We start from the raw sequence: 116808 nt of genomic DNA on the forward strand, positions 1-116808 counted from the left end.
GAGAAACACTCCCAATCACTTATTTGATTAAATCTTACTTGTGGGGTTTTTGGACAAAAGCTGAGATGAAAGCCAATATATATGCTGAGACACATAAGCTTTAATAAAGAAATCCAGTTGTATCCACAAACTACAAACGTATGTGCAAAGAAGAATGCTATGGAAATATAATGAAAGGAATGTGTAATGTATATAATGGGGGAAAAAACCTATTAGTAGAAACATTGAAAAAATATTTATAAAACAAATTACATAACTTAAAAATATGGTATTTGTTTTAAAAAAAGGTCTTCATTTCCAGATATCTGCTGCCATTTCATTTAGTTTCCTTGAGCAGCACGTTTAAAACAAAATGTGTAAAACATCCCCCTGTATTATGATCTTCATTTATATGGACAATAATTTAAGTATCCTATATATTTCTACTATTTCCCTGCAGGAGAATTAAACTGCATTACATTATTAAAAGTGCCCGTTTTGTGTTGCTTAAATCTGTCCTGTGTAGCCATGTGTGTGTTAGCATGTCGGTATGAAATACACAGTCGCAGCCTAATGGATTGTAACTAACTTGGCAGAAGGGATTCTTTAGAACAACTAACACATGTATATAGTACTGTATTCGAATACGGCTACAACACTCTGGGATTCATAGCTTACTCAATCTGATTCTTGTGTGGGATTATTTACCTGTGGGCGCACGTGTCTAGCCTTTTGTTTATGGCCTCCAGAAAACCGTCTATATACTGTGTTGCAATATCATTAAAACGTTCGCCTCTTCATACCATCGATCACATAAAAACATACCTTGTCTATTTAAAAAGGTTTAAAGAGGTTTAAGTGAGTCTAAACCAGGGAAAAGTAAAAACCAAGACATGTAAACGACTTTGAGAGAATTCGACTTTGATTTGAGACTATTACTGTATAGTCATAAATGACTTTTATTACCTGCTTGCAGTCATAAAACTCAACATCTCATTTCAGACTCAGGCAATTATTTCCTTTGGCAAAATGTCTTCGAAATAATTCACAGTAAGCACTCAAATCCAGCTTTAACTGGACCCTAATTATAAACAACTTAAATGGTATTACTCAGTCTTGTATGATGGAAAGATGCATTTGCTCTCCGCAGGTGACTCAGTGCAGCTGTACAGATCTACAGACAGACTCCCACAGCTTTCCACCAATGCCAAACTTCAATTTTAGAATTAGGTTTAAGTTTTAAAGGATTTGAATGTCTTTCTTTCTTCCCCCTGAGTCAACAACATTGTACGTTGCCTAGGTTATGGCCTTTGAAAAACACTTAAGAGTTACTGGAAGAAAAAGCAAAGAGCGCAATTTGTGTTCAATAGTACATAAAATAATAAAGGTTTGAAAATCTGCAGTTTGGGGATTTTTTTGGGGAGTGTAGCACAAGATATTGATGTCTTTATCGAGGGGACCTCCGACTGCGCACAGCCTAGCCTCCTTTGTCGTACTTTTTCTTTCTTTAAATGTTCTACGTTCCACTCAAAGCCTAGCCTCTTCTTTGACCCCACTTACTGCATCTTTATGTCCTGTCCTGTTCTTGTAATAGGTTGAGCATGGATGGTTAAGATGTTATTTGTTGCTTTCTTTCCAAAAGAGAGCACTTGTTTCTCATTTAGTACATCTCTCAGAAGAAAATGGCACAAGCAAGGAAACTGACAACAGAGTGGGAGAGGAGGAGAGCTGGGGCAGGAGGGGGTCATTCATTGTTCTTCTTAAAAAAGGAATATATAAAGTCTTTGTTAGGAAGCATGTTCAGAGCACTGACTTACACCCATCTATCTATTAACTGAGAGACAAAAGCACAGCGATCGCACAGCTGGGAAAATCGAACGACAAAAAGAAGGACAAAACCTAAAGACCTCTAAATCTCTGTCACAAAACACTCTGAATTAGTTTGCATACAGGTTTTTTCCCAATTGGCCCTTAATCCGTTTGCTTATTGACCGACATATTGATTACTGTGAGACAATATTGTACCTTTCATGTGGTGTTTTGGGGATATTGAATATTGAGTGTAACGATACTGTGTCCTGGAATACATGGAAGCCTATTGCAGTTTACAAACTCATTACTTCACATGTTTTTGTTTTAGGTTGTTATTTGTTTGCCAGAGACATCTACCTAAACTAGCGAAGAAATAACCTCCCGATCAAATCAGTAGCCTCCATAAGCTGTTCGCTCAGTCTGACTGGTGGCGGGAATAGTGAACAGCTGACCAGGGATACCTGTTTGTGGCTCACAGTGATTAAACTCCCATATTCACCACAGCCAAGGTTGTTATTTTTACAATATGGAATATAATTAATTAGACATTAATGAAAGCTATGGCTCCACATTATAAAATATGGATAGACCGGCCCAGCTGACCAGCAGAAAAGGAGCAGGTTAATGCCATACTTATTAAAAACCTTGTTTGTCTGCAGGAAGGGTGTCGCTCAACTGCGGCAAGGCCTTTAAATGACCCGACTCTGAAAGAGAAACCAGAAATGTGTCAAGAATGAGCATTTCGTTCGTTTTTGCACCTTTCCATTCAAAACCATAAGATTCTGATCAGGCGCACTCTTGATTGGTCCGCAGTCTGTGGCTTTTCCCCAGGTCTGCTCGTTATCTCAGTTCTGGGTAATGCATGTCCGCTGCTCATTTTTAGCACTCGCAGGCACACAATCACAAAAGTGAATACGATTCTATTTTCTATATTCTATTTGTGGAAAAAATAGCTAACTTATTTAAGCAGGGAAACTTGTGATTATAAATATAGATGCCACAGTAATAAATTGCCTGGAGAACTGGAGGAAAAATAAAGTAGGCAACGTCTGAAATGATCATGGCTGATTCTGTATTAGTTCTGTTATAAAAGGCAAAAACCAATATTCCCCACAAGCATCAATAATGGTGGCAATAAGGAATGAGTCCCATATGCAAATATACAAATTCACAAATCATATCATGTCAAAACGTTTGTTACGGCGACGTCATCGCAGTGTCAGAAGACCGGCCTGCTTGTGATGCAGGTTTGTGGCTGCACTGTTGGGTCTGTGGAGATGAGGTGCTTGGGGGTCTTCACACACTGTGAGTCCCATTACAGCGAGGTCATTTTAAGTCAGGTGGCCCGAATACATCCAATATGGGTTGAACTATGTGGATGAACCCAGGCCTTGCACAGACAAATACATATTTTGAAGGGAAAGGGAGTAAGTGTTGTTTTAAACTCTCTTTAAAACACACACTTCCCTGTAGGGCAGTAACTGATAGACTTTCTGTCTACTGTTTGATACTGTGCATCTCTTTGCAAGGTAAGAGGTTGTTATTCTGACACACATCACAGACACACAGGAGCTACAATGTGTGAATGGAGACTTGCAGTATTCTGCACATGGTGCCTCCAGAGCATTGTCGGTTGTTTTCCCGTCTAATAAAACAAAACCGAGAAAACAGTGGTGCTTAAATCTTTTAGGAGGCTTATTTAAGTGTGACTGCAGAAATGTCCTTTTCTAAGGTACCGTGAAAGGCTTTGTTGTGTTGGAATGGTTTTATGAATTATAGCCCATTGTACTGTGGTATTGTCTTAATATCCCCAATAAGACTTCTTAAATGCATTTCTGGCGTGAGTAATGTTGATCCGAATGGTTAACCTTAACTTAATAATATAAACAGAACCTGCCAGCATGTCATCTAAACAGTCATGAAAATGCAAAGTGCTTATTTCTGAATGGTCTTTGACCGTTTACATTGATCAGAGCCCATACGTGAGTTATTTAGTGCCCACACTAGACTCTTCAGCTTAATACCTTGTGTCAAGGGAAAGAAAGTCAGCTGCTCTGACCCATTTCTGCATTGCAATTATTCTAAGTGGGAGGTACAATGAGATCGGGAAAAGCCGGTCCATTGCCATTGGAAAGTGGGTTAATACCTATTGTGCATGAAAACACATATTAAAAAGCTTCTGGACGGAGGGCTAGAATCGGGGGTCTGCTTGTGGAAGATAAAAACTGTATGCAATAATGAAGATAATAATGATGAATCAGTTCCAAATCAAAACTCAGTACAGCAAGGAAAAACAATTTTAGCATGGCAGCGAACCTCAAGGTAGTTCTGCAGCCGCAACTGTCTAAAGCCAGCAGGAAGAGCTCGGTGCTTCTCTGGCGGTCACTGTTGATGAGTATGATCTACCTCATAGATCTGGAGCATCATGTGTTGTGTTTCTTGTTTTCTGAGAGGAATTAGATGTTAGAAGCATGCCGTTTCACTGTCGAACCAAACTGTTATTATCAAGGACACTTCAACTCGCAAACTCAAGCTAGTTTTATTAATCCTTTCTATGGCTTTGTCCAAATCAACCATTTTACTATCAATTTGCATAGTGCACCAAGAAGGAAGGGGGAGTAGAAGAACAAAATATAATGTGTTTGAAGTGGGGGAGAGAGGAGATACTGGAACTATAGTGGTTTGTGTTTGTGAGTGTATCAATGTGAGACAAGATTTTTAAGTCTCTTTTTGACTCACAGATGTTAGTGCTTTTCCAGTTGGTGTGCAGATCAAAGCTCCTTTGTTTTCCGTAGTTCTGCAGCACAGACCCGATTATGAAGACGGTACAGGAATCTGTTTTCCTTTGGAGATTTCCTTAGCTTTCATTGATGCGACAAAATCTTTACTCAGTGTGATTCTTTTGATACACCAACTATTTTGCAGAGACAAACTATGCACATTCAATCATTTGGAGCCTTATTACTTTATAGATGACAGCAGACAAACGTGTACAAGCATTTTGTCTGAGTTCCTGTGCTCTGTGTGTGCTCTCAAGGTGCTGTCATTATCTGGTTTTATTTAATAAATGAGATAGTGGATAACATATGTATGGTTTCTATTGATCTGTGGCACTTTGAAACTACAAAGCAAATGTGTGATATTTAAACAATATGCCACATAGTTTGCAGATATAGTGGGAAAAAGCTGAATGGCTTTGCAGTGTTTGTGTGTTGTAGCAAAATGTTGTGTTAGAGGGAGATAAAAATCTATTTGTACGTATTTGTTATTTTTGGTTGGTAAGATCAAAAAGTGAATCCAGTGTTTCTCTGCAACAAGCACCATCTCGGGTAAAAAGGAATAAAGTAGTAGTCAATGTTGAACTGAACAGGTATGCAATGTACATCCCGACCTAATGACACACACAGCCACAAGGAAGAGTCTGTAGCAGGGTCTCTCCTGTGGCTCTGTGTGGATACAGTGAGGGAAAAAAGTATTTGATCCCCTGCTGATTTTGTACGTTTGCCCACTGACAAAGAAATGATCAGTCTATAATTTTAATGGTAGGTGTATTTTAACAGTGAGAGACAGAATAACAACAAAAAAATCCAGAAAAACGCATTTCAAAAAAGTTATAAATTGATTTGCATGTTAATGAGGGAAATAAGTATTTGACCCCTTCGACTTAGTACTTGGTGGCAAAACCCTTGTTGGCAATCGCAGAGGTCAGACGTTTCTTGTAGTTGGCCACCAGGTTTGCACACATCTCAGGAGGGATTTTGTCCCACTCCTCTTTGCAGATCCTCTCCAAGTCATTAAGGTTTCGAGGCTGACGTTTGGCAACTCGAACCTTCAGCTCCCTCCACAGATGTTCTATGGGACTAAGGTCTGGAGACTGGCTAGGCCACTCCAGGACCTTAATGTGCTTCTTCTTGAGCCACTCCTTTGTTGCCTTGGCTGTGTGTTTTGGGTCATTGTCATGCTGGAATACCCATCCACGACCCATTTTCAATGCCCTGGCTGAGGGAAGGAGGTTCTCACCCAAGATTTGACGGTACATGGCCCCGTCCATCATCCCTTTGATGTGGTGCAGTTGTCCTGTCCCCTTAGCAGGAAAACACCCCCAAAGCATAATGTTTCCACCTCCATGTTTGACGGTGGGGATGGTGTTCTTGGGGTCATTCCTCCTCCTCCAAACATGGCGAGTTGAGTTGATGCCAAAGAGCTCGATTTTGGTCTCATCTGACCACAACACTTTCACCCAGTTCTCCTCTGAATCATTCACATGTTCATTGGCAAACTTCAGACGGGCCTGTACATGTGCTTTCTTGAACAGGGGGGCCTTGCGGGTGCTGCAGGATTTCAGTCCGTCACGGCGTAGTGTGTTACCAATTGCTTTCTTGGTGACTATGGTCCCAGCTGCCTTGAAATCATTAACAAGATCCTCCCGTGTAGTTCTGGGCTGATTCCTCACCTTTCTCATGATCATTGAAACTCCACGAGGTGAGATCTTGCATGGAGCCCCAGACCGAGGGAGACTGACAGTTATTTTGTGTTTCTTCCATTTGCGAATAATCGCACCAACTGTTGTCACCTTCTCACCAAGCTGCTTGGCGATGGTCTTGTAGCCCATTCCAGCCTTGTGTAGGTCTACAATCTTGTCCCTGACATCCTTGGACAGCTCTTTGGTCTTGGCCATGTTGGAGAGTTTGGAATCTGATTGATTGATTGCTTCTGTGGACAGGTGTCTTTTATACAGGTAACGAGCTGAGATTAGGAGCAGTCCCTTTAAGAGTGTGCTCCTAATCTCAGCTCGTTACCTGTATAAAAGGCACCTGGGAGCCAGAAATCTTGCTGATTGATAGGGGATCAAATACTTATTTCCCTCATTAACATGCAAATCAATTTATAACTTTTTTGAAATGTGTTTTTCTGGATTTTTTTGTTGTTATTCTGTCTCTCCCTGTTGAAATACAACTAGCATTAAAATTATAGACTGATCATTTCTTTGTCAGTGGGCAAACGTACAAAATCAGCAGGGGATCAAATACTTTTTTCCCCCACTGTAGTTTAGAGTATTAGTGATCCTCTAACTACACAAGTGAAGGACCAAGTCAAAACTGTTATAAACTTAATTATAAACTTGTTCCAGTGTCAACTTTATTGATTGTAAGAAGTAATATAAGTACAAGTTTTTTATTTATTTGTGATTCATGGGTAGGTCATGGTTTTAATTTGATTTAGGCTGAAATCAAATGAACACTTTCAAATATTTTCTTTATCTACTAGTGAGATAGTGAGAGGGTTGTTTATGTCCTTTATTTAAACTGAAATGTGAAAGTCCCCTTTTCTCTGTTCATTTCTGGTTTCTATTGACATGCACAGAATAATCCAGAAGGCAAAACACCACAGATCTTTGTTATTTTTTTACAAATCAGCATGATTAGTGTTGTTTTGCACACCTCAGACATCAAAAAGCTTTGTTATGAAGATACGCAGATACATTTCACCTATTTTAGCCGTTTGGTGTTTTTCCAGTTCAGTCACACTCACAGCCTCCTATACAATTCCTTCAATGAAGCTTTGGGCCTGTCATTTTGTGTCCGAGATGAGTTAACACACACAATATACTAATTTTCCTATAAATTAGGTTGGCAGGACACAATTAAATAATGGAATCTAAATGTTTTATGATAGGAAATAACTTTCTGCCATGTCCTTTTGTGGTGGGGGTTAAATTCTGTCTTTTGTATTCATGTTATTATTCTTATTGTATTATCTCAGAAGCCCATACAAAACGATACTTTGAGGTTGATGGGTTGCTTACTTCAGATTCTTCTCTTTCTGGGACGAATGTAGATAACTGAAGGACACAGAAGAAAGCCTTGACTGTGTAGGTGTGATTATGATGCAAACAACAGGCCTTTAAGTTCATTTAAATCTTTTCAACGTGCGTCTTTTAGAAAGAAGAAGAAAAGCCTTTTCAGTGTGGCACTTTCACACTGCCTTTACAAGGTCAGAATGCAATCCAACAGGCCTACACAAGGACTGCTCTACTCATCTCTAGTGTATAAAGCACCCTTACTCAAGGACGTATTTTTTGGTGTACTGCTGGGTTTGGTAATTCCAGTCCTCAAGGACCAAATGGGTTTCTAGTTTTCTATAAGTAAGAAAAATAAGTCAATTGGCCTGTGTTTTCCAGGCCTTAATCAGTTGTTGATTAAAAGGTATCTAAAAAGGTATCTAGGACTTGAAAGGCCTAACATGTCAGACACCTACAGTAGAAAGTTTCATATTGCCATCGTTCATTTCAAAAGCAGCTTGAAGAGGCTGTGGCCCCAGTCGGATTTCTGTTTTGCAGCTCAGCTTGGTTCATGCTGACCGATGTAAATGACCTAAATAGAAAAGAAAGCCGGTCGTCCCACATTACCCATGGTCCCAAATGGAGGGAGCTTGGCAGGACTGCGAATCGACTCTTTCACAGGCTGCTTTAGCAGATCGATACTTTCTATGCCTCTAGCGGGCATCCAAACGCCCTCACCCTCCCACCCCACACACACAAACCAGGGCCTGCTAAGTGAGTCAATTAATCAAAGCTAGCGGTCGGCGGTTAGAGAAGCAGGCACGCAACTTGAGGTCCATGAAAGGTTAGAAAGCTGTTTATTTGGTCCGGTGGCCAGGTCAACATTAGGATGACACCTTTTGATTATTGGAAACCTACTCAATGAGCTGAACAGAAAATGAACATCTTTCTAGCAATAAGTCACCTTTCTTGGCCATCAAGTGAAAAGATTAAAAAACCTTCAGGGTGCATTTTCCTTCACTGTGGCATGCTGAATTATAACATTGCATTTGGTCACAGCTGTCCTTTCCTCTAGCTCGTTAGCCCATTAAGACACAGTCAGTAACAAGAGTTGACAGCACAAGGAGACTGGGGAGCTCCCCATCCCATTATTTATCATCGTTAAAGCCAACATGAGGTTACAGACGCAGAGTCTTCTATGGCTCTTAATTCAATCACTCTTGGGCTGTTGGAAAGTGGAAATGTGCAATAGGGCAGTGTAGTTCTGATTTTAGACATGTAACTACAATTGTTAGGTTTCCCTGGATTGTGTATCCAATTAGATAATAAACAGACAAGCCATGCTAAAGGGAGGATGTGGTCGGCCATGAGAACAGGTGTAGGTCATGTAAACAGCGATTCGGGCCTGTGTTCAGTAATTATTTGCTGACCTACCTATCTCGAATGCTCCTTAGCTTGAGCCTGTCATTGCTTATGATGTACAGGAAAAAAAGGAACCAACACAGGCATTAAGAAACTGGTAACACTTTACATTAAGCGTCCCTAATTACTGTGTATTTAGAATGTAATTACTTGTTACAGTGTAAATAGGCACAATTACACTGGTAGTTACCAAGTTAATACACAGTAATTAGGGACACTAAATGTAAAGTGTTACCCTAGCACAGTAAAAACATTGTAACCATGCACAATTACAGTGTAAAAACAATGCAATCGTTTTACTGAACAGGTAACAGGCATTTGAACTTATTTAAGCTATACAGCAAAGAATAAATACAAAAATAACTTTCCCTATACATATGGTAAACAAGCAATTTAGATGGCTTAATACAGTTGGATCAGCTTTTAAAAGCAGGCGGCATCAAAAGGCCTTGGCATGATCGAAGGGCACTGGCATTGCCGTAGTTTATCACTTTCCGCTCTGATTATTTAATACAAATTCAACAAGACTTACTTAAACGCATTTACCCCGTTGATTTTTACAGAAACCAGATCAGCCTAAATAACTTTCACTCTGATATTGATTTAGCGAGATGTAAAATGAAAAGCAAAAGGCACCTCCAAATAGTCGTCTCTTTCTCTTATTCTACAACTGCTGCCATTTCAGTTTGTTACTTCTTTAAAACTATTTTTCAACAATTGATAAAAAAAACAAAAAATCCAGCAACCGTTCTCTCTCTAAAAACGTGATGTTGAGCTTCAAAGGGCATCCTCTTCACATCGCCTTACTTTGGCTTCACTCCAAAAAGCGTTCAGCGCCCAGTGGTGTATCCGAAATAACTATAGATGATGTACCAGCCAGCAGAGCTTGCAATCCCGCTACAGGCGATTGATAAAAATACATATTCTTGTTCTATTTATTGCCGCTGTCTCTTCCTCTGAATGTATTTTTAGCTTCTGACTGACTCAGACACACGTGCAGCCGAAAGCACATGAATCTCACATCTCCCTGCCTGGTAGTCTTGACTACAGAAGCGACCGAGGTGGGAGACTAATTAAACTGAGCAATGCGGCAGTTATAGCGTCAGACAGCGCTAAAGTCACAGCAAAAGCTGAGCAATGCTTCTCTGGAGGCCTGTGTGTACATCCATAGCCCCTGGACACTTTTAACCATTGAATACATTAAAGATCCAACCCCAAATAAACCACTGAGTTCGCATTCTTGCGCTGAGCTATTTAAGAGCATTTGAACTTGGCTGTCCCAGGCACTCACGGCACAACGTACGTAAATAACCAATTTTCACAGTCTGGCTTTAAAGTCTGGGCAGAGGCACAGATAAAGGTAACAGAGGTAGGAGTGTTATAACAAGGTTACTATGCAAACCTTACACTTGAGGGTTAATTATAGGACATTTTAGATCAATATTCATAATTTTGTCTTGAAGAACTAGTAGCAAAGCTTACATTGCATTAAAACGAATTATCGTCAATGGTGACCTATGTTTATGACAAAATAAAGTCATACAGGGCTGTTGAAGTATTTTCCAAGCAGGTTAATATAACACAATCAGAGAGCATAATTAGGATTTGATATGAAAAACATATGTAATAAGGTATAATAAGACAGGTGTAATATCTGATAAAAAGATGTTTAGTATGTGTAGTAACTGTGCAGTACACTTGTAATATGATATCTGTAATCATTAGTGAATTTGAATGTATCACATCATTTGTATGAATTACAGCTGCATTACTCATATTCAGAGCAGCTAAACGTAACATTTACCAATATTTTTAGATAATTTCAAGCTATCTTTATATTACTTATCCTCATTTGTTTTTTTAGGTCTCCAAATTAGATTAGGCCTTATTATTGAAAGATATCTGCCATTCATTTAATGTTATCTGCTGATGATTCAGGTAGATCTTGAAATCATCTTATCAGATAGGTAAGGTGTGAGATCCCATTGACCAGGGGCAAATCCAGTCCTCGAGGGCCAGAGGGCTTTCTGGTTTTCCTTCCCCTGCTGGTCTTCGAGTAGTCAAATCACGTGTTTATTCCAGCTCTTTATCAGTTGCTGTTTGAAAAGTTCCTACAAACCCTGCAGAAATATGGCCCCTCAAGGACTGCTTAGCCCTGACACAGAGCAACATATTGATTTAGTGTTAGCTCTCAATTGTATGCACAAGGCTGCACATAGGTAGATAGCAGTGGGAAACCGCAGGGCCTCCAAGGTCTTCAGTGAAAGCCTAGGATGTTGTATAATGAATTAATGTAAATGTATAGCATTTTGTCTTTATCATTAGCAAAGCTGAATTGAATGAATCCTCTCATTGTCCACTGTTTTGAATGGGAACAATAATACGATTTAAAAAATGCTCAAATGAAGTACTAGATAAAAAAATATAGTGTGGTCTCCACCCACAAGGACCTTCATTTAAAAGCTGCTATATAGCACTGTAACCTTGGAGTGATTGTATGAGTCACCAATCATATTTTGACATGTTGTGGGATGTTAATTCAATAACTGAGAGAAACAAAAACCAGTAGAGCCAGGACTGGAAGAATACCAGTATGGAATAACATAATGGATGAATACCACAGAGGTGTGCACTTAATTCCAGTTAATCACATGTTAATCACATGTATAACAGTGTTAGGGAATAGGGTTATAGACTAGGGCTGGAGTTAGTTCAGATATTCCTGTGTGTCATGGAGTATGTGTTATCTTCAGTCATCTGCAATCTCTAGGATCTTGAGGGAACCAGTGGCAACATCCATTTGTCCCAACCAATACAAAGCAAGTGTGACTCATTAGCCAGGGGGTTGGATATATGAATGGTCTCCACAAAGAAACAAATGAGCTCTGTCTGGTGGAAGATGAAAATAAGTTTACATACAGAAATGTCATGTTTATGTGTGGTGTTTAGATGGTTTGTTTGAAACCTTTACCTGGGGTGAAGAAAGCTGTAAAGTCACTTGTTTTCTTCAAGTATTTTATTTGTTTTGACAAACCCCATTGGAAGAAATAATAAGGAATTCCGAGCTCAGTGAAGAGCCAGTCTTCAGTCTGTTTTGAGTGACCTTGTTGGTCTATTTCAGGAACACTTGAGAGTGAATACAGGACTTCAGCCTCAGGAGCCACTACTTCACAATGTGTTTATCAAATCTAAATTAAATTGTGCCCTGTTTTGTAAACTGTTACCACCCCAAAAGAAAAACACAGTGACAACAACAAACAAGCAAATCAATAGGAAATGGGATCATTGTGGTGTCCATGTTTACTCCATGTTTTGCTTTTTGTCATAGCTTCATTCCTATTTCATGGTAGCTGTTTTGTGTGTATTAATAAGGGTTATGAAAGTAGCTTGACCAGTGAGCAAAAATACTTACAGTATCTGTGTTTTGTGGCGACAATGCCGCGCAGTCTGCAGGGGCAGAGAGTCTTTCTTCCAGAATCACCTGGAGACCATTATAATTTCCTGTGAAAGTGAATAAAACCCATGAAATAGAGTCGTTTTCCAACTCTTCTTGGTTTAGATTTAGGGTCCCAGAGGGATGCTATTTGTGGTTTCAATTTCCTGCATAGCAGTAGCAAAATAAATTGACAAATCCAATCCGGATTTGAGGTTTCACAACAGGGACCTCATTGAAACATAAGCAGCAATGCAGGAGAGATGGGTAAAATGAAGGTCCCCTCAGAGGCCTTCCAGACTATTGTAGAGCAGCTACCCCCCAGCGGCGCACACACTATAGAGCAGCCCAGGGGTGTGTGACCGTGGTCGTGAAGAGCCTGAGCAGCCTGTACAAGTCATCCATTCATCACTCATTTCTCATGACTTAAGAAATATTTATAAGTGAAGCAAGGTTGTATTGGTTTAGAAATCATTGGGATCATACACTTGCCTACCTTTCAGAGGACCAGACTTCAGTTTAATGAACATGGGACTCAATTAATTGCTCAATCCCCAACATATTTCTCGGTCGGTAGAAATGTTGGATTTAGGATTGACCCAAAAGTAGGGAATCTGAGTTTTCTGTTTTTTATTCAAAATGCAGGTTAATTATTCTTTTTTAAATCTGATTAAATCTAATTTGATAAAATAAATAAATACTCAGATAGATTATTCGTAGTATAGGAGTACAACACAGTCTGGATTGTGTTCGTGTTAAGACAGAGACAGAGACAGGACTTGTGTGCGTTTTATAGGATTGTGAACAGCGAATAAATACACGTTTCTGTTAGAGATGTTAGGAAGAGATGAACGTGTACACAACATTATATTCACACAAGCGTGTTCCCATAAGAATACGTTTCCATGCGCAACAATACAATAAATAGCGAGTATGTATTGATATTATTATCGTCATCATTTGTGCTGCTATATATGTATTTTAAACGGCACAGCGTGACTGCCTTCATTTATTCCTTACTACAGATTTGTAACTGCAAACCATACTCTTTGCCGTATTATTAATAATGTACTTATCAGACGTCCTCAACCCGGGCAAGTTACAGTTGAGACAAAATCCACACGTTTCACATGAATCATCCGGATACAATATAGCAGCTTTAATTGAACTAAAGTGCGCGTCTCAGTCAGGGCGTTTTTGGGCGCATTTATTAATCCAGTCCTTATGTTTTACAGGGAAACCCAGATCTGCTGTATTAATGTATTCATTAATGAATCTTGTAAATGGACACGTTAATGAATCGTGTCTGGATTGTCCTGCACACATTCACACACACAGCTGGCATACAATATTAATACATTATTATCCTTCACTTTATTGTCACTAGTCTGTGAATCACGGGGTTTAATGCACGGATATGAACCGTATCAGTCATTGTCTCTGTACTGGATTTCACTCCATGCTGCTAATAAAACTCATTTCTTGGTGATCGCTCGGCTCTTGAGGTGAGATGTTCACCATGTGTCTGCTGTCCTCCTGTGTCTCCGTCAAACTCACTCCTGCCGGCGCGTCCGGAGATCAGCCACTGGAAACGGCGCTATATCTGCACTATATAGCGCATCACACAGGCACAGACCGGCTGATTCGGTGGTAGGGCAGTCTTGGCAAGCAAGCAGCAGATGGAGCAGTTGTACCAGAAAATATCTCCCATCTATTGCCTGTCCCGACTTCTTTACAGTTTATATGTAGGGATGTAAATCGGACTATGTTTGGCACATGTGTAGAGCACCCTTCAGCATTAAAGGGAACTACGACGACAAAACGCTCATGCCATTCTTGCCAATGGTAGCAGTGACATGCATCATGTGCTGCACACAATATTTCTCCAAATTTCTAACTTTCAGGTGGGCTATGGGGACCAAATTGAATGTATTAGTGGACCCGGAGACTGTAAATCACATGAGAAATGGCAAGCATAAACTCTGCTGATCATATTATGATTAGAAATAATAACATTAAGAATTGAGTGAAGCATATGATATGATGCTATTTTAAAAGTAATGTAAAGTAGCCCCCTACATGCTATACAGCTCTGGCACAAATTAAGACAGCACTCCAAGTTCAGAAATCAACGTTAAGTGGTCTACATTTTTTCCCAGAGCTGTATATTAAAATCAGGAAAAGTCAGTACAAAGTAGATATTAAAAACACTAATTACATGTTATTAAGTTACAAAATAGTTTCTTACACAATAAAAATGTGTGGCACTGAATGTAGCACTGATTTTTCCAATCAATCTATCACCTCCTAGTCTCTTTCCAGGGGCGCTTGTGATTGGACTCTCTGAACAATGGAGGCAAAGGGCTCATTGTTGGGAGCCAGTGACTGCCAGCGCCTGTCTCACCTGCAGCAAGTCAAATGAGTTTGTGTCCCCTGGTCCCCTCCAGTCCTATGTGGTGAGAGCTGCACTGTGGGCAACAACAGCTGGCATAATGTTCGACGACACCACCCATCCACAACCTAAATGGGCTGTTTTGTGGTTTGTTTTTATTTTGCCAAGGCCAGAGTGCTTGCTTTATGTGTGCAAACCTGGTGGCCAACTACAAGAAACGTCTGACCTCTGTGATTGCCAACAAGGGTTTTGCCACCAAGTACTAAGTCGAAGGGGTCAAATACTTATTTCCCTCATTAACATGCAAATCAATTGATAACTTTTTTGCAGTGTGTTTTTCTGGATTTTTTTGTTGTTATTCTGTCTCTCACTGTTAAAATACACCTACCATTAAAATTATAGACTGATCATTTCTTTGTCAGTGGGCAAACGTACAAAATCAGCAGGGGATCAAATACTTTTTTCCCCCACTGTATCCACACACACACACACACATAAAATAAAACCTAAACATAGTATTTTGCACACACAGCTGACTTTCCTTGAGAGATACTGGAACAAAACAGCAGTCACTCATATTGCCCACTAGATGTCAGTATGAAAACACATTTTAACACTTAGATGAAGATGGGGAAAGCATAACCATAATTACTGCCATTACAGACGAGGGCAATGACAGTTTTTACCTGTAGATTCATGATGTTGCAGATATGACTCCATGGAAAGGTGGCAAACATACAGCAATAAAGCAAGGGGAAATATTGGGGGAAATGGGCAACCTGAGGAAGAGAGAGGGCAGGCCTTGTACATTGAAGTTGTAAAGCAGTTTAGCATTGAAGGCCTGGAAAGATTAAATGTAATTTATTGGCAAATACTAATACTTGTATTGTATAATTACAGCAGTCTTTCACTGGAGACAAGGAAACCTGTAGACTACAGAGTGTTTGTGTGACGAATGTAGCTGGACAAATAGCTTTACAGGCCGATGATTTTATGTAATGCAAATCATTTGTAAGTAACCTTCAGCACATGCTCAAATGTTAATAGGATACCTACCTTTGCAGTGGCATAGCACTAAGCAGATATAAAAACAGAGCCTACTCATTTAAATTCTGTCCCCTCCGCTGCTTTGATGTACGGCCATGATTTTGTACATTGGTTTTTAAAAGTGCATGCAGTAAAATGTATTTAATGTATACAGGAATGCAATCTAATTTAGTCATTTGTGACTCAACTCAGCTCAGTATGTGGATCTTGATCACTGTTCTACCCAGGGCAGTGGAGTTTGGAGTTGGTTGAGCCCATTGAGTTGCCACTGCATACTTTATACCTGCAACTCAGTGCCACCATCTTCCATCTGCTTAAATACTGATTTCAGAGGATCAGTCGTGCTCCCGGAAAGCCGACCACAAAACAGCCAGGCAGGGGAATGGTTTTAAAAACATAAGTCACCCTTCTCTGTCCCGATGGCAGGACGCCCGATTAATGCTAATATCATCAAAACCCTTCAAAGGAGCCCCGGACTGGAATCTTTTTGAACATCTGTGGATTGAGGCTGGGTGTTGGAGAGCCTAGGTAATCCCTCGCCTGCCTGCCTGCCAGCGCCACCGGAAACCCATCGTGTACAATGGAAGCTCTAATGCCCGACACTGCAGCCGCCGACAGTGCCACCCAGGCAGACTGGCATCACCTTAGGCTTGCAAAGGGTAGGGCAGGAAAAATACACAAAATCATTTGGTAGGCGTCAGATATCACAAGGTTATCAGCATCACATCTGAATCCATCAAATGCCTTTTGTTGAACTCCAAGATGCTAAGGAGACCCATTTCATTCCTTAGCTGCATCCTGAACTATATATTGGCTTCACTGTCATATTATTCTGTACACCAAGTGACGATGGGGCTTTTTACACGCAAATGCACCGTTGAGTGAGAGCCATCTAGAACACAGGCATCAGCCCAAAAACTAATTGCATAAGTATAGATAAACTCCACAGGGATTTCTATCCAGAGGATTGTCATTTTAAAAGCTAGAGGAGAGGATCTGTAAGAGATGGCACCAGGCACAAAATGGAGCACACTCAAACCAGCAGTCACTGATGTAGGCTGGTTCAGCAGGGACAAATCAAGGCCAGAGAAACAGATTGTTGTGCTGTGCTTCTCTAGGAGCACATTATAATAACTTTATTGCAAAAATACAAGTTCCATTTTCCAGCACATCATTTACAAACAAAATCTTGTAAATCCTTCGGAATACCTTTACATTGTCAGGAAACTTCTCTGTTCTCTCGTTCTCAAGGCTAGGTCATCTCTGTACACACATGTATATACATAACTTGATAGTTTGCAATAAACTTTTTAGTTGGTTGGTTGGTTTTTCCTTTTTTGGTTTACAAAAAAAAGAAAAAGTTAAAAGAAGTCAAAACAGACCGATTTATAACCTGCATTGCTGCCAACCATCCAGAACGGAGCAGTGTTGCACATTCATTCAATCAAATGAACGGGTTTATGTCAGTGAAAATACACCTAATAATAATAATAATAATAATAATAATCATAATAAATAAAAATTACTCTCTTCACTACAGTGGCAATCTTTGGTTAATTCATGAATATTGAACACGATCCATTTCCACATCCCCCAGGAAAAGAAATGTGCATCGCAGACACCGCCGGTCCATTGTGAACTCAAAAGCAGCAATGCAGGTTACACAATCCGTCTACGCCGAAAACATTTCAAAAGGGTTTCCATTCATTCCTTGACCTCAAGAGAAACAAACTCTTTTTCCTTCTCTTGGACACAGCTTTTCGAAAACCGGTTAACATTTTCAATTTCTTTAGAAACTCGGAATAATGTGTGCACAAGGAAAAAAGTACAACGACGTATGAATCTGAAATAAAAGGATGAGTCGGAGATTTGTTACTTTTCTCATTACAGAGTTGTTTCCACAGCATGCGTCGGAAATCGCTGCGGTTCTGAGCTGCTGTTATAGAAGTCAATTTAAAAATAGGAAATGGAAACAAAAAAAACGAAAGAAGCACTGGCCTTCTCTAAGCATTGAACATCAGAAAGCATATTATAAGGCCACCAAAACATGAGGTTCTAAATTTCCCAGGTCTCTACCATTGCTGTGCACTTTTATTGTCTGTTAATACCTGCCTTCCAAAACAAGGCAACGTCTTAAATATTGACAAGTGAAATCTGTCTGATCTAGAGTTAAAGGTCCATTATAACAGATATACAGAAGCCTCACTTCTAAAAGCGCATCTGTCACAGTACAGAAGTGCTAGTTGGTCGGTAAAGTATTACAAAAGTGCCCCCGTGCCTAAATGACACATTCTATGGGCCTAAGATTATTTTCATCTAGCTAAACATCTTGAAAACACCTAAAATGTGCTCCCTCCCCCGGCACAAGTTTGACTGTTTAGAAACTCCAGAGTTGGTCAGCGAGGCATTCAGAAGAATTCGCCCATTTCAGAATACAGCTCTACTCTACTGGTCTACTGTAAAGTTATGTACAATGGCATTAAAACAACCGGTTTAGATACGCTTTCAAATGGCACACTGACTAAATCAAAACCAGCTACTATGTTTTCAGTCCACAGAATGGACCTTTTGGGCCTCTGTAGTCAAGGTGGTGGATTTACAGGAATGAGGGGCCCGATGCGTTGCAGGGCCCGGCCCGGTCGGTTTGTGAAATCATCAGTGTGTGTGTTTGTGTGTGTGTTCCTCTGACAAAGCGGATGTACAGCTGCCAGTCTGTTCTTAGCACGGCCGCAACCGAAAGGTGCCATTTTAATTACTGTGGTACCAAAAATGCCCGTCATGAAATACAGACATGTGACCGAGAGTGGGTGGGGAGGTTAGAAAAAGGAAAGGGAGGAAAAAATTAAATGCTAGATAAAAGAATCCTGAAACTGTACAGGGGCCCAAAGAATTCCTATATGAAGCAGTCTTTTTTTTTTTGGCATAGTCCCCTCAGGAAAGCGTCCCCAGACTCACACTTCAGACCGTTAACCGTTAGAAAAGTCGAATTTGTGGTTGTAGAAGTGGAGTTATGAAAGGGAACACTAAAAAAGGGCCTTCTACCCAACTGCTGCCTCAACCACCATCACTCCAGTGCCACGATATCATTCACTATCGCTACCACCACAAGTATTAAAACCTCGTTATATCTCAATACCCTGGATTATCCCCCTGAAGGACAGAAGATGGTTGTTGTGTGGAAAAACATTATTTCCCCTGGTGTTACAGGCATTGTAGTGTTCTGCACTGAGATTATTTTGACATTAGATATATCAGTATGCAGTATTCCCATTCTTATATGAAGTTATTTCAATAGTGATTTAGTTTAATTAATGTTGCTTTCATCGTTTATAAACCTCTGCTTGACTGAATGGAAAATCTGCTATAGGAAAAACCCTACCATCGCAATATTAGTACAAAAAAAAAAAAAAAGTCTTTTAGTTTCTTTGCATGTGATGGGTTGAAATGTCCAAACCCACCCTGTACTCGTGTTAACAGTGTCAAAGAAATCTAAAAGTAACAGTCAACTCCAATTGATAGGAACTCTCTTACAACTGGTTCACAACTTACCTTTTTAAAAAAACACAGGAATATAGAATGGCTTAAAAGGACAATAAAACTGTAAAAGTAACAAATTAATTGATAGAAAACTAGGAGGCAACATCAGTCAAGACAGCAACACAGCTGCTACAGGAAGCTACAGGTCTGTGGGTTTAATGCAACTCATTTGAAAGCAAGTAAAGCAGCTACAAAACCTTTTATTTTTTAAAGTGCTGGAGTCTTTGCCCCTAACCCCACCTGTGTTTGAAAACCCTTTCTTCCGATTGGTTTCCACAACACCCCATTTATGATTGCCACAGTCTGCCCCTGCACGATCTTGATTACAGCACCCCCTGCAGGGCGGCAAACCAGGCCCCCATTTAGAAGCTGGGCCTGGATGCTAAATTCAGTTACTAACCTTGGGGAAAAAGAAAAAGTTGACCCAATACAATGGGATGTATTCCACAGCTTTGTTGCTTCCAATCAAGGAAATAAAATCAAAATACATCAGATGACTAAGCTCTCAAATTTCCTTGTTTGCATGTGCTCCGTTTTCCAAAAAAAAAAAAAAGGAGACCTCGGGAAACATCCCACTGACTCAGGGTCTCTTGAGAAAAGTAATTTATAGTGATAATTGGGTACTATAAGACCTGTAACACTGCTGCCACGACATCTGATCTCAAAGGTAGGCTCTTGTAATAAACGATGGAAAACCGAAACATCATACAGCCTTTAGAAGGACCGTGCCCCCGATTCACCTGTGAAGTTAGGAAAGGAGAGCGACTCAAACTTTGGAAGCTTGTCACCCCCTCAAACAGGCCACCCCAAAACCACCCATCCGTCATCCCAGGCTTTATAACCGCTAAATAAAGTCAGAAGACTGGAGATCGTGTCCCGGACAGCAGTGAAGTCCACAGTAATAACTGATGCATAATCTACTTGACCCATCGAGTGGGCATGTTTAAAAAAAAAAAAAAAAAAAAAAAAAAAAACGACACTACATATGTATGTGTGTGTAGCATCATATCCAAATTCCAATAAGTACTTAATGAACATTCCTTGCATTTTACATCACTTAATGAACATGGAAAAGGAAAAAGTCTGACATGTCATGAATGTATTCAAACAACACAAATAAAATAAATAAAACCTTCAATGTAACACTGACAGTGTGAAGCCGGGTGCTCAGCAGGTCCGCAGAAAGTGACGCTCAGAGCAGCCCAGCTGGAGAGGGAACCATCTTGACTTTGGTGCTGTGCGGACCTTCTCCCCTTTGAGCCGCAGCCTGTGGGATCACACCCCTCACACAGCACCACAGCAGGCTGACCGTGCCTCCCCACCGACTGGGGCATCTCCAATGACACACTAAGGTCAGAGACTCAGCTGGCGGGGCGGAAGCGGGCCATGTACACAGCGCAGACTTGGCAGTAGTTTTGGTGGGGCTCGGTGGGCATCTGCTGGCAAAGAGCACAGGGCTGGACAGGGCCGGGGAAGGTGCGGCCGTGGGAAGTGGGCCGAGACGGGGGCTGCCGGTGTGTGGGGGACGCGCTGGGTTTGTGCGCAGGGGGGGCCTGTCTGACGTCGGACCTCCTCCAGTCACCCTCGGGTGGCATGTCCAGGCGCAGAGGCTGGCTGGGGAGGGTCTGGTAGCGGGCGGCAGGCTGGGTGCTGTAACGCCTGGATGCCTCTGTCCTGCTGGGCGGCGGCGGGGGTCTGGTGTTGGCTCCGCTGTGATACCCGTCAGAGCCGCTCCTCCCCGTGGCTGCAAGGCGAGGGTGGGCGAGGGTGGCGTAGCCGGGTTGAGGGGCAGCCCGGTGATTGGTCGAGTGGGCCCAGTGCCCGTTGCTGGCCGGGGGGTCCCAGGAGCCGTGAGCCGAGGGCTGGGGAGACGCAGGATCCCGCGCTGGGGCGGCCCGGCGAGGAGCCCGGGGGAGCGTGCCGTACCTCAGTGCAGCACTGTGGTGGTTTTCACTGGCGAGAGCTTCACTCCGGTCAAGCACAGCCAAAAACTTCTGGACCTGCGGGTGATCTCCTGAAAGAACAGGAATGGGGGAGATGCAACAGGCTGATAACCATAAACTGAGCGAAAAAATTAACTTTATAAGACATTTTAAAAAAGGGGTCAATCCCCATTCAGTTGATTACATCCATAATGAAATCATATAATACTGATTAATGGTAATTTGCTGCAAGTCTAAAACTAGCCGTTGAACAGACCTGTGGTGTAGAGCCTTGCCACATTCAAATGAGCCACCGTCCACATCTGGACTTGTGTGGGGTTGCTCATTTTGAAATGGCAGGGCTTTGAACGTGTTCTAAAGTCACTAAATCATGTCATGGCCTTCATCTGGGATCTGCGGCTTTTCCCGGCCAGCGGCGCTGCGAATGTGGAGCAATGATTACCTGGCAGTCTCCGAGTGTGCCCCGCCACACTGGGCCGCAGTGGCTGCTGGGAAAGGTGCGGTGGTGCAACAGGGTGGCGGTGGTGGGGACGATGGTGATGGTTGAGGTGGTGTTGTTGGGGGTCAGAGGGAAACACGGGAGGGTTGTGGGAGGAAGTGAAGTGGGGGGAGGTGTTAGCGTGACGCGGGACTCTGGCGTCCGCATGCTTGGTCCGGCTGACCACCGGAGGCTCCTTTTGAACAAAAACAGACACGAGAAACAAAACAAAAAAAATCAAAAAAAAAAAAAAAATGATGAAAACATGCAGCACGGGGCGAACCACACACAGGACAAGGATGGGCGAGGAGAGAGGGAGAGAGAGATGGGGTTAAAACCAGCTCCCTGGGACAGGCGTCGCGTTCCCACCGGCAAAAACGTTTGTTTTCAGCATCTCACAGACAGATTATGGGATGGTGTAATGGATGATTGGGTAGGCAAATGGCATTTCACATTAGCTCAGTGTGTGAATCCCAAAATCCCCATCCATGGCAGTTACTTTCCTACACTGGGGTCAGAGACATTGGGACCAACATTGCAGCACAACTAAGACAGAAGCATCAATTATGGAGTCAGATGATAAAGAATTACCTTTCCTCTTACCATCCCAATGCGACTAATGCCAGGGAGATCATGAAGACCTATATTTATAGTACAGTATAATACAGTATATATAGTATATTTGTAGCGAGTAAATGACATGCAGCAGTGTAAAATGCATCGTGGGTGCAGAGCATGACAGTTGCATCATGTGGACACCAGGTGGAGCTATGGACCACAAACAATATGGATAGCAGCGAGCTGAGCATGCCAACGACATGAGTGGCAACAGGATTTCCACACATATTCCAGTGACTGGTGTTAATAAGCCACCTGATTCTGTAGTGCTCCATGTCCTGAAAACTTTTTGAGATCTTACTCAACTGTGGGAGTGTGTAGCCTTGCCCCATCTACACCACACTGCAGTTCTCAGGGTTCCCAGTCTCTCCAGAACAACCGTGCCGGTTACCTAACCTCACCATACACTGATCCACCTTCCTCCACAGTGAACACATGCTTAACTTTTCAAATCACACGGACACCTTTGAGCAGCTGTGTCAGTACTTTATCACTGTTCAACATCACTAATTCTTTTAAATCTTTTCTAGCACTTGGGACGACTTCCTTTCTTTGTTCCAAAAGAAACGTCAAATGTCAATATAATTACTTCTATTGATCTCCATCTCTCTTACTACTCTCTGACACTTCAACTTGCTAGAAAGAGTTCCTGAGAACAAGTGGTTCTGCTTCTCTTTGCTTTGGAAGGGAACCACTGTAAAACAAATGTAAAACACAAACACAAACAAAAACAAAAGCGAGAGGGGGATGCGGGCAGCACTCACAAAGCTGCGGGAGGTGGCGATGGGCTCGGGCCGCCCTCCGATGACCGTGCCGCTGAGGCTGCGGGCGATGCGGCGCAGGTTCTCGGCGCTGTAGTTCTCATCATCCCCCGGTGGCAGCTCACGGGCCTGACGGGACGCCGGCTGGGGCGGGAAGTGCCATTAACGTTTAGACAACCGTGTCTAAGTAGCTCTCAAACTCAAAGGTTTCCATAACAATTCGGGCTTTAAAATTAACTTTGCAAGCGATATTCACCTTGCTGACTGTATACGTGACAATGCCAATCACAAAATGGAGCAGAATCCAACCAGCCAGCATGTGGCAGAACTGGCTTGCATTTCATGCAGGCGGCCAGCTGTGGATGCTGAGGTTTAGCAGAAGGGCATTGGGAGAGTTGCTTTTCAGCCTAATTGGGGGGTGTTGGCTCAGTACCTCTCAGGCGTTATTGCAGTGACTCTACACAGTGCTATTGATTTCTGATAGCAATCTGCGCTGGTATTTAAAGGCTGCTCATGATGGGAAAACATGGGGCAAAAGTCACAAACCCCTGACAACCAGCTCTGTTCCCACATCCCTAGTAACACTCCTCTCATTATTGTCACCTTCAGACTCCCAATCCATCCTCCGCTGTCAGCCCCTTACGAGCGGTGTCGTTTGATCTCCATCTCTCGCTCTAATATGCGACCCCCTTCATCTATCACTTCCTGTCCACTCATGATTTATTCCTGATCCCCGGCTGTGCGCTTTCCGGGTAGATTGATTCCCGGCTCGGTGGAGTGTGATCGAGCGGAAAAGACGGGGGCAGAACAACTCCTTCACATCAGCCCCCGGAAACACCTGTGGCTATTATTTCTGCACGCGTGTCCTTTAGAGAGCCTGAGAACGGGGCTGTAATCCTTCTGTTCAGTGTCAGCTCACGAGGAGCCGTTCCCCAGTTGTGCAGCCTGTTTTGCTTTGCCACACCAGTTTGGAAAACATTGCAGTTATTAGACTCGCTGCCGAATTATGAATTTGACACGTCTTCCAGAATCTCGTCTACTAAATTTGCACAAGTGATAAATGGCATCTAATTGGAGCTTGTTAATGATGTCATTAGCGCTTACATATCTCAGTGTGACAAAGTGCAAGGACTCGGAATCAGAGAGTAGAGCTGCCAGTGTATGAACACGTGTTGGGATGGATGTGCAGGTGATGGGGGGAGGGGATATGCTCACCATTTGGTTATGGGTGGGGGAGCTGGTGAAGCCAGGCGCTCTGTACGCGTTCCTCTCAATCTCGGCCGTGGGGGTTTTGGATCGGCCCGGCTGCATCTCCCCAGAGAGCGTCTTCCTGGCGGCGGCAGGCACTACAGAAACAAGAGGGACATGGCATTCAGGGGACAACTGCAACAGTCTCGCTCTCCTATGACAGCAATGCACATAAGGAGCCTCACTGTTTAAGCAGGCTGCAGATTTGTGTGGCGGCTGTATGGATGAAGCAGGCGTTAAGATTTTGATTCCAAGTCTGTCTGTGTAAAGTGATTCAGAATAAACCGTCTGCACCGAAATGCAGACACTGGTGCAGCTTAATATTAATCCTGAGATGGCTAAACTCACATTGGATTCTCCTATAATTTATACACCAATCAGCCATAACATTATGACCACTGACAGGTGAAGTGAACAACACTGATAATCTTGTTATCATGGCACCTGTCAGTGCAGCTCTTGTGGGCTGTTCCCGGTCTGCAGTGGTCAGTACCTATCAAAAGCGGTCCAAGGAAGGAAAAGCAGTGAACCGGCGACAGGGTCATGGGCGGCCAAGGCTCACTGATGCACGTGGGGAGCGAAGGCTGGCCTGTGTGGTCCGATTCAACAGACGAGCTACTGAAGCTCAAATTGCTGAAAAAGTTCATGCTGGTTCTGATAGAAAGGTGTCAGAACACACAGTGCATCGCAGTTTGTTGCGTATGGGGCTGCGTAGCCGCAGACCAGTCAGGGTGCCCATGCTGACCCCCGTCCACTGCCGAAAGCGCCTACAATGGGCACGTGAACATCAGAACTGGACCACGGAGCAATGGAAGAAGGTGGCCTGGTCTGATGAATCACGAGTTCAAGGTGTTGACTTGGCCTCCAAATTCCCCAGATCTCAATCCAATCGAGCATCTGTGAGATGTGCTGGACGGGTCAGGGCTGTTTTGGTGGCAAAAGGGGGACCTACACAATATTAGGCAGGTGGACATAATGATATGGCTGATCGGTGTATGTTGTGTAAATGTTGAAGGTAAGGTGTAATGCATTTTAGATTTCCTTGCAACATCAGTTTTAACACATTAAAGGATTGTTTTTACCGAATACAATCTGCCCAAATTGAAAATCACCAGAATAAAAGATCGTAACCAGTTCCTACAGTGAGGATCGGGGGTGTACCTGGTTTGCCACAGGCCTGCTGGCCTCCCAGGGGCCTGGGGGTGCTGGGAGCCTGCAGACTCGCCTGGTAAAGGGACTCCAGCTCAGAGAGTTCCTGGCTGGGTGAGTCGGGGCACTCCCTGGGGGTGAGGTCTGGATGCTGGGGCGTCTGGGAGCTGTAGTAGCGCGTGACGTTCTCAGCCCAGCGCTCGACTGGCATGGGGGGGCCCGAGGCTGCCAGCTCTCGAGGAGAAGTGGGGTGGCGTGGCTTGCTGTGGGCGGGAGGGTGGTGGTGGGAGCAGGATTCGGGGGCCGTATAGAAAGGCGTCTCGATGACGTCCGGTCTGTCCAGGCTCCAGGAAGACCAGTGCCGGGGAGCTGGGGGGGGCGCCAGCCTGGGATTGGAGTGAGGGAGTGTTGGTGAGGGGTCCTGAGTGGGCTGCTGTCGGGAAGGTGACCTGGGGGACTTGGGATAGGCCTGGAAGTGATCCACCTTGCCCAGTCCCCTGTCCTCAGGGCTGAACTCCAAAGATAGAGGAGGCCGTGGGTCTGCAGGAGGCCAGACGGGGGGCCCTGGGGACAGCACGTAAGGGGTTGGGCTGCTGCTGTGCAGGGAAGTCCAGTCGCGAGGACCAGCGGAGGAGCCGTGGTGCGGAGGCGGCAGCGGGGAGCAGCTCTCCCCCTCACTGTCGTGACGCTCCCTGCTCTCCAGGGGCAGCATGGGTAAGGAGATGGCGTTGTGTTTGTGGATGGGCCGGACTTCGCCGTGGGAGTTCTGAACGACGTTGGAAAGCTCAGCACTGTCCCAGCGGTTCAGGGGGTCAGTTGTTGCACCGCTCCCCCACTCCCCTTCAGCCCTGACCCCCCGCCCCCCTGGGCTGGAGGGAGGGGGGAGCCGCTCCCAGGACTGGCCTGGGGAGCCCTGATTCCGGGACAGCGCCCCGGGGTGAGGAGGGCAGGGAGACGGGTACTTGGCGGGGTCGGCGTGCAGGTTTCTATAGTGGGAGAGGGGCTTAATGTGGAGAGGAGAGGGCGGGCCGAGGGCTGTGTCCTGGGCTGCTTCCTGGTCCTCTTCATGAGTGGACGTCAGCAGTATTTGGACCGGGACAGGCTGTTCACTGGTGGGGAGAGAGAAGGGGCAAAAAGTCAAGGACAGGTCTACAAGCAAGGCTACTCTTTAGCAACTGCGTTTCAGTCCTCGATTGGTCAGTTCATTCTAGTATCAACAATGGTTTCTTTTATGGGGGGAAAGGAAGATCTTACAAGGGTAGTATTCGTTTGGCATAAACAACATCAGGTTTATTGGTTACCCATCATGGTTACCCTCTTCCCACCATTGTTAATATCATGCCAAAAAATCACACCCAGTAGACCCACCCCTATATTCGTCTGCCATGTCATATACTTTTGTAGCACAAGTAGTTGAACACCACAATCCATCTGTGAGCAGAGGACTGAGAGATATTGGTCTGTTCATATTGATGGCACCCGGGGGACACAATGTACACTTGAGAACCAATTTATGAATTTAACTGAAATACATCATATCTACACTGAAGTAATGAGGTTCCTCCTTAAAAAGACACAGAGTGGCCCTGATTGAGCGATCACAGTCTGAAAGACCACGCTCTGGGAGAACTGGTGATGATGTTCATGGTGATGTGATTATAGCTTATGGCGTATTCCAGGCAGGGCAGAAGGGAAGTCCTGTGAAGATCTAAGCTCAAGGAGATGAAGCCTCCTGCATTGGAAGCTATAGTGAGCATTTCAGGACTGTGGGCTTCTCAGAGGGGCACCTTGATGCTTACACTGATGGGCCTCCTACATGGTCAAGCAGACCGAGAAATTTGTTTGGTTCTTGCATTCTTAAGACACCACAGTGGGTAGAAATGACACCACAGTGTTACCTTTCTTGGGGGATTCTGCTGACAAGTTTTAGAAAAAAGTAAGTTAAATTCCATAACAAAAGGCCCCAATACTTCTCACAGGGGCTTGGGTTCTTACACACACGATACAATTACTGGTACCTTTGCGACTGGGGCAGAGCACCCCCTTGTGGATGCGTCTGTTCTTGCGGCTGCATGCGCTGCTGTAGACTTCGAGCTCTCCTCATGCACTTTTGCAGCTTCTTATCAGCCATTGTTCTGCTATGAGTGTTAGCACTGCCCTCATGCATGGTAAGTCTTAGTTTAGCTAAAATGCAAAGGAAACAAAAGCAGAAAAATAGAAAACCAAAACGCAGGAAAAATAAAAAATAAAAATAAAAATTAAGGAAATAAAAGAGCTGGATTATGGGAGCATGCCAAACAACTGTCGTTACCAACAGAACAAATTAAACACGTTTGTGGAACATGAAGGGAAGGAGTCTTTAGTCTGACGGGCCTGTGAAAGGCATCTCCAAAGGACATGTTAAAGGGAGAGGAGGGTCACACAGGCTATGAATTTGGCATGGTGGGGGGGAAATCACAGTGTTTTTGCTTTGAAGGCTTCTTTTATAATTCCGGTTTTCTTTTACTGGGATTGACTTAAATAGAGCAAGATGGTAAAATGATACACAAAACAAATGTTAAATAAAATAAGCTGCAAAGCCAGTAAGGATAATAATGGTTTTAAGCTGCTTTGGAGGACATTTTTCAGAGGGACAGGGCAAGCACTTTGCTTGACTGTTTTTGGACTCCTTTAGCATGAGGTATTATTGTGCCTTTAATTTTTGTTTTTTTCGGGTGATCTTTTGACATTATTTGAAGAAACAGTGATGGTGATGAACTCTACACAAGACTGTCACAAATGTCATACTGGGTCAATAAGCTGGCCATTCCCTCAATCAATAGTCTTAGTTGTACTTCACGGATTCTCCTGCCAGTTAGGAGCTGGTTAAGTTACTCTGGACTACACAGGGAGCTCCAAGTAAAGGGGTTGGGAATGTGCGAATGCCTCAAGAAAATAGGCAGTCCATTTTAATTAGGATGAGTCAGTCACCCTTAGACACGGAGAGCACGGACTATAAAGTCTGGCTCTGATCTCCCTCCTATTTAAACATCATATGAAATCATTCATATTCTAATTTAAGATCTAGGCATAATGTGTGTGTGTTCATTATATACATGTATATATGGAAAGATTTCAGAAAAATGTGACCAGATCTTTTCCTATTATTGTGTCAAAGTAATGAACCCCTTGTAACTACATGCAAGAAAAAAATTGAAATACAGATTTCCAAAACAGATGTCCAGCATGCACACATTTTATTTAATAGGGGGACGCAGACGATGCAACAGAGGGGAAACTAAACAAACACCAAGAGGACTTATTTTTAGACAAAGATAAATCAATAATGGATTATGAGGTCAGATGAAAGAAAAGAAGCATTCTTCCTCATGTGTTAATCTGTGGGAGTGACGTGGAGGGACCTGCCATTTTCCATCTGCAGTCTCTGCCTGAGGAGCTTTCACACCGAGCCACCCTACCATCACCCTGTCGGTGCCACACACTGCAGATCACCTCAAAGATTTCAACATGAGAGGGGCTGACGGATCCCTGGCTCGTGTGTGCCCAGAGCAGATCTGACTCTGACGCTGTGGTCAGTTCCCGTGATGCTGGCTGCGCTGGCCTCGGCTAGTTACCACAGCAACTTGTAAATGGCTCTGAGTTGTTTCCATTGAAATTAGTTCGCCACTGCTGTTGTTTTATCATTCTTATTCCTGGAAGGCAACTGTGCAACAGGTTAGGGCACGGTCTTGGGTATAGAATTAATCTCCAATCATTGTTTGGGATTAATCGGTTAAACAGATCTGCACCCTCTTGTATTTTTCAAAGGAAAAAACACCCTCTTTCAATTTTAACTCTCAACTTTCATTCCTACATATATTTTAAAGGGCTAGACCATCAAATTAGTTGTGTGTGTTTTGTTTTTGGAGGGGAGGCCCATTATAGATTTCAGTAGGACAACACAACGACAACACAACAACCACAACAAGGACAACTGTTCATTAATTCACACCCTGGTTGGGCTGACATTAGACAGGACATACACAACACCCAAATGGGACAGATGCTCACGAACACATCATTAGGGACGTGGTGGTGGTGGTAGAAGTAGTAGTAGTAGTAGTAGTAGTAGCAGTAGCATCAGGCAAAGGCGGGTTAGGGTTACTTACACACAGCTTCGTTACAGACAGCGAGCGCTGCAGCCATGTCCTCGCCCTGCTCTAGCCGCAGTGACTGCTCTAAAAGTGAGTCTGCCTCCTGCAGAGACCTCTCAAAGTTGTCAACCTTCCCTGCAGACAACACACCAAGGCAGGGGGGAGGGGGGGCTTTAAATTGGAGCCAGGCACTCAATCGCAACAGCTCACAATTTCGCGAGGTGCTTCAGGACAATGGGGTTATAGAACACTTGATTCAGCATAGCATTAAAACATGTGTGTGTATGTATGTTGGAAGCCCAACCCTCAACTTAAACAGCTTGGGGAGAAAAATCCTGGTCTCCCAAGATGGAACCCAAGCTTTCATATGGTCTACAGAGCCCTGCCATACTGAAATGAGTCAAACACGGTACAAAACCATGCAAAAACAAAGCAAAACTAAAATAATAAGACTCTCCAAGCAGTGTGTGATTGGTTGATCTTCTACATGACCTGAATGCTACTCCTACACCTGTGCTCTTACAGTCTAGTTCCTGGGGGCCACAGACCAGCTGGGTTTCCTGGTCTCTTTAAATCATCACCTTCATTTTATTTGGGAAAGGGAGTCAAATCAGTTGAGTAAACAGAACAATGAGATCTATTTAAAATCAGAGCTCAGATGGGATAAAAACCAGAAACACCCTGGCCCTGGGAGACCACAGTGGAAGACCACACTCCATTGTAGTTCTGTTGCTGTGATTTGAATATGGCAGAGCTCTATAGAAGAGGTTAGTGTGAACACCCAAGGAATGGCCTTGTGGACTGCAATGTTTTCCTCACCAGCCATTCAGCTAAAAGGGCATGGGTCCACCTCAAACTCCTGCACACCCAAAACCACAGATCCATTTCTTCCACGAAACCCTCCCACTACAGCTATATCCAGATGGCCTCAATTCCTCCCTCCTAGACTTCACCCTGAGATAGAACTCAAACTTCTGTTCACCTTTTCCCACACCCTATTAGTCTGCTCCCCACACTCTCTGACTAGCATCTTCGCTCCCTTTAGAGAGCCAGACAATCTACACAATACATCCCTCTCTCTGCCAAGAAACCTCGTTATTCCTCCCACTTCCTCAGCACTTATGAACAGGCCACCTGCTCTCCATTTCCTGCTCTCTAAAAACCTGGCAGTCCATCAGAGTTGTGCATGACCGCACTACACTGACCCCCCCACCCAGGTTCCCCTCTCCTCTCTGGCCATTTACCCTGGCTCTGCAGCTCGTCCAGGTCCATGAACTTGCTGGGTCTTGGGTTGAAGCCCATGGCCGCCTCTCTCTCCTTCTCCTTCTTCCTCTGCAGCTCCTGTTCCCTGGCCCTCTGAGCAACCTCCTCCTGCAGCTCGTCCAGCTCGCTGCGCCCTTCCCCTACTGGACCACACACACACACACACACACACACACACACACACACAGGCGGGAGAGCACACACTGAGTCACTAACATTCGCACAAACTCACACCCCTCAAACCCAACTGTGGCCACTTCAGCAAACACCTGCTTCAGGCCAAACAAGGGCCAGACTGTGGAGGACCACACAGTACATCTTCCTAAGCCTTAAACTTAAGAGCACTTTATTTGGTATCTCAAAGGAGCCACCCTAAATGTCAACTATGGGCAGTGCTGGACAACCCTGGTGCTGAAGGGATGGTGGGATGTTCTGGTTTCTGTGCCACCGGAGCTCTCAGTTGCTACATGGAAACCCTTGATTTGGTAAATCGAAAGAAGTCAGCATTGTCTCCAGGTTGTAAGCAGGTGGGGATTGCAAGAGCAATATAAAACCTGTAGTACTGTGGCCCTCCAGGGACCAGGTTTGCACACCACTGGCTAACAGAATGAATAAATCAATCATTTCCACCCAAAAGTATTTAAATAACCAAGCCGTTTATCTGTGGTCTGAGTGTGTGTGGTTTCTTTATTTTGAACCACTGCCAAGAACAAATCACATAGGTCTTAGCAGGGATTTACTTTTGATAAAGCGACAGACTGCCTCCATGTGGTCAATCCTAAATAAGTCTGTGAGGTAGTTTAACCTGGGAGAGCAATACAGTTGTTTGGAAACTGTGATCTTATTGCCTGTATTGTCATCAAGAGGTGAAACTGTACACTCCCACCTTCCTGAAGGCGTGTCACCAATCTGCTCTTTGGACAGAACAAAACAGGAAGAGTGCGTGCATACCGAGGGACACGTGCACCGACAGAAGTGAGTCATGCATTGCCAGCACGCCCCGATTTCATGGCCGAAACCCACACGGTTTACACAGACCCAGATACCTCTCATCTACCCACACGCTGACACCACCCATTCCCCGAGCAGACTAGACTGAGCATGACTAACATGGTGTCTTACCCAGGCTCATGTGGCTGCTGCCCCAGGTGGACGTCTTCAGCTCCTGCAGGAGGGCGCTGCTGCTCTTGGACTTGGGTACACTGCGCCAGGACGGCCCCGAGCTCAGGGGCTTTTTTGCCGCCGCCTCCCTGATCTCGCAAAGGAGAAGGGTTAATGAGGAAGAGATTAAGGAAGGCACACGCAAGCAATTTAACCAACCTGCATTTCAGCTTAAGCAAGATAATCCGGTTAGAGCGCTCTGCAGTGCAATTACCCAAATGAAAACCTGACTGGTGACACCGACACACGATTATGGCCATTTTACAGGTGACAAGATACACAGCTATGCTACTGTAGACCTGGCCGTCGCTCAGTGCTGCGGTGTTTAAAGGCACGGCTACACCAACAGAGGTCTAGGACCGAGATGGAGGCGCGGGAAGACTTTACCTGTGTGAGCTGGCAGTGGACCCTTCGCTCAGGGGCAGGTCCAGGCTGACCGGGCTGTTGCTGTTCCTCTCGCTGCTCTCGTAGCCACTCTCCATCCTCTGGATGAGCCGGGGCTGGCTGTCCAGGCTCCTCAGGGGAGGGGGAGGAGGCAGCCGGGCTCCACTGGCCGGGGTTACCCCTGGTCCCACTCCGCCGGTGGCCAGGGCCGCTTCGCCGGGCGACCCTCCATCCTCGGGGAGGGGCTGGGCTCCCAGAGGGCTGTACCCGGCCTGCCGTCGCCGCTCCCTGCTGAAGATGCTGTCGATGTTCAGCGTCTCCCGCCTGGGCCGCCATGCCGGTCGGTAGCGCCCCCCAGAGGAGCTGGATTTGGATTCGCTGCTGGTGCTCTCGGCCTCCCAGTCTCGGGCCCTGGCACCCAGCTCCGGGCCCCCCCCCAGCCCTGAGCTTGAGGAGGAAGACAGGGGCCGGCTGTGAATGATGTTGCTCATGGTCTCCTTGAACTCCTTCAGCCGGCTGGACGCAGGTTTGGGGGCCGTGCGAGGGGCCTGCTGCTCCTTCAGGGTTTCACCTGGAGAGAAGGGCAAGAGACGGGAGGACTTCAGGCACACAGTCATGAGCTACGGTCACGTCCTCTTCTCTGCAGGGAGTTCTTCGAACTCAAACCCTTTGAAGGAACAGAACCACTTACGGATGTAATTTCAACCAAGATACGAATATTCTGAATTGAACTACATTATTCCTAGGTCTTAGGGAGGGTGTTGACTTAGACATAGGAAACCTTTTGGATTGTGGACATCAAGGATTGAAATCTGAAGAACACCAAATACTTTGCTTCATCCGAGTAATTTTCCCATTTCAAATGAACATATAATAGTGGATGCTGGTACTTCAGCGACTCCCACAAAACTACGATCCCTGGTAGGATTGTATTTTACCTTGCTTGGCACCGTGATCATTCTCCATACAACCAATGCCAGTAAAACACACCCACTATAATATATCCCATAGTAATTAAAAGACTTCTGCGTGCAACAGTGGTTTTATGTAGAGTTCATTTTAATTTGGCAGGTCAACTGGTTTCAGATGAGCTTATTGTTTTGACTATCACTGTGTTTTCACGCAGCACTCAGGTTAATAAACAATACAAAACAAAAACTCAGATAACATGAGTGTGTTTAATAGGAGCTGTAATCATTAAGAATAACCAATAAAACTGTACAGATTGTTTCAGATATTACACTACAGGTTTACCATTAGAATGGCATAGCCAGCAAAGCAAACTATAGTTATGTTCAATCTTCACTGCTGCGGTTCCATCAAACAATTAAGTTAGAAAAGCAGGCTATTGTATAAGAATGGGTGTTGTGGTGCCTGTGAAAGGACATTTCTAACAGCTGTGGAAGTCCAGGACAAAAATGGAAATGTAAAGCGAATGGATGCACAATGAAACACTAATTCCTATGTAAAAAGTCACACTTTCTTCTTGTTAGTTAACAAAATCACACGTACATCTTATGAGCAGAGGAAGATTTTTTTTTTTTTTAATCTTATCTTTATTCTTAAGTTTAAAAATTTAATGTCTGAAAATGCAAGAAAAGTTTCCCCCCCTTTCTTTCTATACACAAAGAAATCAGAAGTCACCCGATTGGTGCCTTTGGCCATCTGTGCAATTTTATAAATAGAACGACAAGCTGAGAGCCTGGAGATATTAATTAATTAGTCATTCCGTCTCGGTACTGTAACTCCTCCAGACAGAGAGCTCGTCTAAGATCTGATCGGGGGTGAGGGGGGGGGTGATATGCATACCCTCGCTGTGGTACCCAGCGGACGACACCTCGTCTCCCTTAGCTGCCCGGCTTCGCTCCTCAAACCAGCGCGGACGACTAGAGCTTCTCTTCCTGTCCCCGGCCCCGCCCTTCCTGTCCACAGTCCCGCTTTTCCTCAGTGCGTATCGCTGCACTGGCTCACTGTCCATCATTTGGCCTTAACAACAAGAAACAACAGTTTTTTGTTTTGTTTTCGTACAGTGTTCAAAAGCCGCAGCCTGGTCTGTGACGGCACTGTTGTCTAGCTAGCGTCTTCAGAGACAGCTCAAGATCAGCTGAGGAAGCAAAGGGGAAGGAGGGAGGGAGGGTGAGAGTGGTCTGTGTCCTATTTCTGTCCCCTCTTGCTCTGAATGTACACGGATGTGGTTGAGTAGAGATGGAGAATGGCGGAGATGAATGGCAAACTTAATGGAAGCAAGGCTGGATTTTTTGTTGTTGAAGAAACATTACAGCAAAACAGCATGATGTTAGTAGCTTAATTACCTGGACTTCCTTCTACCCACAATCCTTTACATAAAGACCTGCCTCCTACTCTCTTCTAAACATCTCAGTCCAACACTTTTTGTGATTCTTTAAACCAGTGTGAGGGCCATGCCTCTAAGTGGACTCAGGACAGTGTGTGTGTGTGTCTGTGTGTTATGTTAAAGGGCTTTAGACTAGTTGTGCGGTTACCAGTTTCCATGCTGCTCTGGGAGGCGGTGTCGTTCTCGGGATTGCAGATGACTGTGCCCTGCGAGTCCGATGAGAAGTGGCTGGCCATGGACTCGTGGTGCGAGTGCTTGTAGGTGTAGCTGTCTGTGGACGAGTCTGTGCGCGTGTCACTCGAGATGGAGGGCTCCCGGCCTGAGGAGGAAACGCAACGTCAACCCACTGGACTTTAATGAAGAACTTGATGGCAGGCCGATGGAATTGATGATATTAAAAGTGCTCTGATGTAGTTATTCCTGCACTTATAATTGCCTTCATTGTAACTGCCAGCCTACATGTGGTGATACTGCCTGCTTGCACCCACTGCATGTAGCACTAATGCAACCATCAGCACATTTCTGCCAAGACTTGAATTAGCCAAGTATAAGAATCTAGCTCTGTATTTTGTTCCATTCTAAATATTAAATTACTTCAATTAGGACTATAATCTGTAATGTAATTGCCACTTTTTTTGTGTAAAATATGCATGTTTTCTTTTAGTGACTGTAGAGTTGTAGTTCAAATTATTCACATTCGTCAACTGAAATAAAGATTATTCTGCGCTTCATTTGTTGCTGAACACCGAATGGGTCTGGAGAAAAAGGCAAAGAAGCTGGTTGACTGTACCGAGTTAAGATTAGACTGTGAATCCATAGAAACAAACTGACCGTACAAAGTTTACTGGCTTTAACTCAGTTCAGCAGACTGGAATGTTAACGGCTCACAAGAAAAGGTAATTTCAATATTGGGATCTTTGTTATCAGCAGGCAGGTGTGAAAAACAGGCTGGCGATTGGAATTGAACGATGGATCCAGTGAAAGTTAAAAGCGTGATACCGATTAACCTCTTACAGTACTGACAATAAGGGTAGAACAAGACGGCCAATTGTGAGGATTAGTACACATTATACAAGCCCAACAGGAAAACGAAAGTAAAGGCAACATAATAAAACGCATATAAATACAATAATTGCCTGGGAACGACAGGTTAGTTTAAGGGCTGTAGCTCGAGTGTCTTGGCTCATACCCGAGTCCTCGCTGTCGTAGTAAGCTTTGCTGTAATGGTGCAGGTCCAGGTGAGCCGGGAGGTCCTGGGCGGACACGGGGGTCCCTCGTGGGTCGGCGTAGAGCAGCAGCAGGGGCTGGTAGTGACCTTTAATACACCTGGACACCACATCCTTCCACTTCGGCCCAATCTGCATGGACAAGCAGGCAAACCGCATCAGAAGCTAGGTGACTTCTCTCCTCTCTACAGCCTTAACAACATGGTCCATGGTTAACAACACTAGTCAACGGTTTCTACTATGAAATTCAAGTCGCTTTTATTATTTTCATTGGATGTGTATTACCTTCCTAATAGTTCTGTAGCGTGTTCCTAAAACATGACGTTCCTCACAGCACCACAGAGATCTTCACAAAGAAACATCTGCCGACCTCTCAGACTCTAAACTGTCCTCTCTTTAATCCACCAGACCTTCAGAAAAATTAGTCAGGGACTTGGGAATGTGAACGTGTTGCAGCTCCACCATCGCCCTCCTCTGCAGAGAATCCGGGGCAGTTTTCCCATCAGGGCTGCTCAATGTAAACAGCCTTGTAATTGTTCATGAACGCCTCCCACAAATAGAACAGGTCAGTGAGAAAGGAAGTACTAACACAAACAGTGTAGAATTGAGGCTGCTGTCCCATAGAGCATCCAACCCCTGTTGTCTATGTCTCTGTCTCTCTCTCTCTGTCTCAGCCCCCCCCGAACCATTCCAGCTGGGCTCACAGAGGCAGACAATGGGGGGATTTCCTTATTTTCTATCCCTTTTGTAAACCTCTATAGCTCACGTGGCAGATTAGTCGGGGGAGGGGGGGGGAGCTGCTTTGTGTGCATCAAACTGGACTCGGTGCGATGCAGCCATGATCACAATAAGCCCTATTGCAATGGCTCTCGCCAGAGGGAGGAGAGGTGAGCATCTCGCCATTGCGCTCGGATCCCTGCTGGCTCATAGCAGGGGGTTGGGGGAGTGAAGAGGGTCACGCAGCCTCAGTTACAGACAACACTGTTTTGTTTTTTTCCTTCCGTCCTTCCATAGACTTCAGTTAGCCATGGCCCCTGCACTGCTCTCAACCCCCCCACCCCTCTCTCTATGGCTGGTTTAATTGGCTTGAGCATGTTTAGGGCGCTAGCTGATCAAACACAGATGCCGCGTAATTAAGACGCCTGACCAAAGGCATCATACTGGAGAACTGAGGGCGCAACAAGGGGCGATTACGCCACACACCGTTGGCTCGACTTCTGGAATCAAAAGGCCATGTTTCCTCAGAGGAGAATTCCTACGAGGGAGACCGTACTGGAATGAAGACATGCAGACTTGATAGGGAGATCATACGTATGCAACGCCGAGCACAAAACAGAGCAGACGCAACCTGTAGCGGAATGGAGTGGCTTGGATTGGGAGAATCAGGCGAAAGGATGATATTTATGCGGCAGGCGTGGAAGAGAAGGGGACGATCGGTTTCTCGTAGGCGCTGAACCTCCCCCACCCATACACGTACCTCTTTGACGTGCGCATCGTCGAAATACATCCACTTGCGGATCTTGGTCTGGAAGAAGAAGGTGGAGTAGTGCTTGCCGTAATAGCACACCATGCCCACAAGGTACAGCTCCGACTGCTTGGCTTTGTCATCGGTCACGCGGTAGAAGAGCTGTAAGAGAGACACGTACATGCTTTCAAAGGGATCCACCTGTTCTGCCTCCGGTACCCTAACAGTAGTAGGTGCATAAGGATATCGCCTATCCTGGGACATGGAAACCAGTTTGTCTCGGCTGGAGTCAAAGTGCTGTGCAACTAGCAACGGTCATTTGCAGAGTATTTCTTACCTTCAAAATGTTTTTACATCAAGTCTGTGTAAACAGCTCTCAGTTTATGTCGCCGTATGTTCCTTTAAGCTCAACCGCATGTGTGCAAGAAAGCGTGTGTGCAAACAGTAGCTTATTGTCTTAGTTATTCAACCAGAAAACAGATGACACCCCCACCCCACCAGCACCAGAGCAAACACTGAGTCAGAGTGTCAACATCTACATTTCAGGAAGTGAAAATGTAAATCATGGGAAGCAGGTGGGCAGGTATGGAAGTACATCATTCCAGTTTCAAGAAATCTCTGGAAGAAGGATCTCAAGCTCCTTTAACATCAGCTCTAGACCTCTGATGCAGTGTATATTTCTTGAAATCATCTGACGCAAAATATCTTGGAAAAACATCTGTAACCCAGTAACCTAATGGCAGATTTACAGTGTGCGTGCGACAAATTCCTCGAGTAAACCATGAGACACCAGGTTTTGTGATATGATCAGTCACCTTTTTTTAAACGAATCAACAAACTAAAAGAGTAGGTGTTGAATAAGGACACAGTGAGTCACACAACACCAGGGTATTCCCTTGCAGTCAGGGAAGTACTGAAATTTGCATAACAGGAGAAATTGAAAGCAGTTTGTGGAACCAGATCCACACTGGCTCCGGCTACTTAACTACCTCACTTATTCCTTATTACTATCTGAGCTTATTTTCCACTACTGTGATCAATACCTCATCAGGGGTCAGGGGTCTTAATCTCATTTCCTCGAGGGCCACAAAGGGGCTAGACTGAATGAATGACCTACCCATGAATCTATGGTCAGAAGGTCCTTTCTGCAATTTGTCATTCAAAATGCGATGGCATAGGAGTTTGTAATTTGAGACTCATGGGTCGGTCACAGTTGATTAAGTTCATGCCCTAGTTATTTTAGCAGTTAGACAAATACAATTTTTTGAAGTCTTTAATAGTTGATGGCTGTGCCTAAAGCAGTTATTCTCAATCCTGGTCCCAGGGGCCCCACTGTGCTGCTCTCCATTGCTTATTTGAACCCTTAACTGTAATATGTTAGCCAATCAAAGCTTTAAAACAAAAAAGTAACCATTGGGGAAATATAAAATGGTATGAGACTTGAATTCTCAAATGGTTTGAAAGTTAAACCATTTATAAGAAAAAAAAAAAAAAGCAGATTATGAGGCCAGTTAAGGTTTCAATTGCAGTAACAGAGCTCAGTTGAAGTGGACCAGGACCAGGGTGGAAAACTGTAATAAAGACCTGTGGATGAAATGAAAGGCAGAAGTCCCTGCTGCACTCAGGAGGTGGAATTTCCCATTCCCAGTGTGGGGTGACTGTGTTAGAGCAACTGCCCGAGTGGGAAGCCTCGGTGTGCATGTCTTACATCTCCCAGGCGCAGACAGGTGCCCAGGCTGTGGATGACATCCTCCGCCAGGTCCGAGTGGTCCGAATCCCACACCAGGCCGATGGTGATGATCTCGGGGGAGTTCATCAGCACACGCCGGATCCGCAGCTTCTCCCCGCAGTTACTCTAGAGGAGAGGAGGGGAAACCAGGCGTCAGAAACAGAATCTAACATTACCAGGATCCATTCATCTTGACGATACCCTTCACCCCAACTTGAATTATTCGCCTTCAGTCGACGGAACCCACAAACCTCCTCGCAATTGGGGTGTGCGTTTCCAATGTTTTGTAGGTTTAGAACATCGACAACCTGAGCATTGAGGGGGTGGGGCTTGTGTGGGAGTGAACAGTGAACACCCCACAGGACAGTGATGAGCCCGGTTTCTTAAAAAATCACCTGGGTTACGCATTGGATCAGCAACAGCAACCACCTGGCGAGGGCAGTACAAGGGTTACAGTCTTATAATTACTCTAATACAAGGTGAGAATTTGTAGAAGTACAACAAAAACAATAGGATCTCCTCCCTAGTGTGGAAGAACATGCAAGACGCGTTTTACTTCATTGACAACCTACGCAGGCTGTACGTTATTTCAGTCATGCCTCACGGCCTAGAAACCCCCCCCATTTTCTGGCAACAGGTATCATTTACACTGATGAGCTCCTCACAATATGTTCCAGCCCTGAGTGACGGGTACAGGGCGCACCGATCCGGCACCGGGAACATGCCAGTCAGGCTCTCAGAGTGGAGTGGTGCCAACTTTCAATGTGAATAGCTGGAACTGGCACTGAGCAATTAATCCCCAGCAGTGACAAACTGCAAGGGAAATCTGCAGAGCGCTGCACCTTTTTTCATGCTTACATAACGTCGGGCTCAAATGGGCTCATTTTTTTTTTTTTTTTTTCCAAACCTATGCTGCCAGGAACTAGGTCACGAAAAAACACATTCTGGAGCTTTCTTCCCATTCAGCCGCACTTCATGGAGCCACTTGGCACAGAGACGGGGAAACTGAAAGGGAGAGGGCCCAGCGACACTGCCATCAGGAGCTCTTTCATTATGGGAAAACATTCGCTTTTGTCTCATCCGAGAGATGAATAGGGCTGTGCTGGCACAGAGCGAGGACTTATAACAAACCATGACGCTGAGCGATCATGAGCGGACCAAGTTCTCCCCGAGTTCTGTAAACAGAGTCGGGTGAAGATGGGAAGACTCATGCGTCACATATTAAGAGGGGGATTTGGCCGCTTTTGGAGACTCTGGAGTCATCCGTATACACAGGTAAAACAGAAGGAAATGTGTCTCGGGTTAAACGACAGAATACATCTTAATAATATTTAAACAAGCTTTCTGTAGGGAAGTTAAGGAAGTCTTACCAGTCAGTTTGAAAAAATATAAATATAGTAACACTGTCCTGGACTATGAACCCAGGGATTAAAAGTTGCAGACAAATCCGGCTATTTCCGCAGCAGGCTGAGAACTGGATGCAGGTGCAGAGTCTATTGGAGAAGATCACACCTAGCCCAAGGGGGGCACTAGCGGTGACTTGGCAACTCCCTCTCTAGCCTTGGGCCGCTCATCAGCTTGCCAAGCAAACCCACACAGGCAGACCGGTCCGGCAGGCGGTCTACAGTCCGGTTGAAGCGCTGGTCAACAGAGGGTGAGTTGTCGGGGTCCAGTCCAGGGTCTATATTCCCAGGTACACTGCTGGCATTGCCCTTTCATGGGGGTTTCTCATTAGCGCCGTCAGGTGTGCGATTCCGGTTGGGCTGTCAGATGGCTGCGGATTTCATATACGGGCCCGTGGCTGCGGCATTCACCACTAGGGGGAATCCATTCCCCGCATATGGAGACTGTATTACACCCCGCAATGTGTCAGAGATGCCCCGCACAGTGTCACTGTATACATATAAATAAACCCACAAATCTAAGGGATAAAGTGGCTGTGTTTATATAAGGGTTGGCAGAAATACACCATTTACAGTAAAACATAAAAAAAGTAATTGTCAAGTTTTAATCTATTTCTGAGCCCAGTTCCTCCCCCTCCCCCGCAGGCTGACTGGCTGATATTAGGCGTAGTTTTGATAGGAGTCTCGTCTGTGGCTACCCGAGGGGGTTGTCCTTGGTATCTCGGCCCTGGTGCCGGGAACGCAGACCCTCACCCGGTTCCCAGGCTGCTGCCCCCGTTTCTCACAGCCCACGTCACAGACAAAGGCTCGCTTCTTCAGAGCCGGTGAAGCAATTAACATTCCTCCAGCGCTCGAGGCCCTGCGTCTCCTCACCACTCAACTCCCATCACACAAACACACCGCTGTCGATGCACAAAGACGGGCCCGGACCGACACAGACAAAGCCAGCATGCACTCTTGGGAAACATATGCGTACACTCACACATTAGTGGAGCAACTGAAGGAATGTGCGTTGGGTCCCCTCTCTCCCATGTTTAGCATCGGGTATGTTAATAAGGCATGGGTACCACTCTGGGGCAGCAACAGGGCATCGCATGGAACAAGCTGTTCCATCTCACTGGGCAGAGCCATGGGAATATTGCCCGCATACAGAGACGAGTCAGAAAAAGTAAAAGTATCTTTTGGGATTTATCATCACAATCATTGCTACTGTAGTTAGACAGTTACATTTTAAAAGTGACTAAAATGAAAGGAAGGAACAGGAAAGAAAAAATAAATAAATACAGATACTTATAAACTCCTACCAATGCTACCTACTACATATAAAACAACCATTTTAGCGAGAGGCCTGGTTCTGCTTTTATGCACACCTACTAACGGAAAAATAAAATAAACCCACGCTCCAACTGTATCTCTTTTCAATTATTAGAAATAAAGTAAGGTGTAAGAATTGTTTCTCTTTTAACCTGTTCCCCATCATCTCTCTACCTAGGTTTTTTAACTGCTTTAGCACGGCTACACTTTTCGGGACACCGGTCACCCACTGCTACGGTCGCCTCACTGATGGAGTCACTTCCGAGGGCAGGAATCCCACGCCCCAAACAACAGGAGCTCGCGGCTCTTTGCTCACCGGGCAGTTGCGCAGGTCTCCCATGGTGCTGGCGTTCCGGAGCAGCTCTCCGAACATGTCCGGGGTGGGCTTCTCTCGGCACTCCAGCATGCGGATGGCCTGGTTGCTGCGGCACACAGAGGAGAGGGTTGGACCGGCAGCAGGCACAGATTTACAGTTACAGCCCTGTGCTCCAGGATGAAACGTTCCTTCGAAGACCGTCCTCAAGAGCCCGAGCGTTACTGGTTTGCATACTACCTGAGCTGTGAAGGAGTTCAACTGAGCCAATTAATCACTGTTCTGATCCACCTGAACCCCCTTGCCCAGGTCTAAGGTTTGAAGAGACCTATGGAAACCTTCTAGCTTTTGAAACTTGAGGACTGGTCTAAGAACAACACAGATGTACAGATCACAAAAAGCCACAAAAATGCAGTCTGGGGCAACCTTCTTCACACAGAAGAATTGTCATTCATATACAGCTGCAAATGACCTTGTCCAGCCTGCCTTTTCATTTGCGTAGTCATCCAAACCCAATCCCTGCTTAGAACCATAATATTAACTGCATTCAGATCTCCACAAGGCACATATATTGTGCTGCCATATAATAAGTGTGCTTACTCTAAGACATGAAAGCTAATCCAGGATGAAAGCCATTGTCTTGCCACACAGAAACTGTGTCACTGTGTCTAGCTATAAAGCTATTGTATTTAGCAGCACTTTGCCGCAGTTACAGGAGCGATGCATTCCCGCTGGGCCCGAGAGACGCGGTGTTCCCGCTGTTTACACAGCGATAATAACGCAGGCCGTGCTGAAAACGTCTCCCACTCCAGCCCCAGTCTCCCTCCATCTCACTGCGCTACCCCACCCCCCACTTCAATACATCCGCATCCTCCCCAACCCTGGTGGTGACCTGCTAGTTTCCTCACGTTTTATTGATGTTTTTTTTTTTTTTTTTTTTTTTTTAAGTCCTTGTTCATGTTGACATCAAAGTAGTTTTTTTGTTTTTTTAACCAAAGCATTTTCCTACTTGAGTGATACCTAGAACGAAAGGATGGATTTGGCAATTTCTTAATAGCTGTTAAGACAGACGTGTTTAATAGATTTCTGAAAAGCGTTTAGTTGTCTCGCATGACTATTTTCCACGGACAAATCGCTGGGAGACGCGCTGGGCTCCCAAGGGTTCTTCCTGATCTTCTGTGACGGGTTGCGGAGCCCATCGTTTTTGCCCCAAAAAACCAAATGATCAATTACAGACGCAGAAGGAATGGTCTCATAAAAGAGTAGAAATGGGCAATGATTGCATAATTAAACTATGATGGATAGTCCCATTACTGCTGTATTATTACCCAATATTGCTAGATATCCAAGGTCAGTCATTTAACCGGATGGAAAAAACGTCCCATATCTGTGTGTAATTTGCTGCCCATAATATAATTGAGTGAGTTAATACATGATACCAATTAGCCAATATACTTTAGTATTACTGGAGGTTTAGCTGAATTATGGCACACTAATTATGATTCAAATGTTTCTTGTCTGGTAAAAGTGTGCTTTGTGTGCACAAGAGTCTACAGTAGCCTGATTTCTGAATGTGAACACGGCAATGCTGTGGATTAGATAAGTGATTTGCACTGGAGATGAGGCAATGCTGCAATAGCGAAGCCTCCTCCGAGACTGGCCTCAATAGGGCCTTTGACACGAACATCAAATTAAGCAAATATCTTTTATAAGTAGTCAAGTATGGGAGTTTGCATAGTCGAGTGTCATAGCAGTTTAAAATGACGGCGACTAAATTTATCAATGCTGCAACTCCACACACAGTCAACAGGGTCACGGGAACTAAAGCAACGGTCTCTTGGACGTCACAGAGGTTATGCACGTGTCACCGCCAACTGGCGTGCTTTGATTTCTGCTCTGAACTTTACTAATTGTAATGCAGTGGAACTTGTGGATTTGTTACATAAGCAGTTGTGTAATATAGTAGAGAGTTGTAAATATCATAGTGTACCAAGAATATTGTACACACAAACTTTGAATGTGGACTTGGATAAATCTGTCAGATGAATAATATTAAAAGTTGACAATAACAAATCAATTGATTTTGACAAGGGAGTACAAACTGCTCTTCAGTCAGAATATAACTGCCGTGTTTGAGAGTGCTCCATTATACGCTAGGTGTTCTATCACAGCAGTACGGTCTGCGTGTGAAGACTGCTCCCTTTAACACAGCAAGGCTCTGTACTCAAACTCAGGCGGCCTAATGAAAGAATTGAGCTGACATTGATCCTGTAATTTAGACAGCTTTTCCGGGCCCGTGAAAAGACAAATGACTGTGCTAGCATTGTGACCTGCTGTCACTGCTGGCCACAGTCTCCCCTGGCACTGCCAGCTCGCTCTCCCACTCACCACAGGGACGTCGTAGAGATATAATGGACCATCTGAATGAAAGGCAGGGGGTCTGACGTAGCGCCGCAGCTGTTGCAAACGCACTGCAAATACAAAATTACAAATACAGCATTGTCAGAAACAGAAGGAAGTGGGCGGTCTATGAATCTGGCCAAGGTGTCCTCGGAGCCTCACAAGGGCCTGTCCTTTATTTCAGATTCACTTGGTTTGTTTGAGGTGAAAGACGTTAAGCTTTGACATGCATTTTAAAAGAAAGGCCCACATGAATGAAAAGATAAATACAATGACATGAAAAGGCTTGTTTTCATATTTTAATAGTTCTACTTCACAATACAGATTAATACCAACTGTAGTTTTCAAGGATTCCTCTTAAATATAGCCAGATAATAATAATGAATTAAACCAAGCAGAAAGAAACCAGTCCAAAATAAGCTTGTGTATATTATGCAGAGAGCCTGGTCATATTTAAACAAGCACTCCAAAAGTCATAAGGCACAAACCCAAGCTGCTTACTGCAGACGGATTGGTCTGGGTTCCTTTTTGTGCTTGGGTTTGTGCCACACATAGGATTTCTATGGCCTGATCCGAATCAAGACTTTGCCCTGCCTGCAAAAAGTTGCCTTATTATTTTCTTACACCTATGTCATCTAAATACCAAGATCATATAAATCCAAATGGCATTAGAGAGAAAACTAACATAGCAGTGTCGGCCTACACACTGGATGGCTTTATCATCACAACCCTCACCTGCTCAAAGAGAGTCATTGCGAACTTCTGGTGAGGGATGCAGTGCTTGGCTGTGCAGATGTCCTCCTTGGTCTCGTCTGCGATGTGGAAGTGGATCCTCATCAGGATATTCTCCTGCAGGAAACAGCTCTGGTTATTTATTGAGGAGGTCTGCGGGGACTATTGTACCAAGAGGGGAGGAGCCCTACACTGTTGTGTAGCCTACTGTTCACACTTCAGTTCGCTATATACTTCAGAATAGTCTTTCATTCCTTTAGATTACAAATTTAGGAAGATGTTACTGGAGTCCTGGTGTGGCTTTCCTTTCCTCTCAGAATGGGAAATTATTCTGACCCTATAATACTAGATTTAAATGTAAATAGCACAGTACTATAAATCTCTGGAGGATGAGACCACACTTACTTAATGGACTTCGTAATTACAGTAATAAAGGTGCTTAGCCACACCTTTAAATTGCCTCTAACTGAACAATAATTAGGGGGGGGGAAATGTCTGGCCCAGCAAATTATGGTGTCTAATAAGCATCTGAGAGATCAGTTGGGACACGAAACAGAAGCAACAGTAATACCGGCATGAAAACATGAAACCAGGGAACGAGCTGCGTTGCCTCAGACTGGCAGGCGAGACGAACCTGTCCCCAAACTCCTAGCTCACATCCTGCTCACAATAATAGAAAATAAATTAGGAGCTTACGAAGCACTCAGCCGCATCGTCCATGATGCCCAGTTGGAAACGCTGCTCGTCCTGAAACGTCTTGGCCAGGGCGCTGCGCAGGGCGTCAGAGGGCAGCACCTTCTCGCTGCTGAACTGGAACTGGGCGAAGATACTCTGCAACCACAGAACACAAGCAACACTCATGACAAGTATCGGGGAGGGAGGAGGTTGAAACAGTTTGTTGGAGGCAAAGGTGAGGAGGAAAACGAAAGGCAAGCACCAGACTGATGACGACTCGTTTTACGTAGCGAAATCACAGGGTTCAGGAGATGGACGTGCTCTTCATTAATGCAAGCCTGCTTTAGGTAGTTAGACTAGCCTTGTCACCGTAGCCACAGAATCGGCCCTCCTGGCAGCTCTACTACCTATCGAACCTGGAGAGTGTCAGAGAGAGGGACCCTTCAAACTCTGCAGAGAAGCAGATAGGCGCAACAAAAGCCAGGCTGCTGTCTGCACACACTGAACCAGACAGCGGAGCTAAACTTCAAACCAAGATTATAAACACCTTCCCCCACACTCACACAGACTGTGACAAACAAGCACCCTCAAAGACTCCGCTGAACAAATTCACCCCCCCCCCCCCCCCACCCAACAAACATCTCCATCTACATATTACACTGTTTATAAACACTGTTCGAGTTTACGAACCAACATTAGTGGCTAATGAGGCCCAGGGGAAAAGATGCTGTGCACTTCCAGGGTAAATATTAGTTTAATCATAAAGTGCGGAATATAACACCTCATAAATCTTTAAGATGGTCTGTGCAAAAATCAGTTTTGAATATTTGGCGTTTCAGATTTTAAAATGCCCATGAACTTAAATGATTCACAAAGGCCCAAAAAGAAGGACTCCTCCATTAAAATGGGAGAGAAACCTGTAAATAACAGAACTAGATATCATAGGGGTACAAGTGCGCTTCTTATCCTGGAGGGAGTGCAGTTTGGGGTGAGGAAGAGTGCGGTGCAACAGGTCTCCGTGCGAGGCTGTGGGGTGGGCAGGGTGATGGCACACTGTGATTTGTTTCTCCCTCCCTCCCTCCCTCTCTCTGGCAGGGGATGCTCTTCTGGGAGGACAGGGAACCTCTGAGAGATGCCTGGCTCCCAGCGACAGGCACACAGAGAAGGGGGGGGAGAGGGAGAGGGAGTAAATTTCCACAGCTTCCCTGCTGCCCAATCACTCCCAGCACACAGCAACAGCCCACACTATACGGTCTCTGGGGCTTCACACAAACCTGACCTCAAAGAGCAGGCAGGAATGTTACTGCTCAGAAAAACTGACTGTCTTTTTTTATTTATCCCCAAAGGAAAAACAACTTTGGACTTCAGATGGGCAGCAGTGAAAATGGAAGAGTTTCTTATTTTTACCATGCTGCTTTGATCGAGAGTCGATTTGGCACAGGGTCGATTTCCTCAGGACAATAGGGTGTTGGAGCAAATTAATGTCAATTGAATGAACCCAGGACTACAAGAAAGAAAAGCCAAGACACATTCAATAACACAGTAGAGACACACACACACACACACACAAAGTATACAAGGCCCGGATGTATGCAATTCAGCAGTCTCGTCTGTGACAAGCGGGATGAAATTCATACCAAGGGCAAAGACGAGTTCTTGGAAAACCAGAGGATTGTACTTTGTTGGGGGGGTGGATTCCAATGCACCAAAGCTAATTACCGTCATGTCCCGTGACAAAATGTGACAAAACCACCAAAAGGTCTGACAGGTCTCTGTCTTCAGCACCAGAGAGCTGCTTTACAGCGCAGGTTCAGGGAAGAAACCCTACGATCTGACTATTCAGCGCCCACAGCAACAGGGGAACGTGTGAATCCGGCCTTATTACAGAGATCCACTCCATTCTGGAGAAAGAAAAAGCCTTCATTCACCCTCCCCTCTGAGAGCCTGCCAGATTCTCCTGGGCTGAGCAATGTCAAACGAGCCTCTCCGACGAGTCACGCATGCCCTCGCAGGTGGCCACAGGCTGCGTTATCAGCTGCAGAGCCCATGGATCTGCAGTCCGTATGATTAAGACATTAGCCGAGCGCAAGGATACATATTCAAATATTTCAAGTCAAGACGCATCTCCCCATATGCCCGGCCTACCACGCGGTGTAGTCACTCATGAAGTCAGGGGGATTATATAACAACCAGCTAGAAAAAAAAATCCAATAAAAAGAAGCCCATGCAGTTAAGTGCACTTCAGAAATAAAAGAAAACTTGCCAAAGAAGACATGCTTTCACCAGAGATTGGCTCCCCTCATCTAAAACACCCCCTCCAATTTTAATCCCAGATTTTTTGCCTTTCCTGCTTGGGAAACTTCCCATTGCTCGAGTCTCCCAGTGGATCAGCTCCTTCCATCACACCTACCAGGGTGCCAGCTACTTAATGTTGCACTTACTGGTGAAACAACGCCATGTTCAATTTTACAGATCGAAAAGCTGTAAAGGCCAAATATTCTGAGCATTAGCAATACTGAACATCGCCCCCCCTGCCACTCCAAATCGCAGTTTCAAAATGTTTGATTTTGTAAAAATTTGTCCTGCTGGTCTGTTTAACATATCCATCTGTGCAGTTCTTTCAGGTTAGAGCAATACAGAGCGTTGGCAGCCCAAATTTGCCATCACTGGCACGGACTGCTTTCTGTGCTGCCCGCACTGGTTCAAGTAATTGCTTTTGTTTATCCTCAGTTGCTGCACTCACTGACATATGCATTTTAACACGAGTAGACTGGACACAGAGAGAATACAGCCGAGTTAAAAGGGTAACAGACACAAACATTAATCAGTTACTATACCACACGCATCATGCAGGACCCATCGGAAAACTGGGTAGTTCAATTCCAATTCAACTATTTTTGGATAATCGTTTTAATATGGCAGGGCTCTGTATGATCAGTCCCAGAAAATGTAAATGTGTGGAGAGGTGTGCTCTACAGTGGCCATATTATAACCACTGGGAAAAGGATACACGGGATGGTTCAGAGCACGTGAAATAAACTCGGTAAAGAAAGGCTCATGGCCTCTGAGCCCCGGGATGCGCAATCGCATGCATATAGAAGACATCTGTTGCAATTGTGCATTTGACACACACCCCCACACGAAATAAATTGCGCTTCCATGACTTAACACAGAGCCTCACAAAGTAGCTCGAGTAAAATGGGAATTTAAAGTTTAGCTAGCGAGATGAAATAGAGAGGTTTGTAGGGGCCACCTGGACGAAGGATAGACCGAGATCAGAGTGAACGATGGACTTCTCTCATCGCAATGTATTTATCAATTATGATGACCTAACTCCTGTGTTAAATATTGCAGGGTGAGCTTGCCAAGGATGGTAGGAGCTTGCAAGCAGAATTAATATGCTCTGGGAGCAGTGACAACAATGCATGGTGACAGATTACTAACCCTGTGGGATGGCATGCCTAGCAGCTGTGATTGTGAAGAAGGCAAAAGTAAACCTATACATCAAGGTTAACTTTCATTCTCCCTCTCCTCTCTCAGATGTCTTCCAGTCACATTGTCCATTTGACTCCATTATTTTATTTCAGCTGTCACTGAGCAAACCCATATAGAAGCACAATTTCTAAGTGTGGCCGCACTCTTCCACATTGAAAAATCGGTTTATCCCCCCCCCCCCAGATTGGAATAACTGGGGCCTAACTCTGACCTGTATTTTACAACGTCCAAGACTCTAAATCACTGTCAAAACAGCATATTATGGGCTGTACTGGTCAGTGCCTGGGGTCCTGGAAACCAATTCTGATTAGCTTACAGTTCTGTTATTTAAAACAAACTCATTATTTTCTTTATTCATTTTGGAAATCAACTTTGGATAAATCTATTAGGGATTATTGAGAGACCACAGCTTATCCCCACAGACACAGATGTTGTACACAAACATTCCCCAGCAGAGCAGAGATTGGGATGGGGGGGTCCCAATGCTGTACACAGCCCTCGCAGGCTCTATAAACAGGCAGCCCCCTAATCACAATTCTCATTCCAGACTGGCAGCGCCCTGCTGGGTGAGCAAGTAGGATTTAGAAAGGAGTTCAATTTAAAAAGTTAAATGAACTCTGATTTCTGATAGATCGCACCACTGGCGTTCAGGTTTTTTTAATATAGTCTCCAAAATAAAATAAAAAAGGCAAGTAGGGAAAGTGGGTGTGAACTAAAATCACACAAGAAACAGTCCGAAAAAAGGCAACAGTTAGGCAAGGTTTTGCAGAAGGTTTTGTTTCTCTTTCACACAGCAAAAGCTGCTACAGATTCCTAGCCAGGAGAAAATAAAGAAAGAAATCCACTGAGAAGCAGATTCCCTTTGATATAAGAAATAAATGATATTTTGAGTAAATTGGTTTTAAAAAGAGACAGACAGGGGGAAGTGTGTCAAATGGTGGAAGTGACAATTACAGAAAGAAAGGGGGAAAAAAAAAATTAAGAGTGACACATAATACAAGGGAAATGTGCTGGTACAATAGATGGGTTTAAATGGGCTGCGATGAGAGAAGCACAACAAAAACGTCGAGTGTTATTGGAGCATGGAGTTCAGTCACAGAGCGGCTGTTCACTCGGGCGGCTCTCGGAGTGTCACGGAAACGCTCAGCGATGCAGCAAAATACAGGAAGACTAGAATCATACTTCATATTATTAATTGACTGTTTGTGACCGGAAAAGCATTAGCAGCTATTCATTTCGTCAAAGGATTTCTTGTTTTCATCACCTCCGCTAACCCCCTCTCCAGTAAACCAACCATCAATGCGTTACAGTACCATTTAATATTCAACACTGGGCATTCTCACATTACAGAGCTAAACTCAATTGCAGGCTGCTTGTAAATATGCTGCTTTCTCCATACCAGACAGAGAGCCCAGTTATTAAAAGGAACTACCCAGAAAACAACAGCTGGTCTTACAGCACCTGCACTCAAGAGAACCATCTCTCATCTCCCCATCTCTAACTGAAAGGCCTTTGTGACTGGAGCCGTTTGATTTCATGGTATTCTCTCCCAACACCCGGGTGCACAAGGTTAACTGAATTCTCTCCGCAGACAGATTCATTTGCAAACTATTTCCAACTGGCAAACCTAAAGCTAAATGCAATGCAGAGACTGCCAGGAACGCCTGCATTAATCACTATTTAAGGACCAAGCAGAAGGCCTTCGTAAATAAACTTGGGACGCAACAAACGAAGGTGCCCCATTTTCGCTTGGCAAAGGGGTTTGCTGGGAAATTTTGAACAATGGAAGGGTACCATACCTTGAGAGCACAGAAGATGCAGGAGTCCTCCATACATTTGTGGGTGGTCAGCTGTCTGAAGCTCCTGCGAAAAATATCTAGATGCCAGAGAACCTATGGAAACAAGAGAAAATAAAGATTTTAATGCCCAGCACTCAATACAACATTCATACATATTGCTTAGTTCACACTGTATGGTATTGACTCACACTCAAGCGTGAGGAAAGGGGATGGATGAGAGATCCCATGTAGGTAAGATCAGACATCAAATCTCGATGTCCCTTTAGTTTACTTTGATCCTTTTGAAGAGTAGAAATGACAAAACTGAAGCACCACTCTCGGATGCTGCCTCTTCTTCGTTTAAGCCTGATCTGACGCCTGTTCCTGCACATTACAGCATATTGGGTTCACCGCACGATCCCCTTTTTGATCCCCTTTTGCTAAATGAAATGGGCGTCGAGTCTGAAATCACCACAGCTCTGCCATTCCTCTCGCCCGACCCAGAGAGAGAGATGCATCCTTGAGAGCCTGACAACGTCGCGAAAATCAAACAACTATCCGACCCCTGCATCATTTGAATGGATTTGTGTTGTCGCATCCCATCACAGCAGCAGGCAAAAAAAGACAAATTGAAAACTGCTCAAACAGTCATGCGGTTGGATACTTAATGGGTATCAATTGAGCAACTGCAGTGAATCACTTTAGTTAGAAAAATAAATGTTGTAACAGTCATTTAATTTGCAATAATAAACATCAAAGCAGAGCAAGCCTAATTACAGGTTGTGTTGTGGTGTCGCGGGAGGCCTTTTGAATTCAAAATCACAGGTTTGACTCAGACAGATTGTTGGCGTTTCTTTGTTGCTCTTCAATAAACCCCGAAAGGCAGCACAACTCAAGGCACTCTCTCATCAAAACCCGACAGCACACGCCTGTTATTAAGTACCTGCTTAATTCAGACAACACTATGCATTGGCCTCGCAGTCCTAGATTTCCACAAAAACAAACACACAAAACAATCCAGCAGTGAAGTCTTCAATCCCCTGTTGGCTCCTGTTGTCGAATACCACCACAGTGCTTCAATCCCCATCAATAAAATAAGTACAAACAGCAAAAAAAATTTTTGAGATGCCCACTTAATGTAATCATCTCTGTAGAATGGATCTCATCGCAGTTCAGCAAGGAGCACGGGATAACTGTCCGGTTAAGTGGAAGTGAACAGAAGTCTAGAGAACCACATATAAATAATTTTAAGATATAAACCCCCCCAAAAAAACACCCCTCTGCAGATGCGGTGCTCAGTCTGCTAAGACATCTGTGTAAGCATCAGCAGGAGTGCTGGGAAAGGAGGGGAGAGGGGGAGAGAGAGAGAGAGAGGGCGTACGTGTAGATCAACAGGCGGGAACACATCGCTCTGAGGACTTAACGCTTCTCCTTCGCACGGAGATCAGAAGTGGCAGCAGAACAAACTCGGCCAGCATGTTTACCCTCAGCCGGCTCGGCGGTGAGCCTTCGCACACAATGCTCCATATGGGCCTGTCTACGCAGCACCTAGGGCCAGGCTTACTGAGCATTGGCTTGGATCGCATCGCAGAGTGGAAGCATAAAACATAAAAAAATAAAAATGGGCCAAACATCGGTTGGCTCTAGTCTCTAAAGCATTTCTGCACGGCACCAAAGATGAGATTTCGGACGGTTTGTTATTTTTTGCAATTCTCTTTTCTTGGCTCCTGAATCCTACCTCTTCCCCATCACACAGCCAAGCTATAATACATCACAGTCACGAAATCAGTACCAACACACATGCACTCAGGATGTTCATAGGAATTAAACAGGCTGTGCTGTTAAGAAGGGTTTCTTTTTCAACTTGTAGGGATCAAGTTTATGTACTTTGTGGGGCTAGCCTGCCCGAGCTCAAAGGAATCAAGAGAGGTTGTTCTTTTCAATGCAAGAAAACATTCTACAAAAATATGCCTTTAATCCAGGACAACAGAGTTTTAAACTGAAGTTCGAGAGGAGGAAAAGCCCCCATCACCTGACTTCCACCTTCCCAAGCATAAGTATCCACCAACACAAGCACTTTTCCAGCATTCATTGCATCACATCCCTCCTCAACCCCACCTTTACAGCATCTCATTGGCTCATTCCACATAGTGGGCAGGGTTTCGATTGGCCAGGTTCCCTTAGTCAAGTGACTCTAGGGCAAAATTCATTCTATTTACCTTCTACTATGCAAGTCTATTGGGGTAAATGTCCTTTAGAGCTTAAGCTTCTCAAGGAATTGTCAATCTCCAATTTTTATATTAATCTAAAGTGCATCAATAAACTTCATTTGTTTATTTTATTCTGGCACTAAAGCAAGTTATTGCGTCCAAAGCAACTCTACTAAGACTCTCTCTCGCTCTCTCCGATCAGTTCATCTGGATGATAATTTGCAGGACAGGCTTTCTTGGTTGAACCGTAACAGCCATAAGGAAGCTGTCAACAACATGTACAGGTTTAAATGTCCCACTGCACGCTCGCAAAAACATTACAATCTTCGTAACACAATGCAAATGCTGGACCATCTGCACTGGAAACACCAACAGGTGCAAACTCAAAGAGCCTTTGCAAAATTAAGCAACAATAATGACATCTTATATAATGAGGGTATTTTTCTATTAGTCATTTTCTGGCAAATTTCTCAATCTCAAAACTAGAAAGGAGGGGAGAGGCTATGGAAGCTAAGCTGGGGATATTACTAATTCCATCAGATTTTGATTGCCTGCAATATCAACTTCTAAAAGGTCAAGTCAAATGTATCAAGGTCCTCCATTTAAAAATGAATCAGGCAAGACTGATCTGCAGTCATTAAGTACCTTCACAGAGCTGAAAATCTATTTCAGTTCCGAGACCATGATGGCCATATCAGTCATGCATATAAAAACAAACCTACAAAAAAAAAAACTTCCTCTAAAACTAGTTCGACTTGGTCAGTAAGCATATTTACTCTCACCGAGTGAAAAGAAAGGTTACCCTCTAGTAATAGGCATAAGGTTTTTTTTTTTTTTTTTTTTAACCAGAATAGTTACCAGAGAAAGAAAAACGTCTCCTGAACCCAGACGTTTCGTGTCTGCGCCCTGGACAGATTTGTCATTAGTACTAACCAGAAATTCTCTCATCTTCGCAGACTATTTCAGTTCTCTAATGTAGCACTGAACAAAAAGTTTGCGCCGTCCCCTATTCACCCATGAAATCAACTTCATTATTTTATGGATTTTCACAGTGTTCAATCATGACCTTAAATCACAGGCATTTTAGTGGAAAGATCTGTGCAGCATTATGGACACACAAACACAATTGCCGATCTAAAGGAATAATACATTCTCAGCCTGTTGCTGAGTAGAGAAAGCACCAGAGACAAACTGAGGGAGAGAGACCGGTAGGGCTGTGAAATCTCCACTTACAGATAGGAGAGGAAAAAAACAAAAACAAAAAAAACACAGTTCTCCCTCTTGATATTGCAGGGCTTCAGTCCAGTTGCCTCGAGATGCCTATGAATGCGACTCGAGAGCAGCAGATTTACACCTGCCACTCTGAAACGGTGATGATGTCTTCATCGAAGCTGGAGCGTAAAAGCCCTGCTGGGCCCATAATAAAGCCCACATTCAGGAGAAGGCAGAAGATCGAGGATGACAGATTGTTGGACTGGCGAGACGCCTTTTTTTTTCCCTTTTTAATTTGTGATTAATCTGTTGCTGCCAAGTAACCAACAGATTGAAAAAAAAACATCACCGTGTTGATGCTGCAGGGATGGCGCAGAGGACAGAGGACAGAGGACAGACTTGCAGGGATAAGTGTTTTTTGCGGTGGCTGTTTGTTTTAGACTGGCCACTTTCCAATTACTGTTCAGATCCAGTCAGTAAGGGACTTCTGTTGTAAGAAACAAACAAGCAAAAAAAATCTGTACCAAATGGTTCCCCTTGCTAATGGATCTTGGCCATACGGTTATAACTGGTTCCATCTGCTGTACATATAGAGAGTACTGCTACCCAGTTCTGGTACAGCTAAGTTGTCAATGCAGGGCCAGGGCATTGCTGCAAGCTGGCAGGGACTGCATTGCGAGATCAGAAAAGGCTTTGAACTACATGTTATGGCTTCAGAGAACTGATCCGATCTGACAAGTGCTTAGTGAGTGTAAACTGTGACATCTCCTTGCCTTAATAGAGCCTGACATTTACTTCCCTGTACTTCATGGGTGTTTATTTGCAATTAGGTATACAATTAAAAAGTATTTCTTTTTTCTGTACTTAAACTGAATTCAAGCCCCCTACCACTGGTGTATATACAAGAACAATATTTACAATATTTGATTCCACCCAATTAAGACCCATTGCATGCAGTCCAAAGGTAAAGTGAAGTAGTAATTAGTTTGGGTGCACAAATATTAAATATTTTTGTGGAAGGGTATACTGAAGAACAGCTGCACAGTTTGTGTTGGAGAGGAATGTTTGGGTCGGCAAGACGAAGGATATTTATATTGTGGCACGCATCTGTACATGGAGAACAAAAATAAAAATAAAAAGCTCTTTTCCCTTTTGTTCTTTACTTTGTTTTTTAAATGCATCCTCAGACAAACGGTCCCTTGTTGCAGTAGCGCGCAATGATGCACTCTCCCACAGCATTGCAGTGCATCAGTTCAGTCCATGACTCACTGCTCTCATTACAATGAAGGAGACTCAGACATGGGGTCACAAGCATTTGCAATGTTCCTCAAATCCATCCAAGATTGTGTTCATGCCTATTCATCTAGGCAAGACCTGAACCACAGCTCTTCCAATTCAATCTCATCACCCTCACCTGTTCCTGATCCCCCAGTCTGCAGAAAACAAAAACTTCAAAAAGAAAAAAAGAAACTTGCTTACCACAGATTTCATTTAATGTAACCTATCATTCTGGAAACTTGGCGAAAATGTGAAATTGCAAACTTTAGATTTTGCAGTAAAAATAGATTTATTTTTCTTCCCCCAGTACGCTATGAAGTCTTTCAAGATGTCAGATCATCTCTATGTGGAGTTGCTGGGTGATTGAAATGGAAATGCATTAGTGGCTGCCCAGCTGTGTGCTATTCCCAGGCGTGCGGGCGCGAGAGGGAGACTGGGCCGCGACTGGGCAAAACGACAGCCGTTGCAGATCCGTTACAGCGATTGGGGAAGTGCTGGAGTCAGGGCAGCCTCCACCTCACAACACAAGCCCTAGTAATTGCAGAGTTGTTGCCCCCACCAACCCCACAGGAAGTGATGTTCTGGTGCCACAGACAGGTGCCTAGCAGGAGACCTGAAGCTGCACATTACTGCAATTGCTGTCCAAACGCTCCCAAAGCCGCTGATCTGACTTGAAATCCAGGCCCCATGGATTCGGCGCGACATCGAGAAGTTCCATCAATCGTCAGATGTGCAAGTTACTAAAACAAAAACACATTTGGTCTGTAACATGTTGATCTCGGATCAGTGCATTAACCCCGCTGTTTTAATAAGCAATATATGAACATGTTATTGGGATTAAAATGGTGGGTCACAGGATAGTAAGAAAATAGTTCAGCAAGACTAATATTAGGGTCTGGCTAGTTTAAATCCCGTTATCGAAGGCGGCGCTGGCAGGAAGGGAAGCAGAATTCCCCAAATGGTCTCCTTTACCTTCTAGGCTTCCTAATCTTTTAAGACTTCAATGAGAAGGACCCAACTGACGGTCCTGAGAATGGGACATCCAGTTTTCCCTAAATGATGTGTTCAATCCATGGCCATTTACATCACAAGAACCCCTGAACTGGAAAGAGTTCAGACTCTCGCATGTGAACGTGAACTTCGTATGGAACCCAAGCGTGACATCGTGCCAGGGGGGGCTTGTGAACTGTGATAAGGAAGCTTCAAATTTCACAGTAGCTGGCGTACTTGAAATGCTGGTGCCACTGCATGCCACACAAACAAATCGGCAGGGGCAGGGTGAGAAAAAGAAGTGAGGCAACCAAAGCAAATAAAGTACCACTAGACGATAGGTTGATGCAATATAAAACATGTTTAGGCTGTAGTGATGGCTGTGCATCATTCACTGAGCTTCCCTTCCCATTTTTTAATTTACCAAAATTCCATGCTAGACCCGTTTCACAGCCACACCAAATCTTTAGAGAGTGATTAATAAATGAGTCTTTCCAAGGGTTAATATGTTACGTTAAAGTCATTTTTAAAACAATTGTCATTTATATTAAGGGCAGTTCCCGGTGAAAGAGAACGAGGCCAATTTTCCACCACAATGGAGACATTTCTAAGTCATTTGCTCATTGACAGTGACTTCCAAGTGAGATATTTGGAATTAATGATGGCTAATAATATACTACTCCCGAAGATGAGGCAAAATACCGGGTCACCAAATCTCCGTCAAAAAAATAGTTTTGAATCGGGGATCAGTTTACAACATCGGCTTAATTAGCAGGTCTTTACTGAACCTAAACCCATATAATAGCCGGTAATGAATACTCCCCATCGACCTGTGGCTGATAAACGCCATTAATAAGCAGCCGCATTACCGGCGAATGAATGAATTATAGCACAGGAATTTCCAAAAAAGCATTTGATCACCGCTGAATAACCCAGGTAACGCTAAGTAAAATCTTTAGAATACGACTTGCAGTCTTTTTATAACCATCTCAGTCATCTTGACAGCGAGGTAAACGGTGCTTAAAATTATTGGCACTCTGAAGTCGAGGGCTCTTACACAGGAAATATACAAAGATACTCTCAGCTCTTTCGATGACCGCACTATAGCTGTAAATCTGCCTGAATGGTATTACAGCATAGTATTAAGTGGAAGCTGTGTAACCACTCACTACTTTAGCATTCCTAGGGAATCTGTACTTGTCCTGTCAAACCTGTATGCAGGAGAATACAGTGGCACGGCTTATGCTGAACCTTGGCACGGACACTGTTTTGACTGCTGGTACCTAGAGTCGCTTAATACCTTGCCAAGAACAAAACTTTGTAAAGGAAATGGAAATACTATACCTCTTGCAGTTTTAATTAGTACCTGAAGAGGATACAACTGTTCCATTTAAGGGCTTTATTTAATTGCCGAAACGGAAAAACATGTTCTAATGGAGCAAAACAGGCGTTTTCATTCTTTAAATCAATGTAAACATTTATAAAAAATGTTCTCCCATGACCATTCTGGACTAGAACCAATCCAGCTCACTGAAGCAATATTAAGATGGGCAAAGGAGACATTGTGATTAATTACCAAAGGTATTTAATACACATATGATTTCATATCATGAAGAGAATGGGAATGATAAAGCTGTTCAGACTGGCATTATTGATTGGCATTTAAAACCCATGACTGTGAACGAAGTGCAAGTGTCAAGCCTTTGAGCAAGACATTCTTGAAAAGTAGTGTGAAAATGTCCTTAATTTATAGCACAGGGCTGGTTTATTGAGTTCAGGTATTTTTCTTTCTTTAGGTTTACAACTTGAAAAGGAAACCAAAGTGATATTGTTATAATTTCTCTTTTCACTGTTTAGTTGTGTTGGCGAGCCTCCCAGCACCAGCTTGTGTAACCTAAAATTATCACACACGTTCTTGGGTAATTGACACAGTAAATGCTAATGTTAAAGGTACTATCAAGCAGCACTGTCATCTTATTACCCCAAGCCTAATTATCAGGTATCCCAAAAGGAAATCACAGATTACTGGTTATCAGATCAATAATTAGAATCTCTGACTAGAAAAAAAAAAAAAAAAAAAACCTGTTTGGGTTTTAACAGAACCAACAAATTACATAGGCTTAATTTTAAATATTTGCAGCAGTTTCAAAAGCTACTAAATTTAAACTAAAATAAAGCTTTTGTGTGGTGCCCAGAATTGCCGTCAGATTAATCTAAAGTTTTAACAGATCAGTAGCGTCAAAATGTCTGACTGTAGCCAGAATGTTTTCAGTGTGGCTATACAAGAATTTAGTCTGCAACCCATAATCCGAGTCAAGGTTTGGTCCGTTTGTTTTGCACTCCACTTGTTTTGTTTTGCCCTTGATCTAGCACTTGGAAGTACAGTATATGATGAATGTGTCAAGTCAAAACACAAAAACAAAAAACTTTCCACCCAGGTAGCTAAGACTTCACAGAAAGTGGCAAAGCATTATTTAAATTGGCAAGTGGTGTTGTTGGCGTCATTAATTATACCAATTACGCAGTTAAAGGATTACCCCAGCTTCAACACCCTGAATTTACGCAGCCGAGGTATTTTAAATATAGTGATTATACAAGCAGGCAAGCAAAGGGAGTGGCCTGGGCTTGCACAGGGGTTTAAAACTGCTGCAGTCATCACAAGCCCCGAATTGGATCATTCCAGACAGCGGCTGGATGGAATGAGACAAGGAGGAAATAAATAAAAATCCACTCAAGCCAATTAGGGGAGAACATTTTCTTTTCATGTTTCTTTTCACAGTTCAGGTCATTAAGACCCAAAAAGCAGTTGACATAATCCAAACGACAAGATTAAGACGTTAATATTTCGAGATGGATCAACATGAATTTCAGATTTCAACGAAGCAGAGTTTAAAAGAAAAATCAATCAGAAAACAAAAGATACTGAAAAGGTATTGGAAGAGTGGATGTCTGCCTTAAAAAGGTACTTTGGATAATAATGAACAGAAATCAGAAGTGGATCCGTCTCGAACAATCACAACAATAAGTCTAGTTCATAATTCGTCCCCCACAATTTCTTTTTTTTTTATTTCCAATAATCTATGACTACCGGCTCAACACAAAACTTCAGTTGTAACACTAAGGTTTAAGAATCCTTTTTCCTTGCCTTCCAGTTTCCCTCTGTAATATACAGGCGACATGCCACATCTCATTTAACGCAGGATTGGCTAAGGAGACATTAAGGAGTGGGATCATCTCACACGGGGAGGGCTCCGGGCAGCTTGTAATGAGAAATGGCATCAGTGAGAGGAACTGACACCGTCTATGAAGATTTACCTGCAAACTGTCATGGTGACAACCCGAGTTCTGACTTATGGAGCTCAGGTGGCTGCCTGTTTTAGTGCGCTGGTCACTTCAGAGATAGCAGGGCCCACTCTCAAAACACAGACGGTGTGTGCTTGTGAAGGAGGGTGGTTGTTACACTAAAGTGATTAAAACTAAACTTGAGTGTAAGATTCCACTATTAAGCAAGCTTCTTCTCTCAACCGATTCTCATTCTCTGCTTTTTGTAGGTCTGCCTCCCCTTCACTAGTCTCCTATACATCAGTGATGATCCGGAACAATAATCCGCCTGCCTAGCAACTACAGCATCCTCTTTGGTGCGGGACCCCCCTCCCTCACAATTGTGTAGATAAAGTCTCGTCAAGGTTACACAGTAGTACCAGCCCATTCGCTCCTTCGTCTTTGTGCTGAACACGCAAATGGGGTTGATGCGGGGATGTCTGTGCAGATGAGGGAAGCGAGCTGCAGTGCATGCCCAGGCTTCCCCCATCACATGCACAGATTAGACCTAGAAGAAGCGAGAGATTGGTGGCCCGTCCTTGATCAAGGTAAGATCAGTACACACCTGATACTGCAGAGAAGGGGACAAGACAGCCACCCTTTACTGCAAGGTTTCTCTTAAACACACCACGGAACACAATCTGGTACAAAGTCAGAGGAACGCTCCTACATTTCTTTAAAAAGCAAGCCTGGATAGAGAAACAGCATGATTTCATTCCTCGTGCTCGAGATCCATCTCTCAGAGGAGGACAACTAATCCTGGGAAAGTAGATAGAGCCTGAATATATTATTCACAATCTCAGACTGTGCAGAGTAGTCATGGATGTTATGCTTGCCTTGTACTGGAGTGTAAATAGGGTGAGCTTACAGAAGCATAAGGGGACAAAAAAAGATCTTCCCAATAAATCTCAACTCTTGTCTTGGCCAGAGTGGGGCATTCCCACTGATACACATTCAACTCTTTAGCGCAAAACATTAATAGGTTCAAATAACTATAGTCATTCTTCAATGAGGAAGTGTTCTTTAATAAAACCTCTTTAGTGCAGAAGTGAGCAACAAATAAAAACATGCTTTTGGTCCATATTAAAATGCCAAAACAGTTTTGTCCAATCTTCAAAATATATATTACAACTTTTTATTTATTTTTTGCATTTTCAAACTCATTGACACATCAACCAGCCAAAAAAGATTAAAAAAAAAAAAAAAAAAGTCAAAAAAGGTCTGCACTCAACAAAAAGAGTAAAATCAACTAGTACATTGATTTTGTCTACCAAATTTTGGAAACTATTTAACACAAAACACTTTCAAACGTACTAAAATCTACCTCAGATAACACCGGGTAACCCAAGACTAAGAATAGTCTGAGCCCTGAAAAACTGATGTTATAATTTAACTTGAAATGCATTTTACGTAACATAGAGGAGATCCGCCCAGAAATTAAATTGAATTAATTCAAGACAGAAAACAGGAGACACTTCTTCACACAGAGTTTCGTCACAATCTGGAACAAACTCCCCAACGATGTGGGTGAAGCCAGCAATTTGGGAACCTTCAAAAACAGACTGGATAGGATCCTTGGATCACTCAGATATTAATGGACACCAAACAAGCACGATGGGTTCTGATGAATGTAGAGTGACATATAGGGTCTGGTAGCAATGCAGCAGTGTGGAGGTGTAAATGAAGTGTCCGTGTGTGTGTGCCTGTGCGCGTGTTCGGGTCCGAGTCTCACCTGCAACGCGCTGTTCAGGAAGCAGCTGTTCTGCCCAGGCTCGTTGATGAGCCCCTTGCTGGGTGCGATGGACGTCATGGTGCGAGGGGTGAACATGCCCTGCAGGCCGCTGCTCCCCGATGCAAAATAATTCCTCTTCCAAGACATGGTCCCTTTTCCCGCCCTCCCTCCCTCCCCCACGCCAGCAACCTGCCCGACCGCAGGTGGCGCCTGTCGCAGTGGCTCTCCCTCGGCTCTGATCACCAAGGAACCGTCCTTCTCCGCAATGAAGTGCAGAGAATCATCCTGGCGAAAGTAAAATAAAGAAAGGATCTACGATTCTAAATAAAAAACGAAAAATGAAAGGATCAATCAATGGGTGAAAAAATAAAGTGCCGTAGATGGATGTTTATGACTGGATATTCCCGTAGTCCTTCCCATGTGTTAAAATGGCCCTAATACCAGGCTGCAAAAACCCTGAGGGTTCTGAGCTTTTGTACCTCCTTACATAACCCAAGTTGCTTTTAAGGATTCATGTTGAACTTCACTGGACTTGTACCTATTGAGTTTGGGTTGGGCTGGAGATAGGGGAGCAACAAATGCCGTGGAGGGTGATTTAAAAAGGTTATGAATGGGGATGGAAAAAGGCAAGGAAGAGATCCTCATAAGAGGCTGCAGACAGAGCTCAATGTGCCGGGAGCTCCAGGACAATCCAAGTTGTCTTGCTCTTCCAGGGGAGGTGGAAGAAGAAAGCTGATGCTAATGAGTTTGTTTATCGCGGTCTTCCCCCCCAGCACTGCTCATTAGCTGGGTTGCTGCTCCGGCGCTGGCGGCTCCTGGGAGTTGCTTATGGAATGACACTGAGGGCTTGCGTCAGACTCGCTGAGACGGTTGTCGTAGGGGCTGCTCTAGTTACTCTGTTCCCGTCAAAGGTTTAAAGGGTGAAAGGGTTTTTGAAAGCAGAGAGGTTCTTCAGAGCAAGTTCACACACGAACGCCAAACCTTCCTGGAGAGAAGTCGTCGTCGTCGTTGTTCGTTCCTTCTTCTTCTCAAGTCTGGGGGAAGAAGAAAATAAAAGAAAAAAGTCATTAATAAAAGTAGAGTCCTTCACATAGAGCCATCATTCCTACACCTCAGAATGCATTAGAAAACAGAAAAAAAGATTTTTTCCAAGCTCAAAACCCCCCTGTAGCAGGCTGGCCCCACCTGTTTATCACTCTTCTCTGCTAACATTACAAAAGGCAGAGAAATTCCTTTTACGAGACCATGGCAATCGTCCAGAGGAGCTCTGGCAGAGGGGAGGGTTTTTTCACATCTTTTTTTGTGGCAGCTCAACTGCAGTGCGTTTGGGATGTGTGAGGAGAGCAGGGCTATGGCGCTGTACGCTGGCCCTCTGGGGAAGGGGGGGGATGGCAAATGTTGCTTAGCGAGTCCCCGAGTCCCTCCACTCTGCAGCTTCCCCCCTGCTGGTTAGCGCACAGCTAACACATCTGCTGCGGACTGGAAAAACAGCATGACGACACACCACCACGCTACACTGTAACACTGCATTCAGTCACTTACTCTAAAGCCCTCCAACTCAGTGCTGACTGCTCTGGCGGCTATACGCGATCACAGTTCCTCTATGCTGCCTGGCATCCACCGCGCATTAGGCTTGCTCACATAATCGCCAGCTAGTTTCATCTTGGGCAGTTTGATTCCAAAACTCTAGCCCAGTATTTGCCCAGGAAGGGTCCATTAGAAATACAAAAAAAAAAAAATCTCAGCATTTTAAAACGTTCAAATGCATTCAACTGTAACGTGCCACGCCATAATTCCCATAAAGCATTTTCCGCTACAATGAGCGGAATCGCACATTTGGGTTTAACAAAGGAAAAACTGCTTTTCTTGAAATACAATCACAATCGCCATCTAAAATACACATTGAAACTGCATTGGGGAAATAAGCTTGAATCGAGAGTCCATATTCCTGTTGTGGTGAGTTTTATATCTATGACCCAGTGTGGCAGACCCTGTATGACAATATAACCCCTCCCTAAACAAACTAAGAGATTGGAACATGGTCACCTGACAGGCTGAGTCACAGACGGACATATTTACCCGGCAAATAGTGACTCACAAGAGGGCCAATAACTCATGAAGTCATCCAGCATAAAGCGATCTGTCCAGGGACCAAATTTGCATTATCTCATAGATGGCATGGACTGCACTTTCATTGTGCTACTCTTTGTTTGGTGGTGATCTGCTTTTGGTCTACAACACTAAAAAGCAAGTCCATGACAAGGTTACCCAATATGGCCCCCAAAGCATTAAAAAAAGGTAAAGTTCTGTTCCTGACAGTCTGACCTGATCCCAACACCCAGCACTGCCGTGCACACACACATCCACTTCCCCTTTCCCACAGGTAGGTTAAAAAATAACTTTGGCCGATCAGGAAGAGCCCGTTGACTTGAATGAGTGGGACAGTGCCGGACTGAATGATGGGGAAGTCAATCACTAAGTAAGAGTTGTCTGCAGCGCACAATGCTGAAGGCACTGAAGATGAAGACATTCGACATTCAGAGCCCCTGTTCCATCCCTCCACTTACGAATAGGTATTGATCTTGTTCCTACCACCTCACTGACACGGGGGAAAAGCATTCAGATGAGGATTTTCTTCATGGTTTTAGAAGATGACTCCCACTCAAGGCATTTAGGTCAGGAACAGGAAGTGAAACAGAAAGCCCTTTTGGTTTGGTTGATTAGTTACAGGTGGAAAGCTGTAGGTTCTGAAAGTTGGACCCTCTTGCTTTCTCGGTGTACAACAGTACGTTCTGTTCTGGGTTACTGAATGGGATTTGGCAGCTGAAGGGGTGCGAGTAGTGTTTTCGCTGTCGCTACTTGCTCCCATCAACTGCAAAGGTTTAATTTTTTTTAATTTTACAATAAAGTGACAGTCAAAATAACAGTGCAGTCACAGATTTCGACTGGTTGCGTTTCTAAAGTTATTTGCTTGTTGCAGCTCTGAAAGATTCACATGATTGCAACGGAAAGGAGAAAAACAAAAAACAGTAGTTATATAGCTTTGAAATTAAATCATTAAAATATTAGCTTTAATTCTGCTTTTTGTGTAAGGCCTTGTGTTTAAGAGCCAGGTTTTAGAGAGATCTTAAAATCCTCAACAGACTTGTTGGAAGCGCTGGCGCTTTAGACCAATTAAGTCAATAAAGGATTCAATTAAGTCATTAGGAGGTCGGATGCAGTACCTGCAGTGAGGATAACCCAATTTAGCTTCAGCAATTTCCTTAAACGGAACAAAGTAACTTCTCAGTTTTGAGGGTGAAATGATCAGACTGAGTGACCATGAGAACTTGCATATATGCAGCACCATACCCGTAGAATTAAATAAAAGCTAATATTCTCTAAATCACAGCACAATTTATTCTGTAATTCTCTATTCATTTTTTCACACGGCAATGAAACGCATGACCTAATTTTTTTCATAGCTTTATTACACTTTGCCATTTTCAGTCCTTGAATCAAAAGTAAATTATAAGCTTAATATCTTAATATACGTTTTATAGGATTCAAGTTTGTATTAATTTTTTATCAATATCGTCTATCTTATGACTAACATAACATGGCGTCAATATTTCCAGTAATTCTCAACCAGCGCCTCTCCAGGGGCTCAGGCTGTGCGTCCACCTTGCCGATGACGGATTACAGATACAAAGGATTACTGAGTCACTAGTCAACAGTGACTACAGAAATGTAAAAAAAAACAAAAAACAAAAAAAACATGGAAAACAATGAGCATGAGACACAGCTTTCCCACTTCGCCACATGGTAGCAGAAGCCGGGTGGATGTGTGGACCATGTGACCCACAACCCCGGCATGGGGACCTGAAAGGTTCTGCAAAAACAGCAGCAGCAACACAGGCCAGTGCTGCGCCACTCCAACTGACAGGCCACACCAGAGAGATTAGCCTGATCACAGGCCCAGATTAGTCTGTCCCAGTCCTCAGAGTCTGTCTGGAGCACAACACAGACTCTCTAACAGCACTACAATTATTATTTCGCAATACTGTAATTAAATCTGATCAGGCTCAAAGCAATCCACTGCCGCACGACGACGGAGAGCTGGATCAGCTGAGAGCAGGCCTGTGCATTTGCATTTTATTTTAGTCATACTTTTAATTATTAAGTCAGTGTATACTTAAAACAGATTTTGTATTAATCATTTTACCTCTTATTTTTCATCCAAATGTATAGAGGCACTTGATGGCAAAAGGATTAAGATTGTAAGAATTGTAAAACCTAACTACTTTAATAATTTTAAATCAAGATATTTCACTTCACATATTTCACAAAATTAACTTAATGGAAGGAAACAAGTATTGGTTGTCCAAACAAACTGGTCTGAAACATTACGGCTACCTGGATTCTTTTTTTTGCTTGACATTGTTCATTTGTCCATAACAAATTGGCGAAATTGCTAACAGCTTAAACATCTTGCCTGACTCTTCGTGCTCCAAGACAGTGGTACCCTTTGGAGAATCCCTTCATAAAATAAAAAAGCATTTGATTGAAGGGTAAAATGCTTAAACTGAATAAAGTATATTGTTCCTGACATCGTATGACATTGCTGTAAACAATGTAATATATTTTGGTACACGACAGCCATCTCTAAAACACAACCATAGTTTTGTTTTATTAAAAACCCTCTGAATCAATTCAACGTTGTACATTTAGACATCACGAAACGGAGCGTCTTTAGGACCTCGTTTAATCAACGGCAGTAAGGCTTAATGTGCATCGCAAGCACAATTACAAGTAAAATGCACACCCACCATCTCCAATAGCAGCCGTACCAAGGGGAATGCAATGTTGTGCACAGAGCCTGGTGTGTGCCTGAAACAGTATCAAATCCAACTTAATGAATAATTCTAATAGACAGAAATATTCTCAATGAGACTTCCATATAGCGCTAAAGACAGTGTTTCATGTGCTTGTGGTGCTCGCTGAGCCAAGGGGTAGAATTTTCCCCTGTGCCCCCGAGATTGTGTTAAAAATAGCAAGCAGTGTGGCAGGAATAAGACTGGCTGAATGAATTCTTTGGTGTAGTCTGTGGGACAGTAAGGAAAGAGTCCTACCTCCCGGTGTGTGGCGCAGGAAAGCACAAGGAGGGTGGTCAGGGAGACGGTATTGTGGGCCTGGCTGAGGTTACTGGGCCGGTGAGGAGGGAGTCACACTTTGCACATTAAGCACAGGCCTTGTAGTTGCCTTATACCAGAAGATATTGGAGAGATCTACAAGTGGTTTTGGCCAGGAAAATAGAGCAGAGCCTGGGCTACTGAACTCATTGTGCGCATTTAGCCTCGGCTTAAGTCCAATGCAATAATGTACAGCTGCTTTAAATGTACAGGTTTTTCCTGCATAACCACTTACCAAGCATTTTAAGAATCAGCCAAGCCTTGCATTGTCATTTACAAGGAGAAAGTGCATCCAAAAGCATGGGTGTGTAACAATGTTGCACATACACAAGTTCCATTCATGTTTTATTCACTGCCCCTGCCAACTTTAATTAATAAGCCTCCCATAGGCAATTTCTGTATTTGTATTTAATAAATGTCACGCATCTACAAATAAAAAGCCCAAGTCATACATATAATCAGTTCTGATATTATTATGCCAATTAAGTTTAAACTAATCAATTAATAGAACAGAATATCCTGCAGAATTGTGATATTGGTCAGCATTATTCACAGCAGTATGCATCTAGACTCACGCCAGGTACAGTAATCTAACTCACTGTCCAATTACGTAAACGTGTAACTACAGTAACATCCTCATATCACCGAAGAGTCTAATTCCAGTCTTGTACCTTCAATTACAAATGTGTACCTTAAGAACTGAACTTTTTAAGGATGTCACAGGAAGCACAGTTTTGTCAGTGTGACCTTCAGTCTGGCCTTATAGCCATGCACAGTGCTTACACAGTGATTCAGTTGGGCACACGAGATAATGGTTGCCTTGGAGCGCAGAAAGAAAGAAGGGGGGTGGGGATATATATATATATATATATTAAAACCATTTAAAGACTCTGTGGGTAATGAAACCTAAAGGATTTGATTTATTATTCCAATCAAGTTACTACACAGGCCCCCATCCACTGCCACAGTCAGACTTTCACTGAACTGACTGTAATATTATATTATTAGAATATCGCAGAAGGCACAGACTAATTCTCCCCATGCATATATATTCAAAAAAGTGATGAAGTATTTATACTGCAGGTTTAGTCATTGAACTGCAAAAGCTTTGATGAACAAATTCAAAAAGAAAGCACAAAACGGGTATAATCAGACCACTCCGACAACACAGCAGCACATTCATAAGTTTATAACCATTTGATTTTCCCCCAGTACATTTACACACAATACAAACATCCACACTCTGCAATAACCACCTTCCCTGCATAACGCACAAGGTCAGCCTATACTATGCGATACGGGGGCGTGCCGTGTGCTTGGTGGAGTGTCCCCACTTGGATTAGGTCATCTTCAACTAGACTTAAGTCACTTCAAATGCTCCTCAAGTACTTTTAACAGCACATCAAGGCTAGACCTCCTAATCACACCTCCAAGTTCAGTCCCATCCCACTCACCTGAAACCTGAAAAGATCACAAGCAGATGAGTGTTAGCCGAGTTCAACGGAGGGTAATCGGATTTGGTTTCACCTTCACGATTAGCATCTTAAAAGTACCTGAAGAGAGAATTTCAAATGCATTCCCACCCCTCCAATCTTTCAAATGTACTTATGGTAATGCATCAGACAAAAGCACTTCCTAAATTCATTTCTTGACACGCACCATGATTCCAGCAGCACCTAATAATTCACCTGAAACGCTGCCATGATTTACACTTATTTGGATCACAGGACTAGCATTGCTGAAGTTCGGGGATATTTATATAATGCTGCTTAATGCTACTGTCATTCTTAACTGAAAGAAAATTGATTCGCTGTAATGAAAATTGTATACATCCCCTAAAGTCTATTTTTAGCGCGGCTGTTCTATAACAGTCACTTTGAGGGGAGGCCGACTTCCTGACGGGAGAGGAAGCAGAGTAGGTAGCATCACTCCAGACCCACATCCTTGCAATCCCAGCTGCAGCAGCAAAGCCTGGTCTAACAAGGGCTGTCAACACCATTATATGGGTCAGATGTATGGAAGGAACAAGCGGACAAGCAACTCTTTTTATAGAGAATTTCATCTCATTTAAGTAAGGCTGATCTATTTTTAGTTCTGAACATTGTAGGAGACACTGAGGGGAAAGATAAGTAATTTTGTGCATCTTGGTAGTTGGTGAAGTTAGTAGAAATGTCCGAACATATTGAGAATAATGAGAATTATACTGATGGCTGGTCACTCAGGGAATTGAATGACATTATCATCAGTAGTAATATAAATAATCATCATAACAATGATTATGCATTTCATCTCAACATTCCTAAGCAATCCCTGAAAATATAATTTTACAACACTGCACGCAAACTTGCAGATTAAATCGTAATAATTGAAAGGAAAACAATGGAAGTAATCCCTTTAAAAAAAAACAAAACAAAAAAAAAAAAAAAAACCACTAAAACCTCCCTTAGAGGAAATTGGCACCTGGAGGTTTGTTTATAAATCGCTTACATAATCTGCCACTCTGCGTTCTCCACAGGACTCCGGTGAAGACCACACGGAGCTCTCCCACACACCACAGAGTGTCTCTAAGCACCTCTAATTCCTTCAGCTGGCACCTTTCCACCGATGTCGCGGTGCCAGGCTGGGGAGTCCGAGAGCCACCCTGGCACTGGAACAGACCGCGCAGGCCCCACCGGAGAGATCGGCACGCACGGCCCTGGACTAATAACCCTCGCAACAGGCCTGTGATCGCAGCTCTACAGAGGGCTGATCCACACTTCCCTTGAGGTTGCGGGGGCAGGAAAAACAAAGCATCAGTGTAGGCACAGAATGACACTAAGGAATTGTTTCCTCTTAGTCTGAAATGAAATGCTCCTTCATAAACAAAACAAACATTTTATGCAGTGTGCTAGTAAAGTGAAGGAAACTGGGAATGAATGCCTGTGCCGAATTTCTTCCAATTCCAATACACTGAAGAAGAAATACACCATTAAACGGATGCCTTTATTCAAGGCAACTTAGATATTGTTTCAAACACTAATATACAAGTTACTGCATCGCCAAGGTAACCACATCACTAGAAAATCATTCTACACTGCAAAACATTACAGTGGAAAATTAAATGACACAATGGTCCGAATGAACAAACGGTACCAGTTCTAAAAGAAATCATAATATCCATAGAGGCTATACACAAACATTGCATTGCATTGAGCACCATTATTTACTGCCCTCTCAGTGTTAATGAAGTCCGACTGGACCGGGTGACATCACCGCGATGACTGGCATCTCCCAGTCTCATTATGGTCTACGATTTCTCATCCATCACAAATGGAGTATTTTAAGTAAATCGAAGAGTGGAGGGGGGATAAAAGAACAAGCATATTGGCAGCCAAAGCCCATGAGAAAGAACTAAAAATAAAAATCCACTAAGTGCAGCTGCCCCAGGTACAGTACAGAATTATACAAAACAACAAAGTCACATATGGTTCAATTCTGCTTTGGAAAAGAGAAACAAAATTACGGAAATTAACCATTTCCTCTCCTGGGTCACATGGGGCTTGGCTACCCCACACAATGCCACAGCTGAATTTAAATAAAGAAAGCACACGAATAATAGTCGGATTGTAGTGCGATCAGGAGCACGGTGAACTCGGCAGCATGATCACACGAACCTGTCAACTCCAGTCTAAACTTAGCCCTGTAAAAAAGCAGGTCCCAACCCCTCCATCAGGTGACGCACTGCTCCCAGCAACCAACGGAGACCAATTTTATGCATAGTTTCAGAGCAGATGACCAGGCAAAAAGAGCCAAGACAACAGCAAAATCCTACCATTAATGCCCAGGGTTATAAAGTAGAGGTCATTCATCTCTTACCAATCAGATGTCTCACACATTTCAAATGCAGTTTTTATGTTAGACATGATGGCAAACAGTCACTTACTAAAAGGCTTTAAATCCTTATTGTGAGAATCGTTAGAGAACAAATTGACACAGAATGTAGGCCTACTCCACCACGTGAGGTTTCCACTGTTAAAACAGCTTGACTACAGTTTGGTTTCGACTGCTGCCAAACTGGCAATTTGTATCTGGTATATTGTGAATCTAGAGTGAGCAAGAGCAAGATTGCAACTGTTTATGTGGGAGGGATGTGCTCTGGAGGCTGCTGACCGTCTGACATCATTTAACAGGTGCTGGAAAATCAACTATAAGTACCTCTATTGCAGCACTGTGTGGATGTCGGTTTTATACAACAAAGCAATGCAACAGTGAGACAGACAACCCATATCTGAATGGTCTCTTTAAAAGATAATTCTCTTAATGAAGTAGCATTATTTTTAATTTCTGTTTGTGTCCTACTTCAATCACAAACATCACTGAAGTGTCCACACATTGTTCCTGCTAAATAAACAGAAGTCCAGCAGACACAATTAATGAAAATTAAACGGATTAGACTACAGAATTGGGACATTAACAACAGCTTTGCATTTCCAGTCAGATAAAAGTGTCATGGTTACAAACACTTGTTGGTAAGCGTACTTGTCCCATTCAATCATGATACAAAATGCATTTGAAAATCAAACAGTCTAATCATTGCCAATACAAGCATGAGAACCATAAAAAAGATTAGTGGTTAGCCTAGCCTGTTTGGTGCTTTTAAAGCCGCCCACCCACCCACAAGTGCTTCTTTTCTTGTTTTGGACAGTGATTTTATTATTTGTTTATGACACTGTTCTGTGCCATAAATCTAGGATTCTGGCCATTCCTTTTCACCCCTGGCTCTAAACCAATAAATATATCAAAAGCCAAAACATCTATCATGCTTCTAAACCTCAGCTGTGTTAGCATTTAACCTGTCCTTGTAATTGTCTTAATGTGGCATTATTGTATTGAGCTCATCCCCTGGACCCTCTGGAAATTACCCGACGGGTTACTTGCATTAAAAATTAGAACTGTAATGCCTCTTGCTCGTTAGGATTGTAATGTATTCAAAATCCAATGGACAAAAACTATATTAAATTATTTCAGTTGAACACTAATGTGTGGATCCGAAAAACTGTTTAAGGCACAGATGAAAGTAGTTATATGGGAATAAGTTGTTGGAATAAGATTACAAAACAGATTAAAAACATTTCACAAATACAATAAATAAGGAAACTACGCAGATTTTTCTAATCACAATTAGAGGGAATAAATCAGGGGAGTTTCAACGCCTTAAAAGTTGTCTTTGCAAATCGCGATGTAAAAGTCTGAATCAACTTGCTCTATAATAATTTCAAAGTGGCTATTATTCCAATCCTAGACAAATGCAGATCATAGATGATAACAGAGGCTAGCCTTAACGGACAGCAGCGTGCGACTGGATCTTCCGAGGAAACATTTCAAAGTCGCTTCCTGTTCTCGGAATTCCTTTCTCAAAGGAACAGTAACAATGTAATTAGCTTCCATGGTCCACGATAACTAAAATTAAAGATTAGGATAATGCACTACTCATCAACATACTATCCAAGCTATCCCTGCTTATTTCTACTTTTTTGTTTCCTCAGAAAGATAGGACATTTAGATGTATCCATATTACATCCCTCCTAGGTCCCTGCACCCTGAACACACACACACACACACACACACACACACACACACACACACACACACACCCTGCCTGCTGGCTTCACTTATCCCGTTCCGACAGAAACCTGAAGTGACACAGGACCACAGAGAGAGAGAGGGGAGGGGTGTTTTGCAGTAAATTTCCGCTAGGCAAAGCGTGTGAAGAACAGCACCGCCGACAGTTGCCCTGGAAACGAGGAAAAGCCGAAGCACATGATTCCAGGGAGACACACCAACGGGCCCCCTCCTCCTAAACCCCTTCATACCCCCCACCCTGCCTGGCTACAACTGATACACGCCAACAAAACAGAGTGGGGGGGCAAAATAAGAGTGCAATGGAGGGAGAGAGAAACTGTCCATCAGCTCCTGCCAACAGCGGGCACAGAGAGACGGAGACACAAAGGAGAGGAACATGTTCTGAATAGGCCAGTGATCCCTCAGGAGACCGAAAGAGCCCAGACACGGAGGACTCTGAACTGGAAGTTAGGTGTAGCATGTTCGGAAGCAGATGCTCAAAACTTAGACCGCTTGCATCGGTGTCAATCATGTCTTGCAATGATTGGCCATCTTGGGGTTAGAGAGTTAGCTCTAACAGAATGGACAAATTAAAGATCAATCAGGGCAGGTCAAAATGTTAACCTCTCTCTGACAGCTCTAAGGAAGTTGTCAAAATTGGTGAATTCAGTTGCTTATTGAACTAACAACCTGAACCCCAAACAAGTCTTCTGGAAGTAATGGGTACAAAGAATGTGCAACTGGCACAGAAGAAAAAAAAAATTAATCCACCACAGTCATTTTAAACCTGTAATATGTAAGTGCTCTGTTGCTGTATCCACATAAAGTGGAACGCACTTGGGGTTGTTGAATACACAGCAGAGTTGCCCAGGGGTAACTAGTGCAATATCACACACAAAAATCCCAAATGCTTTCCTTTTTGTCTGGGGATTTGCTGTACCCTCTGCGCTAGCATGCACGGATAACAAATAATACCTTCAGCAAGGAGAAATACCAGCTTTGGTGTGTCGATTAGCGAAAAAACACTTTGTTGCCGTAATTTGGTCTGAATCTGATAGGATTGCATATCCTTCTATAACATGATCTTTTCTATACGTTTCAGCGCAGAAGAGCATTTCAAAACCCATATGATTAGGGGCGGATTGAGATTTGGATGTTAAATATGACAGTGATTTAATATCACACTCCTATTAGAAGTTCTCTAGACTAAGCACCTTAAAAGCTGTTCAAAGTTACACAAAGTTCACACCGCTAGGCTACCTATTAAATAGATGCGTCTTTCTTTTTCGTTCTTTAAGCAGATTTTGTACTCGGAGCAGGGCAAACCCTTTACTTATTTATTATTCCCATTGATTGTCGCAGCCCGGCAAATTCTGTCAAATGTTTTTTCCATTTCTGGGAAGTCCTTCCTTCCAGCCCTGCTTTACATTTCCCCACACCGAGAGAGTATATGCCATTTACTTCTGAATCTGCAACCCTGTCCCCCTCAGCCAACTCTACACAGACAGGAATGATAAAAAAAATATTTGAGATCAATCTAATAAAAACGTGAATTTGCTGACTGTGTCCATGTTTAATGAAAGAACATCTGCACGGTTTTATTATATTGCTCAAGTAAATAGATCAATCATGAACAGCCCTGCCACATTAAAATGACACTTTGTGGAGGAGTCTAGCATGGCTTTAACACTTTCTGCACCTCAGGTAAGAACATCAATGTTCTGCCACAAGGCCTGCATTAAGATCAGAGCATGGTGTTTGCACTGCCCCATTTCTGCTCGGCGTTCAGTCATATATACTAATTCTAAGTCAATATGGCTTATGTTAACACAGCAGAATACACTTACCTTCTGAATAAAAGGAAGCTAAGTTTTGCAAAACAACCAACCTTGCAAAATACTTTGTTTTAGGCTACTAGTATACCTGCTGTTAATCATTTGACTCCAATTGCTCTTTCACCGCGAACAGAACGCTGTCTCAGCAGCTGTTAACAAGTTTAATACAAAAAAAAAAAATCTAACAATGAGGAGGAAACGAGTTTATCTGCAGTGACTGCAGCTGTGTAGTCCAGATACCTGAAGGAGTTCACTTCACGCCTACACTCAAGAGAAAGAGAGAGACAGTGAGGGGGAGAGCTCTTCAAGATTCGAAAACACCCAGCCCCACCTAGGGCTTGGAAAACCAAGTGGTGTGACCTCAGGATTGCAAGCAGAAGTGAAGCGAAAACCCACAGCGAGTGACCTAATGGCTGCACTGCACTGACTCTCACCACGTTTACACCCAGATATCAACCCCAAACCACAGAGCTGTGAGGAGAAATGAAACCTATGGACTTGCAGAGTTCCTATCTCTTTTTGTCTCAAAAACATGTTAAAATGGGTCTACTGTGTCTGGACAGCCAGTTTTACATTTCAAGACCGTGAACTCAAGTAATCCAAAGTGCCTTTACTCTGGAGCAAAGAGCAAGGTGTCAGCCATCCTGAGTCAGTAGAGTGCAAGGATGATGAGAATATAAAGTTACCTTTGGTTGTTGCTGTTGTTCTTGTTTTTATTCAGATTTCCCAGAATAAAGTAATATTTAAAAGGTATATGAAGTCAGTCTAAATTAACTGTAGTGAAAACAAAGTTTTCTTTCTTTTCACATGCAGCCACCCTGGAGACAACAACAAACTTTGAGCTTCAAATTGCACGGCCACAACAATACATTGCAAATCAAATCTGTCATCCCCTTAGGATTTACCATCCCAGACATGAACCGTGTTTGTACTTGAAGGGTAAGCTACTACACTATTACATTCCCAAAACAGCAGGGCACCAATTTACTAAATGAAGGAGCCACAGTCTTGCTACTCCCACTTCATAAGCCAAACTCAATCTCTTTGACAGACAGCTAGTTCATCCAACACAAAGCTTCCAGTAGTCTGGGGGGGGGGGGGGGGGTCAAGATGCTTCACAGCTAAACACAATATTGTCTGCCATATTAAAATAGGCACCCACAAGAATGCAGCCATTGCCTTCCCAAAACATTTCTGTAGCAAGGTGTTAATATCAGCTCTGTTTTACACTGTGTTGTGCCGCATTGTGCCAAAAGCTTTAGGAAAGAAAGTCAGATTCTGAACAATGAGTAAAAATGCTTGCTGCCTTAAATAATTTATTTGGTTCTTAATTTCTCCAAAACAGAGTTTGTGAGGAATGCAGTTTTGTTCCGATCCTATTTCCCAATCCTGTACAACTGAAAAACTAAATATCAGCCACTATGTCACTGTTTCCCACTTTATGCAGCTTTTTATACAACACCTAATGTAATTGTACTACTGTAGTCTGTGTACCATTGACATGCTCAGTGAAGTTGTTCAGAAATAAATATACAAAATGACTAAAACAGGGTCTGCACGGACATGAGTGATTTATTTCCAGGTCAATTTAATGCTTAATGAAGCAGGTTAAATACTGGCAGTGGCTCATCGTGCAAACTCTGCACTTCATAAATAAATGCGTTAATGAATTGGACCAATGCGTACCAGGAATTTAAGCAGTGGAGCCTATTAACAAATCAAAACAATCTGAATCGTTTGATGGCGATGATAAAGTTCACTTGAGCTTGTCGGTGTGGTATTGGTGCCCAAGTGGCACATGCCCAAGCCTTTACAGAAAAATACATTTGAACTGTTCAAAACTGGAACTATAATGTGGGCAGGCAAAATCAATTATACATTCCTGAGCACAAATCATTCCCGCGCACACACGTAATACACAAAACAAGAAAAGAAAATGCTAAACCCCAGAAGCACAAGAAATTAAATCCCCAAAAATGGTTCTTCATCTTCTGTGTAGCGTTACAAGTGTATGATTAAATAACACTGACATACTGACATTTTAAATAAAAGTCTTCATATAACATACATTAGTGCTTTTGGCACAACATAAAACACGTTTGATTTGAAAGACTGACAGGAGATGCCATCAATTGTCGACTTTGATCCATCTGTCGCCTGCCACACTGTTACAGTATGGAACAAGAACAGCTTTCTGTTCAATACTGAGAATTGGTGTAGAAGGTGAACTTCAAATCTCAAATCACTCGACTTGCAATGCATTACATCACAACTTCTGTGCATCTGAAAAGGTTACAACACAAAAAACAAGACAAACATGTTGTACTATTAGAATTACTATTACTATTTAGAACTAGGATTTATTACTTGTATTTTTTTAAACTGTATATTTTGTAATTCTATCCTTTTTAAACTGTAATTGTATTATGCTTAATTTGTACTGTACTTTTGTACTGCTCTTGTAAATACATATTATTATTTTTAGTATTATTATTATTGCCATAGCAGATCTCACAAAACAGAACATTGGAAATGTTGTATAGGTGCATAAGAGGGGGAAAAACCTTTTAAAAATGTCCATTTGCACATTTCCTTAAAATGCAAGTTACTTTCCAACAAATGATGAAACCACAGGAAGGCAGTGATTATCAAGTGAGGGGTAGGGGTGGCTGAATCACTAAAGTAAGGCTCTCCAACAAGCTGGGACCAAAATGCATGTGAAAGGATAGAAAGTACAGCCTCTTGTGAAAAACAGAGGCAGGTGCATTTGTTAAAGGCGCCACAAAACTACGCAGTTAAAGTACAGGATGCATCTGAGCAACAAACTAAAGGACCATCAGATCAACTTTAGAGGATCTTGCAGTGTCGTGCGTTTTATAATCCCTTCAAACACGTTTAGTGCATATTCCAGGTTGCATCTGCTCTTCATTATTTTCCACTGGAAAAATAACATACTGTAAACCATTACATTGGTACACGGATTCAAAGGTTTCCAAAAAACTGAGAAAATGAACTAAATCAAACAATGAACAGCGGTGGATGGGGTAAAATATTGTGCGTCACCGCCACGGTTTGAAGAGGAGTGGGATCAGCAAAAAGCATCAACTACAAAACTATGCAGTTTTCATCCGTGCAAACGAATTGGCCGATTGGTTGTAAATGATTAGTCCTGACCCACATTTTTGGCTAAAGATTAAAGCCAAATGCGGTATCAATGCCGGTGCACATAATTCTGCATCCCTACGGAGAATAAATGCAAAGCACATACATAGCAGTAAGTGGAACCACAGAGACCCATCTGTGTAACTAGCAGCAACGGTGTTTGCGTTGCAACTCAGCATGCAACCCTGTTTATTGAGCAAAAGTGAAAATCAACAGAAGCATCACAAGCCAGACACGCTGGGGATGCATTATGAACCTTAATGCATAGTTAGGCATTTGCACTGGAGCCCATCTCCATTTAAAGCGCAACTTCTGCTCACACGCCGCTCGGAATAACGGGACTTCGGAAACTGCTCCAGCACACTTTCTCACACATAACCAACTCGTTATCTGCAAAAACAGCACGACAGCACCGATCACACACGTACCTCTAACATGGCATCGGTGCAGCACTCCGCTCCTGACACACACCGCCGGGGAACAGCACAGCGTGCCCGCGGATACGCTCTCTGCTGCGGCTGCCGCTGCTCTGCACTCCCGGGGGAAAACGCTCCGCACAAACGACTGGGCGCATTGAACCCGTAATAATGAGCCAGCCCGGGCTCCGGGGGAGGGACGGAGGCAGGGCCGGGGCCGGGGGGGGGATGGGTGGCGCCATTACCTGCAGCTCGACACAATGACGAGCCGCTAGAAGAGCCGCAGACGGGGCAGGGAGGCGGGACAGAGAGGGAGTTGGACCAGCTGCCCTACAAACTCTGGCTGCGGTCCTGTAGCGCAGATCTGCAGAATCCCAGCGATCCCATTGGCGGAGCGATTCTGCAGATCTGCGCAGAGCTGTGGAAAACTGCGCTAGTTATAGTTTGCATCTGCTCTAGTGCTACTGCGAAACTACAGAGGGCGTGTTTTGCTTGCCTACCTGCCTACAGTAAATGCGGAAAGTGCCAGAAGCACGCAGGCGTATGAAATGCTGTCCTGTAAAGGCAGCCGACACACCGAAGCGGCGTCAAATATCACGAAATCTAACGTCCAGTTCACCCCGATTTAGACACCTTTTATGTCGATATATTGCTTATGTCGCGATATGTGGTTTGCAGTGTTGCAAGACGTGATTGTACAGGTATGCGGTCAATTAAACTGTTGTTCGCTTCCCCCACCCCGCTGCAAATATTACAGTAAGCACTAGGGAAGTACGTTCAGTCGAGCACATTCAATTGTCCCACGCTGGGGTCGACGTGCATATACGGGTCTGCTCCGTATCCGCAGGTCTGCGCTGCTCCGCCAATGGGATCGCTGCGATTGTGCAGATCTGCGCAGATCTGCGGGAATGTGCGCCGCCAGGACGCGACCTCTGTCCGCGGCGGGCAGTGCGGTAATGCTAATGCGTATTGACAAGGATCAACAAGTTCCCGGAGGCTTGTGACTCAGTCTGTGACTCAGTGAGGCTTAACCAAACCGCGCAAAGCCGGGGACAGTGATACACGGATGGCTCACCCAACGACTTGGAACTAATACAGGGTTGGTTTGTTAGTCATTTTCAGGTTGTTACTGTTAAACACCCTGCCGTTAGGTTGTGGAGTAACAGTAACAATGCGTTGTGCAACTTCAGTCTCAGCACCGACTTTGGCTTTATTGAAGAAAGAAAAAAAGTAAGGAGCAGGACCTCAACCAATTACAGGAATAATTAAACCCGGTTAGAGTCACGTGTCAACACTTTGCATTCCAAGATCGACCCCCTACCTGGCAGGTTTTGTGATTGAAAGACATCCAGACCTCCCGTTAATACATTCATTCCATTCTTTGCATTTTAAAGCCCAGATTGAAAATCCCTCCCTCCTGCGGGTGTATGTCGGATGACACCCCGTGGAGTTTACGCCAACAAAGGAACATGTGTAGGTCATCAAGATTCGTTTCAATGTATTCTCCTGTACTCCCTTAATTAAAAAAATACAATTAAGATGTGTTAACTGTCAACTGTCCTGGTTTTTGTTCCAACCAACTTCTCAATTACTTAATTGGCATTTTAATTGAACTAATTTGTTTAATTTGACTTTAATTTGGTTACATTTTCAAAAAGCTGGAGCATTCAGGTGCATTATACAATTTTACATTTTAACGAAAATACCAACGGTTTAAAATGATCAATACGCTCTGATTAGGGAAATTACTGGTATAATTAAGTAAATGAGATCTTCATTTGGGACAAAAACTTCCAGGACATTAGGTCCCCAGGACTAGGGCTGGGCACCACTGCCCTAAACCTAACCTTTTGTATACTTGTATAATACCTCAGTACCTCTCAATTACTTAATATAGGAGCTACCAATCAGTCATTTAACAAGAAAAATAACAATCCTTTAATGTTTCTATTCTGTTAAAATACATTATAGACACAGACAACTAAGAATGTCCATGGGCCATCCTCCTTCATCTCCGAGGATGTGTTAGTTAAGACCTCCCACCTGGTTAATAAATATCCTGGGCTGACGAGGTGTAACTAATGCCTCCATCCAGGGGTTTTACTATAGCACTTGTAAGCCTAATAACACTAATATTACACTCCCAGTGTTGTGGATAGATGCATATTGTGCACATAATTACTCCACATGGCGCATTTCAATGTACTGTATTCTGATTGCTTGTCAGATCAACCTTTAACCAACTGAGAGAAGATAAATGTGGTTAACTATTCAGGAAGTTTATTCCATTTAATTCAGCCTAACCACCTGTTTTCTTGTTTTCAGGTATGAGATAACCGTTTTGAAATGACAGCATTTTCTAAACAAAAGCCCAGGAATGCCAGAAGTCTTTCCTGACTGAGCCAACCATTTAGGATTGAAATGTCCTTGTGTAATACACACTTACCAAAGGTATAATTTAAATTTTGGGACTGGGCATTCATTTGAAAGAGAGGAATTGGCATCCGTTGTACAGCAAATGATTTAACCGTATGAGAAAAAAGTAATGAGTATTTTTGTAATTAATAAAATAAAAAATAAAAAACTCAAACCTTGTAATTGTCTGGGTTTCACTCAATGAAAGTTTAACTCCTTTAATCCCCAAAAAGCAATAATGTCAACCAGTCTGTGGGCTGAATGGTTACCGAGAGAAGCACTGAAACCTCCTCCATCCACACAGTGATCATTTAGAGGGGTTTGTCCACTTGACTTCTCCTAACTGGCTTCAGTCTTTGGATGTGACTCTTGACATGGCAAGGTGGTGGTTTAGTAAACCTGTGATGTTAATATCCCATTATGAATTCAGGCATTTGGAGTGTGCGGGTCTCTCTGAGTCACAAAGATAAGACTGCTCTTTTTCATACCATCAGCACTAGCGGTTGCTGACATTACGGGCAAGAAATGTGCGAGTACAACAGTGGATCTCATCCCAACCGAATACCTTCTCTGAGATAAGTACAGTAATCGTATCTGAAATCTGAACGCCTCCTCGTACAAGGCGAGAAATAGCTGTAAGGAGTACCTGTTAAAAGCCCGTCTCAGTGCATTAAACAAAGGCAGGGAAGAGAGTCTTGGGATCCAGTCAGCAAAACACAATTAAAGTTTAAACGGGTTCGATGGGTGAAACTTTACTGCAAAGAATTACTGTGACATGAAACGGTTTTGATACAGTATAGTAAAGTATAGCTTTCAGGAAGCAGAAAAGGAAAGCTCATTTGGCACCAGATGTAAGACGGTAAAAATAAAAATAACTTTAAGTGAGCATCTTAAAACTCACTGGAGGAAATCTCCCTAGGTTTACAGTCAAAGAGTAAGGCCATAGAAACGGTTTAATACTTTCATGCAAACATGAAAAACACTGCTTTACTGGTTTGTTTGTAGAAAACGTGACAAAACCTAGGAAAAGGAGCTCAATTTAGAAATCTTTCTGTATTTCACTACATATCAACTGTATTACCAAAAGAGATCTCTCCCCTTTGATTTACTTTAAAGCAATTCAGCAATCAAACCCAGAAGTTCCCATCTGGGATTAAAACAATTATTTGCATTTAAATGTTATGCATTATCGAACGCCCAAGCCAGACGCCGATGGCTGCCCTCACAGTTACTGATGTCTTGCGGGAGTCTTGCATGGTCTTCTGATCTCCCTTCTTGCAAGTCTCTGATCCAGCTCTTTATCTACTTCCGCCAGCGTTGATAAAACAAACGCTCGGGAACCCTTTACTGTTTCTAAATCGACACATCAAGTGCAGCACAACATCACAAACACTGTCGAACCACTGGACAGCACGAAAGCAAGGTGTTTCCTGTATAAAACAATTTGGAATAAGTATAAGAAATAATACACCCCGTCCCCCGCTAAAATAAATAAATAATGACAACACGCAACTTGTTGTGTATGGTGTACACAGTTTGGTTCCACGGGGTAGAACGGGTAGTGAAAACACTTCCTCACAGTCAGCTATTCATCATCAAAGACCTTGTGTTAGAATACAAAAGAATCCTAGATAAGAAAGTTGCTGCTTTCAAGCCAAACTATCCCCCCCCCACCCCCAATTCTAGCACCACCTACTAAAGGCCTTGGTCAGTATATTTACAGAGGAACTCACTTATATATAAAAAAAATTTTTTTATAAGTTCTCTAAAACAGTTTTTTTTCCAACTAATATATTATATATATGAACATTGATATATAAATATCAACTGAAAAGGTACTAACAGCTTGCCTCAGGAGAGATTTTCCAGCTATTTTCCATGAGTTCTTTCGACCTCAATTTGTATGACCTTGAGAAAGTAAACAATGTCTGGACCTCAGCAAGGTGTTCCCTAAACAATCCTCACTATCTTGTGCAAATACAAAGAATAAAAATAAGTGTCATTCCATTTCACAAAGGATTTGCCGACTCCAGAACACCCGAGGATCCGCAGACCCCTCCACACACACACGTGTCATGGCATTAATCAGGATTAACAGGGAGGGGAGGGGTCTTGTACACATTACACGGCCCGCTCTGCTTCGCTCCTTACACACACGCATGCCTATACACATTCATACATGAAGAGGGTCACTTCCAGCGGTCTTGTTAATTTTAATGATTTTATATAACCAGATCCATTAAGTTCACTGCTGCTTAACATCACTGATGTGGATGCACTTTCCTGCAGCTAACTCCAATTACCTTGAAGTGTAGGACATTATGAAAGAAGTATTTAAAGCTGTAGGGCTTGTGAACTACTGCTACAATCAGGAAAAATAAAATACAAATAATAATTCCTGAAACGGAAATCTACCAAAGCCACCCCTTGACAATAGCATGTTGACATGATCGGAATGTCAGATCAGATTGAAAGTGCTGCGAAATGTCAAGCAGCTTTTAAAAAACAATATTACTAGGATTTCTTTTTTCAGGTGCAGGTTTCACCTGAGCCTTTCACCTCTACGTATTACACTGCTCATGAAATTATATATATTTCCATTCCCTATAAATGAATTAACAGATTGTACCCGAGTATTTAACACGGTCAGTGGTTGTTGTTGAGTTGGTGTACATCCGTGTCGGCCCATGTTTTCTTAGGATTCATCTCCATCCCATTCTAAGAAGGCTTAGGGGAAGTCTGCAAAACAAATTTCAGAGTCTTGCTACAAAAGACGTCGAAATGTTAATCTAGCCTCAAATCCTGATAGCTGTGACCTTGAGCAAACAGCCAAAAGCTCACAAAGTGCGCCATACAGAGATCTACAGAGAAGCTACATGTTGAAGCTTGAAGTAGGCCACCCCATGAAACCAAGTTCCTTTCTTTAAAGGAGCAGAAGCAAGTTTGTGGACAGTGCTTTGTGGTCGAGATTCAATAACGGAGGGAAAGATAATTAGGCACTTATCAATTATGTACAGGGAAGGGATTGGTTTTATGTGTGCCATACGCTGCCACTGACAGTGTAGCTCATTCTTCACATGACACCCCCGTAAAACACAAAGCAATCTGTGGAATGAGGCTGGAACTTGGGTTAAGTAGCCAATCGTTTTAAGTTGGGCCAATAGTATCTGATGCCCAGAGAGCTGTCATGATTTTGAAAACGAAAGTGTCCAAATCAAAGCCAGCATCAGCAACTCTCCCTAGAGAGTCAGAAAATAGAGTTGGCCTTGATTACAGTGTTTGAACTCCACATCGGGAGTCATCGCTTATCTTGACGGAAAAACAAACATGCTGACAGTCCCACACAGACCAGGCTCGCCAGGTCTGGAGATAAGAGCAGCGAGGAACAGGATCTGGGAAAACACTGAAAGCCTACTCGTGATACAGAAGGTAGGGTCAATTTCCCCATGGAGGGGGATAGAAGACTCAAACCAATCCCCCTTTGGAATAAACTCCTAAACCAAAAGTCTATACTGCTTTGTGCAGCACTACAGTACACCTAAGTCCAGTCCACATCTCTCTCCACACCTTCCATCTGTGGGGATGCTTGTGACCGCGCTCTCCCCCTGCGATGAACTAACCACTTTCTCAGGCACTGGACCCTTTCCAAAAGCTAAAGCATTCATTTGCGATTGTGTGCGCTTACATTATTTAATGGCTATATTTGCCAAGACAGTAGTGTCTTAAACATTTCACTATTTGATCAATCACGGACTTTCCCCCATGCCTCTGGGAACGATTCCCATTAAATATGTAAAAGCTAGAAAATTATGGCGGGGGAGCGAAAAAGAAAAAACACTCAGTTAGAGTCCTGCTAGATAAAGGGAGCTGTTTGAATACAGCAAATTTAAGGAGTGAGGTGTTTAATAGTAGAACAATAGGGTTCCTTCTCATTTGCTTATCGGTCAAGAGAGAAAGATAGAGAAATAATTAGTAATTATGATTAGGAGTCATGTAGCGTATTTGCACACAGTGCCTCGTTTTTCATGTGTTCCAGCAAATTAAGGAAGTTCCCCCGAAGCTGCTGAACAAACAAGATGTGTAACTAATGAAAACCAAACACTTGCCAAAAGAATCAGGAGGTACAGGCTGACAAAATACTCAAAACACACACGCATTTCAATCCCTTCCCTTGTATCCGCACCAACAAAAATCTCTTACAGAGCGTGGACTGGGCTGTTTAACATGGTGGTGTTCTGCTCATGAGAACGATTATAGGTAAGTGGACGGGAATCCTTCAATCCGATCAAAGGACGGAAGAACGGAAATGGTCGTCAGACAGAGAAAACAAGAAAAATGTACAAGCAAGGACTGTGTACTGTAATAACGTTTGTGATAATCGTCTCTTCTATGCTGGGATGAATGAGGTCAAAAGCAATCTAGGACACTTTAAAACATTTTATTAATAAAACCAGACTTGAGAAGAAGGAAAAAAAGGGAGTGAATTAGGGTCAGCTTATAGTTCTATGTTCTTGTTCTTAAAAGACACTTTCACAGATTAGACTTGTTATGTTGAACTTGTCTTGTACTATCTTGTGAAGATGCTCACTAAGCAGAAGAAAAGGTCTTCTTAATGGAATAGCGGGGCTGGCGGTGGGGTTCCCCTCTAGATATTTAGGCAGAAAGGAAACGGGAGGTCAGAACTCTTTATAATCATTGACTTTTGATTTGAGGTTTTCTTATCAATACTGTATCTCAAAGAACAGCTGCATGCCATCAGCCTCTGGGTTCTATCAATCCAGTTGGAGGGGGTGTCAGTTCAGTTTGCCAGACTTGCCAATGGAAACGGGCACACATCTGCACACCCTCAGAATACGGGCATTAGACAGGACCATAGACCACATCAATCACAGGTTGTTTGGGTCAGTTTGCGCACCGAACTCCACACAACAGACACAAGTCATCTATTCTGACAGGTGTAATTAATTTAATTTGAGAGTTTTTCCAGTATAAACCCCCATCCCCCTGCCCGCTGTGTGCTGTGTACATCTGGGAACACTAGGTTTACCGATTGTGTAATTATGATGCTACTGCAAACGACCACACACCTGGCAAACTGGCAGTACCTTCAGTACTAAAAGCGCCTCTGAGAGCACCACCTAGGATTACATACGGGTGGGTTCTGCCCCCTCCAAAAAAAAAGAAAAGGAAAATACATTTAAAAAAAACACTTGTTAATGTTTCCCCTTTTCCCATCAGAGCAGTGAATCAGCTGCAGTCCACACACACTGAGGTTCATTCCAACACTGCACATACCACTGCTTCAAAAAGACTGGCACTGATTCGCAGTTTGTGGGCAAGCAAACAGGCTTTTTAAAGGAAGTAAAGGCTACATCTGAGGGAATCAGAAGCCCTGTTGAAAGCTATTGGATGGCCCTGGGATGACACCACGGAGCTGCTCTGAAGGAAGACCGATTCAGAATCACGCGAAATGCCATCAAGACGATCCACCCTCTGCCTCATTCCATCGACCATCCGCACCTGCTCACACACAAGCATTCCCCAGAGGCTGAGTAACTCTCAATACAATCCGCACTGTAAGAATGACCGCCGGCGAGCCCCGAAGTAGCAGGAGGAAGCATAGGTTACAGATTTGCCTCTCACATCTCAGCAGGCTGACTGCTACTTTCCACTATCCCCCCATGACAGAGTAACTCGCACAGCTCAGTTCCTCAGATGGCAAAATGGAACGTGCACTCACAATCTCTCCAGCTGAAAGCAAGCATATCTCTCTCTCACTCTCACTCTCACTCTCACTCTCTCTCTCACTCTCTCACTCTCTCACACACACACTCACTCACACTAAAGTAGATTGTGCTTTTAAAGAAGACGAAGTGAAGTACAGTACTGACCTGTGAGCCTGTCGATCACTGCCGTCCAGAGCTAACAGCAGTGCTCCTGTCTTACAGCTCACAGCCCTCTCCAGGTGAGGCCGAGAAAACAATTACATCATCCCTGTCAGCACATACACCTGTTTCCTGAGGAAGCCCCGCCCACTCCAGTCATGCTCAACTCTAAAAGGGCCAGAGTCCAAAAGGGCCGTCACTCTCTTCAAAGCCTGTTTGCTTTCCAGTCTTTTAAAGCAGGACTTTCAATGTCAGCTCCCAGAGTGCAACAGTGTTTTTGGACCAACTGTAGCTCTCAATGGCTTAACTAACCTAGTTGTTTAAGCAATTGCACACAGATGACATTATTGAAAGGTCTTTTACACTGAATGCCTATAAAGATTCTTTGGATTCAAGGGGTACTACCTGTAATGTAGTTTGCAGACAAATTAAATTACCAGGAGCTTGGCTGAAACAAAAGCCAGAAGAGACTAAACTGCAGTGTGAGAAAGGATTCTAAAATTGCCTTTAGACAAAAATACATTTAAATTAAGGATTACACAGGTGCCCATTTAGTATTGTTGCTTCAGCTAATCAGCAATTTGCATGTTTCAACAACGTACCAAGACACTGACTAAGAGTGTTTGGATTTCATATGCGCCACAAATTAAAACCACAGAAGTAACAAAATTCCCATAAATGTTATCACTATTGTATATGAGAAAATACCTTAAACTGATTAGATCTTGACATATTTTATCTTGTTTCCTCTTTATTCCAATAGAACAAGGTTTTACTTTTACCCACACGTCCTATTTACATCCCAGTGCCACTCAGTGGCCAAAAGACGTAACTGTTTCCTATCCCTGCAGGAATAAAGCTGACATCTTATGTACTGCTAACTTCCTTTCCTATGCTTCAGCTACAGTCAACATGCACAAAATGTCATCTTGTACTTACTAGGGAAATATCACCATGTGATCACAAATCCAAGGCTTAAGAGACTATGATTTTCAACTAAAAATCCTTCTTTTATTATTAACATAAATGCGGAAGGATACCACTCTGGCATGATTAGTCTATCAGGTCTATCTGGTGTTAAACAGCAGACTAATTTGTCATTAAAAAGATGATCCAATAAAACACCCCCCCAAGATATTGTACTGATTGTAATTTAAACAGTGTTTGGACACAAAGGAGCTGTCTGTCATCTGTCTCCATCAATCTGTTTTGGAGTCCCGATGATGATGATTATATATACTTTTTATATATAAATCTGTATTATCCCGTAATCCTGCCAGTGAGATCAACACTGCTCCCAAAGAGACCCCAGGCAGGACCGTGACGCAGTGCCCTGGAAGAGAGCCAGAACAGGAGAAGGGGGAAAGACTGAGAAAGGGAGAAAGTAAATGAATATTTAAAAGAGGAAGAGAGAAAAGAACTAAAGCGGTTTTCTTTCACTTCACTTCTAAACAAATGTTCTTCAGAGTGGATTATAAAATCAAGTTGTTGTTTTTTAATATAAATTTCCAACCTGCCGATATGCTAGACCCCGGCACCGCTGCCATTAGTCACAATCTCATTATCGATGTCATATTTTGTTAACAAGCTATCACATTTTTAACAAGTGAATATGTATAGATAGGGTTTGTCTCCAGCACGCACTCCAAAACATCATAGTTAATCACGTAGGTGTTTACACAGAAATTAGTCTTATCCCAGGCAATTATGCGGTCTCATTGCTGCCTAAGCCAATGAGAATCCTTGGTTTATTTGGCATGGACTTGTCTCTCTGGCTTTCGTATACATTTAGTTTTGATCTTGTTCGTGTAATGTGTAAATATAATGGAAGCAAAATGTTGCCCAGGAAGAAAAGAAATGTACACTGGTGCCCAATTTCTATAGCAGAAGAAAAGATATACAGAAACTTTTCATGAGCCCAAAACCAGTTTGGATGGTAACAAGCAAGTCAGAAGTATGGCAGTATTTTGGTGATCTCTGCATGAGAGATGATAAGCTCAAACCCTTCACATGCGGTCACGACCCATCACCTGGAAGGTTGTCGTGGTGAGGCTGAAGGTGTCGGAGAGTCTCCATCACAAAGATCATTTTATGGACTCACACAGTCATAGGTCACAATCGCAAATATTACAGGTAGGAATATTTACTAGATCTAGGGCCAAGTTATTTCACAGGCCTGATTTAGTAAGGTGATATGGTCAATTAGGCCTAACAATCTGATTAACATTTTCCTTTGGGACTATGTGCTTTCTTTTCAAGCATTTATTTTTATTTTTAAATTAAAACATAAACCCTCACAGTTTGTAGATTTACAAAGAGTCAAACACATTTATATGTTTTTTTTTAGCAAAATATGGATCTGCATTTAAAAATAAATCATTATGTTAACTGCATTTACTGCACGCCCTATGCAATTCAGTCATGTATAATATATTGTGACATATTCAAAAGGATGTGATTTCTTTTGGCCTTGATTAGCTAAGGCTATTTATTAAATAATGATTGGTCTAGTATAGTATTAGACCTACATTTTAGATCTAAATGTTCGGTATCCTTTGCTTTTTGTGTTTTATGTTTGGAGCAGCAACAAGAGCTGTACCACAATCCAGTCGCGCCACATTAGCAGAGTTGTTCATATAGTTTCCAAACATCTTCCTTCTCACTGACAGAGCACCTGCAAACTGTTCAAAATCTTCTTTCCTAGAATAAAGCAAATGAACTGAAGCAAGCCGAACTCCAGTGATGTGGTGCAAGCAAAAGCTCGGATGCAAGGAGTGAGATAAACGGAGACATTGTAACATGGTTTTGTTTAATCCTGTGAAGAGAGGTTTCAAGCATTTCTTGGAGAATAAAGAGAATATTGCAATTGAATCCCCATGAAGAAAAAAATCTCTTACTGACATATTCCTTGCAATGAAAACTAAATTGCAGGAAGAGTTAGAAAACATGCAGAGTGTGTCTCAGGTTTGATGGATGCACCGACTAACATAACTGTAAACCTTATATGGGTCTGAGAGTGGCATATATAAATGCCGGGTGGCAACGCAGAATAGCAACTTTGTCATGCGAGGTCTTGCTCACACATACAGGGGAGGCTTGTGTGATGAATGAGTTACAGGGCTTTGTCCCTGGAAGGAATCTGGAGCTATATTCAATGCATGATGGTGCAGCAAATATGAAATGTGCAAAAGCAGATTTCTTCAAGTAGAAGAAAATATTCACAGTTTGGTGAATTATACATCCAGAGCTGATGGGGGATAGAATAAACAAAGTATCTGAGTTGCATACAAATGTCAGAACATAGTCACAAACTCGCCACTTCAAAGGTTACTGAATAGAAGAAGGGATAATAAACACCCAAGACAGGAATGTAATGGATGCCTTTTGAGAAATAATTGCTGTGACACAGAGTGAGTTGCAGGTGGATGGAGACTATCCATTAAGTTATGAAGATCAAGGAGGGGCAGTACATGTCAGTGCTGATTGTGAAGATGATGAAAGGAAGCTTAGTAAGTAGGAGGAGCAGCTGCTAGTACACCCTGAATTCAAGTAATTTAGACCTCAAGCGGGCGGTTTAATGAGAGCCTGAAACATACGTATTGGAAACACAGAGTCGGTGGTCACCCGTGGTGAAAATGAATTGATGACAGAAGTAAAAGGGTTTCTGAAGGGCCTCCACAACTTCACTGAGTGAGACACATCTTGGGTTGACAATACTAATAAGAGCGGAGATCAAAGAATGAGTAAAACCAGACAGAAAGGAACACAATGGATTTCTGAACGCAGAACATTTCAAACACTGTTGAGAGGAGAATCCAAATTTCTACTGACATTCAGGTTGTAGCTTTGCTTGAACCAGGCTACCACTCTGGTACGTGCAGTGAGCACACAAGAGGATCTTGGGAGTCTTGAGGGTACAGAAGAAAGAGTAGCGAGACTGAGAATGAGAAGAATCAGTTAGATGCATGGCCTGAACCAAAAGGCAAGAAACAAAAGCTTATTTCCAGAATGAAAAAGACTCTCAGTGGAGTTAGTGTTGGCCTCACACAGCTAACAGGATGAAGTGAATCGATACATTAATGGTACATCTCTGGAAGACTCTGACCTTCAGTTTTAGAAGGCAAATGTTTCTCTTCCCCAAGGTTAGGAAAAGCAGCAAAGAAAGTATTGGGAATTCAGCATTGTTTTCTACTACTGGATTCATTTTAAATGGCAAAAGGGCATCGCTAGCACCCTTTAGGCTACACTTTGTTTCATTTGTGCCAAGGATTTATTTTGACCAAATAGTCTCAAATGCATAGAATTTGAATGCGCTCTTTCTTTTTGGTGAGTAGAAACATTTACCAGCATTAAGCATTTTCAGCCACTACTAGTAATTAACTATTAGTTTGGTCATTTTGATTGATCACCTACCTGAAACTTTTATGTTTGCATCTATGAATTAAAGAAATGTCCTTTTTGCAGAGATACAAGATATGATGTACCTTGGAATTTCACAGTATAAGTATATGGCTAATATAACATTTTCAGGTGTTTATTTTCCACAGTATTCGTCTCTGTCTTATTATATTTAAGTAAGGTGACTTTTGTTTCAGATGTTTATGTTTGGTAATGGTAGTGGGAAACGTCTGGCCCAGTGGCCCCAGTATAATTTAGTGAGAGTCAGATTTATCTGACTAAGTCTGACTACTTAGTTACATTTTGAAATGTTTCTGGCACCTGGGTCTACTATATGAAGTGAGCGTTTTTCTTTTTTCTGTTGCCCCAGTTCTGACCTACACCTACTTCAAGCACAGAGACCGTTTGCAATAAAATAAAAATAACAAAAAAGAAACTCACATGGTACTTGTTTGACACCCAACTGAGGAACCAATCTTTAGTTTCCAAAATGATCACTTGGTGTTATAACTGCAGCTAGGGAACCAGATTGTGCAGTGAGAAAAACAATTTCTCAAGGAAAAACAGGAGGCAGGCCAGAAAGTTCCATCTGTGTTTATTGAAAGTAATATTAGGTTGGCGGTAGTTCAGCTGAGGAGACTCACAGAACTTTATTGAAACCAAGTATTTTCTTTGATCTTTACAAATAGTGTTAAAATCATAAAGGCAAGGTAAGCAAATTCATCGCAATAAACGTCCCAATAAACCAAAATCTTCCGTAACTCCCTGTGCTGTGCATGATAACAATAACAAACAATGCGGTGGTACCTGTTCAAGTCACTTGTTTTTGTCAAAGAGCCCCGGCTCAACTAATGGAAGTCAGGGTGTTGAATCTGTCAGTGTTAAGCTGGTGTTTCTGAAGGCATCGGTGGCGGGTTTGTTTTGCCTTGCCTGGGGAAAGGTTTGGAAAAACAGTTCTGAGGCACTGGCAGCTCTGTGACTTTCAAAGAATTGTTATGACAACAAACCTACAAATATTGAACAGCAGGTATATTTCATCTAGGTTATGTCACAGGGAGAAAAACGCACACTCAATGCCTACAGCAACTTTATTTGTGGTTTAAGGGCTGAAGCAACTAGAATTTTGTAACAGACTACATGTTCACCTAGCAAATGTGGCAAATGTGCTTTGTCCAGTTCTGGCCAATTGCACAACTATGTACACAAACAGCTGCGGTGACTTTACAAAAGTGATGTAGCAGGGCGGGGGAAAGTGTAGTCCCAATAGTTCAACTACTGAAGTTATCGATTTCAAAGATACAGCAGGAGAAGAGATAGATTCCCATTGAAAAGGTGCAGGCTTTTGTACGAAATGTATCCATAAGGCAGAAAATAATTGAATATAACGAGAACATAATAACACCTGAAGAGCATTACGACAGCTCTGTGTCAATCATTCCTATGCCAACCTTTGGGTATTCTTTCTTCTAGATGAATCACATTGCAGTTTAGTTTTACTGAGCTGAAGTTTGCAGTGCCCATCAGGAACAAGCAGACCACATGGCAACAGCACCTGGAGTTCATTCTCTAAATCTGATATTTGTAAATGTTTTTTTTTTTTTTATATCCCTTCAGGAGTTATAACAGGCACACCATTGCTTCTGAACCACCCAATTAAACTCTAATGAGTCACTAGCAAGTATGTCTGAAGGCAAAGAAATATATCAGTTTGCTCTGATGCCTCTCCTGGTTTATTGCTCCGGGTGCTCACTTTAGTTGTGGACATCTGAGACCTTACTTTACAGAAAAAATGTTTGGCACATCTTGCAATATGGCAAGTGCCCAAACTCTAGACAGCAAACTGCATCTCTACCTTTATGTGAACTGTATCTGATTGTGTTTGTACTGCACTTAGCCCCATCAGAAAACTCGGCACACTGTTTGCCCCCGTTATGACTGAGAGCAATGAAAAAGCAAGCAAAAACAGTTATCAGCATATGGATTTTTTCTTTCCCTCTCCCCCTTTAATTAAAAGCAGGGCTCATTATATCATAAGAGCTAAGAATAGGCCTTTTAACTGTGTCAGAAATTGAGAGAGGAGAGGCAGAGAGCAGAGAGGGAAGGGCAGGTCAGGCTAGTAAAGAGATAATCGATCACTTTTCTTTTGGGTGACAGTCCTCATAAACCATGGCAGGTCTTTTCACTGAGCTTCTGACCCATTTCCATAAGTTAGCAGTTCTGAAATCCACTTGCTGGACTAGTCTGACTATATTCACTTATGCTGTTGATATAGTTCCATGTTTTCCACACTAAGCAGGCATTACGTTTCCATGTTTTTCCAGAGTAAACACTCGATATGTTTCCATGTTTTCATAGTAAACAGTCCCTAACCACCCTCCGGTGATTACTCAAGACAGATCTGTTTTGGACTTTACCTGTAATTCTCCAGAGTTGTCAGCACTCTTATTATGCACTATTATGTCCTTAAATGTACTATCCTTCTTTATGATCACATCTAGTAATTTATTGTTAGCACTTCTATTGTTTTACTGGGACTTCTCCTATGCCTCCCTCTCTTTAGAACATACCTGGGACTTTAACTGCCATGTCTGCACTTGTTAATGATTGTACTAGGACATATGCTCATTGTATTTTGTATTGATTGTATCACTGAACTTTTGCAAATGCTTTAAATTGGATTTTGTATTGAATGTATGTAATAATAAACGAAGCAAAGCCCAGACATGTTTCTCCACAGGGAGCAGGGAAGAAATGCAGGCCCTGGTAAACACACAGGCCTCATCTTCTCCCTCACATACTCCTTGAACTTCTAACCATGTCACCTAGTTGCCCTCCCTACAGACGCAGTTGAACACGTTCTCACCCACTCAAAGAAATCAATTGCGTTTTAGTCCAAGGTTTACCCACCCCCGTGTAATCTCGGTTCAATGGACTGGAATCTTTACAGTCCGCTCCAGGCTGAACCAGTGCTCGATAAACTGAAAATATAGCATTGATTAATAGATACAGTCCCCAGCGCTGCTTTTCTCACCCCAGTCATTATTACTGACCTCTGATCTCCCTCGAACACCCTAAATATCACACAGCAGAATATTTCAATTTCCTTGGCTCTGTAGGGATGCAATAGGTCTCTGCAATCCATCTCCCTAGAACAATGTCTCCTCCTTACATCACATCCAGATAGACCTGACTATACCAGCACCAGCTGCCTACTTTGGGCAGCTACATCTACTGTACAATGAAGTTCCCCCTCTCTCTATGGGTTCTGTATCTGCCTCAGCTTAACACATGTTAAGTTGTACCAATCAAGCAGAGACATTAAGCCTTTATTGACTATTATTTGAAACCTCAATTGAGTCTTAATTAGGTAACGCCCAGCACCTGATAGTAGCACAGAAAAGGGCTTGTAAAAATGGAAATGGATTAAATGTCTTCACAATTGGAGTCTTCTGAGATTCTTTCTCATCGCTCATCAGTTTTCGACAGAATCCCTTGTAAAGAGGATCATTTGGGAGAGCTGACTTACGCTGTACTCTGCCCAAGTCATCCCAAAGCTTGTCCAAATTTTTGACTGGCAGCTTTTCTACAGTTGTACACAATTCTACTTTTAATTTCAAATCCTCATAGTTTTTTTTTTAGCAGCAGCATCACATGAACTCCGCTTAGTGCTGGATTATTCAGAACACAGTTTTTGCATGACTGAAAATCTCTATTCCAAATTGGACAGGGCGAGTGTTTCACATTCATCACACGGAAATATTCAGAACACGAAAAAAAATAAAGAAAGGAAAACAGAACAGTCCAAACTCAAGAGCCCTGATCGCAAACATAAGCAGTCATCTACAGCGACATTTCTGAGGTAATTGTACGGATAAGTGTGCTCTCCTTTGTTGAGCCTGTCTGATTCCTATGTTTGGCGATTTTGCTTTGCCCTCCTTGTCTATTGTTGACCGTCTTCAGAGAGGGCTTTAGAGATGTGAAATACAGTGTGTGCTGTGACCAATGCGTAGGAGCCCCTGTGACGCAGTTTCAAGTGCAGCCACGGAATCCATTTGGCATATTTAGATCTACTTTTAAAATAGCACGAAGCACTCTGCTGTGCGCGTGTGTGTGCGAGTTAAAGTCTCCACTCCTCATCTATGCCCACAATTGGGGGCGACAGTGTGTTCAGCACATGAGCAGATCTCACCTGGAGGAAGTTACGCCATTACACGGGAGCCTCCTTAAGCCATGTCATTACCTCCAGGTGTTGTTTTCCAACTTTCCATTGACACTTTGCACTTCACAGTAACCAACATACCTGGGGAAAACATAGTACCATTAATAGTATGATCAGCAACATGGTCTGCTTTGATTACTAGAGTAACATATTGAAACTAATAATATATCTCAACTATATTTTTTGCCAAAAACCATTCGGAAAAGTTTTCACTGAACTACTGAACTACTATACAATCTTTACTACTAGCCACCATTTGCTCTAAAATGAGTAACCTTTAGGTGTACAATCTGTGCTTTGCAACCTATGAACTGCTATCACCAGCACTGCGCTGCTTCTCACAGTCAGCACACAAGCACCTTCGGATTCCATGTTAGCTCCAGGTGTGTTATACAACTATCTAGTGTAGACATTTCCTCTGCACCACATTAGGCAGTGACTATCACGTTCAAAGAGAATGATCAGGTGAATTTGAGGATATGCTGTCTGACACTGTTCCAAGCTGGCCTCCACCCCACCCCCACAGTCCTCATCATTCTTATCTAATATAAGTGATTTCCAGCACAACCCCTCTGAAATCCCGCTTAGCCTCCTTTCCCTTTCAGCTCATGAGATTAAAGTTGATATGAAGCATACGGCCTCTGCTGTTAGCAAAATTAAACAGCCTGGCATGCAGGAATAACTCCCCTCCTCTACATACACTTTTGTTTGTTACAATGGCCTACATCGGTCAACAGCGTGAAAGAGACAGAGCCACAAGTAACACCTCACTGAGCTGTACTAAGTCAACATCTGATCGACTCCCAACACAACCACTACATTTCAAATATTGAATTCCGGTATCAAAAAGTCACTTGACCATAGTCTGCGGAATATGTATCGCACTATTCCAAAAGTAAACTCTTCTGAAAAACACCACCTACACAAGTGCAGAAAAAGGGCTTATTTTCTGCCCTGTAAAACATGATATCCTGAAAATGCAGTGAATATGCAAAACTGACCTTAATCTTTACTCAGCCTTCTACTCTGTATGTGCCAGGCCCCTCCGTTTATATGAAAATAATCTACCCATGTACGCAGAGGAAAATGTATCAAAATGAACTGAGCTGTCAAAACACGGTGCCTTTATCAGAGCCCCAGCTCAATGAGCTCAGAATACCCTGAAACACATGGCTTTATGTAAATACACTGGAAGACATACCAAAATCAAGGAGCAACATTATGTACTAATGAAAACCCTGAAAATCACCCCGTGAGTCTCCACTACAGCACCAGCCTACAGTATTATTAGAATCTATTATGTAGGCTATTCCTCTGACAGACACAAAATACATAGGTTTACAAGAGTATAATATAATCAATAAAAAAGTACTATATTTATAACAATAATACAATACTAAGTGCTTACATAAGTTTACACAGCGTAGTAGGGGAATACAATGCATAATGTGCAAAGCAAACAAAAAAATCCAATAAAATGCAAAGATCAGAGTGACAACAGGGTCTATCAGCAAGTGATTCAGGGGGGAGTGCAGGGAAGGCATCAGTCTTTATAGGCATAATGTAGCGAGGCAGTTAGAGGCATATGAGCACATTTGCAAGCTCTATATAACAGCAGCACAAAGAAGCTTGCTTGTAAAGTGACTTAACGCCTGCAAGAGAGCCCAAGCCTGCATAAAATGTGCTTTCACAGCTCCAGCAAGAATCCATCAAAAGTCTGCCAGTATTGTGCTTCACCACAGCTATTGTCGTCTCCCACCTTTCATGGTCAAAAAAAGGTCACTGTGTTTTTTTTTTTTGCTGCTTTCTTGTTTCCATTAGAAATAATAGGCGATATTGTATGTAACACACAGAGACCTACCCCCCTAATCTAGGTTTTCTCAGTGCCGCAGTGTTTTTGGCCTGTGGCGATCGGCAAACACTGCTCCCCTGATTAACTTTGATGCATGAACCTGAGCCGAGTATCTCAGGAAGTCATCTGTGTGGAATTTATTTGAGTTGTGTATTGTCCCCCAGCGGCAGGAGGTTCCTGTGCCTGGACCTGCCAGCGGACAGCCCGGAATCCCAGAGTGCACCGGGCCTGGCGGGGGGCGCAGCCTCACCCCTCTACGATCCCGAGACCTCGGCTTAATTCTTCAACCCACTCCCAACGAAAACATTTTGATATGGCGCAACAAGTGGACAACTACCAAGACAAACTGAAAATACCACAGCAGCTGGGAGAAAAGTTAATTTCTATGATACAGACAGAACCCAGAAAGAAAATGCTACAATGCCTTACTGCAATATTGTTGTATACAACTATATCAATAAAGTATTCCCCCAACACAATACACAATTTATAAGGATCATTATCGCAGATATTAACAACAGATACCGGAGTAAACTATGCAGTTATGAAGACTGCGCTCAGCATAGTGTTAGTATAGAATGAGTGTACAGTGTCTGTACAAACAGGTGTAAAAGTTTACAGAAGGTGTTTACAGTAGTGTTTACTATACTCACTGTAAGATACACTACAGAAAATAAATAATCCTGGCATTACTACAGTGCTGCAGTAGCTCTTACAGGTTCATAACACAGTAAACTACACATTCCCATATATAACAGTACTACAGTAACTTGCAGTAGTATTTTGCAGAAACTGTAGTTTTTTTTATCATGTTTTGTTGTTGTTTTTTTCACAGGGAAAGATTGCATCTTTTTGGAGGCACAAACAGACTCTGCTTTCTAAGATGTTAATAAAACTGTGGGTTGGGAACTGGAGATCATTTCACATGTTCAGAGTGAGACGCTCAAAACTAGACAGATTTGCAAAGGCGCCAATAAATGCTTGCAGTTATCGCCATCTGTGAGAGTTAAAGAGTTACCTGAATATAGTCCAAAGAGATATGAGACTGCCAAAGCAATTAAAAAAAAATCTAAAATCAAGCCTTACATGACCAGCACAGCACTAAATACATCATTATTATTTATGATTATTGTGATTATGATTATTAATTAATATTGTTGTTGTTGTCCTAAATATTTTATATAGAACAACTCAGATTCGACAAGGAACTGGAATAAGTTATATGCTGCAAAGGTTACCCCTGTATAAGCTTCTTTCTACAACAGTAATTTGAACAATCTTACAAATCTCCCTAGATGTTAAGGGTGAAGGATCATGCCCAAACCGCAGGCACGCAGAACTGAAATGGTGAGGACAGTTAACAAGCTGCAAAGGAAAGAGATGAATGGAAGGTCCTACATGTGCAGTAAAAGCAGTCACATGGTCTGCAGCCACATGCTCCAATCAAAAAGACCCCTTCCAGGACCACAGTCTAGCAGCTTTTACAGGTCTCTTTAAATCATAATTTCCATTAAACTCTGCAAAGAGGTTAAACTGGTTCGGTTCCATTAATAATTAGTTCAATTAACTAATTAACACCTTGGGTTAGAATGAAAACCAGAAATGTTCTGGTTCATAAACTGACAATGACTGCATAATGAGCGTGGAAGAAACCCCCCGCCAAGGAACCTGAATAAATTCACCTTTCATAGACCAGGACATGAGTTCTGGGCAGCTGCCGGACAGTCGAACAATTAATATCACTGGTGCTGCCAGAAATGAGCAACTAATTCCAGAAATTCATGAGGAGCAAGGATACTTGAGCTTGTTGATTACTTGGAAGATATTTCTTTCTCTTTCCAGTATGGGGAAGTGGTGGTCTTGGGAAGCTTTGGATGATTCGATGACCAGATTTAAGTAAGTCTTTTTTGTGTATAACCCATTGATAATCTGCTGATAAGAAAACACCTAAAACTATTCACTCTCTCCTATAAACACACAATGTGCAGCATCAAAGAACCCTGCCAGCACGACTAGGGTCTGAGTTCATCCTCCCACTCAGTTCTGAATTCCCATCAGCCCCTTTGACACTGGCCTGCAATAAGACACACATGGTAACATTTTGCTGGAACAATTACCCTGCCATTTAACCTGCAAAAGCCGTGGTTACATAAGGCATGCTCTAAAACTAAAGTATTGGCCCTATTCTCATTCTTCATGACAGGTTTGTTTTCACTGTCTAAGCTACTTATGGTACAGCTATGTGTTGATGTTTTTGATCCTCTCACTAAAAAACAAACGCCTACACTCCCACTGCTCAAAGGTAAAGTACACAGATCCTGAGGTGGAGAGTGTTCCTATACCAATAACCCCTGATCTGTTATTCTGACTCAAATTAATAATTTTTGAGAGGATTGGAATGTGAAAAAACACTCTTCCAACCAATTTATTTTTCAGGTCAGGGCCCAATATAAGCAAAAGCCACGAGAAGTTTATACCAGTCGTCAGATCAGAACAACTGAAAAGAAGTCTAACACGAGTACTCAACTTGAGTTCTCAAAAGCCGTTAAAAGGGTACTGGTTCTCCCTCCACCAGAACTCATAACTAATTACATCAACTATTTTTGTAACTGTTCTTCTTTGATGTTTTTCCAAAGTATTACACTGCTGGCAATTAAAAGACTTCAATAAACCCTGCAGAACTATATCCTTTGGGAAGGGAGTTGAAGACCTCTCTGTCTGCAAGTGACCTTGTCTTACTTATCCCGACAGAGTGAATAGTTGGCTCAGAGTCCTTTAGTGAAGGAACGGGGGGGCAGGCTATCATTATGGACTTGAGATATGAATCTAGCCTGAGATAAAGGACCCGACCCTACACTTGTTCCTTTAAAACTGAATGACTGACAGCCAAGAATCTGCACTCTGAATCAAAAAAGCTCAGCGATTACACCAGATCGCTTATTTCGAGTTAGGTGTCCCGAAGCATAGAAAGCGCTAGTGTTCCCTAATGACACAGATGACTGAGATTAGCTTGCAAACCCCTGACCTTTAACCCAGAGACCAAGAGAGGTTGGGGGTGGGGGGGGGAGGCACAATCCTCGTTCTGTTTCCACATGAAAAGTGCACAGGCATTGCCACAGCCATCCACAGCAGGAAACCTTTGATGCTGTTGAGTGACAAGATACATGTTTCATTGGGGGCAGGGGCTGAAACAGAGAAAATAAGGACACCCGCAGAGATGTTGGTTAAGCTCCTGAAAAAGTTCCCCATTCCTAAAGGCTTCAAAGGCATTAACAAGAACCTCTCCAAAAATACCTTTCTCCAGTATTCGGTTGTTTTTTTGTTCTTGCACCCCTCCAGCAAGATCTTAGTAGAAGTTCCAGTAAATTGAATTTCCAACTGAATACACTGAAGCCTCAGAGCCCAGGAATGCAGCTGCCCCCTACTAGCATCCCCACCCCCTTTACTTCCCCCCCACCATCCCTCATGTCCAGCCTTTTTACGGGAATATCGGCCCCAAAGCCGAAGCACAAGTGACCATCAAATATGTTAATGTATTCATCTTGCATTTTTACATAACAATCCGCCACCCAAATTAAGTATGCGTGCCAAAGCTCACCGTTGTTTCTCAGAGCTTAGTGGAGTGGGGAAAAGAGCAAGAGAGAGAGGGAGGGGAAAAAGAGGAGAGAAGGATGAGGGGGTGGGCCACCATACATCAAAACACACTCAAGTTCAATAGATTTCTCCTCCCTAAGTGATTGCTGAATAGCATGCATTACATCACATGGGATTAGAGCGGAGTTGTGCCGAGGTGTGAGTCTGGGGCGATTCTGTTCCTTGTGCTCTGTAGCGCGGGGGCACCACTAAGATTCAGGACATTTTAAAATAAAGCAGGGGAAGGGGACCACTTTGCATTGTTTCCCCCCCAAAGCACTCAAACTCTTCACGGTTGCAGTATAAAACTAAAAGGAAGGGCACGATGCCTAGCAAACACAGCAAACCCAAAGGCAGATAGATAAGATAGATATTAAAAAACTCAATCTTTGAGAATCTTTGTCCTGAACCCGAGTTCATTTTGTTCCTCAATCCGAAAAAAAATATATATGTAAAATTGATTTTAATTATCCACAAAATAAAATAAAGGGATTTTTTTTTTACATAACACTATCAACTCCGGGTTCATTTGTAAACTGATTAGTTGAAGAAGCCGAGCAGATGGCTAGGGGGAAAAGACTGTAATGTGCAATGCCCAAGTCTCCCTCCCTCCCTGCCTGCCTCCGTCCTGTTGCAAAGAATGTGGCAACTATCTCAGACAAGTTGTACATTGGGTTTGATGTGCAGTAGCCACAACAAAACACAATGTTCCAAGTTTCCCCGTCCGAGATGGCACGTGTAAACACCCTCGGCTGAAAGGAGACAAAGTGGATGTTTTAAGGTCTGTTTAAGAACCACAGCGACAAGAGCTTGAGCCAAGCCTCAGCAATCAGGCACAAGGCGATCTATTTTTAACAAGGCGCTGATTAGAAAGCTTGTAATGATCCTAATGGACTGATTTTTTTTTTTTTTTGCAGAATCATATATTTGTTTGGAAATGCAGAGTGCTACTGTTAGTGGTATATTCACAGTCAGCAGGAAAGCCAGTAATTATGCTACTTATTTTCCTTCACTCAGGCTAACCTCAAACAGGCACCAATTAATAACTTATTGAAGAGCATTGAGATTGGTTTTCTTAAATTATAGTGACAGCTACATAAATTACTCTTCAATAACTCAATAAACTACATGAGCCTGTGAAAATGCATAGGGGACCAAAGTGGCATTTGCAGGTGGTCACTGTAGCCCATACCTGTAATATATTGCATTATAGCCATATTGATTACTAGATGAAAACGAAGGATATTTTTGATTAGCCAGACCTTCTTTTTTATCAGGAACAGCTCCCAAAGTAATACAATTATTTTGAATGAACGGATTTAATCCATAATGTTTAATTGATGACCAACCTTTTTCGGAGTTGGAAAGCTGATAAAGCCATCAACAAATGCCATGTTAATTTGCTCTGCTTTGCAAATCGCTGACACTTCTCATTTGGAGGCTTGGAGACTTAGGTGACTGGCAATCAGTGTCCGTAAAAATTAGATACTAGTAGTACTAGTAACCCCTTCTTCCCACCTAAACCCGGTTCGGCTATGGATCGCAACATGCTGGGACGAAACAGTAGTGTGGTCCACTGTACTATACTAGTAGTATCCCAGTTAACACACACCGTTTAATTATGGTTTTTATAAGGTTGGGGCCACGTTGTAGCAAGGTAAAATTTTAGCTGGGATAGATGCGGTTTAATTTCGGCAACTACAGGAAGAACAGAATGCAACAAACAAACAAACAAACAAACAAACACAAACGAATGACCACGACCACAGCTTTGATGCACATGCATTATTCCTCAAATTCAAAATGCGACACATAACTGAACAAGGTGGAGCGGGAGCACTTATGAGCTCTAAGCCAACGCACCAACAAGTCCCGTGATCATAGATATGCATATGATTCAGTCTGGGGGAAATGCAACCTGTCCCGCAATGAACATCTAATCTAAATCCGAACCCTCAATTCCTCCAAGTCCGGCTCCGTCCGTCCGCCCGTCCTGGCGCATCTGTGGCACTGCGCTGCCACTCGCCGATGCCAACCCGCCCGCCCGCCCGCCTCACGCTGTCCATCCGCACCGCCCTGCGCGCCGTTCAGACGGGCCGGCCGGCCTCCGCGCTGCGCTTCTGCGCTCATCCATCAAGTTCGGAGGCTGCTTACTCACCTCTGCGCACGGGCCCCGACCCAGTCTCAGCCCCTCTCTCCGAAGGGACGCGGGTGAAACCGCCGCCGCTAGACCCCAACCCTCCACCGGCGGCAGCGAGCGCTGCAGCCACGGCAACAGCCTCTCGCGAGATCTGGGCCCGGGCCGGGGACTGCAGAGCGGGCAGCACCGGCCTCTCGCGAGATCTGGGCCCGGGCCTGGGGGGCAGCGGAGACGGGCGGCTTCGCCTCCTGGCAGGTGCCGCATCCTGTTGCATGTGCGTTAACCCGTTGCGGCTGCTATTCATTCGTCGCGCAAGGTGGCTCCAGAAACAGTGTCCTTGCGGCTTAAGGGGTTGCTAGCACTACAGTAGCCGCACTAACACAACTATTATAGTAACACCGATGAAACGTTTACAGATGTGCGGGGGGGCGTTTAAGCCAAAGTCATTGACTAGATTGTGTTCTGACTTATGCATGGTTGTTAGTGGACTTTTATGTTATTGTTTTGAACCCAATATGTCATGCTTGCAGTTTGAAATGAATGCATGAGTAATCGAGGAAGAAAAAGTGATCTGACTTGCAGCAGGCCATGGTACAGTCTGTATCGTCTCAACTTTGCACCTCTGACGTCACCAGCTTCAAAACCATCTTTCAAGAATCAGTAGAAATGGACGGAGCTGGTTGGTGCATATCTTTTACACATGGTCTTGCACATTATAGTGGGTGACTTAAGCTGTACATTAAGGAGACACTGCCTTCCATGTGTGAAGGAGTAGTTTTGATATAGGGCTGTCCCATTTTGAAAGATTGTTGTTTACACACTTCTGCTAAAAGTAACAGGTGGATTGGTTTGTGTGTAATCTACAGGGTATATTCATAGTGCTTTTCTAAACAAAAAATAAACCCTGCCGTGGTAACATTAATCCTTCAGCCTCTAAATTATTCAGTAATGCCCATCCTCTATTACATATCATAATACTATCGGTGAGATTTCAATCCTTCCTGTTAATAATGTAAACAAGGTTTACTCGTGGTACTTAGGTAAAGGGGAAATTAACCACTTACCTGCTGAGTGCTCCAGTAATATCTGTTTTATCAGCTTTATAGTCATGCAACTCAGTGCCGAATTAGGCATCCGGGGCCAAATTCAACCCCTTAGTGACTTAGCTTCTGCAGCCGAGGTATTAATCTCTGTGTTATGTAATAGTACAATTACCATGCCAAATGTAACTCCTAATCAGAAAATAAAGCATTGCTCCTTTGTGATTTTTAAAGTACATTTTCATGGCTGTTTTAAAATAGGGGAGTAATATATGATACCATTAACTTGCTAATGAACATAAGCACAGAACCTTATAATACAATATAATATCATACAATTCCAGAACCTAATTAGTCGCACTTGACAAAATGTTGGAATGTGTTTTGGATGTTTCCAAAGCCAACCAACCGTGGGTGCAAGATGCAAGTCAGCCTCTTTGTCTAAGAAACTGACGTGCTGGTGTACAATCACAGTCCGAGTGTGCTTGATTTGTCTAATGCGATTGCAAAAGAACAAGCAGACACACCACTCATTTGGTGCAGATCAGCTTGTGGGTCATTAGACAGCTGTGTCTCACCATACTTGGCCCTAAGCTGATGAAAAATCCTTTACAGCTTTTTGCTCATTCGGTGGCAGGTTTAGAAGCACCTTTTCCCACGTCTGATTACTGATGTGCACTAGGCACCGGGGGGGACCTGTCCCCAACACTCGGGAGATGTATGTTTTTGATGACCAGTTCTCAGTTAAAATCTCACTCTTGGGAGTTCCATGACTTTTGGATCAAAAACAAAAAAATGTTTTTTTCTCCCCAAGAATTCTGCTTTTGTTGGTAGAAGTTTTGTGTGTGTGTTTTCTTTTTGTTTGCACTAGATCTATCCATCATTTGTCATGAGTGCTGGTGTAGTGTATGTGACTTAACCCACTGTATACAGTGAGCCCTATCACTCCGGGAAGTTACATGACTCATTTATAGCTCACAGTTTTCCAGATCGTAGTTCTTAGAAGAAAGGAATCACATTAAGCTTGGGTTTCCCAGTCCTGGTCCCCAGTGTCTTATCATTCCAGCTAAGTGCTCAGTTACTTTACTGATCCCTTAATTGAACTAATAATTCTTTATTATTAGTCTTTATCACACCCCTTTTATGTGTCCAGACAGTCAAAAGTGGTATAATTCAAGTCACTTATTCACTTGCCAAAGTCATTTCAAATCCCCAGCTGTTTGGGTGCTGAAATAATTAAAGCAACTGGCAAACGATTAGCACAATTAAGCGAATTAAGAGTTTAATTCATCAACAGAGAGCTTGGACAAACCAAACAAACAAATAAAGTGATTTATATCCTCTGGCTACCTGCATCAGGCTTCCTAAATTAAGTCCCCTCAGTCTTTCCCTTTAAGTTTAAAGGCTGTTGCTCCAAGTACCTCAACAGACTGAAGTCGACACATTAGTTTTGCCACTATTTAATACAAGATACGTGATTTGATTAAGGTGTTTTAAATAAGCAGCCACAAGACTGTGGAGGATAGACTGGATTAGGAAACTGGGATTACTGACTAAACTAATCAGCAGCACCCCCTATACCATATATGTATATTCTGCTCACCTCACAAAAAAACAACATGAGGGATACTTTTGAGAAGGTTTATTACATTAAAGAAAACATAGTATGTAATGTTTCTGGAGGAGGTGAATTCTACTGTAGCAGCTAGTTGGAAATACCAGCCAGTGTGTGAGTGTGTGTGTGTGTGTGTGTGTGTGTGTGTGTGTGCGTGCTTGTCACATAGAGGGCTCGGCTGTCTCACTGACTGGTCTTGGAGCTACACTACCTCTTAATACGATTCTGTTTTATCACCAGTAAGTTGTATTGCCAGCCCTATATAGAACACCCAAATTGTTCAAATGGAAGAGAACTCCACTTCTAAAGTGCAACACAGAAAACAAAGTACATATATATTATTATTATATGTAAATAATATCAACCTCAATGTTTTCTCCATCTCATTCTTATTTCCTATGGTTACCAGTATAGTTATCGCAGTCACAATTATGTGTTATCGCGCTAAGTTCTTCTACAGAAATGGACATGTTATCCCATGTGGAAAAGGTCCTACACGAAGCACATAGACATTCATTGAAATATATATGTGTGTGCATGTGGGTGTGGATATTGGAGAGGTTTGCTGGTGACTTCATAGTTTGTTGGTGGATCCTTCTTTGGGTTTCAGGACTTAAAACAAACATTTGAAAATATAAATCATAGCTGATACAGAGCCATGCCATATTAAAATAAACAGTCATAGTGAAAGTACACCTAGGGAGGGGAAAAACACCAAGCACAAATGGGAGCAGACACAAATACCACAGTATGATGTTGCTTGGCTATGGGTATGGTGCTGGACCTTATGCAGATGCTCCTGCAAAAGGCTAACATGTATACCATAGGTGCAAAAGTATGATAGGACAACTGGACAGTCCCACAATTTAGTTGGAGGGTGTTCATTTTAATACAGCATGGCACTATGTATTAGTTCAGATTAACACTCTCAAACTCCTGATTCAGAAGAAAGAGGCAGGGATAGCCTAGATTAATCTAGGGTCTTTGGATATATTGTGTGTCTGTGTGTATGTATGTATGTGTGTGTGTGTATGTGCTTTTTTCAAACCACATGCACGCATTAAAAAGGTTTAATACGGCTCCAATTGTGGCTGGCAGCTTTCCAAAATGGGTTTTTTACCATCATCGGTCTCGGCCTTTGTGAAACTGACCGAGGCAAAACTTAACAGAGGAGCAAGTTGTGTGAGTGTCAGTGTGTGGGTACATGGACTGACGAGAACACCGTGTCCAGGGCCGGGTGCCTCAGAGGTCATCTGTCTCCCCATCGAAGGGCATGGTGTCCAGCTCCACAGTGACCTGGCTGGGCTCCCCGCTGCCCACCCAGCCAATGGGCGTGCGGTTGAAAGAGGGCCGGGCAGCGAGGTCTTGATGGTAGACCACCGCTTGCTCTGGCTCCTCGGGGGCCATGTCAATATCCGGCAGCTGGAACGTCATCAGCTTAGAGGCCTTCTCGTAGCCCCCAAAGGGCATGGCGGTCCTGTAGAAGCACAGGAAAGAGGGGAAAGGGGGTTCTCAACACTCTCTCTCTCAGTTTTCAATGCATTCAACTGACAGGAGCCCCTCAGAGCACACCTGAATTCCTACCAGATCGTATATTCCACAGAGTTCAAATGTCATTACTAACTTCCCAGTTTCCTCATTTCACTCAATTTCCTCATCTGATGTCTCTCACAAGTGACCCTGCTCCACATGTAAAGTAGTTTGCAAAACTAACATGTTTTTACACTGATAAATCATTCATAATTCTGCTCTGGAACAAAATGTTTTGCAGCTACTGAGATGTAAGCTCTGGCTTGGTATTTTAGATTTGGTGCTTGGCATTTTATTAATTGTAATGCAGCGTTAGTATTTGTGTCCTTATGTAAGCACTTGTGTAATCTAGTATTATGTTGTAAATATAGTATCGGATACTGATTATATTTCACTCTTGTAAACCTATAAAAATACATTAATAAATAAGAAGAATTACATTTTTGGGCTGGGGGTAGCATGTACATAATAAATTACAGTTTGAAACCATACATAAAAAAAATATATAATGCATAATAACAGTCAGTTTACTACAGCAGAGCATGGCATTATACAGTAGCTTTTACAGAATGAAACAGTGACAGATGGGATCACTGCTTTTGGATTCAACTGAATTCCTACCATCTTGCTACTTCTCATATCCCATAACTAAATGATCCCTGTCTTTATTTTTGATCTTCAGCAAGGTGTAGCAGTTGCACACCCCACCATATAGGGGGTGCTAGCAAGTACCTATTGAAGCACTTGTATTTGGGCAGGTCGTCCTTGGAGCAGGGTCCTGGCATTCTGAATCTCATGGTGGCCGTCAGTTCCTCATTCCCTTTCATGGCCCGTTCCCATGGAGATATGTACGTCTTCACTATCTCCACCCTTGTCTTCGATCTGCCCTTGTCCCCACCTTTTCCACCAGAGACACCTGGGGGGAGAGACGGGGAAGGCAGAAAATGTAAAGGCGTTCTATGGCTGCTATTATCCTTTTCCACTGCTCACCTCTTTTCTGTCTCCACTTTGCCTCCTCAAGACACAGAAGACACACTGTTTCCATTCAAGACCCAGAAACTTGGAAAATGTTTTCAGGAATACCTACCATGTCCTTCAATCACCCCAGTGCCACCGACGCCACCTGCGCCAGCTCCCCCGGTGCCCCCGGCTCCCCCGGCGCCCCCGGCCCCTGCCCCAAAGCCCTTGCTACGGTCTCCAGGTTTGGGAGGGGGGACAGGAGGGTGCATGAGTTTGCCCCCGCCAATCTGGCCCACCATCTGCCCGCTGACCAGATGGCCACCCACGTCCATCATGCTGAGCCCCGACTGCATCTCCCCCCCCAGGCTGGGCACCAGCTTGTGGAAGTTTTCCTGCAGGGACAGGTGACACAGAGACACAGCAACCCAGCATTACATGGGACACCTGTCACAACACGCTTCTGTCTATCTGCTATAGAGGGCAGTCTCGGTTCACAGTGTTTATTGTTCCTGTTCTGCAACAGTTCTGAAATATACACATAATGGCACATATTCGAAGAGGACGAGAGTCCACAAGGTTAAGGTTCTTCATTGACAGAGAGCGCCATATGCTGCCCAAGACCCAACTGGATTGAAAGGCATTGTATTTAGTTTAATTAAATTTATTTTATATTCTGCACAGTGGGGAATATGCACTTCTGTGGCTGCGACTATCCTGACTTTAGATTTAATCATTTCGAAAAAAAAAGACCTATTTTGGCAATGCTAGCCAGTGCAGTTCAGCACCATCTGTTAATTAAGACATAAATTGTAGCAAAAGAAGATGCACTTTAAGTAAGATCCAAAAGACTTACTCTTGACAAAGGCTGTTTTGCCAAAAGGTTGGGAGTGTTATTTGGCTCCTGCTGACTGAATTGTATGAATCTTCATGGAAAAGGATTCATTCTTGAGAATAAGAAGAGCCTTTATGATTGTATTGTGAGAGCGTCTCCTTTTACTATAATTTGTGTTGATTTATGTTGAGGATTTTGCATGTGCTCCAGTTCTCTGGAGGTGATGTGGAAGGAACTACAGTGGGACTTGACTGCGATAAATAGCCCTTTTGTATTAGAAACCACTGTGACTGTGATTTTGCTGCAGTTGAGAAGTTGATCAAACACAAAAAACAAAGAATAGGAAGGGGGAAACAAGGCCAAATTCATACATTTTCCACAGCTGTGACTGTGGGCAGACACATATTATCACTCTAATTTTCAAAAGGAACTTTTAGGTAGTGTTTAGGTAGCACAAGGAAATGTGCTTAAAATACAGATACATAAAAGCATTTGAATACCGCCCGCCAAATGGCAATTATTTGGAGCCACCTACACTCAATAAAGTGAGTCTAATAATCATGGCCAGATGCTGGGAAAAGAGACTTCCTCTACTCTGCTCAAAAAAGGCGAGTGTTTTTGTGTGTGTGGTATCTGCTTCCATCTCTCCCCTCCTCTCCTCCTCTCCTCCTCCTCCTCTCCTCTTTTCCTCCCTCACCATTGACTCGGGGTTAAAGAGGTCAGGGTTGTTCTCCCAGATGAACTTCTCCACCCTCTTCTTCCTCAGTTTGAACATCTTGGAGCCCTTGTTGCTGAGCAGAGACAGCTCCTCTAGCATGATGTCCTTGGGGGTGCTGATCTTCTTGCCCAGGTTCAGCTTGGATGACTCTGGCTCGGTCTGCTCTAGGACTGGCCATGAAAGTACACACACACAGAGAATCAAACACAGTCAAAAGGACGGTCCACCGTAAAGCTTATGGTGGCCCCATAAAGATTACAGTTTGTGAGACAAATTCATGAGTTAGAGAAGGCAAGGAGGATGAAGACATTCATTGATGTTGATCTGACCTCCTATCACACTGAAAACTTGAACCCACACTCCTTTACTTTCCCAAAAGTCCCTAGAGCATTTCATTCCAGGCATTTTGATTATGTACTTTTTGTTAGTACATAAAAAAACGAGTTCCTTTCATTTGCTTACTTATTTAAACTGGAATCTCAAATCTATAAGGCTGTTAATCAAAAAAGAAGGAGAAATGTAAAACCCAAACAAACATTTCTGGCCAATACTATCTACTTCCTTTCTTCTCATGTGATGAATAACTACGATTTCTTATCTCTCGCCTGTGTGTGGGCGATAATGTTGATCAGATAGTGCCTGCTGCTCTCATTTCCCTACACGCTGCCTCCCAGCTCGCAAAACTTCCCCCCCACGGGCCACTGTGTAAAACAACGGTGAGCTCATCTGACCTCGCCTGTAAGTTATCGCAGGCGCTGATACATATTCACACTTCCTTAACCAGAACAGACAGCTCTTTCAGTCAACGCTGAGCCGGACTGAAACTGAAATCGAGGCTCAGTGGTCCAGGGGTTTTGTTTATGTTTTAATCCGATTGATTGGATTTGATTGCTTTGTTAATTCAGTTCCACTCACGGAGGTTCAGAGGTTTGTTGACTCATGCCCTCGATGATCTCATAGGAAATGTCAAGGCGGGCAATACAATGCTTCCTCACCAGTCTGCTTACCTCATCGTATTTGCATGGGCGGGCAGTGGTGGAAGTTATGGCCTGACCTCACACTGCGCACTGTTGGCGAAGGCGTGGGAAAGCATGGCGATCCAAGGCCGATTGGCATAAACATTAATCATGCTTAGTTTTAACACCATTGCATGTAGATCTGATCTGACTATGACCATCACTTTTACTGATCTACCATTTTGCTCACTTGATCATAGTTCATTTATGTTGCCTTTTCATTGTACGTTTATTTATTTATTTGCACTTATTGTAATTTGTTATGTGATTCGGTAATAAATAAGGAGAAGGAGAAGAAGAAGAAGGAGAAATCGAACAAGGAGGAGAAGGAGAAGAAACTGCAAAAGAAACCCATGGTAAAGCTATGAGTTTTCCCACACAAAAGTGACCAGGATAACATCTCGCAATTTCAAAGAACAACAAATCATTCCCTCCGCTGCTTTAATCGACAAACAAACTTCATATGCTCACGCGGCGCACGGGTGTGAATTGTTTCTATTGGCTGGATCTGGAAGCCAAGCTTTAGAGCGGGTGCTGGCAGCACAGCTCTGGTGTTAAAGTCGTCCTTCTGTTCAGACGCGCTTTGCTGTGTCTGTCGAGGTGCACGACTTTCCCGAGTGTGAAGGAGAAACTGGAAAGGAACTGAAGGGAACTGAAGTGTTGGCGCTGCGAGCTGCACAGTTTGAGAGGCCCGAACCGCACTAGTTTAGGAAAACAAATGGCTTGTGTGACTAGGAGCTCGGTTCATACGCCAAAACCTACTTGACAAGGGCCCTGACTCTGTGACAGAGCCTCGTCCAAAAAGAAATATAAATCTGTTACAAATAACCCTGACGATGTGCTGCATTTTCAATACGACATAATTACAAAAAAAAAACTTCACCTGACTGTACTGAGAGGCTAACGGTCTGTTCTAGTTTAAATAATGCTTCCTTTATTAGATTTGAATGGCTTAAAAAACCTTGGCTGGGAATTATTTTGTGACTGAATAGTGTGTTTTATTTTGTATAGAGATTGTGAAGAAACACATTATAGTTAAGACTTCATTGCAGGAGGATCAAATTCCAGCCCTTACAATTCATCACTTTAATTCAAGCTATAACATGACATTTATTATTTTCTAATCAAAGCTGGTGGTGCCCAAACTCCTGGGCAGAATATGAGTTGGAGGGACTGATGGTTGACTATCCCTTCTGTACTAGTTCTTATATTCCAAGATAAAAGATGTCAGCACTTATGACTCTCTATATGTGAGGACATCTTCGATGTAGGCACAAAACCGCATACAAACCTAAACGTCCATCTCTGAAAAATGGGCCGTTTCTTCCATCTCTGCCAAGAAACTGTATCACTTCTTTAAAAGGATGCCAAGCTTTCTTTACTTCTTTGGAAGACCGGACAGCGACTAACCCTGGCTTCGTTTGACGTCAAAGAGCTCGTCCTCTGACATCAAGTCAAAAAAGTCACTGATACTCAATCCCACTGACGGCAGAAGGGTGATTTGTTTCAGTGGCGATTGAATTAAAATAATTGGACGGATGTCACAGACTCCAGCTATAGTAAAATGAGCATCCCCCCACAAATACACACATACGCACCCCCCCGCAGAAAAATGAAATAGCATGTGTGACTTCCCCCCACTACTTCTGCTGTACAGATCAGATTTTGCTTGATACTCAAAGGCCAAGCTATCTATTTCTCCCATGCTGGAGCTGTGCTCTCTTTTATGCTCAGTGTTGTGTCACACTTTTTTCCGATTCTAGGCAGTTGGTATTTGGCAGTGCCCTGTGTGGTTATAGATTCGGTCTCATCTGCAAACAAAATAGTCCTGTCTAAAGCAAAGGTCTCAAACTCCTGGTCCTGGAGAATTCAGGTTTTATAGGTCAAACTTAAAGCATCAGTTTGTAAAGACTTTGGAAACACATCATTCTCATGAACTGATCCAATTTGGTAACTAAGCCAAGACTAACTTTGTTCCCAATCTTTAGTATCTGGTGATTTAGGAGGGACCTTGAAAAAGTATGTGGTTTGGGGCTGTCCATGACCAGGGTTGGAGATAATGGTAATGGCTCGTTTTTACATGGGTTTAGTGTGATCAAAATAAAGATGTGAATATCTAATCAGAAAACAGCTTTTTCATATTATAGAAAAGATACTCAAGCACCATTCAGTTTTGGACTGCACTTCCCTCCATCCCTATAGTTGATAGGTGTTCTAAACATCTACATGCCTTATAATAAACAATAGAAAATGGTTGTCGACTCACTTTTAAGAGGGACTAATTTATTCACACTTTCCCACACAGAATCCCATAACCTCCATGATGGTAGAAGACTTACCTTCCTGAGATATTTCTGCAATGATCTTAGAGGACTTTTTCCTCTTGTTTGGGGCTGGGGTCCCTGAGAGAGGCATGACTGCAACCTGAGAAACAGAGACAGTTCATAGTTATTCAATTTAACACTTTGAGATGTTGACTGAGTGATGTCTCCTCATTGTGCAGCACTGTCATGTTTTTCTGCAATCATTTTTAACCCTCCCCCCTTATGTAAACTCCCAACACAAACATGGGATCCCTAGGACAACATTAAAAACATTACTATTAGGTAGCTGCCCCCATGTGGCTCCACACAGAAACAGCAACCTTTGAATTTAATGTCCGGCTTTATAAGGCAACAGCACCGATGCCTGCAGACTAGAACAGCTGTCAGAACCATATTCACATTCAGCATCTCCGATCTGTAGGACGGGGAAGTTTTGGAAAGTCAAGGCTCTCCACATAGCAGTATGGCTGTCCCTTTTTGAGTGAAGGGGGTTCCTAGCATTTTACTGTTTGGGTGATGTGGTTTAAGGCAGACAATGGCAGCGTTGGGCAGGGGTGTCACACTCCATTTCTGAGCCGGCCACCATGATTTCTGGATTGCATCCCAAGCCCACTCTTGTAAAATTGCATCGTTCTCATTGCATGGTGTCCTGGATTAATATTACACTGCTCTTTGAGGTCCAAAGAGTTCTGTGGGTCCTGCATCTTGAGTCAAATATATATTTTAAGCTATCAACTGTAACGACAACAGCAACCACAACAACAACAAAAAAACTATAAAAAGCCTCAGTCAGAAAATAATCAAACTGATTTAGTGACTGAGTACTCCAGTTGGACAAACAACTTGACATGGAACTGGGTTTGAAAGCCCTAAATCCTGACAAGAACCTCAACAGGAAGTCACTCGTCTGTTTATAGGAAAATGGAAGAATCTGTGAAATTGCTTAGGAAAAGAATGGGAATAACGGGCAGGGATATATGCTGACCTAAAAATAAGTTGTGTTCCAATATCACTTTTATTCCTGAGTCAACAAAAATAGCAGTTTTCCACAAGCTGCTTTTTTCCGATGAACCAGTCCAGAAAAGCACCACAGTTGGCATCACTCTGCCTTGACAGGTCTGTCTGTGTAGATCTGCAATGGGAGTCTTGTTTGTTTCTGCTTTTTTGTTTCACAATACAGGTAGGAAAAAACACAAAAATATCTTAATTCCTTAAAGTCAAACAGAAGCCATTCAGTGATTGTTCTATGGAATAACACTTTCGATAGACGCTTCTAAATGTTACAATATGTGCTGCCCCGCTGTACTTTTTGGTGGAACTAAGGTGTTGACTTTACAGTATTCAATTGGGTCCTTTTACACACGTAGACAAAACTATATAAATATCCAATATAAAAATATATGCAATATCCACTGCATTATCTCCAGTTCTACAGCTGTGCTTTGCTGTTTTGGGATTTTTAGATCCTTGGGATTTGACAGTACAATATTACATAGCAGGATCTGTGCTTCTTTAAAACTTTTGGGGTATTGCATTGCATTGACTTTAAGGTAATTCTATCTTCTGGGGGATCTATTTTTATACTTTCGTATTAAAGCAAGACCTTTAGCGATATGGGTTCTGTTTGTGGATAGAGAGATATGCTTACCGCACTGCACACTCTCTCACACACACCTACATGCGTGTGCACCCACACATGCACACAGGTTGCCTTAGATTTATAGAAACTCCCCCAAATTTGTGCCCAGAATGCAATGGGCAATGCCAAGTGGAGAGAGAAAGCCTGCAGTAACATCATTGCAGGCCAGCTCCCTCAGGCTCAGGTTACCTCCAGATGGGTATTCCTGGCGTAGCAGGCTATATAAATCTGTAGCAGCGAGCAGAGTTGGGAGGTCAGCAAATTCTCAGCTCCTATCTGCACAGTAAGACATGTGCTTAAAGAGAAAAACACATACCTGCCTGCAGGCACCTTTCAAATTCCCAAGTGAATCCAAAAAATAAAAACAACAAAAAAAAAAAATGAAAAAGAATAAGTGAGTCTACTTTGCTATTTGAGGAGCAGAAACCCTTGTCCTCCTTAGTCTTCACAAGATGACTGTCTCTACTCTTCCTTTCTTGCCTCTCCTGTAGGCTGCAAGGCTAGCGTATGCACCGAATACACACGGGACTTTCTTGAAGTCTACTTACCTAAGATTTGGGAATCCTTCAAATGAAAAAATGGAAGGTGAAAGCGGTAGCAAAATTGAAAACAAGACCGCAACAAAGTTTTACGAATAAGTGGCGCCACAAAATGTGCAAAGTCCCCGGTTCCTTCTGACCTGCAAGGCTCTCTCTCTACATCACAGGGTGTTGTCGTTGTCCAGGCAAGAGTTTGGATGGCCGGTCCTTGGGGGTCTGCACAGCACAAAGTGCTGATGCAAAGTGCAGGGAGATCAGGAGACTGATACTTTCTTGCAAATGCATCACAGCCCTATATATAGAACCAGGGGGCAGTGAGAGAGAGAGAGGGGAAGAGAGAGGGAGTACGGATGATCAGATGGCTTCCTTTACTGAGGCAAAAGAAAACTAATTAGTGTATCCCTTGCCCTTCGTTAGTTATCACGCTTGGACTATATTTGCACTTTCTCTGTGGCGATAGGGTCCCAGCACTTGACTGTTTTGGATTTGTCCCTCTGTGTTCATGCATGAAAGTGGTCATCTTGCACCTTTGCTAGGGTTCTGCTTGCCATTCTCCTCTAGTGTCTCATCTGCCCCGTGTTTTCCTAGTGTACCACCAGTGTTCCCAGTGTGCTTTCACTTGGGCTCCTACTTTGTATGGGGGAGGGGGAAAACATAGAGGAAGACAACAGGTGAAGAGTCTACCAACTGGGACCAACTGAAAGGTATGCCGCAAAAGATGTTGGAGAAGAGTACTGTTTTATGGCAAGATTCTTCCTATCTGGTCTTTTGAGAGCTACAGGGTCATGTGATCATCATGTGTCATCCCCAACCCAGTTCCTATATCCCATAATTGGACCAGTTGTTATCCATCAGTTCAGTTTAACATCTGTAGCCGCTGACTAGAGACACATATTGAATCTGGTAGATGGGGGCTCCAGAGACTAATGCCATAATTATAACCCCTGTAGGAAAACAATGACAATAATACGCATTGGTGGGAAATACATACCGCCCTCAATCACTGGTTATTCCTCCCTCAGTTCGACCTTTTCACTCTCCTTGAACTCACTGGCTCGCGTCTCTTTAGAAATGGAGATAGGAGAATATATATTTATATATATTACACCCAAGTCTCATTAACACCTGCCGGTACTGGACCCTCATCACGGCAGCCTCCCTCCGAGCCCTTCTCAAGTCTCCCGAGAGGCACGAAGACTTCCTTTGAGATGTCGTTATTTATTCTTCTCCAACTGTGCCAGGAGCGCTTGTTAAAAAAAGGGGAAACCCTAGGATAAATTGCAGGAGGTTAACAGTACTAAAAATAGTGTGTGAAGGCGGGAAAGGGTCGACAATCTGTCATGCGCAGTCTCTCATTCCTTATACAAGGGCTCCATCGCATGGATGTGTTTTGGCATTACATCCAACATTGCTGAGATTCCCTGAATTAGGGAGACTTTCATTTCAGTGTTAAATGTATCATATATACATTAGTAATAGTATTATTATTGTAACTTTTTTTCATGTTTGAAAAGAAAACACCAAGGAATCGTTGTTTTGGTTCATTTTTCTCTGAAAGACTCGGATCTACATGCCAATCAACAAAGAGGTAACGATTTGAACATTTTGAAAGTTTTTAAGCGACACTTCTTAGTGTTGTCAAGTTTGGCATCGTTTACAAATGATTGTAATGTAATGCAGGGTAATGTAAAATTGGAAAT

General features: G+C 43.1%; 2 protein-coding genes across 11 annotated transcripts; both read right to left on the reverse strand.

Annotated features, from left to right (window-relative positions):
- Positions 1-16963: 16963 nt before the first annotated feature.
- usp54a (ubiquitin specific peptidase 54a) lies at positions 16964-103025 on the reverse strand. Of its 9 annotated transcripts, XM_066693918.1 has the most exons (23): positions 102914-103025; positions 95241-95351; positions 62169-63202; positions 51447-51539; positions 46174-46308; positions 45481-45594; positions 44734-44816; positions 42349-42454; positions 39295-39441; positions 37599-37748; positions 36085-36253; positions 35044-35214; positions 34352-34528; positions 32546-33113; positions 32120-32247; positions 30979-31140; positions 29750-29869; positions 27620-27785; positions 25614-26710; positions 24420-24550; positions 23208-23348; positions 21790-22021; positions 16964-21418 (listed from the first exon to the last, which is right to left on the reverse strand). In XM_066693918.1, the coding sequence occupies exons 3-23, from the start codon at positions 62313-62315 to the stop codon at positions 20766-20768; spliced, it is 4890 nt and encodes a 1629-aa protein (XP_066550015.1). In that variant the 5' UTR covers positions 62316-63202; positions 95241-95351; positions 102914-103025; the 3' UTR covers positions 16964-20765. The 9 variants fall into 9 exon arrangements, with proteins under 9 accessions (XP_066550015.1, XP_066550014.1, XP_066550013.1 ...); XM_066693917.1 differs by lacking the exon at positions 95241-95351; XM_066693916.1 differs by lacking the exons at positions 95241-95351; positions 102914-103025 and adding an exon at positions 86660-86745.
- Positions 103026-105562: 2537 nt separating this feature from the next.
- myoz1a (myozenin 1a) lies at positions 105563-115370 on the reverse strand. Of its 2 annotated transcripts, XM_066693476.1 has the most exons (7): positions 115249-115370; positions 115118-115133; positions 112946-113030; positions 109570-109760; positions 108168-108432; positions 107813-107996; positions 105563-107027 (listed from the first exon to the last, which is right to left on the reverse strand). In XM_066693476.1, the coding sequence occupies exons 3-7, from the start codon at positions 113019-113021 to the stop codon at positions 106793-106795; spliced, it is 951 nt and encodes a 316-aa protein (XP_066549573.1). In that variant the 5' UTR covers positions 113022-113030; positions 115118-115133; positions 115249-115370; the 3' UTR covers positions 105563-106792. The 2 variants fall into 2 exon arrangements, with proteins under 2 accessions (XP_066549573.1, XP_066549574.1); XM_066693477.1 differs by lacking the exon at positions 115118-115133.
- Between the last annotated feature and the right edge of the window lie 1438 nt (positions 115371-116808).

This window comes from Amia ocellicauda, chromosome 20 (genome assembly GCF_036373705.1).
Source record: "Amia ocellicauda isolate fAmiCal2 chromosome 20, fAmiCal2.hap1, whole genome shotgun sequence".
Taxonomy (NCBI): domain Eukaryota; kingdom Metazoa; phylum Chordata; class Actinopteri; order Amiiformes; family Amiidae; genus Amia; species Amia ocellicauda.

What these genes read in the sequence shown, in the direction of transcription:
- myoz1a (XM_066693477.1), bottom strand. Translation starts at nt 113,021, where the DNA reads ATGCCTCTCTCAGGGACCCCAGCCCCAAACAAGAGGAAAAAGTCCTCT. An exon ending in TCTTTAACCCCGAGTCAATG is followed by an intron (nt 108,433 to 109,569) that starts GTGAGGGAGGAA and finishes CTGTCCCTGCAG; the next exon opens with GAAAACTTCCACAAGCTGGT. An exon ending in TGGGGTGATTGAAGGACATG is followed by an intron (nt 107,997 to 108,167) that starts GTAGGTATTCCT and finishes CTCTCCCCCCAG; the next exon opens with GTGTCTCTGGTGGAAAAGGT.
- usp54a (XM_066693917.1), bottom strand. Translation starts at nt 62,315, where the DNA reads ATGTCTTGGAAGAGGAATTATTTTGCATCGGGGAGCAGCGGCCTGCAG. An exon ending in GGACGAGCTGCAGAGCCAGG is followed by an intron (nt 29,870 to 30,978) that starts GTAAATGGCCAG and finishes TGTTGTCTGCAG; the next exon opens with GGAAGGTTGACAACTTTGAG. An exon ending in TGTCTGTAACGAAGCTGTGT is followed by an intron (nt 27,786 to 29,749) that starts GTAAGTAACCCT and finishes TTTGCATTTTAG; the next exon opens with CTAAACTAAGACTTACCATG.